This window comes from Haliotis cracherodii, unplaced genomic scaffold (genome assembly GCF_022045235.1).
Source record: "Haliotis cracherodii isolate W230 unplaced genomic scaffold, xgHalCrac1.p SCAF_9, whole genome shotgun sequence".
NCBI classification, from domain to species: Eukaryota; Metazoa; Mollusca; class Gastropoda; order Lepetellida; family Haliotidae; genus Haliotis; species Haliotis cracherodii.
The window spans coordinates 36,479,465-36,623,643 of record NW_027266343.1 but is presented as its reverse complement, the minus strand read 5'-3'; the positions used below and the strand labels follow the sequence as shown (position 1 = coordinate 36,623,643).

Genomic DNA, 144,179 nt, shown 5'->3' with positions numbered 1-144,179 from the left:
CGAAATAAAAATTGACAATTAATAGCAAATCAATATCATCATTCATCGGGACATTTAGGTTTTTTGGAACAAGTCATCAGTTGGGAAAAAAGGAGGAAGCGAATTTGAACAGTGTCTCACTGATGTAACGACGTGTCAGCCCAATGTGGAAAGAAAGCTTAAAGTAAATTAAACGTATTGACGGCATGATTCTGAAGACAAAGGATCTTGACCAGGGAAATGCTGACATGCGGATCCTGACAACTTTAGGATTCGAACGCAGCTCCTTACAACGATTTGCGGTGCCCTATACCACTTGCCCACCTGTCCAGTGTGGGGATGTTATTGGGTGAAATTAGATACATTTAATTCAGAATGATCTTTTTATTAACCACGTTGTACGAATAGTTTTGAATTGCTAATCCAAAATGTTATATGCACGCATATTTAGGGAATTATTGGTATTTAGAGGTACCATGAGGTCACACTATGATAATTGGGTATAAAGTCGCATGAAGCCTTGGTGTCAGTACTGACAGATACATATGTTGGCATGAAGCCGTGGTGTCAGTACTGATGGATACATGTTGAAATAAAGCCGTGGTGTCAATACTGATCTAGATAAATGGTGGCCTAAAGTCGTGGTGTCAGTACTGAAAAATACACATGTTGGCATGAAGCAATGGTGTCATCACAATTAGATACACATGATGGCATGAAGCCGTGGTGTCAGTACAGATAGATACATCTTGACATGAAGCCGTGGTGTTAGTACGGAAAAATACATGTTGACGTGAAGCAGTGGTTTCAGTACTGACAGATACATGTTGGCATGAAGCCGTGGTGTCAGTACTGACATATACATGTTGTCTTCAGGCCGTTATGTAAGTACTGACACATACATGAAGCCGTAGTGTCAGTACTCATATATACATGTTGGTAGTAAGGCAAGGTGTCAGTACTGATAGATACACGTTGGCATGAAGCCGTGGTGTCAGAACTGATAAATACACGTTGGCATGAAGCGGTGGTGTCAGTACTGACAGATACATGTAGGTAGTAAGGCATGGTGTCAGTACTGAGAGACACATGTTGGCATGAAGCCGTGGTGTTAGTACTGACAGATACACTTGTTGGCATGAAGCCGTGGAGTCAGTACTGACAGATACATGTTGGCATCCAGTCGTGGTTTCAGTGCTGACAGATACATGTTGGCATGTAGCCTTGTTTTCAGTACTGACAGATACACGTTGGCATCCAGTCGTGGTTTCAGTGCTGACAGATACATGTTGGCATGTAGCCTTGTTTTCAGTACTGACAGATACACGTTGTCATCCAGTCGTGGTTTCAGTGCTGACAGACACATGTTGGCATGAAGCCGTGGTGTCAGTTCAGGCAGATACATGTTGGCATGAAGCCGTGGTGTCAGTACTGACAGATATATGTTGGCATCCAGTCGTGGTTTCAGTGCTGACAGATACATGTTGGCATGATGCCGTGGTGTCAGTACTGAAAAATACACATGTTGGTATGAAGCGGTGGTGTCAGTACTGACAGATACATGTTGGCATGAAGCCGTGGTGTCAGTACTGACAGATACATATTTGTATGAAGCCGTTGTGTTAGTACAGACATATACATGTTGGTATGAAGCCGTGGTGTCAGTACTGACAGATACATGTTGGCATGAAGCCGTGGTGTCAGTACTGACAGATACATATTGGCATGAAGCCGTGGTGTTAGTACAGACAGATACATGTTGGCATGAAGCCGTGGTGTCAGTACTGACAGATACATATTTGTATGAAGCCGTTGTGTTAGTACAGACATATACATGTTGGTATGAAGCCGTGGTGTCAGTACTGACAGATACATGTTGGCATGAAGTCGTGGTGTCAGTACTGACAGATACATATTTGTATGAAGCCGTTGTGTTAGTACAGACATATACATGTTGGTATGAAGCGGTGGTGTCAGTACTGACAGATACATGTTGGCATGAAGCCGTGGTGTCAGTACTGACAGATACATGTTGGCATGAAGCCGTGGTGTTAGTACAGACAGATACATGTTGGCATGAAGCCGTGGTGTCAGTACTGACAGATACATATTTGTATGAAGCCGTTGTGTTAGTACAGACATATACATGTTGGTATGAAGCCGTGGTGTTAGTACAGACAGATACATGTTGGCATGAAGCCGTGGTGTCAGTACTGACAGATACATATTTGTATGAAGCCGTTGTGTTAGTACAGACATATACATGTTGGTATGAAGCCGTGGTGTCAGTACTGACAGATACATGTTGGCATGAAGCCGTGGTGTCAGTACTGACAGATACATGTTGGCATGAAGCCGTGGTGTTAGTACAGACAGATACATGTTGGCATGAAGCTGTGGTGTCAGTACTGACAGATACATATTTGTATGAAGCCGTTGTGTTAGTACAGACATATACATGTTGGCATGAAGCCGTGGTGTTAGTACAGACAGATACATGTTGGCATGAAGCCGTGGTGTCAGTACTGACAGATACATATTTGTATGAAGCCGTTGTGTTAGTACAGACATATACATGTTGGTATGAAGCCGTGGTGTCAGTACTGACAGATACATGTTGGTATGAAGCCGTGGTGTCAGTACTGACAGATACATGTTGGCATGAAGCCGTGGTGTCGGTACTGACAGATACATATTTGCATGAAGCAGTGGTGTCAGTACCGACAGATATATGTTGGCATCCAGTCGTAGGTTTCAGTGCTGACAAATACATGTTGGTATGAAGCCGTGGTGTCAGTACAGACAGATACATGTTAACTGCATAGAAATTTGGTTTAGGGGTTGGTGGATAAATCATACATGCATACTTTTCATCAAACGTATACATCGTATCTTAGCTCTACCTACTATTAAATATTTGCATATGGTCGGAGGAAATGTCATTCCTATTTATCTAGAACAGTGGTGTGTTAGTTGACGTTCCTGGTTATCAACCAGCCAATATAATATTGTTATAAGTACATTACTGTTGATTCAGAATCAGCAATTTGCGTGTATTTGTGCAATATATCTACAATCTACTTTGGTTAAATCCACAACTCACACTGAAGTCTGACATGCCGGTTTACTTTCGGTGGACCTGTTCGTCTACCCAAACTCACAACCATCGCCATTTGTTTGCACATTGCCTTTAAATAGCAGAGCATTTACTGTCTGCAGCTTTGCTGAAGGATGAAAAAACACAACTATTGGCGGACTCATGCAACTTCAATCATGTATTAAATCACGCAACCAAGCATATTTCCATCTCATTTCCCCCAGCCTGGGTTTCACTCGGGAGATTGTAGTGGCGCGGGCCACGATAACGCCGTGCAGATCAATATGAGCAATCCGGCTACAATTTAGACCAATTCAATTCCAAAATGACGGAACCTGTTTTAAAAGAGTTCACCACAAGTAATACTGTTGATGGTAATCGCAAATCAAACTATCATATTGATATGCTTTTTTCACAGAAGACATATGAAATAAGTTTGCATACTTGACAGAACTCTACACTGCTCCAGACAGATCTGTCTCATAGGCACTTTGTGGGCATTGCTGTATTAACATCACATTTTACAAAATCTGTGAGTTCTGGAATACATGATCAAGGCTCTACTGTTCGGCTGAGTTGTTTTATAGCGCATATTCACAAGCGGAACAGTATTACAGGCCAACGCAAGCCATTCGGAATTCAGACGTGCGGTCATCCTCGACTCTGTAGTGACTATCGTGTGATGCAACAAGCTGGGAACATGCACGTGTTGGTCCAGAAGGACGTGCAGAATTCTTTACTCGTTGGATGTCGGTTTAGAGCAAAACAAAGACATACAGCATTGTAATTTTGTAGCAATTCAGCATAAGCCATGAGTTAGTGAGTATGGCTTTTGTGCCGCGTTTAGAAATACATGTAGTATACAAATACATCCAGTCATATACCACGACACCACGAATTTGCTTTACACATGGAACCCAAATGGGGACCGAACCTTTGTTTTCAGCGTGGCAAGTTAACACTGTAACCACAAGGCTACCCTTCCGTCCCATAATGAACTTGCCATATATACTTACACACACGCACGCACACACACACAGCGCCCGTGTATGTAGACCTGTATCACGATGGATATTTATTTTTTAAACGGAGGTAAATTCGAAGTCATGCAGTTCTCAAGCGTTAACGGCGTGAGGCCCACGTCAACCGACTGACAGTTATACTGGTATAATCAGGGTAAATCTGAGATTCGAAAAGACGACCTATGTGTCGGCCATGCTGAAGGGAGACAACTCTGCACAGCGAACCTGGGTTCAAGTAGTATATGTTGCAACGTACCCTCTTGGTAATGATGTGTGTGTGTGTGCGTGTATGTGTGTGTGCGTGTGCGTGTGCGTGTGCGTGTGCGTGTGCGTGATCGTGCGCGTGCGCAAAACATTGAAATGCCATTCAAAGCGGCATTAAACTTAATTCACTCAGCCAAGGCCTTTTTTGTAACTATTCTATTGGGACATAAAGAGAACTGAAAACAGACGCAATCATCCTTCGACTCAAAAGAGTTCTAGCTATGATGACCCAAAGAAGTGTATGATGGTGTAGGTGAGGAGTACAATCGTTTCATGCATGGACATTACACTTGATACGACTAAAATAAAGCTCCATACAGCCTTATGAAAGCCACAGAGAGAGTCTTGCTATTTGTGACTCAAGGAGCACTCGGGACACCAATTATCAGCGCCAACCACTTTTCATACAACCCATCGAAGTTCTAGTTAAAAGTTTCTGACACATTAGTGATGCAATGTTTGGATAATTGTGGTTCTCTATTGATTTTTCTTAATAACTACAGGTCCATGATCCAACAGGTGACGTTATTAAACAGGCAAATAGTATGGGATATTGTGAAACGCATGGGTGCTCCAGTGTCTGTATAACTGCAGTAACCGCCTGCTGCAATTCTTGTCTGTTGACGGGAGGTTGATGGCGTGCTCTAATCTGTCTGTCAAGATGGTCCCACAGATGTTCAATAGGATTCATATCGGGTGAGTGGGTACGTGTGGTTATACCCTGCAGACGAACGCATTTATACAGCTAACATGCACGTGTTATTTTGTCACCGCACGAGCGCCGTCAAAGGTTGCGCGTTTGTGTGAGGTGTTTGGGGGTACCTGTTCCTGGGCAGTCATATTCCCAATACCCACTTTCCACTAGTTATTGCTGATTGTAGGAAAATTACAAATTGCCAACCTATACTTTCCTTTGCCGCTTAGTTTAGTAATATTGGGTGTATAAGATATATTTAATTCATTGTCTGTATAACTTCGGTAATCTAGACTTGCCATCTATTAAAGACTTGCCTGGTCTCCATTGGATATATTTGTTTTAGTGTTTGTGTAACTGCAGTAATCTTGACATGTCATCTATTATATAAGATAGACAAAATGTTTATGGATAACAACTTCTTTAATACTGTGAAAAAGCGACGTTTCGGTATAGATCCTTATACCGTTGTCAAGCAAGGATAAGGATCTATACCGAAACGTCGCTTTTTCACAGTATTAAAGAAGTTGTTATCCATAAAAATTGTGTCTATCTTGTCTTCCGTCAACTTCTAAGTAATGCCTATCAAACAATCTATTATAGAATTGCATGGGCTGTATTGGATATATTTGTTACGGGGTCTGTATGACAGAAATCTGAATGCTAGCTAAACTTTGATAAATTGGCTTCGAAGCCACGGAAATTTCCCTGGAATTTTCCCTGTTTATTAATATTTTTCAATTCATAAGCAGCGTGCCCTTAATCTAAAAAAGACAAGGTAACCGGCATGGACATATATCGCATCTATTGTCTTCTGCGTTTTATTAAATATTTTTTTCAGAAAATATCAGTATTCGGCTTACCAAACTGATTGAGTAGATCCTTTGTATAATAAATAAATTGCAAAAGATTCCATGTCATTTGATTGGCTTACAAAGCCGTTATTTTTGCCCTTATGCTTCCATTAACTGAAAAAGAATTAGACCACGCCCACTAAAGTATTACTGTTTACCGATTGGCTGAAAAGGGAACGGGCGGGACTTGTGTTTGGCTGAACGATGTCACTGATTTCGTATTGCTGGCTAATGTTAATGATTGTTTTGTGTGTGAATGAATAAGAAAGCAGTCTGTGAAGTTATTATTGTTGATGCATTTATTTGAAAGAATTGATTTCAGTGTGTTTTTTAACATAAAACGGGTGTACACACTTTGCATAAATCCGGATTTACATCATATGTACATCGGTTTTGATGTATAAAAAACGCAGAAATATTTTGAGTTCGATCTTAATTGACGTCATATAATTCTAGACTGGGGTCGTGTGCATCTCACAGCATCTTCCCGAAGAAAGGGTGTTAACTGTCTACAAAAGTCCAGTTTACAGTCAGTTAACTCCCTTGTCCCGGGAAGATGGTTTCCCAGCTGTTTGGGTACAAGTAGAAAGAGGAAGTTCCGGTTGAATATTGAAAGATTTGTGCATTTACATTGTGGACAAAACACCCCAGTGATACTTCCCCGCATCGAATTCTCGAAAACATCCGTAAATCTGAAAATATGATGGTTTATCTCCTCATTGTCACATGCTGTTACATGTGATGCACGAATGGCACGATAATAATTATAAGTTTATCAGGTTGAGTGTTATTTAGCTGAGTTATTGACGTTGAAAGGGTGAATGTTGTAGCTGCACTACGCTGTTGTGTCTAGACCTCATGACGCTGTGAGAGTGAATAGTGTAGCATAGGGACAGCTAATATTGTGTCGGACTTGGACATATATCTGACAAAAGTGCTGAAGTAACTGTGGATGCAATCAAAGAGATACTCCTTGAAGCGTCATCGCCGATTAAGGTAAAACCCAGTCAATATCAGAGTTAGCTCCCCTACGTAAATGTTTGCGCATTATGTCATCGAGTGACGTCATCTATTACTGTGTACTTGAATGGACGCTATGCTGGCTGTTGCATGTGGCCTCAGACCACAATTAATTTCCTTCTTTGCTATCTACAGTGACATGACAGCCCACCATAAATATTATCGGTCGTAGGCCGTTCTCCTGTTGCATGCTTACCAACCTGCCACTTAATACACAAAGTTTCGGCCTGCATTGACCAGCCCCCTTTCGCGGTAACCACTGTCAACAGTGCTCACCGGAAGTTTCGAGCCGAAACACACAGAGCGGCCTTCAAGTTGGGGGTCAAGTCATGGGAGGCTGGAATCAAAACCTTCACAGCATGTGGCTAACAAAAATTTGGCAACATACTACAATGTCGAATCTTTCATTTAAGCTATCACAAGTCACTCAAAAACAATTGGCACAGACTGAACAGCCCATTTGAACAGGGCACTATATTCTCCTATTTTCCTTCCGGTTCATGGTAAAACTTCGGGGGGATAACTGTGGTCTGAGGCCATGTATTCCGGTCAATAAAACGTGTTCAAAACAACCCAAATATTATTTTGTGACATAACTCAACACTTACATCTGAGGCTGGGGCAGTGAGTGTTTTGATAACTTTACCTCTTTGGTGAAACCCACGACCACAACATGATTAGCAAGAACTGGATTCGAAAGCACGAGCATATGTTTCTGGCGCGCCCAAGGACACAGCTTTGAACAGAGAATTGTGGCGCCTTAGATGACAACACCACCTATGGCCCTCTGTTGTGATGTGTATTAATATACATGTATATGGCCTTACTTAAGAATATGCACACTCTCTGCCTGTGTCTATAGCCGGTGGTCAGACGGAATAACAGTGTAGTGTTGACATAATGCTGTATCACAGTCTCATCACGTATCTTTTCCTGCAAATGCTAATAGTTCGGCTACTATCTTCCGTCTGGCCGTTATCCCGTTGTTAGGGTGACCAGCAATTATTCAGTTCTAACGTATTTGGAATAATGAAGATAACATGTTGGTGAATCCTTTTACAATTAATAGTCGGTTACAGTCGAAATTGTAATGTTATTACTAATAGACTGTTGTTAATTAAAACATAATCAAAATAAAGGTGCGAGCAGCGACATCGGGATCCATGTATCCAACATCGGGATTCTTACTGAATTATCAAGGGGGATATTAAAAGATGTCCGTTCGAGTGGTCTCAATTTTGGTTTATCAGAAACGATGAACAAATATTCTTCATAGTTTTAGCTAACTTAAATAGCCTTAAGCTGTACATAAGTCTATTCTTATTGAGGAACGTGTACTAAGTGACCTTAGAAAACACTTTAAAAATAAATCTGTAACTCTATTTGTTTAAAGAAATTATCGCTTCCGGTTTCGGACAAACCAGAATATTAGGCCAAAAAATCCCATAGTTCTAGTTCAGTTTAAAACAAAATTAATAGTACTTCCTGATTTTCGCAGTACAGTAAATTACGTTTATAACGAACACGCTTATAACGAGCTGACGGATATAACGAACTTAATCTTTGGTCCCTGCCATTTGCTGTATAGATGTTGTATACATGCTTATAACGAAATACGGTTATAACGAACTTAAATTAGTGGTCCATTTGAGTTCGTTATAACCGTAGTTGACTGTATGTCATTTACGGTTTCGGGAAACATGTTCTTATGATAAACCTGAAAGTCTATGGTTGTAGCTCGTATTGCAACAAAGCTATTAAGCATGTGCATTGTCTCACTTACGGCTTCAGAAAACACTTTCCCTCTGCATTAAAAATTCAATCTGGTTCTCTTTCTGTTTACATAAGACGTCTATTTGGACAATCTCACTTCCGGTTCCGGAAAACACATCCTTAATTAGAACTTTAAAACGGAATTCTCAAGCTTCTAGCTAAGCTCATAACAAAGTGTTGAGTATTTCCGGCGGGTATCATGACACTTGAGTTTTCGGAAATCAGATGCTGACTATATTAAGAACTTCAGTATCATGTCAGTCGTGTACTTTGTAACTTTGTTGAAGGCGCTTCGAAATAAAGGCTGTCTGCCTAACACTTTTTAGCTGAATGTCTTATAACTGCAGTTCAATTTGTGGCAAAGCTCATAGTTTTGGATTCCGGTACATGTATATCACTTGATGATTCGGAAAACATATCAACCTCATGTCCAAAGAACCCATCCCTTAAGATCAGGCAACAAGATTGAAACGTGTGTGGTTCTAGCTGAATAATGTAAAAAGTTCATGGTAATTCCCGTTGTATGTTATTAATTGCCACTCTCTCTCTTTAGCAACAAAATCATTCGTTTACAATACAATCAAAAATATTACCAAGGTTATTGCTTTATTTTACACCAGATCCCCATCGGTGTAAATGCACGTGATAGAGATATTTCCCTTATGTAATAAAATTGCGGCGCCACGTCGAGACAATCTGATCCATAATCAAGATATATATTGCAATAAAACGGGTCTTGCCTCGCGATGTGCATCAAATCACTTGAACACCTTGATTAAAAACACGAAAAGATTTGGAAAATATCTGTCGACGCCCAGTAGACGCTCCACATGCTTTAGAAATCCTGCAATCGACCGAAATCGGTGTTGTTCACCGAATGACGATTTCGTTACACGATTTTGATTGGACTGTGCATACACTCGTTAGTCCAGCTAAAATATAACTCCGAAATCAAAGCCTACTTCGGCGAGGATGGAAACTGGACTTTTCTAGTCAGTTGACTCCCTTGCCCCGGGAAGATGGTTCGAATCCCGGTTCGCCCAGATTATGTTTTCAGGTTTGTCAACACCATGCCCGTGCTCGTGGGTTTCAAGTGATAAACGTCTGAGGCGTCTGCTTCACGTCGGTATTTCCTCCCACATTAAACCGACACGCCGTTATATATCGTGAATACCCTTGAACGCGCTTTGTACTGCTATTACAGTCGTGACTTGTATTGCTATAGCAGTAGCAATGGATATAGCACTGGCCAGGTCTACAGATAATACATATTCTATATATACACTGTTTAATATACTTTTAATATTATACATAATATAGACATCGCATGTGTGCATTGCAAGGCCTTACTCAAGCGGCATTTCCCTGTTGAGCGCCATTATGTCATTTGGCATAACATAGCTTCAAAAACTAATGTTTGGTTTCGAGAGACTCCATTTGTCATTTGTTCTGTTCGTGCCTGTTTTCTCAGTTGCATTCTCTTCGTCCGGCCTCCAGTTCAGGAAGGGAATTATTTTGAAGCATCTGCTCGTGTAGAATACGGTTTTCCTGATTCATTTTGTGTCATTTGCCGATGTATTCTTGGTGCGTGTTTTCGATTTGTCCGAGCTAGAGGTCTGACCCACTACTTTCCCTGTACAACCGGCTAGGCGGAATACTCTCTTGTTACAGACGCAGGCGATGCAGATGAACACGCCCTGGCTGCCGTTCAGGAGGATGGAAAGATAAACGAGAACCTGCAGGGGAAACACCTCAGCTAGGATCCCTACAACCCAGAACAGCCCCGTCAGCGTTGAAAGTTTCATATACACATGTAGGTTGTGTCTACCCTTTGCCATGGCCTCTCTCTGAATGAGACTGATCTGCGCTATGGAACGAACAGCCCGACAGAACATGCCTCCATTTAGAATCAGGATGACGCCTAGAGGCAGGGCAAAAACTAACCCTATTAGCAACGGTGAAGACAGATAGCAGTGTTTACCACCGTAGCCGATGCTGCTGCCATTGCTGATGACGTATTGTGACGTTATGGTCGACGTTACTATGATGGCGGCAACTGTGTATGGGTAGGCAATGTATTTCAGCAGTCGTCTCGAAGAGGAGTGCCGCGGCATGGCGGCTAACGTCTGGCTACTGAACACTCTGTACATGTGAAAACAACATACGTTCATAGACGAGAGGGATGCCAGCCAGAAGAAGTGGATGAGGACTCCTAGGGTTGAACATAATGCAGGATTCTCTGTCCTCCCGACACCGAACTGCAGGAGGGACTGGGCCAGGAACAGGTTGAACACCAGACAGATGTTGTTCTTTCCCGGGAGGGTTCTGAGCGACGGGAATACCATGTACACTGTAAAAGTGGCAGCAAGTCCTAGCAGGGATAGAGTCACGCACACATAGGACAGATACTGGCGAATAACGCGGTGGACATTGACTCTCTTGGGTAGGCTTAAAGCGTCGTACCTGCTAGCCAGAACATCAACACATACACGTGCATCACCGTCGGCGAAGTCGTACTCGTGCGTATGAAGGGACACGTTTTCGTCGTTGAGGTGGATATCTCCCGTGGGGTTACGTGTGTATTGGCTTGAATTAAATACGACGAACTGACACACCATGACCGGGGAAATATCAATGTAGGAGTTGGCTTCCGTTATGTATGATTTGTATTCGAGATTGTTTGTAGCGATGGTCTGATGGGTTATGGGTAATTTGTCTCCAGGGTCGGGTACAGCCAATGCTCGAGTAGCTTCAGTCGACGGAGAAGAAACAAGATTAACCGTGAAGTTCATCATTGTGTCACCACAGGTTATATTCCAAGTTTGATGTACCAAGTTAAGTGCACGTTCCTCAAACACATCTCTGTCTGTTGGTTTAGTCACTGCGAGTTCGTAAATCAAGACGACCCTGAAATATAAGTCTGATCCGTCTTTTATGAACATGGAAGAAATTTCACACCTGAAAGAATCTGTTTGTAACAGTTCCGCTATTTCATAAACATGTCTTTTTAACCACTCGTCCATTTCACAAACATCACGTTGTTGGACATATTTGGATTCCAGTTGGATGGAGTAACGGTACAATAAGCCTTTTCCTTCTGCAATAACAGACTTACATGAAGCGCCAACCATAGTCTTTCCTTGGAAACAATGGACATCGAAACACGAGTCCTGGAATACAACAAATGAGAGACTCTTGGTAAATGTGTGATTGATGTGCATTGTTGGTGTGTAGAGTTTTTATTCATCCTATTATGCAGCTAGTTCAGTATAATCTATTATAACCGAGTGTGTAGGCCAGTTTTAGGAATTGTTTAGCACCATCGGCAATAGAGGTCTTCACAAGTTACAGGTCTGTGTCCAGACTTGACCAGTTACCACCATGCGGCATATAAATACTTACATTTTTTTTACTAAGATTAACGTTATTATTATCATCATTATTATAAAAAACTCTTTTTATCACTGCACTGTCATTGAATCGAAAACTATATCTATTGACATACTGTGAAGTGCCGAGATCTTACCGTAAAGTTGTGTGACCACTGGGTTCTGGAGCATGTGGAGTTATCTCCCTTCTCATCACGTGGGGGTTCAAGTGCGTCGTCATTTTCGTCACTGAAGCTGAGGATAATGGAAAATGGCGTGTCTACTTCTACGAATATTTCAGGGTTTATCCTTCTCCCGAATATTTCAGTGTTTTTCCTTCTCCCGGCTCCGATAAACGCTTTAATTGGAACATCTCTACCGATTGATATAGAGTCTTCACCAATAAAGATTGAATCACCTATGTTGGGGGTGTGACCCATGCATTTGGCAAGGCGCACAGCGGCAGGCTGTTGAAGCATGACCTGACAGTACCCGGATGACAGCGCCATGTTGACGATCTCTTGCTGCGTCAGTAAGGCATGGAGATTTACATGGGCGCTGCAGCTGATATTCAACGACCACGTGTAATAAGAAGAAACGTTGTAGCAGGCTGCACAGTGCTTGTTGAAGAAGGTCATGCCACCCGACGTCACTGGCATGACTGACGCCAGATCGGAAGTGACGTCATAGCGGGTGCTGCCTACACACAGAGTTTTAACGTCATCATGAGCTCCATCCGGGCATGTATGGATCATTGCATGGTTGAATGCTGAGCCTGCGTTCAACACTAGGTTACTCAGATGGTTACTTTCACATACGGTCTCGGGACAACAGCCATCTCTTTTAAGATGATCCATGCAGGTCTCTTGGCATTGTGATTCAAAAATTCTATCAAACGCTGAACTGGAGAATTGACCTTGGGCTGTGAGGACAAACGTCATGACGATGTAGGCGTGTACTGAACTAACTGACGTCATCGTTGTTGCCATGACGACTTGACAGACTTGTTACGTGGTACCTGTACCTGTTTGGATATAAATTTAACATATTCAGTTCTGAAACAGGCTGGGGGAACCAAATATTACAGTTACGGAAAACTCAAGGAACCGAAGGCAAACAAAACCTGTTCCTGTGAACCTTCATTCTAAAAACACTTAATTTTACAAGATTGATAATGGTTCACTCCCAATTGTCAGACGTTCCATTTGTCAGACGGCCCAGTTGTCACACAGACCAGTCAAGTGTAACCAGTGTTACTGCCTGGTCTTACCTACTAATTTGACCGCCTCCGTGGTCTAGTGGAGAGCGGAAGGTCCGGGGTTCGATCCCCGGACGCGTCATACTAGAAGACGTTAAAAGATGTTGTTACCCTGTCAGGCGCTCGGCATTAAGGGGTTAAAGCAAGGACTGGTCGGCTCGGAGTCAGTATACTGTGTCTGAATGGGGTATTCATGTTAAACTGCGGCATGGTATCTCAGTGTGCTAGCGCTATAAATCGGCATCAGTCCGGCCTAGTACAAGCAGCCACACACACACACACACACACACACACAAACACACACGTGCATGCACGTCGCTATATAAGTGCAATAATCTTGGACGCGACGTTAAACCCAATTTCACCTCACCTCACCTTACCTACTAATTTTACCTACTAGATTTAGTATGTATTGTGTATATAGCAATATTCCAATAATGTAATTAATACTTCAAAAAGTGTGATTCCTGGTATGATTTGATGTTTATGAGTGCAATCCTGTAAATTCCTCAAAATGTTTTTTTTCTAGTCCGTCCCACTTTAATGAAAGGTATACAGGTAACTATTGCTTGACTAACCAACCTTGACTAATCCTGGTATAAGCTGTCTGACAAATGGGAGTTTACCTTGATAATTGTTTCATGAGTAGTTGTGAGTTTGTTTAACGCCATTTGAACAGTATTTCAGTTACTACGACGTGTCAGCTGGATGTGAGAGGAACATTCAAAGTGGCAAAGATCTTATCGTTTACGACTTTGCTGAAACCTGCGAACACAGTTAAAATGTTGTGAACCCACGAACCCTAATAGAGACAAATCTGGGATTTGAACCCACGACAAGCTGATCCTGGTATGGTGGTTGAAATTCTTCACATTCAATCAAAATATTCGAGTATGGGAAAGACAAACCTGTGCTTAGATATCACGGGCGGCCATCCACTTATGTGTGGGCGGGATATTACATTATCAACCGAATCAGGGGGAGATGGGTCCCCCTTGATCATCACCCATCCATGTACTGCTCATTTTCAGCAGCAGGATGGCTACCCAATCTCCTTTTCAGTCAGATCTCACGACAATGGAATACCGGTAGCCCTGGAGCTCAATTGGGATCTGGAGGATAAATCTTAGGTGTACTGGATCTTACCTTGGGAGCGGGTGTCAAACGTTACAATACGACTCGGAAGTTGGAGCGGTAGATGGCGCTAGTAAGTGGGGGCAGTGTGTAATATAGACCAGTTATCATCCATGTGACCTTTCAAATTGATCTCACTTGTCGTGTTTACTTGGTGGACAACGATGGTATTTATAGTGATGTTGAAATGTACGGACACGATTTATTGCAGTGACATTTTGTATCCAGTTTTGTAAAGAATCTATACGGAAACCGTATAGAAATGCACTTCACAGTACAAATAAACACCTATTCAATATTGTATTCTATTTCAGATCATTGTCGTGATTAATCTATGAGTTAGCATTAAATTCCAGGACTTATTGTTGCTCGCAGTTACAATGAAACAGGTAGTGGTGGGGATGGAAGAAGGAGTGGGGTTGGGGGTTTTAGGTTGGAGGTTTTGGATCGGGGTTGAGGGTCTTGGTGGGGGTAAGTCGTTGTAGACAAGGGGTGGTTGGGTATGGGCGTTAACACGTCTGCAACTTTTCCCTTCATTATCAGTCATTAGTGAGGGGGCACGGGTGACCCAGTCGTCTAAGGCGCCGCGATTCGCTGTGCAAAGTTGCGTCCCTTGGACACGCCAGAAACCTATGATTGTGGGTTCAAATCCCGATTCGCCCCGATTATGTTTCTAGGTTTGTCAGCACCATACCCGTGCTCATGGGTTTCACCAAAGTGGTAAACGTCTGAGACCTGCATCACTTTGAGCTTTCCTCCCACATTAATCTGACACGCCGTGATATAACTGGAATACTGTTAGAAGTGGCGTTAAACCCAACTCACTCACTCACTCACTCATTAGTGAATTCTCTGATCGTCTTATTTACTCTGAAAATGAATGCCATTGGTATCTCCATTGAAGGTATAAACGAGAATGGAAAAGAAGACATCATCATCATCATCATCATCATCATCATCATCATTAAGCAGACACGTTGTAATATACCTGAAATACTGGCGTTGTTTAAATCAACTCATTGTGTGTGTGTGCGTGTGCGTGTGCTTCGTGCGTGTGTGCGTGCGTGTGTCCGGACTAATGCCGGTTTTATCGTGCTAGCCCAGTGAGATACCATGCAGCGGTGTAATACGAATGAAGACATTGTAAACTGACTCCGAGCTTACCAGTCCTTGTTTCATCCCCTTATTGCCAAGCGGCAGAAAGACGGACAGGCTAATAACAAGTTTTAACGTCTTTTTTATCAAACCGCCGACTGTATCAAATCTTGACTGTTATTTAAATTTTTGTGATAAACCGCTTCGCGGATTCATACAGTTTGCACATCGGTTTTTCGATTCATACCTCAATGAACCGAACAAAATACACAGTCAGTCAATCCTTAAACAAGTTGTCCTACTGACATACAATATTCTATAATTATAATAATAACATAGTTATGCGAACAGTATGTACTTGTACGGAATCCACAACTCAGAACAGCCCTAGCTCAACTAGCCTAACGCACGGTCTCTGAAAATATTAACATTGATAGATACAAACTCCATTTAAATAAAAAGGAGCCCCAGAGAGATGTGAGGTTCAGAACACTTGCAGAACCTATACTTGATTCATTTATGGTTGAACATTACAGTGAGGGCTACCCGAAGCGCAACTATATTGGTTTAGGAACCGTGAAACAGACTACAGCTCAACCGACGGGCTGACTGGTAAGTAGTATTTGACATTGTGGCCATAGAGAAGTAATATAGGTATTTAAACATGATGACGTTGAAATAATGGATCGTTTCCGGTGCCAGATCCAATTTGTAAGTGTTGGAATCTGAGGCTAACGACGTATCAAGCCGCTATCTATGCCAAGGGGTAAATGCCAAAGGTCTGAGGTTGGATAAGCAGTGAGACTAGTATGTGGGAAATATTAAAGACCGTTATGTACTTTGGAAAGAAGTCATATTTCCTTTGGGACTGAAATTTTGACGCAACTGACAGCAAGAAAATGAAAAGAATCAAACAAGGAATATATATCAGTTAAACTGTGTGAATAATATTTGTCTAATTTCCATCAATTGTCTTAATCTTCCGTATTCATGTCCACATTAGCCCCCTCAAATGTCAGTGATATTTCTAAGCGCGTGGATTTCGTGGCCAGACTTGATTAGTTTATGAGATCAATATAAATATATGCCGTTACCATTTGTCAGTTGGAATAAGTGCGGCTGCCGCCACTTTAGCTCATCTTGGTGATAAATGTCAGCTCTGGAGCATTACATAGTAAAGCGATATTGGTATTATTGAATTATACCACCCAACATTGGATATCGAAGCTGAGGCAGGCCAAATGGTTGAAGGCACACGCTGCATTGTGGATGGATAATGGATTAGATTCTGTGCATAACTGGACTCTGTCATATACAGTGGTCTGTGATTGTTTCCTACAGATCGTCAACGTCTAGCTCCCTCCTGTCTATATCATTAACATATTAATCTTCGCTGCCATGTGTCAGTTCATGGCATTTGGTACTGTTAATATCAACACCGTGTCGTAAACACCACGGCTCGCGCACACAACATCATCAACGGAACAGACAATGGTGCTGACATCAAGTGCTTCTATGCCCCCTGGGAACCCTGGCTTTGATTTCTCGTGTCTCTATTGTCCAGTAACTAGAGATCTGTAAACGCTGTTACGATATGTGAGTGATTGGGTAGTCCAGTTATATCAGGACGTTGCAGACAAATGTGGGAAGAAAGCCCGAAGTGAAACAGCTCATTTACAGCAGAGTATTAAGAAGCCTAGCACAGCAGTGCCATGAACATGCTTAAGCGCGCGTGTGTGCTTGCGTGTGCGCGTGTGGCAGCTTGTACTTGTCCGGACTAATTCCGGTTTTATAGTGCTAGCGAGCCCATTGAGATACCATGCGGCAGTTTAATAGGGATACCCTACTCAGACACAGTATGCTGACTAGTCCTTGTTTTATCCCCTTAATGCCGAGCCGCAGGCAGGGTAACGACAAGTTCTATGTTTTAGGGTCTTTTGGTTTGACAAGACCGGGGATCGAACCCAGACCTTCCGCTCTCCAGTTACGGAGTGCACGTGTTTCAGAGACCACCAAATGTGCAGAATCAGAGCAGAGGCAGAAACCAGGATGCAGGACCGCTCAACATGACAATGCAAAGATGATGCAGTCCTGACGCATCCTGATGCAGTCCTGATGGAGATGCAGTTGTTGAGAAATCATGAGCGGTAACACTTTAAATACATTATGCATCATACATAATTTTGAAGTCCGTTCGGGATTCTGGGTTAGAATTTGCCACCGGCAACCTATGCTGAGAGTCGGTTTAATGGATTTGGTTAATAGCGTGTTAATAGCGACGTAATAACGTTTAATGACATTATTTCAACAGTTTCATAATTGAGTGTGGTGTTACTACAGCTTGTTGTGCTTAAAGTTGCTTCCGTGCTGAAAGTGATGAATCAAGGAACATGAACTTGTGTTGACTTGCCGTCTTTCTATGATCGTAATATTCAGATCTGTTTCTTCAACACGATACCTAAGAAGATGACACCTACATAGGAGGTCGGGTCGGGTGAACTTTCTCATCAGCCAATCAGCGTCGAGTCTTCTAATCGAAGCATTCAGAAAATATATGATCTCATTTTCGTGTCTCGATCGTGGAAATAAACCAGTGCTATTATGTTGTTGTGGATAGCATATACACCCTGTCGTTTCTGAGCGCCATTATATAAGGGTGTGCTACGGCATAACGGTGTATGACGGAGGTGTATTTACTGTCTGTGCTGTCGTCGATTATTTCCGAACCGAGGCGGTAAAGAAACGAACCAGAACCGTTTCAGACTGATATCTGATTGACACATGAACTCACACACACTTCATTTGGATCTGGTGCTCAAAGATCGCTTTAGGCTCACCTTTAGCGACCTTCAATAGACGTATCGTCAAATTTTATCGTATTGGAGTAAAAGATCTGATTTTGATACGATTAACTTGCAACTCTCCGGATTATGTAAGGCCAGACCTTTTTGAAAACATGTTTTACGAATCCGCCAAAAAATTAAAATGTGAACAAAAATTAAAAATAGTGTTTGTATACTACGCCGAGCAGATGTAAATAAAATGTTAAAAAAAAAACATTAAAAAGCGATTTGTTTTCCTATTCCTTCCGCCCTCCCCCTAGCAACTTAACATTTTGAAAAGATAAAACCAATATTTGAAATTGTATTTTAAAAAAGTAATTTTGATATGATAATTTTTGACAGGTCTCCGTCAACGGAAAATACATAGTCAGGCCTTAGTGACTATCGTAGCCAGAGAGTACGGTCCCTCATCAGTCAGATGCCACCAGCAGCAATATGCGGAAGTCAGTCCTTCACCAGTCCACTGATCGATACTCATCCAGGGCGAATTTGAGATAACCGCTTGAGTAATACCGGCTTTATTGTATTTCCAATAAGTTTTATATTTCAGGTTGTAGGCAGAAAATTGGAATGTAGTCACAGATTTAATTTCCCGGGGATCACTTTTAAATCGATTCAAGAAAAATTGCCATGACTGCACGTGCGTAGATTGAAGGACTTGAGTGAGTGAGTGAATAAAGAACGTTGCATCAGCATTTTTTACCATTAATAAGGGTCTCAAAGAATTATTAAATGACATAAAAATTATTATGAATTGTATAGCGCACTTTCCAAATTATAAGAGCTCAAATGCACTTAAAATGTAATAATCTTAGTATTACCCCAGCGGATGAGGGTGCACTCAGTTTTCATTCTCAGCTCCCTGGGGCGTACACACCACATGCTGCCTGTGAGTCGATAGAAGATTAACGGTCACACTTACATCTCATCCTACCGGGTACCCATTCACTGCGTGGTGAACAAAGTCACTTGCCTATAGAGACACTAAACGTGTTACATGTTGTGCAGGGTTGGAGAGGACCGAAGCTGAAAAAATCGCAAGAGTTAAGCTGCTAAACACGGTCACACATCCAACACTCTCAACCGCCGAGGTCCTGAGTTGTACCCTGTGGGTTGTACGCTATGCACGGGACCACGCGCCACAACCGGTAATGGATGTATCTTCCTCTTCAAACAGATGAAGAGTAACACCTAAACTTTGTCACAGATTTCTGAAACCAAGCCAGAAACACAATTTGTAACTTGAAGAAATAAACAAAATACAATACTCAGTGTGAGCAATAAGATAAACTTGTGCCAGAACAAAATTCAGTCAAATCTAAGGATGTCGTATTGAACTGTAAAGTCTGCCCTGACACTCACAGAGCGAGGTCCTGGATCTGTGGAGGTATACGTTTTTGTGGAGGTCTGTACATGTGGTGGTCTGTACGTGTGGATGATTACATGTGGAGGAATGTGGAGGTCTGTACATGTGGAGGAATGTGGAGGTCTGTACATGTTGAGGACTGTAGAGGTCTGTACATGTGGAGGAATGTAGAGGTCTGTACAAGTGGAGGAATGTAGAGGTCTGTACATGTGGAGGAATGTGGAGGTCTGTACATGTGGAGGAATGTAGAGGTCTGTACATGTAGAGGTCTGTACATGTGGAGGACTGTAGAGGTCTGTACATGTGGAGGAATGTAGAGGTCTGTACATGTGGAGGAATGTGGAGGTCTGTACAAGTGGAGGTCTGTTGAGGTCTGTACATGTGGAGGTCTGTAGAGGTCTGTACATGTGGAGGTCTGTAGAGGTCTGTACATGTGGAGGACTGTAGAGGTCTGTACATGTGGAGGACTGTAGAGGTCTGTACAAGTGGAGGTCTGTAGAGGTCTGTACATGTGGAGGACTGTAGAGGTCTGTGCATGTGGAGGACTGTAGAGGTCTGTACATGTGGAGGTCTATAGAGGTCTGTACAAGTGGAGGACTGTAGAGGTCTGTAGAGGTCTGTACATGTGGAGGTCTGTACATGTGGAGCACTGTAGAGGTCTGTACATGTGGAGGACTGTAAAGGTCTGTACATGTTGAGGTCTGTAGAGGTCTGTACAAGTGGAGGTCTGTAGAGGTCTGTACATGTAGAGGACTGTAGAGGTCTGTACATGTGGAGGAATGTAGAAGTCTGTACAAGTGGAGGTCTGTAGAGGTCTGTACATGTAGAGGTCTATACATGTAGAGGTCTGTACATGTGGAGGACTGTAGAGGTCTGTACATGTTGAGGACTGTAGAGGTCTGTACATGTGGAGGTCTGTAGAGGTCTGTACAAGTGGAGGACTGTAGAGGTCTGTACAAGTGGAGGACTGTAGAGGTCTGTACAAGTGGAGGTCTGTAGAGGTCTGTACATGTTGAGGTCTGTAGAGGTCTGTACATGTGGAGGACTGTAGAGGTCTGTACATGTGGAGGTCTGTACATGTGGAGGACTGTAGAGGTCTGTACATGTGGAGGAATGTAGAGGTCTGTACATGTGGAGGAATGTAGAGGTCTGTACATGTGGAGGAATGTGGAGGTCTGTACAAGTGGAGGTCTGTTGAGGTCTGTACATGTGGAGGACTGTAGAGGTCTGCACATGTGGAGGTCTGTAGAGGTCTGTACATGTGGAGGACTGTAGAGGTCTGTGCATGTGGAGGACTGTAGAGGTCTGTACATGTGGAGGTCTATAGAGGTCTGTACAAGTGGAGGACTGTAGAGGTCTGTAGAGGTCTGTACATGTGGAGGTCTGTACATGTGGAGCACTGTAGAGGTCTGTACATGTGGAAGACTGTAAAGGTCTGTACATGTTGAGGTCTGTAGAGGTCTGTACAAGTGGAGGTCTGTAGAGGTCTGTACATGTAGAGGACTGTAGAGGTCTGTACATGTGGAGGAATGTAGAAGTCTGTACAAGTGGAGGTCTGTAGAGGTCTGTACATGTAGAGGTCTATACATGTAGAGGTCTGTACATGTGAAGGACTGTAGAGGTCTGTACATGTGGAGGTCTGTAGAGGTCTGTACAAGTGGAGGACTGTAGAGGTCTGTACAAGTGGAGGTCTGTAGAGGTGTGTACATGTGGAGGTCTGTAGAGGTCTGTACATGTTGAGGTCTGTAGAGGTCTGTACATGTGGAGGACTGTAGAGGTCTGTACATGTGGAGGTCTGTACATGTGGAGGACTGTAGAGGTCTGTACATGTGGAGGAATGTAGAGGTCTGTACATGTGGAGGAATGTGGAGGTCTGTACAAGTGGAGGTCTGTTGAGGTCTGTACATGTGGAGGTCTGTAGAGGTCTGTACATGTGGAGGTCTGTAGAGGTCTGTACATGTGGAGGACTGTAGAGGTCTGTACATGTGGAGGACTGTAGAGGTCTGTACAAGTGGAGGTCTGTAGAGGTCTGTACATGTGGAGGACTGTAGAGGTCTGTGCATGTGGAGGACTGTAGAGGTCTGTACATGTGGAGGTCTATAGAGGTCTGTACAAGTGGAGGACTGTAGAGGTCTGTACATGTGGAGGACTGTACATGTAGAGGTCTGTACATGTGGAGGACTGTAGTGGTCTGTACATGTGGAGGACTGTACATGTAGAGGACTGTAGAGGTCTGTACATGTAGAGGTCTGTACATGTAGAGGACTGTACATGTAGAGGACTGTAGTGATCTGTACATGTGGAGGACTGTACATGTGGAGGACTGTACATGTAGAGGACTGTAGAGGTCTGTACATGTAGAGGTCTGTACATGTGGAGGACTGTAGAGGTCTGTACATATGGAGGACTGTAGAGGTCTGTAGATGTAGAGGACTGTAGAGGTCTGTACATGTAGAGGACTGTAGAGGTCTGTATATATAGAAGTCTGTACATGTGGAGGTCTGTAGAAGTCTGTACATGTGGAGGTCTGTACATGTAGAGGACTGTAGAGGTCTGTACATGTGGAGGACTGTAGAGGTCTGTACATGTGGAGGACTGTAGAAGTCTGTACATGTGGAGGTCTGTTCATGTGGAGGACTGTAGAGGTCTGTACATGTGGAGGACTGTAGAAGTCTGTACATGTAGAGGTCTGTACATGTGGAGGACTGTAGAGGTCTGTACATGTGGAGGTCTGTACATGTTGAGGTCTGTACATGTGGAGATCTGTAGTGGTCTGTACATGTAGAGGTCTGTAGAAGTCTGTACATGTAGTGGTCTGTAGAGGTCTGTACATGTAGAGGACTGTAGAGGTCTGTACATGTGGAGGACTGTAGAAGTCTGTACATGTAGAGGTCTGTATATGTGGAGGACTGTAGAGGTCTGTACATGAGGAGGAATGTAGAGGTCTGTACATGTAGAGGTCTGTACATGTGGAGGACTGTAGAAGTCTGTACATGTAGAGGTCTGTATATGTGGAGGACTGTAGTGGTCTGTACATGTGGAGGACTATAGTGGTCTGTATATGTGGAGGTCTGTACATGTAGAAGTCTGTACATGTGGAGGAATTTAGAGGTCTGTACATGTAGAGGTCTGTACATGCAAGATTCAGCAAGGTTTAGCGGCATACCAGGGTGCCTAGAATCGGAAATTCTTTCAAGTAAGTGCTTTCAGAGTAAAATATTTTATAAAAGCTGACAATCTGGGCTGTAATAAGTGTGTATTTATGGAATTTTACTTCGCCTACTCCTGTCTTTCATACGTTCGAAAACCAGCCCTCTTAATAGTGAAATACTTTTTAAAGCGGCGTTAAACCAAACTCTATCGCATCACAACAGCTTTAACAGGTCCCTGGTGTAATAATATGACGAGAAATCATAAGCACGTTTATCAGGGGGCATATATAACAGAAACACTTGATGTCAGCGCCATTGTCTGTTCCGTTGATGACGATGCAAGCGCGAGCCGTGGTGTTTACGACAAGACTATATTAACAACACGATATGCCATGAAGTGACACGTGGTAGCCTCAAAACAACTAGTAATTGATATGGAGATCTGTTGGGACACACGCTGAGTACCGCAATATGGCTGACTCCAGTTGCACACAGGATCTTATCGACTCCGACATCCAAGATGTATGGACGCATTATCGCTCCACAATGCAGGGAACGTGCTTTCCACCATTTGACCGGCCTCAGCTTCCATATCCGTGTTGAACCAGGGTGGCATTATTCAGTAATACCGATATCGCTTCACTGTGTAATGCTCCAAAGCTGACATTTATCACTCAGATGAGCTAAAGTGGCGGCAGCTGCTCTTACTTCAACTTACAAACGGTAACGGCATATATTACATTCATCTCATAAGCTAGTTGAGTCTTCCAGAATTCATTATTTACACAATTTAACTTTCCTGATATTCCTTGTTTGTATTTTGGTTTTCGGTTTCATTTTCTTGTTCGAAGAGGGGGCACGGGTGGCCCAGTCGTCTAAGGCGCTGCGATTCGCTGTGCAGAGTTGCGCCCCTTGGGCACGCCAGAAACCTATGATTGTGGGTTCGAATCCCGGTTCGCACCGATTATGTTTCTAGGTTGCAGTACCATACCCGTGCTCGTGGGTTTCACCGAAGTGGTAAACGTCTGAGACCTGCATCACTTCGGTCTTTCCTCCCACATTAATCTGAGACGCCGCGATATAACTGGAATACTGTTAAAAGCGGCGTTAAACCCAACTCACTCACTCACTTGTTCACCACATTTCCGACCCAGAGACCATATGCCTTCTTTCCAATGCACATAATGGTCAGTGATATTTCCCATATACATCCCACTGCTTTTCCAACCTCAACCTTTGACATTTCCCCCGTGGCAAGGATAGCAGTTTGATACGTTGTTAGGCTTAGAATCCGACTCTGGTCGGTTTGATCTGAGGCCGGAAATGGTCCATTATTTCAACGTCATCCTGTTTAAATATCTATATTACATCTTTATGGCCAATACTGCTTTTCAGTCGGCTGAGCTGGGGCAGGGGTAGGAGGTTATAACCTTGTGTTAAGTCACGTCCGTTCAAGTAATGTATAACTATTGTAATTATTATGACTATGGTATATTTCATTCTAACTAGGACAACGTGTACAGGAGTGTGGGTACAAAGTCATGTGTGCTCAAAAACGAAGCTTTACTTGTTTGTTTGTTTTATAAATAACATTTGATACCGCTACGTGGATAATCAATAATTATAGAATGCAATAATCACATCACTAATGTCACCCATTTCATTATTGACCACCTCCATGGTCTAGTGGATAAAGCATCTCATGGGATGGTGGGACGTTGGCGGTACGATCCCCGGTATCGTCATACCAAAAGACGTTAAAAGATGGTACTTGTTGTTACCCTGTCTTGCGATCGGCATTTAGGGGCTAAAACAAGGACTGGCCGGCTCGGATCAGTATACTGTGTCTAAGTGGTATTTATGTTAAACTGCGGCGTGGTATCTCTTTGGGCTGGCATTTAAAAACGGCATAAATGCGGACTAGTACGCGCAGCCTCACATTAAACGACGTTAAACTCCAATATAGATTCAGTTTCAGTACAGATTCCTTTACAATATTAGATGCAGTCTGTCACTGATGTGAATCGTGTCTGCATGTCTGTATTAATACGTTGTAGCTTTGTTTACCATTTAAATGCCGCATGTACCAAAAAAATATTTGAAAGGTTACGTGTGTGATTACGAGTCTAATTTAACCACTGTCCTACACACTAGCGCCATTCGCTATTTCTCAAGTCAGCCCTGGCATTTCCAGGACGTACGTTTATTGTAAACTTGGACACAAGTTCCCGGACAAGGTAAGATTTATCCTCCAGCCACCAAACCACATTCAGTGTCATCAGTGTAACATTGTCGTGAGAGGACCGCCTCCTTGGTCTAGTGGAAGAGCGTCCGTCCGGAGAGCGGAAGGTCCGGGGTTCGATCCCCGGCGGCGTCATACAAAAAGACGTTAAAAGATGGTACTTGTTGTTACCTGTCTGGTGCTCGGCATTAAGGGGCTAAAACAAGGACTGGTCGTCTCGGAGTCAGTCTGAGTGGGGTATTCATGTTAAACTGCGACATGGTATCTCAGTGAGCTAGCACTATAAATCGGCATCAGTCCTGACTAGTACAAGCAACCACACAAACACACACACGTACATGCACGTCGCTATATAAGTGCAATAATCTTGGACGCGACGTTAAACCCCATTTCACCTCACCTTGTCGTGAGAGCTGGCTGAGAGTGATTTTACGCCACTTTCAGCAAATATCGCAGCAATATCATGGGATATCGTGGGATACAAGAAATTGGCTTCACGCATTGTACTCATGTTGGGAATCGAACCCGGGTCTTCGGCGGGACGAGCGAACGCTTTACCTGCTAGTCTACGCCACCGCTCCCCGACTGAGAAGAGGATCGGTTGGTCACAATGGCTGCTAAAACTGAGAAGTACATGAATGGGTGATATCATCGTCGTCATGTGGTTGATAAAATAGTGACATTAAACGAAACTCACTCACCCAGTACTCATATAACAATTATCCCTGTTCTAACAACAACTGTTTTTTTAAGCATCAACATGTTTTACTTACCTTCCGCCCCTTGAGTTTTAAATAATGTTATATGAGACCAAGTTCTAAAAAAACCCTGTTTTTAACCAGCCTGATTCCAAACTGAATATGTTCAATTTATATCCAAAAACCAAAGGTGCAGGTAAGACGTTTCAAGTCAATGTCAACACGTCATGGCAACAACGATGACTTCAGTGAGTTCAGTCTACGCCTACATCGTCATGACGTTTGTCCTAACAGCCAAAGGTCAATACTCCAGTTCAGCGTTTGATAGAATTTTTGACACCTGCATGGATCATCTTAAAAGAGATGACTGTTGTCCCGAGACCATTTGAGTTAATTAGGTTGAACGCAGGCTCAGCATTCACCCATGCAAGGATCCATACATGCCCAGGTGAAGCTCATGATGACACATAGGTGACACAGAGAACAGACACAGCACATGTTCTCGAGGTGACACATAGAACATACACAGCACATGTTCTCGAGGTGACACATAGAACAGACACAGCACGTGTTCTCGAGGTGACACATAGAACAGACACAGCACATGTTCTCGAGGTGACACATAGAACAGACACAGCACATGTTCTCGAGGTGACACATAGAACATACACAGACACAGCACATGTTCTCGAGGTGACACATAGAACAGACACAGTACGTGTTCTCGAGGTGACACATAGAAAAGACACAGCACATGTTCTCGAGGCGACACATAGAACATACACAGCACATGTTCTCGAGGTGACACATAGAACATACACAGCACATGTTCTCAAGGTGACACATAGAAAAGACACAGCACGTGTTCTCGAGGTGACACATAGAACAGGCACAGCACGTGTTCTCGAGGCGACACATAGAACAGACACAGCACGTGTTCTCGAGATGACACATAGAACATACACAGCACATGTTCTCGAGGTGACACATAGAACATACACAGCACATGTTCTCGAGGTGACACATAGAACAGACACAGTACGTGTTCTCGAGGTGACACATAGAAAAGACACAGCACATGTTCTCGAGGCGACACATAGAACAGACACAGCACATGTTCTCGAGGTGACACATAGAACATACACAGACACAGCACGTGTTCTCGAGGTGACACATAGAACAGACACAGCACGTGTTCTCGAGGTGACACATAGAAAAGACACAGCACATGTTCTCGAGGCGACACATAGAACAGACACAGCACGTGTTCTCGAGATGACACATAGAACATACACAGCACATGTTCTCAAGGTGACACATAGAAAAGACACAGCACATGTTCTCGAGGCGACACATAGAACAGACACAGCACGTGTTCTCGAGATGACACAAAGAACAGACACAGCACATGTTCTCCAGGTGACACATAGAACAGACACAGCACGTGTTCTCAAGGCGACAAATAGAACAGACACAGCACGTGTTCTCGAGATGACACATAGAACATACACAGCACGTGTTCTCCAGGTGACACATAGAACAGACACAGCACATAAGTAGCACAAAGAGACACATACACCATTTGCATCGTATGACGCGACTTCAAGGATCGGGTGGTCAAGCTCGCTGGTTGATTGCTTGTCATCGTACCCCGGCGGCAAGTATCCTTGCTCATTATATCAACCACAGGACTGTCTGGTCCAGGATCAGTTATGTACAGGCCCCCGTTGAACAACTAACAACCAATAGCGAACGCGCCCATCCATGTCAGGAATTACCAACACTCCATCCGCCCAGTCCATCCAGCCAATAGCACCACTAATCACAGGAAGTTGCTGTTTGCCTAGTCTCAAGGAATATCGCAATTGAAGTGTTTATTAAATTATGCAAACTGAATATTAAATAAATGAATACATTCTATTCAACTGACGTTTCCTTTGACCAGTCCTGCTTTCCTTCTACATAAAGCTGACAGGCTGGATTGGAATCAAGTTCAAAATGGCTTAAACCCAACTGTCTCACTCAACAATCTTTGTAAAACGACAATCCCTTCGGGCTCCTTCGAAAGTTCAAAAGGTTATTGTCTGCTACGTCTAACTGTTAGACATTAATGATAATCCGACTGAGATCTCATTTAGTCTCAGAACCGTCTAGATAAATTATTCGAATATATCCCCAATTTGCCATTTATGGTTTGACATTTGATTGACCGCAAACAGCAACACAAGCATAATTGCACCGTCTGAAGCGCTCGTAATATATCACTCAACCGCACACATTTGTATCCACAAGGTCGTTTGAATCACATCTAACAGAGTACCTCAGTGACAAAATAAACTCTTGCATTGTATTAGTTCGCGATGTGTTTGTTTCATATACATCACTACACAGCATGGGAAAAACAAACACTACGCAGGAAAATAAAATAGTTACAAGAAAAAAAGTTCCCCTCTGAAAGCTTTTGCGAGGTCAAATGAATAGACTAACACCTCGTTGGCGTTGTTGAGTGGGTGTACTCTGCTTTTAGATAGAGTCTTGTGAAATGCATCAAATATCTTATCCACAACTTAAACTTTAAAACAATTAAAACCCATTTATCATGGTGTTCTCAATTCATCACTCGAGGAACCATTACGCAAGATAATTCATTTGACTTTTTAATAAAATTGTATCAGGAACACAATATTTGTTTACTTGTTTTGTGCACATACAAAACACAATGGGGCTGGCTTTGACAGGAAAATCATTTCGCAATGAAGGGTTTTCTAAATTGGGGATATAGATATAATCAAAAAGCATATTAAATTGTAAGAGTCATAAAAGAGTCTACACCACCTGCAGAGACTCTCTGGTCCCAGTTATAGACTGTGAGCAGACTCTAGAAAGTCATCCAGTCTCGGTTTGGGATAAGATGGCACTGCAATTAGAGGTTATAATTAACATATTTTTTACATCTCTCAATCGGTCTCTGATTACATTGCCACGGCATACCTAAATTTCAATTTAGTAAATCGTTCAATTTTAACTCTACTCCATCAGATGTGCTGCCATTACTGTACATCTTCTCAAATTACTCACCTGAAGAAAGTAAGTGTCGTGAAATTCAAAAGTGTGTATTGCAGTCATGATATGGGATAAAACAAATTCCAAATGCCGATTAGGATATTTTATGTTGGCTTCGTTTGTTTTAATGAGGTGTAGTTCAAGGGAGGTTACTCCCATTTTTCTGATTATCGGAAAGAGCTCTTCTTCAGTTAAGTTGTAAAATGTTCCACTTCCGCTCTATGTGGACGAAATGAAAACTTGACATTTAATTGATTTTTTACCATAACAAATGTCTTGGTGAAGGCATTTACTGCTTAGTAACATAAAAGACGACTTAGACATGCAAGAGGAAAACAAACACACGCCTCCCAGCGGTGAGCAAGAAGAATTTGAGGGACATTCACCTCAACCTGCAGGTAATTTACTTCGGCGTTTGTTTTTTTGTACGATACATTTTTTTTTTTAAAGCGTTTGTGTTTATTGCCTCATACACGTTGTCGGGGGACCGTTGTCGATCAGGTATGTGGCATCTAAACCTCTGTGGCCCTTTTTAAACCACTGACACAAAATGCGTGATTTGCAGTAAAAGATTTATCCATTGATGAATTTAATCAGAAAAGTAATAGTACACACAACCAATATTGTAGTTTGTACAAATGCCATGACATGTCACTGTGTGGAAATGACAGTTGCCACCTGATGATATCATGCACTGTTTCGCTTATTTTGTGATTTTGCTATTTACATACCTGTGTTGGATATTGTGTGCCAGAGCTAAATTCAAGATAACTTATAATATTTCAATCATTTGGCCTCCATAACCTTTTAGAGAATACAGTGTTACATAAATCAATTTTCATAATCATGATATTTATTATTTATTGATTATGAGCCACATGCTGCCATCTTTTGACAGCATTATTGTTATTGTATGGATTCATTTAATCTGCAGGTATCTCTGTATTGAAATATGTTACATCTGAGTTGACAAGAGGCTACCTTCTAGAGCGTGATGAGTCGAAGTATACAGAACGTAGAGAAAGAGTCTACACATTCATGAAAACTCCCAGAGAACTGGAAAAGGTATTACTATTAATTGATTTGTACATATATACTGTCATTTGATACACAGGAAGATGAAATGGAACAGCAGTATCTTATTAACATTAATGTGAAGCAGTAATGTGAATCATTTCAATTATAGGATATTGTATAAAGTGTGTTAGCACTGAGCGAGATATTGGATGAATTTTTTCCGATTGTGCCAGCTTACAGATGATGACTGGTGATAGATATATGTATCAGTGATTAGTGATAAATAATATTTGTATCAACGATGTATCATATATATCTTTCCAATAAAAGGTATTTCATCATGTTTATCTGATTAAGTAGTTAAATATCTTATATATATATATATATATATATATAACTTATTTTATAAGGATAACTAGTCTTTTTTACCATGAGTTGATATTAATTTTATTTGTCTGTGTTGCCCTATCTTGTGTATATGTTTATCTATGATATGTTTTAGTTTTGCATGTATGGGTTCTTCCAATGCCTGGACGCATTCCTGTTCATCTTCACATTCCTGCCACTGAGAATACTCATGGCCTTGCTGCGGCTCTTCACACATCCATGTGGTATATTCACAGCAGGGTGAGTTGTGTTAAGGGGTTACAGAGCAGTAGGAGTCGTCTGATACTCTTCATCATCATGATCATTCATCCCATCTTGTGGCATCTTCACAGCAATCAGTTACAGACATCAAGTTCTCATACAGGATGCTACTCCTGGATTATCCCATAGGAATGATCATAATGATAAGAGGACAGTTATTATTGTCCGACCAATGTAACAAAAACTATCATTATAGTCATAATAATGGCATGATATCCTATTTGACCTTGAAAGTGTTTAGTGAGGGTACTCTTTTACATTTGATAGAAGCCTCTGTCATATTTATTCTGTTTTTTTTGTCTTTATTCGTGTATTAACCATGACAACAAGGATGTGTTGCTCTGAATACATACTCTTTATACAAGTTGCAATGAAAGTACAATGAATTCTAATTATGGTGTAAAATCATGGTATGGTATATCACAATGTAAATGCACTGAAAATACTCTGAAAATATCACATGATTGTCACAGATCTAAGCGCTATCTGGAGTCAGCACACATCTGTGATCTCTTGAAGGGCATCATTCTCCTCGTATGCATCTTCGTCATCAACTACATCGACACGTCCATGATGTACCACCTTGTGCGAGGGCAGTCCGTTATCAAACTCTACGTCTTCTACAATATGTTGGATGTGAGAGCTTGTATACAATATTTATGTTCATATTAATAAATATTTCTTGCTATATCAGACATATATATGTGACGCCAAGCATGGGCTAATTGGCAGTCTAGCAACTTTGAATTAAGTCATTCCAAGACCTTGTTTGTCTCAAATTTTATGATGTACATCAATCTGAAATTGGATGATTACTCTACTAAACATAGACAATTCATCAGATTGAGACTGGTCGCTAATTACAATGTCTGAACAAATGCTAGACCATTTGCAGACCTTGGCGCCAGGTGTGGAGTGTAGTCCCCTTCTAACCATAATTCTCCAATGGAACATTAACAGTCAGGCTGAAACAAGGGGGGATATCACTTAAAAAACTGTTAATTACAGTGTTCATGAACGCTGGATTCTGCAAACAATTAGTGGATTAGTCACATAGTCATGTGCTATCAACTTGATCAAAGCCTAAAATCCTCAATTTTAGTAAAGAAAATAAGCATGATAAATGTTGACCTCCCTTGTATGTTTTGAAGGAAAATTGAAAAAGTAAGCACTCCATTATAATTGTGAAAATAAAAATGGCCAAGAAACATTCAAGTTTTATTTTGCAGCTTAAAGATTGATAATATGGTCTGACAGATTAACTGTAGTAATACGAAAGAAGCGAGTGGTCCTGAACTTCTTTTGAGTATGATAGTTTAGCGCCAGATTCAATGGCTGAAACAGCTACTTCTGTACATCTACATGATCTAAGAACTCGGTGTTCAATATTTGTTACGGTATACATATTAATAAATGTACATATAACACAGTCTATGCCAAATGACTTGTTTGAGTCCGTTGCCCAAATTTAGCACTTAGCATCATTTTTTGTACATTGTAGTGTTATCATATGGATTTTTAGCTGATCTCAATAGACCAAACAGAATATTGCTAGACTATAAAAGTCCCAGACTGATGTTACTTCCTGTGTGTACAGGCTTAAATACAGTCTTTGAACTATATATCTTTGTCATTTGTCACCACTCGCCCCTTTCCGTAACCCGCAAGAAGAATGTTATGTGCGGAAATACGACAAACCAATTAGAATGTGCGCATGATTTCAAGTTCTTTGTCAAAGAATCCCTCAGAAATGATTTTTGATTTCACATATGTCTTGCATCTAAAAATATACCCCAGACACAGTTACATGTGTTCAATCATACTGTATAATTCCACACGTCCCGATGTGCTTTAAATTGCATCTGAAATATATATAATATATGGAGAAATATATGTTAACCAACGGGTTGACAATTGTTTTAGGCATGCCCGTTTGCGCTAAGACAGAACCCGGTCGCAAAAATGGCCATGAGAGGGGCATGAGTCGGTCTTCGGCTTGTCCCAGAATAACACGAGTTGGTCACAAGTGATATCTTTGTGTATATTTTTCAGGTCTGTGACCGACTGTTCTCAGGATTTGGCCAGGATATTCTTGATGCTCTGTTTTGGACGGCCACGGAGCCCCGGGGCAAGAAGCGGGAACATGTTGGGGTCGTGCCTCACCTTCTCCTGGCCATTGTCTATGTCTGTATCCTTGGATAGTCACTGTGCATTGAACGCTGTGGGGATTCTGGGTTAGAATAGCCTCAGCAACCTAAGCTGGTCTTGACCCATGAAGATCCGTGTAGAATAGGTCTTCAGCAACCCATGCTTGCCGTAAAAGGTGACAATTCTGTTGTAAGAGGAGACTAACAGGATCGGATGATCAGGCTTGCTGACTAGGTTGATGCATGTCATTGTATCCCAATTGCATGGATCGATGCTCATGATGTCAATCACTGGATTGTCTGGTCCAGTCTCGATTATTTACAGACCTCCGTCATACAGCTGGAATATTGCTGAGTGCGGCGTTAAACAAAAAAAACAAACTAAGCTGGTCTTAAGAGTCAACCAAATCAGTTGGTCAGGCTCGGTCACTTGGTTGATTGATGGTCACCATGCGTGGATCAGTGTTCACAATATTGATCACTAGATTGTCTGGTCCATTATTTACAGACTGTCTTCATTTTTCTGGATTATTGAAAAGAAACAAACCTTAGTGCATTGTACATGTACAGCTGTAGAAATTAACGTGAAATGTTTACTGGCCCGAATAACAATAACATATAAGGGCACTGAAATTGTACTTGTCTTCAGAATACCATTAGTGTCAGGCACAAGTTCCCCACACATGAAAATGCCAATATTTTCAGGTCATGTCATTAACATCATTGACAAGAAAAAATGTACTGGTTGTGATGTAATTTCTCACTAATATTCATGATGTAACTCTGAAACACCACTGTGTCATTGAGGCAGAATCGGTGTGGTTCCAACATACATACCTGGGCCCTCTTTTAAATAGCGATTATTGCACAATGACTATCGTAGCTCCCATACTATAACATAGTCTTACGACAGTCATAGCAATACATTCGCTTTGTGAAAGGGGCCCAGGTATATAAGATGAGGGGGCATGGATGGCCCAGTCATCTAGGGCGTTGTAATTCGCTTTACTTAGTTGCATCCCTTGGGCATGCCAGAACCATGGGGTCATAGGATTGAATCCTGGTTCACCCCGATTATGTTTGTAGGTTTGTCAGCACCCTAACTGTGCATGTTTACCAAAAGTGGTAAACGTCTGAGAACTGCATCACTTCCTGTCACATCAAGGGGACAGGCCAGGATATAACTGAAGTAATGTTGTAGGGGGCATTCAAACCAGTTCCCTCCCTCATGTACATAACAAGAGCCTGCTATGTTATTTACTGTTAACTGAGCTGCAGTGATGCACACAATGCTGATCCTGTCCCAGGCCACGGTCCTCAATGTTGCCTTCAACTCCCACAACAAGGCACTCCTCACCATCATGATGTCCAACAACGTAAGTAGGAGCAGCCTCAAATGTAGGTGTACCATCAAATAGAGGACCACTGTTACAGTCTGTGGGTTGATCTCACCATATAGAGGACCACTAGTACAGTCCATGGGTTGATCTCACCATTTAGAGGCCCATTATTACAGTCTGTGGGTTGATCTCACCATATAGAGGCCCATTTTTACAGTCTGTTGGTTGATCTCACTAAATGGAGGCCCATTTTTACAGTCTGTGAGATCTCACCATATAGAGGCCTATTATTACAGTCCATGGGTTGATCTCACTTTATCGAGGCCCACTGTTACAGTCTGTGGGTTGATCTCACCATATAGATGCCCATTATTACAGTCTGTGGGTTGATCTGACCATATAGAGGCCATTATTACAGTCTGTGGGTTGATCTCACCATATAGAGGCCATTATTACAGTCTGTGGGTTGATCTCACCATATAGAGGCCCATTTTTACAGTCTGTGGGTTGATCTCACTAAATGGAGGCCCATTTTTACAGTCTGTGAGATCTCACCATATAGATGCCCATTATTACAGTTTGCAGGTTGTCTTGTGAAAAAAGGCCCTCTATTACAGTCTATAGTTTGGTCTCATGGAAAAGTCCCTCTGTTACAGTCTGTAGGTTGTTCTCATGGAAAAGAGGCCCTCTTTGTGTTGATCTCACCAGAAAGTGGATTTTATTGGTTGATCTCATGAAAAAGAGACACTCGAAGGGTTTATCACATGAACATGTTTGAGAAAAGCATCCTCTGTGGGTTGGTCTCATGCGATAGGGGGACTCCGGTAGTACCCCATTTTTGACGACCCCTGCTGTGATATTACACATAAAATAATGAAATTTTGTCCAGTTATCAGAAGCATGAGTGCAGCCATCAGAATAACATGTTAGAATCTTGCTTCTATATACATGTGTTTTCAGTTTGTGGAGATCAAGGGCAGCCTATTCAAGCGTGTGGACAAGAACAACCTGTTCCAGATCTCCTGCAGTGATGTGAAAGAGAGGTTCCACTACTGTATACTGCTAGGCATCGTCTTTATCAGGAACATGGCCGAGTTTGCCTGGAACCCTGGTGAGTTCTTTTGCAGCTGACATACTATCCATAAATCCGTGTTAGAATTGGTCTGCAGCATCCCATGTCTGTTGTTTGTTTGTTGTTTAATGCCACGCTCAGTAATATTCCAGCGTCCCATGTCTGTTGTTTGTTTGTTGTTTAATGCCACGCTCAGTAATATTCCAGTCAGTAAATAATCAAGTCTGGGTCAGATAACCAGTGATTGACATCATGAGCATCGATCTATGCCATTGGGATACAATAACATGCATCAACAAAGTCCGCAAGTCAGACAGCCTTATCCTGTTAGTCGCCTCGTACAATAAGCACAGTCGTCTGTTATGATGCATATGGGTTGCTGAAGACCTATTCTCTACCTGGATGTTCATGGGTCCCATGATTGTAGTGAGAGGCGACTAATGGGATCCGGTGACTCGCCAACTTGGGTGATGTATGTCATCGCGTCCCAGTTGCGTAGATCAATGCCCATGGTGTTAGGTCACTGGATTGTCTGGTCCTGACTATATTATTTACAGACCACCATCATGTAGCATGAATATTGCTGGGTGCAGCATTAAGCAAAAAAACATTGACAGGACTATCGTAAGAATATGAAAAAGAGAGAATCTAAAAGTAAGTAGAGAGTGAGTGAGGTTTTACGTCACTTTTAGCAATATTCCAGCAATATCACGGCGGGGGACACCAGATATGGGCTTCACACATTGTGCCCATGTCTGGAATCGAACCCGGGTTATCGGACTGACGAGCAAGACCACAAGACCCTCATAGTAAGGAAAGAACTACTAAATCTGATAGGGTCATATAGATTCATGGTTAATGGGCTGCCTAGTTTCTTGTGGTATTACTCATCACACATAGTGACTGAATGTCAGCCAACATGATACGTTTCATCCATATAAGAATTGACTTTCATATTTGTTGCATTTATGAAAGATTAAATATAAACACCGGAGTCCACACTTGTTTTTATGTTAATAATTCCATAAATGCAAAAATGTTGAAATCAGACCTTATAAATAACTCCATAATCGATAATACCTACACAGATTGCTTGTTTAATTATCAACACACAAACAGCTGTTGAAAAAATACGAAATCAGTGATATTGTTTAGCACAATAATGCAACGCAAACCACACCTATTGTCAGCCAATCAGGAAAGTGTGTGTGTGGGGGGGTCCTCTTGGTTTCCTGACTTATTATTTGAATCAAGGGACCTTCTTTGTTAAATCTAAAAAACAAAATAGTCTTGGTTCTCAGGCACCACCTGCATTATCATAAAGTATGCAGCATGTTTTGTTTTCATTTCCATTTTCAAAAACATTTAAAAATCTGAATACTTAAACACAATGCACAAAAAAAATTGAAAACGGAAACAAAAACGATACATGCAGTGAACTTTATGAAGATATGGGCAGCGGCTGAGAACCAAGACTATTATTTTCTTTAGCCTAATTACAAGGACTCCATGTCTTTCACTCTTTCGTTCAAATCCCAGGTATATTTGATTCCACTTGTGCACAGTCCTTTGTTGTTTGTCTTGTAACCATGGTAACATGATATTCCACAGATCACCTGGTGGTCATTCTGCCAGATGTTGTCCTCGTCCTCCTGGCTGAGTTTGTTGTGGACTGGGTCAAGCATGCATTCATCACCAAGTTCAATGAGATCTCCTCTGATGTTAGTGGTCTTTTCACAGAGTATTAATTGACTGGAATCTACTGAAATGGATGAAAATACAAAATAGTATTGAGCATGACTCTCCTAAAAGTGTTCAACTTCTCACATACATAGCCTAGTCTCCTGGGCCCTAGAGAATAATTAAAAAAATGAATCCATCTCAAGACTAGAATGATTTGTGAAGTCTAGATTGCTTAAGCTCTAGCCTGAAATAAAGCTACCATTTGGGCTTCATTTGGATTTGAGTACTTCTTTGGTAACTCTATATTTTTTCAATTATGTGACGTTATTTTGGGGACTTAATGTTAGTCTAATGATAACCTTTCTGATATGTTTTCCCGAGGCAAGTTAATTGACTTAAAAGTCCAGTTTCCACCCTTACCGAACTAGGCTGGAATCATGGAGTTATATTTTGGCTGGACTAATGAGTCTATGCATAGTCCAATCAAAATCGTGTGAAGAAATTAACATCCAGTTATATTTTTCAAATCTTTTCATGATTTAATCAAGGTACACAAATGATTTGATGCACTTCGCGAGGTAAGACCCAATATATTATAAGAAAGATCTTGATTATCGATCAGATCGTCTTGACTGGGTGTCGCCATTTTGTTTGAAACAAATGCAAGTGATATGAGAGATGGAATCTGATTGTCAATAGAAGGGACATAATTCATAATAGCCACTGGTGATGCTATGATGAAGCCTTGAAATTCCAGCCTAGTTCAGCAAGGGTGGAAACTGGTCTTTTATAGTCAGTTAACGCCCTTGCCTCGGGAAGATGTAAATTACATGTTGAATCATAATTTATTTTCTTCGTTTCACATTTCTCTGTTGTGTTAAAATACTGCAGAAAATCTGTTTACTACCTTACCTTCATACACATTTTTTGGCTTGATTCAAGATGATGACAAGTCTCGCAGTAACATGTCCAACCTATCTTTGTGAATTATCTGAATGTATATTGACGAAACATTTTCCATAAGCCTTATTTTGCATTCTTTAACATATTCCTTCCTTGTACAGGCATACAAAGAGTTTACAATCAACCTGGTTCAGGACATGGTGACAAGCAGGCAGAAACATGTAAGCATTAAGAGACAGGGTGATCCTTGAGGTCCTGAGAGACTGCCTCGCTGGTCTAGTTGATGAAACGCCAGCCCAGGTCGTTGGTTCAGTCCTCGAGCTCATCATACCAAAAGACGTAAAGAGATGGTTCTTGATGTTTCCCTTCCTGGTGCTCGGCATTAATAGGGATATGACAAGGACTGGTCGGCTCGGAGTCAGTATACTGTGTCTGGTTGGGCTCTCCATGTTAAACTGTGGCATGGTATATCAGTGGGCTAGTGCTATAAAACCAGCATTAGTCCAGACAAGCAGTCACACATGTACCTTGCTGCTTTATAAGTGCAATAACCTTAAACATGACTATAAACACCATCTCCTGGGGCAGTCATCTCCTGGGGCAGAATCGATCCTGCAGCCTCATGCTTATTGGAAGAGCAACCAGAACATGTCCACCCTGGCTGATTATGTGTCAGTGTATCATGGCAGCGTGTTTATGCTATCTCCTACACTGTATAGACTGTATACAGGCCATGATAGCTGGGCTATTGCTTACTATACATAAAACAAAATATTAATCATGACAATGTCAAGCTTGTGTAAACCTTAAGCATCAGTAGAATGTTTTCTGGAAGACATAATATACTATTATGAGTAGCACAGTATCTATCATGAAAGAAAAGGCTGCTTGCAAGTATTGCCAAGAAGTATTAGTCTCGGTGTTTGTGAAAGATTTCATCTTGACAGGCCTTCAGGGAGCACTTAATCAACAATTATTGTATTTGACGTAATAAGCGCCCCGCTCTAATAGGCGCCCAGGGCGACATTTGCTAATATGTTGGCTTGTGAACAATCCCAATTAGCACCCCTTCCGATTGATCAATGTACACAAAACTTATTTATTCATGTATAATATGCACTCGTGAGTTATATGCACCCTTTATTGTGGGCAATTAAATTCTGTAAAAAGTAAAATCCTTCAACTGTTTTTTTTTTACCAAAATAATATTCTAATAAGAGCCCCCTATTTCTAATTTTGAGAGCGCCCTGGGCTCTTATTATGTCAAATACAGTAACATTTATAAGGTTTTCCAATTTATTTCAGTTATTTTTCTAAAAACCATTCTCAAAGCAGTGTAAAACCATAGTCACTAACTTAATTATCTGAAAGCATCAAATGAAATAAAAGACAAATATTTTTGTATCAGAATAGAATATATATTGGCAGAGAAACAATTTTAGCTGCTCTTTTAAGCTCCTTGAAAAGATTTGTTTTGCCCTTAAAAGAGACCACATAAGAACTCATGTTTGACCAGTTTGCTTTATGTTAAAACTGGAACATCAAGTTCTGTACAACAATTTTGTTTCACAGGCTTTCACAGACCATTCTGACCAAGTCTCACGCCGCATGGGCTTCACACCCCTCCCGCTAGCCTGCCTCCTGTACAAGATCTGCTCCAAGTCTCTGAAGATGACTGGTGCCTTTGGCATACTGACTCTCATCATCTTCTACTTCTGGTAGTAGTCTTGTCTACAATCTAGGTCACCCCGTGGGGATTGCGGGGTCGAATTGGTCCCCAGCAACCTTTCCTGGTTGTAAGAACCTTCGAAATTCACACTAGTCTGCTAGCCTGAGACTACTAAATTGTGCTGAGGACAAGTGAAAATCCAGTGATGGTCGTCCTCATTGACATTTGAGGGCTATAATTGTGAACCAGTTCTCAATGGTTCAAATTGGATCTCAATAAAACTGACATTATACTTATATGTAAACGTAGTAAACATTTCAAACTCTGAGGTCTACTGAAATAAGGTTTGCGTGATTCCGCTGTACTAGCCTTGAAAACACAACCAAATTTTTAAAGATGTAATATACATAACAAAATGTCTTCTTGTTTTTCAGCTTGTTAACATTAAAAGTCTTCACGAGCATTGTGCTGCTGGGTCATGGATCAAGGTTATTATCTCAGCAGAAAACAAAATTGAAGAAACCAGGAAAGTCCCAAGAAGTAGATTCCCAGAAGATCCCTAATAAGGAGAGACAGTACAATAAGGGGTTCGAGAGTAGCCCCACTCCTGACAGTTCCCCTTCACCGGAACCAGACATAGTTACCTCCCCTGTTGCCACTACAGTGGCCAGTGACATGTTCTCATCTTCAGAATCTGTAGACTGTGTCAAGCCTGCTGATTTGCCAGAACCAGATGATGGCTTGTATGATGATTGTATCGATGAAGCTGATTGGACGTTATCACCTCCTGTTAATCATGTGACACTAAGACAGTGTAGAAGTGACAGTTCATTGTTTGTTAAGCAAAGACACACCAGAAGCTCGGATGATGTGGAAAAAGAGGAAGAAATTGTTATTGATGAAGAGAAAGATGATGAAAATGAGGAAGTGTTAGTAGAGGCTGAGGAAGGGAACCAAAGTGATAATCACCAGGTTGTGTTTGATGACATCACAGCACCTAGTGAACCAGAGGCTGTTGTTGCTGTCGAGAGGAATGGCAACTCTGAGAGTCAAATGGACAATGTTGACATGTTGTCACCGGTAGATGGCTTTGAGGAGGAAAAGAAGTATCGGTAGTCTTGGTCATTGTGTCAGAGGTGTTAGCCCCTGTTGTTTATCAAGACAATTATTGCTAGAATGTTTTTAAGGATTTGTGAGCCTAGCTCCAATGACTTTCTGTAAAGCTGGTTTCAAAAATATTCTTTATTATTTTTTACAACTGATACCCAAAGCCAAAGTTATGCTGATGTTAATCTATGTTTAAGGGTACCTGTTTGTGAAAACGCTCTTCGAGTCATGTGTTTTTTCTGTTTGTTTGTCATGTTACTATAGTAACTAGAACAGCTCCACACCAAACATTTGCCAAAGATGATGATGAGGTATTGAAATATTCTTGCCAGGTAATTTGCCAGAATGTTTTGTTTTCTTATGAGAGGACGAGGTGATGAATTTGCAAAATGTTGTCCGCTTAGGGATCTACAATCATGAGGGTCCATTTATGTTTAACATCTATTTTGTATCACATGACCGTCATTTCTACATATTGACACTGGTCATCATAATTTATTTCATTAGCATTAAGTGTTGGTGATGTGTGGACATGATGAGGATGAGGATGATGATGATGATGATGATGATGAGCATGAACAGCTATGTGTGCCCAAAAAGCATGATAAACATGATAAAGAAATGTTTTTCTGTATTAACTTTTAGAGTGTGGTGCTTCAAACATTCACAGAATGTTACTCTTATATTCAGGATTTTGATCATATGAAATATGTTTTATCATTTATAGGCTTTCTTTCCAAAAATGGATATGGTTTTATATTTACTTTTGTTGTCCAAGGTAATCAGAGCTTCTATGACATATTTTTGTGTTGGATTTTGTTGTGTAAGAATAATCTCCCATGAGAACAGAAGGTCAATGGTTTCAATCCCCTGACCACGTCATGCAAATTGGCGTTAAAAGATGGTAAATGGTGTCACCCTGTCTGGCACTTGACATTAAGGGGAAGAACAATGACAGGTCGGCTCGGAGTAAGTATACTGTTTCTGAGTTGGGTATCCATGTTAAAAACTAAGGCATGGTATCTCAGTGGGCTAGAATATTTCAGACACCTTGTCCTACCCTGATATATAAAAGTCAGGACTGCCATAGTCCAATGAACTCTTGTAAAATCAATGACACTTGAATTTCTCAATCCCCTAGCCTTTGTTGAGGTTGTCTTTGAATTTAGTGAGACACACTCCACCACCTAAAGTGCATTTGTAGTCTAGATCTAGACATTGCATTAAGTAGACTGGCAGTTTGATGTAATGTGCACCACTGGTAGTCAGAGTAGTACATCATGGCCAGATTGATCTCATAGCAGATGTGACCAGTGAAGATTCCGGGGTAGAATAGGTCCTCAGCAACCCATGCTTGCTGTAAAAGGTGACTATGCTTGTCGTAAAAGGCGATTATCGGGATAGGGTGGTAAGGCTCGCTGACTTGGTTGATGCATGTCATCAATCCCAATTGCGTTGATCGATGCTCATGATATTAATCACTGGATTGTCTAGTCCAGACTCGATTATTTACAGACTGCCGTCATATAGCTGGAATATTGCTGAGTGCGGCGTTAAACAACAAACCAACCAAATCATAGCAGATGTGTGTTGTGTGTATGTCTGATTAAAGGGGGACTTTTCTCGAGTCATTTGGCAGTCCAGGGCCCAGCTCTTTGAAGCCTAGGGTCTCATAAACTTTAGATCATCCCTCTCTTAAAGGTAACACTATGTTTTATTAAACTGTCTTAAGAATACAATACTTTAACAAAGTTAGGATAAAACTTAGGGTAGTTTTTTATCCAAACTGTCTTAAATCACAAGAAAAGGGCTGAGTGTGTTGCCTTACTACATGGATTACAGGGCAAAGGTTAAGACGGCACGTTTGTAGTGGAAAGTAATGCTTGCCTTAGCTGAGAGTGTGGTAAGAGACCTTTGTGAAACGATCGCAGGACCCTGTCGTAAATATTTTCATAGGTGTCACAAGACCTTAATGTAGTATACAAGAGTTCCATAAACAGGATGCTGGATGCTGTCACATTTAAACAGATCTTGCTCAGTCAAGTTTTATGATCTCGACAATTGACAAATAAATGATAGCCATTATATGGAAACAATATCTCAGTTTCACACAAGGCACACATGATAGCAACATCTAGACCTACACTGAAGATGGACAGCAGACTCCAGAGAATAGTCTCCCTTTAAGCTTGCTAGAACTTTGGAGTATAGACCTTGTTGAGTGAGTGAGTATAGGTCACGCCGCTTTTAGCAATATTCCAGCAATATCATGGTGGGGGACATTGTACTTGTTAGTGAAGAGAGTAAGTATAGGTTTACGCCGCTTTTAGCTATATTCCAGCAATATCATGGCAGGGGACACAGTCCTTGTTAAAGAGGAAGGGGCATGTGTTGTCAGTAGTCTAAGGGCTCTGCAGTCCCTTTATCATGATGTTAGTGTTTGGTCTGTTGACATCTTACCCATGCTTGTTTTGCCGTTCTTACATCAGTCCTTCCTTGACAATCGTCTACACTGCCTCTTATGCCAGTATATGTTACAGCATATATCACTTGAAAAAAATAGAAGTCATCTTTAATTAAAGGTCAGATGCAAGGGCCTCTTGTTCGATATATGTATATACTGCTCAAGAAAAGTTAAGGACCATCAACTATTTTATATTACTATTAACTATGTAATATGAAAGATTGCCATGATAGATAACTATGGTTATATGAAAGAATCGGTTAGTCCATTACTTGTTTTGAGTGGTATATGTGGGATATAGACCTATGGCAAGTCTATGATCTGTGTCAGATTGTCTAATTCATGTCGGACATGTACATTTCATATGGCATCATTGTGTGACCATGTGGTCCGGAAGCTGACCTTTGTTCCTTTGATTCTGTCCTGTAGTCTGACTTAACTGTCTCTGCCCTTGGGTCTTCACTAGAATCAGGTTTTCACATAGCAAGGTGATCTAGATGCAGGATGGAACTTATTTATATACTTGTGATAGTGCCATGGTAAAATATGCAGTTCACATAAGGATATGACATAGATTTGAGGATCTGACTCAATCCTGAGTTGTAGGCGACCATGTACATAGTGGGTGGCCCATTTGTGTAATTCGCTGTGCTGAGTTAGGTCCCTTAGATGTGTCAGGACCCAACTCCCAGATTCACCCTGGTTATGTTTCCAGGTATTAAGTTGAACAAAATGTGAAAATATTTGGTTAAAAGATGAAAATGTTTCTGTTTAAAGTTGTTCAAGTCTTCATCAAATCGTGGATACAGAGTTATGTCCTTGGGCCTAAAACCTGTGATCGTGGGTTAGAATGCCAGATTCAAACTGATTATATATTCTAGGTTTGTCAGCACCATACCCATGCTTGTGGGTTTCATCAAAGTAGTGTAAAAATACAAGACCTGCTTCACATCAGGTTTTCCTCCACATTAAGCTGACACACTGTGATATGACAAATACGGTTCAAAGCAGCATTCACCCAAGCTCACTCACTATATGATTATGATGATAGGCATTATGTGTAAAGTTTACCTCTAGTCTCGGTATGGTTAAGTGTTTGAACTTCTTTCTCACAGAACATGGAGGTCACAGCCATACAGGGTATTCATTGTATACAGATTTCAATCAGCCACCTATGTAACAGCTTCCGTATTCAATATATACTGTATATGCCAATATTGCATCATACATCACGACCTTTGGTCACTGGTCACTAATGTCCACTAATGTAATAATTGTATCCAGAGCATGCATGCAGTGCCAGATTTCAGAACATTTTTAAAAGATCTGAATTCATTCTATATCTGTCATTTTTTTTTCTCATATTTCCACAGTGGTAATTTCTTAAATGTACAACAATTATTTTCCCTGTGATCATTTAATTGGGTATCCACATGGAACAAAAGTATGTCATTGGCCATGTTGTATATTATGAATGTTCTCAGAGCATCAGGGTGGCCTTGTGATGGAAGCAGTTGATTGTTGTACCTGAGAGCTGAGATTTATACGTACAATACAGAGGCAGGTTCAGGATTTTTGAAAACTGGGGGTGCACAAAATACGTAAGTCATGATCGATCCCAATTGCGTGGATAGATGCTCATGATGTCAATCACAGGGTTGTCTGGTCCCGACTTGATTATTTACAGACTGCCGTCCTATAGCTTGAATATTGTTGAGTGCGGCGTTGAACAACAAACAAAACAAACCCAAGTCATGAAGTAACTTTCCGAAGGCGTGGTAAGGTGTAAGGTGTGTGAAAACATGGGGGTACGCACCCCTGCACCCACGTCTGGCTCCACCAAAGACAGTGTACACAGGGCTCACAGCATTGCTGGACTGCCTTCGTGGAAGAGCGTCTGCCAGAGAGCAGAAGGTCGGGGGATCAATCCCCGGGCGCGTCTCACCAAAAGACTTTCAAAGATGGTACTTGTTGTTACCCTGCCTGGCACTCGGCATTAAGGGGCTAAAACAGGGTCTGGTCGGCTCGGAGTCAGTATACTGTGTCTCAGTGGGGTATTCATGTTAAACTGCAGCATGGTATCTCAGTGGTCTAGCACTATAAATTGGCATCGGTCAGGACTAGTACAAGCAGCCGCACACACACGTGAATGCATGTCGCTCTATAAGTGCAATAATCTTGGACGCAACCTTAAACCCCATTTCACTTCAACTCACAGCATTGAATGCTGCAGTTCTCTAAAAGGGACAAGAAACTATCTTAGAGGATGTAACTGAGGGTGTTCTAGTGCCAGTAGCAGAGATTGATGGATAGATGAGGGTTTTGTAATGGAATTTAGTAACTATTTTCATTGTTATAAATTCCCTCAGTATTTTGAATAGTAGGACTGTAGTTGGTTTTGTCAATAAAAACTCAATATGACTTTGAAAAATCTTTCGTCAAAGGGTACTGTTATGTAGGACCTGGTTATTCTGTAGCTTATGGCTGCACATCATTATATTCTGATGTAGACTGCACTGCAGAAACTGATACCTGGTTGTCCTGGTAACGAACACCAGTTTGTAAGTCACTGAAGTATGACTGTGTGTCTGTTGATTGTTGATGCTGTTGACAGTATCATTGTATCTATGTGTGGCAGTTGATAGCTGATGACAATATTGTTGCATCTGTGCGGCTGTTGACAGCTGCTGACAGTGTTAATGTATGTATACATGGTATGTATATGTGGTTGGTAACACTGTCAAAGACTCTGTATGTGGCTGTTGAAAGTCTTGGGGTTTGGGTGTGTGGCTGTTGACAATGTTAGTGTCTCTGTGTGGGGATTTGGACAGTGTTACTGTCTGTATATATATTGCTGAGGTTATCTGGTATTGCTGTTATCAGCGTCACTGTCTGTATATTTTGCTGAGATTGTATGATATTGCTGTTGTCACTGTCTATATATTGCTGTGTCTTGCATTGCTGTTGACAGTGTCTCTGTGTGTATATATTGCCGAGAATGTTTGATATTGCTGTTGACAGAGTCACTGTCTGTATATGTTGCTGAGATTGTATGGTATTGCTGTTGCCAATGTCTATATATTGCTGTCTTGTATTGGTGTTGGCAGTGTCAGTGTCTGCACATGGCTGTTGACAGTGTCAGTGTCTGCACATGGCTGTCAGTGTCTGTGTGGCTGTTGACAGTGTCTGCGCATGGCTGTTGACAGTGTCAGTGTCTGCACATGGCTGTTGACAGTGTCAGTGGCTGTTGACAGTGTCTGCACATGGCTGTTGACTGACAGTGTCCGCACATGGCTGTTGACTCTCAGTTTCTGCACATGGCTGTTGACAGTGTCAGTGTTATTACATGTGATTGTAATACTATTTGATAGCTGTTGAGAGTGCCTGCGTTATGAGTGCTGTTGTGTTAAGATTATCACCAGACATGTGATACTGTTGTTTATCTGAACTGTTCCTGTGGTTATTTGATGAACCAGATTCATATCTTATTTATGTATTGGTTACTGTGGCCTTAACCATATTATTCTTGTACCTATCTCTACAATCAACATGTGTGTATATTTTTATGCAGTTCACCTCTTTTCTGAACAGGCGAGATTGCATTAATCTTTTTATTTATTTTTTCTACATGACTACTAACTGGGGTCACATATAAGCCACAATATATTCAAGTCTTCTTCAGTCAAACATTCTCTGTTATCATGGCAACATAAATAAGTCTTTCAGTTGCTATTTTCATGTGTTTTATGTACAGGGGCACATTGTATATGGCAGATGTTCATTCACACTGTCAGTGATACTCATTTGAACCCTATGAGAGTATTATTGGCAGAGTAATTGCTTCAGTCATGTCACTGTATCAGTTATTCATGGAGAGATGATTTATTTATTGCAACCCCCCCTTGCAGTGATAGATATTGGCACTAGTCCTATAGTCTAGTCGTAGCCAAACTGCCCAATAGTTAGGTATCATAAGGAATGGTGGAAATTTGCCATTTTGTTTTTCATTTTTTATTTATTTATTTATTGTTGTATTATTATTATTATTATTTTTAAAAATATTTTTATTTATTTATTTATATTTATTTTTATTTTTTATTTATTTATTTTTTTTTTATTATTTTTTTATTATTATTTTTTTTTTGGGGGGGGGGATGTGTATAGGTTATTAGTATAAGGGCTACTGGACTAGTGGACTAGTAGACTAGAAATGTTAGTTTCAATTGCTGCCCTTGTAGTAGCCCATGCTCTGAGTTGTAAGCTGAATGTAGGTGGCCTTTGGCCAGCTTTGTTTTGCCTGGTCCAGCTCTATATTTTAAAAGCCCCCCTGGAATATGTATGTGGCATAAATTAACATTCACTAATTCACTCACACTTGTATTGTGGAATAGACAATCATGTTACGACATGTGTTTTACTCTAGGAACCACCTTTCATTCACTGATTTCAGATTTGTCCTACTACTGTCAAGCATGCTGAACTGGCACCTGTTTGGTAGAAACACATGTGAATTATGTGTATTAGGTGAAGTGGTTCTGTGGTATCTTCGATTGAGAAGATCATCACATCACAGCACCATAGTCTCAGTACAGGGTGTATGTATTGACCATGTATTCTTTAATGATTGATATTTTACATTTTTTCACCATTTGAATGATATGAAACATTAATTGTCACAAGAATGTAAAGGAATGACAGAAACTTTGGGTAAAGTTACCACACAGACTTGTGTGGAGAATGAAGTCCAACCTCCCTGCATATTTACAGTTATGTCTCATAAGTCGGATCAAACCAATTGGGTACAGTCCACATCCATCAGCAAGGTGATCACATAGAGGAGGTAGCAACCTTGTCTTCCTGGGAAAATAATTTTAGTACTATTGTTGTATTTCATTTTACAACACAGATGAACCAACGTCTGAACCAAAGCATAACGCAGTAGGGATCAATTCTGTTAGTTTTAAACAAACAGGGCCAAAAGAATTTCTTTTAGTGTGCGTGGATGTTGACGACTGTGCGCTAGTTATCTCCCCTGAATCGTCAATCGTTGTTGCTTCATGGAAATCATAAAATTTCGTGCAAGAGTCGAAAATATCGAAATATCACAATTTTCAGAGGCGCATCCGGGAGTTTGAAAGGTTTTATAGAGTGGCTGACATTCGTTGACAAATATAAGATGACTTTTAAAAAACCGTGTACCCACTCCCTGCTCCCATACGCTATGATTAAACACACTCAGTCGAACGAGTACATCGCATTTAGCTCCTATTCCCAAGAGCGTCTACATCCGAGACGGTGCGCAGCCGTTACAGCCGTTCGATGTACCTGTATTTAGTTAAATCTGCAAAATCAACATGATTTTTTATCGGGGAAGTTAAAGATGATTATTTCGGATATTTTCGACCCATAGGCGTAATGAACTCGGTAGGATGGGCAACTAATGCTGTAATATAAAGCTCGTAACGTTTTACATGCATCTTATTGAATGATTGTGCGTGTGATATTGTGCACTGTTGTTGATGCACTTGGCAATAAATTATATTTTTACAATGACTCCACGTTAATTTTTTTATGGTTACACCCTGCTTAACGTATTGTATGACGTCACCATACTCTCTCTCTCTCTCTCTCTCTCTCTCTCTCTCTCTCTCTCTCTCTCTCTCTCTCTCTCTCTCTCTTCCCGATCGATGTTTATGATGCCAATCACTAGACTGTCTGCTCAATACTCGATTATTTAGCTGGAACAGTGGCCGCCGTTGAACAACAGACAAATCGGACATTAACTCGAATTATTCAGGATATTACAATGATAAAAACAAATGATTTAAGCTGCTAAACTGACAAGGCCGCATTAAACAATTTCGCATTCTCCAACTACATGTGTGCAATCGGGACTACGTTTTATCAAAAACGCGTACAACTGTCCATTGTACCTAGCTGATTATCTTAAAACCCTTGAGATTTCCTCAACAAATTCTATAGCAACTTCACCTTCACGAACGACGGGCGTTACGTTGTGCATAATTCCAGTGTGTTTTAGCTTCTGTCGACAATCGATCCAGTTCCTCGATCTGAATCAAGTCCCTCTTTGTGGACTGAGATTTGATAAATCATTCAAGAACTCAATAACCCAGGACGCGAAAATAACCCCGTGGTTGGTGCGTTGCCTGTGTTCGATTCCCACAAGGCGACAGTTTCTAACGCCTATTCTTAGAGACTTACGTCGCGGTCGTGCTGTTACGATGAACTGCGTTAAACTCTTCCCCGGACAGTCACAGTCGGTTTTTCTGATTAATAATAGAAAGCGGGTTCTTTTCACTATGGGGGTAGTCTATAACTGGTCACAAGGGAGATGTGTCATTTTATATTCTGATGGAGTTGGATAATGGTGTCGTAAGTTGAATTATTCTGGCGTCACTGAGTTCTTTGATTTTTAGTGGTGACAGCAAAGATCTGTGTCACTTGATGCTTGCATCCTGTATTGATCTGATGTGAACCTTCTCACAGCGGCCATTCTCAGAAAATAATTCTTTTTTAAATATCACGTGCTGTATATAGCAGTATTAAAAACGTGTGTAAATGAACAATTAATTTAACATCTGTCCAACTAATGGCTCAGGGGGCATTATTATGGCCATGTAAAATTTAATCATGACACATACTTGTGAATTGACATATAGGCACACGACCTATGTGACAGTAAAATGGACGTGTAAGCATCACCATGACACATACTTGTAAATTGACATACAGGGACACGACTTGTGAGACAGTAAAATCGACGTGTAATCATAATCATGACACACACTTGTAAATTGACATACAGGCACACGACCTATGAGACAGTAAAATGGACGTGTAAACATCACCATAGTTGTAAATTGACATACAGGGACACGACTTGTGAGGCGCAAAACACAAACAACCCAGTGACTGTCATCATGAGTGAGTGAGTTGGGTTTAACGCCGCTTAAAACAGTATACCAGATATATCACGTCGTGTCAGCTTAATGTGGGAGGAAAGCCCCAAGTGAGGCAGGTCCCAGACGTTTACCATTTCGGTGAAACCCACGAGTAAGGGTATAGTGCTGACAAACCTAGAAACATAATCGGGACGAACCTGGATTCGAACCCACAATCATAGGTTTCTGGCGTGACCAAGGGACACGACTGACGTCATGAACATCGATCTTTGCAATGCAAGCCTGACCACCCGATCCAGTTAGTTACCTCTTTTTCTTATGCAATATACAATATATCAGGTATCTGCTCAAATGCGATTTTATTTGTTCCCCGACCAGTGGATCCATTTGCATTCCAGTTTTATTATTCTCAACTCCCTGGGGAGTATACAACCCAAGCTGCCGAGGGGCGCTAAAAGGTTTTAACATTCACCTCACATATCGGTCACCCATTCCATGCTGCGTGAACAGAGACACATTTGAACTAAGTCACCACAAGTTATGACACTAGTGTTTCGGTTGTATGTACGTATTCGTGTTTCCACCATCGGAAGAGTGGGTTCTTTTGAGTGTACATGGTGCGTGTATGTACTGTACACTAGGGGTACTGACAACACTGTAAAGACCTGTAAACATAGTAGGTCCCAAGGCTGAATAACAAACTGGTCACGAGCCGTATACGATCTCAGCACCTGGCGCTTGCTATCCTGCTTTGCATTGGTTGCTGCAGACCAATTCTACCCTGGATTTTCATTTGACCATTTTGTTGTTTTAAATTGTAATTTTGGCAGACAAACAGACAGATACTTTATTTAAGTCTAACCTTAGGTACAGCTCTTTGGTAAACAGTTTAAAACATACAAATGTACACCGCCAGGGACCAGTATATACAGAATGAAACAATACGTCCTTTCTTCCCATGAAAGTAAAAATATCTGTTTGAAATATGCATGAAATCTATGAGGCGCTATACATTTCCATCAATAATAGATTAATGCTCGACGGTTGAATGTTGAAACACATGTTTAATTTGCCATCAGAAAGCTGTATTTCTGTATATTAGTTAAAAAGAAAGTATTTTTGTAAAACAAGCTAGATATTCAAGATTAAATGATAGCGTATAGAAAGTTTGGTGAACTGTATCAAGGCTTGAAGGAACACTCTTATCTGCGCTTTTGCTATAAGCGACTGGATTATGTACACGCCGAATTATTTTCGCCTATATGTCTACTGCTTAACGCCTGGAAATCAAACTAAGGCTGAAAGGTATGTTTCAAAAAGAGCATATATAGCGACTGTGGTGGTAAGGGGCGATGGGTAGCCCAGTGGTTAAAGCGTTAACTCATCAGCCGAACGCTCGTAAGTGATTGCCCACATGGACATAATGTGTCTCCCGCCATGTGATTGGAATATTATGAAAAGCGGCGTAAAATAATAGTCACTCTCTTATTCACTGTAGCAAGGTTTACCATCCGTGCTTGAACGTATAATGTTGTTTTGCACGGGGTTACACCTGCAACATACTACTATCTCACACATCTGCCACTGACTCGTGAAGATCCGGGGTAGAATAGGTCATCAGCAGCCCATGTTTACCGCAAAAGGCGACTATGCTTGTCGTAAGAGGCGACTAATGAGATCGGGTGGTCAGGCTCGCTGACATGGTTGATGCATGTCATCGTATTCCAATTGCGTGGATCGATGCCCATGCTGTCAATGACTGAATTGTCTGGTTCAGACTCGATTATTTACAGATCGCCAGTTCTGAAGTCGTATGTACCTATGTATCATATGTCGTTTCTGTTATGAAGACGTATGTACTTATGTATCATATGTTGTTTCTGTTCTGAAGTCGTATGTACTTATGTATCAATATGTTGTTTCTGTTCTGAAGTCGTATGTACCTATGTATCAATATGTTGTTAGAGGTCTGAAGTCGTTTGTACCTATGTGTCATATGTTGTTACTCTTTTGAAGACGTATGTACCTATGTATCAATATGTTGTTTTGTTCTGAAGTCGTATTTACCTATGTATCAATATGTTGTTACAGCCCTGAAGTCGTGTGCACCTATTCATCATATGTTGTTTCTGTTATGAAGACGTATGTACTTATGTATCATATGTTGTTACTGTTATGAAGTCGTATGTACCTATGTATCGATATGTTGTTAGAGGTCTAAAGTCGTTTGTACCTATGTGTCATATGTTGTTACTCTTTTGAAGACGTATGTACCTATGTATCAATATGTTGTTTCTGTTCTGAAGTCGTATGTACCTATGTATCAATATGCTGTTATAGGTCTGAAGTCGTTTGTACCCATGTGTCATATGTTGTTACTCTTTTGAAGACGTATGTACCTATGTATCAATATGTTGTTTCTGTTCTGAAGTCGTATGTACATATGTATCAATATGTTGTCAGAGGTCTGAAGTCGTTTGTACCTATGTGTCATATGTTGTTACTCTTTTGAAGACGTATGTACCTATGTATCAATATGTTGTTACAGTCCTGAAGTCGTGTGCACCTATGTGTTCGTATCTATAGACTGTTTAAACGTTGTACGTACCCAGGCTTCTATAGGTTTACTCTTCAGGGCCCCGTTCCACAAAGTGAGCGTTGCACGAATACCATCGCAACTTCCATACTTTAACATAGAAGTACGACAATCGTAGCGCTGAGATCACCTATTTGAATTAGGCTCCGATATTGAGAGCATGTATTGGTACTTTGAATCTGTATAAATGTTCCCCAAATTAAGTTTTAAACGAATCTTTCGCAATAATTGATATAACGACACAGAAAATGGAGTTGTGTATCTAAATGTATCGGTGCAAGGGTTGTCCACAGATGTGCCTTTGTATAGTTCACACTGTCGTTTTATGAGTCACCCGGAGTTGGTTCCCTTCCCTCCAGTGCAAACGCTGCGTGGACCAGGAAGTAATTCTGACCTGGGGCGTTGTAGGTTACTGTTATATGAGTGATAATCGGCTTAGCTAGGTCTCCGTCCTAGTATTGTTGTGATGCAACATCACATATGAAATATCAGGCTCGATGACTTGGTTGATGCATGTCATCGTATCCCAATTGCGTGGATCGATGCTCATGACATCAGTCACTGGATTGTATGGTCCAGACTCGATTATTTACAGACCGTCGTCATATAGCTGGTGTGTGGCGTTAAACAACAAACAAACAAACAAACATTACAGACAGGTTTTTGACGTGAAATGAATCAACTCTTTTTAAATCTGATATCAATGCCGAGGCTTGAATTATATTTATTCAGGATAAGGTTAGTGTATGGTATTTGGAACGGGTATTCATTATTCATTAATTATAGTTTATTAATGGTTGCGGTGCTGTGTTGAAGGCCTGGCCTTGACGCCTCTGGGATACCGTGAATTGCCAGGCGACCCGACGTCCTAGAGCAACACAAGTCTAAACTGTTTCGTATCACTCGTTTTTATTGACTTGTTTTTTTATCCATCGTGCCCTAAATGCGCCCGTAGAGACAGCGACTTGCGACTTGCGGATACGTCATGTGGGCCTAATTTGAACAGAACAACAAATCAAATAAAAACACTCTGTGGTTTGATGAAAAGAAAACATTATACACACGTTGTGGGGCCCAAAAAATAAGTTTGCTTTACTTTTTAAGGAATAGAGATCATCGACCAATCATGTTTTATTAGACTGCTCTGTTTTAAGGTTACATATGTAACACGACATTACAGATTAATTTTAATTTGCCATGAACGACATCGTCATCTACCAGTGTTATGGGATAATTTAAGGTTTGTTTATGTCGGTGTGTTAGCCTGTATTGACAACGACCGCGGTGAATCTTTTTTTTATAAATATATAAAAACACTACAAAACAACAAACAAGCAAACAAAAATCAACCTCGCCTCCCCAAATATATAAAATAGTTTGTCTATTAACCATCAAGGCTTACAAGACTGTTAACATTTCTGACTGAACGGCTGGTGTTATTTTTTACGTGGCGTTTAGATTGTTTTCAGGTTCACTTATGCAAAATAATGTCTCGTCATGTTGTTTGACCTTATAGTTCGCCAAGTACGCTCGGCTGGGTCTGACTCACTCTGTGTATAGTGTCACACACATCCCCTTGGAAATGTGTGTCAAATGAGTTATTAAACTTCTTTCAGCGAGTAAATGTCCCAGATAAAACTTAATAGGACACGTCATCGCTTTACATTGCTAAATAGCTGACACACCTTCAATAGTGCAAGTAGCAAGGCCCTTGCAGACAACCACACAATCAGGCCATACGTGGCTGACACGTAGAAAATCAATCAATGTTGTTTACCTTTAAATGATTAATTTTCAGGTAACTTTAAAATGAAAGAGTGCATTCTGAAACGAAGTATATAGATACACGGTGGAAAATGCCGTGGTATCGTATTGTATACTTCATTGACGAATCACACCTGAACAAATTCTCCATTAAGTGACGAAAGCGGTAAGGCGGTGTGTTAGGGTTACAGGTGGGAGGGGGAGAGGATGAGAGGGGCGTCCCGGTGGCGATACGTCGTCAGTTCCTTCTGGAATAAACACAGTACACCTTGGTCCAACCTTGAAGTGAGTCGTGTTTGCGAGAACAGACTAATAACAGGGGCTAACAGCAACTGGCCTCAACTAACAAAATGGTGTCGGTAATATTTGCACGTGAGCCGTGCGTTTATTGATCAGCCGAGGTGGTTTCTCTGTGGCGAAGAAAAGGAGAATCGTCAACAGCCGGGAAGTCCCCGTTTGTGAAATCTCAACGCCAGTTACCTCCCTTTGAGACTGTTTTATCACTTCACCGTTAACCACCAATGCCTGTTTATCCTGTGTTCTTCAAGCCTTAGTGTCGTCTGCACGACTAGCGGCAGCAACTGCAGTGACGCAAACTGTCTTATATCCGCAACAATCACCAGCAGAACACTCTGCCAGTGATTCCGAGCACGCTGTTGCTACGTCTGAGAGATCAATAGATCAATGTGATTGACCGGTCAGGCAAGCTGATTCTCCTTCAAGAGCTACGAAGTAACTCCATTGGAAACATGGGTGTGATTCTAAGACACTGAAGAAAACTACACGTATATCAGTTCAACAGGTGGTACGTGTCAATAGGTAAGTACCCTATGCCATCCTTCCATTTATACTTGTCCTCATACACGACATTTAACGCCATGCTGCATGAATCAACTAGAGACAGATTCATGGTAATTAAACATATACGTGTATATTACCACGTCAGTGTGTGCGAAACATTGACCCAGTACTTGATTTTCTTCCTCGTATCTGGGGATTACGCCACGAATAAATGACGATAAATACCTAGTTGGGAGCCCGCAGACGGAGTAACTGACGACGATATTCTGAGCATGACTAGAGATTCGCAAACAAGTTGATAGGGTCCAGTTAACGGGAAATAATTGGAATACAAGAATACCATCTGGTTATGTCCTGTCTATTTGGTTGGTATGACAAATGCTACAATACAAATCTACGGAATGTCCGTAATTAGTCTTTATGGGCTGAAAATTTATCTTAGTTATCTGTCTTTGATAATAAACACCGATCCCTGCCATTTGTCATTGTCATGAAAACACTGTGTCCGCTAGGTACACAAGATGGATCACGTCCCATCAGTAACAACCTGTTGCTTCCCGAGCAAGAAGATCTGAATAACGAGCGAAATGGTCTTTAGAATGCAAATCGGGGCGTTCTCTTTCATGTTATTTTCCGATGTTTGCGATTGTACGAACCTATTTGGTTGGACTACGACACTGTATTACACGGAACACTGCACATATACTAGTGGCCGCCATTAGGGCCTTGCGCAGTCATTTGTCCCCGTGGTTAAAGGGGTGTCCAGTCTAGATTCAGACTGTCTGATGTCTGTTTCCAGTCTAGATTCAGACTGTCTGGAGTCTGTTTCCACTCAGAATCAGACTGTCTGATATTGGTTTCCAGTCTAGATTAAGACTTTCTGGGATCTGTTCCCATTCTAGATTCAAACTTTCTGAATTCTTTTCCCATTCAAGATTCAGACTGTCTGATGTCTGTTTCCTGTCTAGATTCAAACTTTCTGATATCTTTTCTCATTCAAGATTCAGACTGTCTCGAGTCTGATCCCAGTCTAGAGTCAGACTGTCTTATGTCTGTTTCCAGTCTAGGTTCAGACTTTCTGATTGTTTCGTGTTTCTGTTTATACTGTCTGATGTCGGTTACAGTCATGATTCTGAAGATCTAGTGTCGGTTTCAGGATAGATTCAGACTGTGTGGTGTCTGTTTCTAGTCGTTTCACACTGTCTGCCGCCTACTGGAGACTGTCTGTTCAGACGGCCGTTTGAAATAGGGATCACAAAAACACAACTGAGTGCATGTTGTTAATGATGTGTCGGACAAGTTTATCGTACACGTGAGAGCTGTGTCAATCAGGCAGCACTCGCCCAGTTTAAGGTGACAACTCTACCATTAAACCCAAACATATACACATGACACCATTTTCAGCACTGCCTCACAGCAATTATGCTCTCCAAGTACACTTCAGCAGTCATAACCACACTACCCACGCCCTAACGCTCGTACTAATTGCCTCATGTTATCGACTAGAACACCGTCTATATATGTAACGTAGCCCAGGTGTTGCAGCGGGACCCGCCGCTGATTTCCGACGATCAAAGCAACCATTGGATGACATTTTTATGAACCACTTTGCCTGAACTTCTATGTTAGCTGGTGGCTGAGATGAGTGATTAACGGCCTAAAGGTGATTCTAATTCTGGAATTATGTAGACCAAGAGAGGTGTATTTCGAGTGAGTGAGTGGGTGCCGCTTTTTGTACTTATATCAGTGAGTTCAGGTAGGTATGGGAGAAAGGCACACAGTTACATAGGTCGTAGGCGATCACTGATCGTTAATTTGGATTCAAACGCGAGATAAGCAGACTCTTGGTGAGTTACATGACACTGTACTTCGCTTTGACCCCCACCAACTCACCCCTGGGTAAAACGACGTTTATGGGAGCAATAATATCTAGACAGATGACACATGTAGCTGTCATATACGCAATAATAATGACACAATTATCGCGGTGGTACTAGTGATGTTGACATTAATGATAATTAATGACAATGACATAATAAATAAAATAATTTCGTTAATAGTTGGACCAATTTTCCTTATTTTAGTTGTAAGGTAAGCATATGTATGTAGGACATTTCGTTTGGCGAATAAAAGAAATTGGTACAATTAGCATTTGTTTGAATGTTTTAAAGGTTTGATTCATTAAATATTGTTTGTAAAGTGGTTCTAGTAATTAGGAAAAAACATATCGAGATTGGCAGTAGTAGTAGAAGCAGTGCGGTCTGTAAATAATCGCGTCTGGACCAGACAATCCAGTGTTTGACATCATGAGCATCGATCCACGCAATTGGGATACAATGACATGCATCAACCAAGTGAGCTAGCTGATCACCCGATCCCCTTAGTCGCCTCTTACGGTAAGCATGGGTTTCTGAAGACCTATGCTACCCCGGATCTGTAGTAGTAGTAGTAGTAGTAGTAGTAGTACGGTAAGCATGGGTTTCTGAAGACCTATGCTACCCCGGATCTGTAGTAGTAGTAGTAGTAGTAGTAGTAGTAGTAGTAGTAGTAGTAGTAGTAGTAGTAGTAGCAGCAGCAGCAATTGTAGTAGTGGTAGTTTGTTATTTAACACCGGACTCGGCAATATTCTTGATATGCGACGGCGGCCTGTAAATATTCGTATCTCAACCAGTAGTAGTAGTAGTAGTAGTACAGTGAAACCCGATAGTCTTGACTCCGGTAGTCCGGAATGTACTTTCGGATACGTCAAAATGATGTTTTTGTTGAATGGCCTTTGTGGTGGTGGTAGTTGTAGGGGCAGTGGTAGTAGGTGCGGTGGTAGGTGTAGGAATGGGAACAGCATTGTCCAGGATGATTATCCTTGCTGACATGTGCAGGAAACAGAACTGTTTCAATTCTCACGTGTAACATATGACCAGGGATCGGATCGTATAGGGCACTGACCCCATCTGTTGAAATGAGTCATATTCAGCGTTATGCGTAGATGGGAACGTTCAGGGGTGACAGTAGCCAGGCTGTAGAAGTGATCATACGGCTTGATTAGCTTCACACGTATGCAATGTTATTCAGATAGAGTGCTCTCTGTCCTCGGTGTCTTGACGCTCGGAATGGTGAATATGGATGTGCCAATACCGAGGTTTACAAATTCAGACAGAAGAACAAACAGGATTGCTGTTATTGATTTTGCGTCAAGATCGACTTCTAAAGCTTTCTGTGATTGATTAAATATGCCCATGTTTGAACAGTCAGCTATTGAAGATGCTTTGTTGGATAATCATATTGCAACTCATGGTTGTAACTGATACGAAGTGTCTGTGAATGGACCGACAGGACAGTACCAAGTTACACACGTACACTATATTGACAAACGGTACAATATCCATTGCATTCATATTGCATGGCCGGACATTAAAACACATGTTGGTATTCTTATTGCATGGTCCGACATTTAAGTATGTTGGCATACGTATTGCAATGTTCGACATTAAGGCGTGCCGACATTCATGTTGCAGTGCCCGATACTAAAGCATACAGAAAAGCGTGCAGTTACGTATCTATGTTCACTTCATGAAAAGCATGAATTCTTATTGCACTGTTCGACAGAAATGTTTCGGGTTATTTGCAATGCAATGTCTCAGCAGTGAGGCGTGCAGCTTCCATATCCATATTGCAGTGCGACAGTGAGGCGTGCAGTTATTCATATTGCAGTGCCGACAGTGAGGCGTGCAGCTTTCATATTGCAGTGCCGACAGTGAGGCTTGCAGATATTAATATTGCAGTGCCGACAGTGAGGCGTGCAGCTTTCATATTGCATTGCCGACAGTGAGGCGTGCAGTTATTCATAGTGCAGTGTCCGAAAGTGAGGCGTGCAGCTTTCATATTGCAGTGCCAACAGTGAGGCGTGCAGCTTTCATATTGCATTGTCCGACAGTGAGGCGTGCGGGTTTTCATATTGCAGTGTCCGACAGTGAGGCGTACAGCTTTCATATTGCAGTGTCCGACAGTGAGGCGTGCAGCTTTCATATTGCAGTGTCCGACAGTGAGGCGTGCAGTGTCCGACAGTGAGGCGTGCGGGTTTTCAAATTGCAGTGTCCGACAGTGAGGCGTGCAGCTTTCATATTGCAGTGCCGACAATGAGGCGTGCAGTTATTCATACTGCAGTGCCGACAATGAGGCGTGCAGTTATTCATAGTGCAGTGTCCGACAGTGAGGCGTGCAGTTACTCATATTGTTTGGACGCTTGCCAGAAAACTATCAACGTGGGATCGCCTCGGCCTAATTATGTTTCTGGTTTTATCAGCACAATACCCGTGCAGAGCAGACCTTTAGTCGTCATCCAACCTAAGCTGACAAGCTGCGATATAACCCGATGCAGAGCATGCTACGGTGTATATATCATATAACATGCTCTTATTGTTCACTGATAAGGTCCCCATATGGGATGAGGGAATACCACGTTGGGCCTAATATACGAGTGAGGGAGTATGGTTTTATGCCGCTTTTAGCAATATGCCAGCAATATCACGGCGGGGGACACCAGAAATGGACTTCACACATTGTGCCCATGTAGGGTTTCGAACCCGGATCTTCGGCTAGACGAGCCTACGCGTTCACCTTTAAACTGCCCGTTCCCTTAATATACGAGGATTGATTGACGCAAAAATATTAAGAGGGGATTTAATACACCAAAACTTTATGGTCTGACAAATTGAACTGTGATCTAAGGGTACAGAAAGGTGAATGTGAGATAACCGATACACGGTTCTTTAAATGTAATTTGTTAAACTACGGGAACCTTCAAAACGACCCCGTCTTGGGAGACCTGTGACGTCAGCAACACCCGAAATGATCCAGAGAATACACGATATGGAGATGACTGACCGGCGAATAACTAACTTAGCGTCCTATTGGTAGTTCCGTAGGCATTTCCCGGGAGAGAAGACATTCCATTATCACAGAAAGTTTGACAGTGTCGAAGTATCAGCTCGTTGGGTTCCAAAGCCTCTGACATCAGGGCCCACTTGCCGTCTTAGCGCTGAGATGACCGTAACTCCCACATGTTAACATAGTTTTACGATAGTCTTAGATCGCTAAGATCGCTTTGTGCGAGTGGGCCCTGATCAGAAACGCACCAGGCACATGACATGATAATCTAGCTCTCTTTGAAGCTGATCCAGAAAGGTTCTTGAAATGGTTTGTGAGTCCAATTAACACCTACAACAGTGGCAAAGTCTGGTCTATTAGCTGGTGATATTGAATTCAGAAGGTGTCATCATCTTCCAACAGGCCAGACAATAAACGGAGGATATTATGATGCACTTTCGAGGCAATTTCGAGATGAAACTCAGACTAATAGGCATGGGAAGCTGACAAAAGGTGTGCCCCTCCATCAGGACAATGCGTCAATACACCAATATGTCTTTGCCATGGCTACATATCAGGTGAGGCTTTGAACCCCCTCAGCACCCACCTTTGTCTCCTGATCTTGCACTATCAGACGTCTATCTGTTCCCAATCATTAAGAAAGCTTTATCAGGAACCCATTTCGACTCGAACGCTGACGTCATAGCAGCAGTGGAAAACATTTTGGACATGCAAGGGAAGAACTTCTACAAAACTGAGATAAAATGCCCCAAACATCTTTGGCAAAAGTGTATCAATTTGGAAGGGGATCATCTTCCCGAGGCCAGGGCGTTAATCATATAACTGACTATAAACGTCAATTATAGTCAGTTAACTCAGTTAACTCCCCTGCCCCGGGAAGAGGAAAAGGGATTATCTTAAAAATAAAATCATTGTAATGTCCTTAGGTCACGTTTTGCTTTATGAGGCTAAGAACATGTACCCTTGGACATGTGAGTTTACATAATACAATTTAAGTGTATGTTCATAATATGTTTTTGTATGTTGTTCAAGCCGCACTCAGCAATATTCCAGCTAACTGAATGCGGCCTGTAAATAATCGACTCTGGGACCAGACAAACCTTTAATTGATAATTTGTGAAACGTCGTCGAGCCGCAATCAACCGGGTCACCGAGTCAGACCTCCCGATTAATTAAGCCTCTCTGTACAACATCCTCGGAAGCCCAGCAGGGATATCTTACACAGACGTTGGTGTTAATTATGTCACCTGAGAATATGTACTGCGTGTCTCAGTGAATGTTGTATGATCTAACACTATGTTATGCGTCTCTTAGTATAAATTTATACGAGAACATGGCATGCGGGTATCGATCTGAGAGGGCTCCGGGCAGATATTCCATTATAGATATCTTTATGGTGCGAGAATACGTCGGACAGATCGGAGTGTACTCTGTATTGAAGAGCACAAAACGTAACGTTTGTTTGTTTGTTTCTTTGTTTGTTGTTTAACGCCGCACTCAGCAATATTCCTGCTATATGACGGCGGTCTGTAAATCATCGACTCTGGACCAGACAATCCAGTGATTGATATCATGAGAATTGATCCACGCAATTGGGATACGATACATGCATCAACCAAGGCAACGAGCCTTACCACCCAATCCCGTCAGTCGCCTCTGACGACAAGCATAGTCTCCTTTAACGGCAAGCATGGGTTGCTGAAGACCTATTTGAACCCGGATCTTAACGAGTAGATTAACGTATTGGGTGTGATTAAACAATTAAGAACTGTGCCAGCTATAGTGACAAGGGGACTCCCAGTAGATCCTATTGATGATACAATTTTGTTTTGTTTCGTCCTGATGCTGTATTGGTGTATGGTAAAACTGCATGACATTGGATTGGCCTTCCAAATAGCTTCCGTCGATGGAATAATAGATTATATTCATGTTCCGCAATGTCCTTGTGTATTTCACATCATTATGCTGTGGTGGAGTCTTCAATCACCCTAGAATCCCCTTTATATTCATCATCCACACTGCCATCCTCGGGGCAAGGGAGCTGAGGCTTTGTAGCCGTACCGTAGAACATGAAACATTTGTCCATCTGGACAGGCCATTATTATTTATTGCTTCGGGAGCGGGGACATTGGGTACGTGATGGATAATGTCATACAGGGAGTGGTGAGTCCATCGCGGCGCTCTGCAGGCCGTCGCTACTGTCACAGGCGCACTCGTTACTGAGATACATCCAGGCGGAATAATAACTTTGCATAAAGCCGATTGTGTATTCGCATGCATATGACTGCGATTCCATGTTGTGATTCACCAAGACGCGGGCTCTCTAAGCTTGTCTCATTTGCATGTAGCGTATCAGTTGCGTTTGTTTCGCTTAGAATCGGTTCCTGTGCATCCCTGCGTATCTCACAAATAATTGACTAATCTTACGATTTTCTCAGTGAGCGGCAGTTTCTCTACTACACTAAGTGTCTCAGTGAGCTGCAGTTTCTCCCCTACACTAAGTGTCTCAGTGAGCTGCAGTTTCTCTATTAAACTAAGTGTCTCAGTGAGCTGCAGTTTCTCCACTACACTAAGTGTCTCAGTGAGCTGCAGTTTCTCTACTACACTACTGTCTCAGTGAGCTGCAGTTTCTCCACTACACTAAGTGTCTCAGTGAGCTGCAGTTTCTCTATTATACTACTGTCTCAGTGAGCTGCAGTTTCTCCACTACACTAATTTCTCAGTGAGCTGCAGTTTCTCTATTATACTACGGATCACAGTGAGCTGCAGTTTCTCTACTACACTACGTATTCTTATACCAATGTACTAAAATGCCACCTCATTGCTGCGTGTCTCACATAGATTCAGCTTCTGTACTTGGTAACTCTTAAAATTAGCCATGTAAAATGGTGTGCATGTAAATATTTAACCATGTGTAAAAGCATTTGTTTGCCACTAATTCTCACTCTATTTTTGTCATTTTGTCATTGAATCAAAGTATTGACCTCAATGTTTGCTTTGTGTTAGAGTTATGGCAACTAGCTCTGAATAACCTGATTGCCACTCCATGCATGGCAAAGACATCACGGACATTGTACTGTATTACTTAACACTTCATATCAACTAAATAAGCAACGTGATGGCAAATGGGACACCGGCATTGTTATGCAACCACCTGCTCAGTCACGTGTTATTGATTTTAATAGAAACTTGAGGAAAATTGTCTTTGCATTAATGATTCAACAGGAAAACGTTTGTCGGTTTTTATGTCTCACAAGAATAGAACGTTGAAGTGCAGAACAGAGAGGCTTGGTTTGCGTGATATCTTTATGAAATCTATTCATGTTGCTTAAAACAACGGAATCCATTTTTGTATCAATCAAAGTTCAACGATTGTCATAATGCGCTGTGATTGCATCTGAGAAAACAGCCATATTAGAGATTTCTTTGAAAGTATTGTCATGTGTAATCGATCATCACACATCCCGGATGGAGCCCGTCAATGTAAAGTTTCGTGTGGTGATGTCTGGCGTGTTTGACGCTCACGGCGTCTTGTGAGGTGTTCATTAAAAGCACTGATGAAGCTACTGTCTTTCTTGCGGAACCAACGAGTCGCAGAGTAACCAGTTCTTTCTTCCCAATATACATGACATGATTTGAGGGTTTTCTGCAATTTAGTTTCATCATTCCCCATATATATGGCATGATATTCGGCTTTCCTGTTCACTTAGTCCCATTGTTAACTGCTCATTATTTTAAAAAAAAACCATGACATGATATTCGGCTTTCCTGTTCACTTAGTCCCATTGTTAACTGTTCATTATTAAAAAAAACATGACATGATATTAGGCTTTCCTGTTCACTTAGTCCCATTGTTAACTGTTCATTATTAAAAAAACATGACATGATATTCGGCTTTCCTGTTCACTTAGTCCCATTGTTAACTGTTCATTATTAAAAAAACATGACATGATATTCGGCTTTCCTGTTCACTTAGTCCCATTGTTAACTGTTCATTATTAAAAAAAACATGACATGATATTCGGCTTTCCTGTTCACTTAGTCCCATTGTTAACTGTTCATTATTAAAAAAACATGACATGATATTCGGCTTTCCTGTTCACTTAGTCCCATTGTTAACTGTTTATTATTTTTTTTAAAATATGACATGATATTCGGGTTTCCTGTTCACTTTGTCCCTTAGTTAACTGTTTATTATTTTTTTAAAAACATGACATGATATTAGGCTTTCTGTTCACTAAGTCCCATTGTTAACTGTTTATCATTTTTTTAAAAACATGACATGATATTCGGCTTTCCTGTTCACTTAGTCCCATTGTTAACTGTTTATTATATTTTTTAAAAACATGACATGATATTCGGCTTTCCTGTTCACTTAGTCCCATTGTTAACTGTTCATTATTAAAAAAAACATGACATGATATTCGGCTTACCTGTTCACTTAGTCTCATTGTTAACTGTTCATTATTAAAAAAAACATGACATGATATTCGGCTTTCCTGTTTACTTTGTCCCATTATTAACTGTTCATTATTAAAAAAACCATGACATGATATTCGGCTTTCCTGTTCACTTAGTGCCATTGTTAACTGTTCATTATTAAAAAAACATGACATGATATTAGGCTTTCCTGTTCACTTAGTGCCATTGTTAACTGTTCATTATTAAAAAAACATGACATGATATTAGGCTTTCCTGTTCACTTAGTCCCATTGTTAACTGTTCATTATTAAAAAAACATGACATAATATATGGCTTTCCTGTTCACTTAGTCCCATTGTTAACTGTTTATTATTTTTTTTAAAAACATGACATGATATTCGGCTTTCCTGTTCACTTAGTCCCATTGTTAACTGTTCATTATTAAAAAAAACATGACATGATATTCGGCTTTCCTGTTTACTTTGTCCCATTATTAACTGTTCATTATTAAAAAAACCATGACATGATATTCGGCTTCCCTGTTCACTTAGTCCCATTGTTAACTGTTCATTATTAAAAAAACATGACATGATATTCGGCTTTCCTGTTCACTTAGTCCCATTGTTAACTGTTCATTATTAAAAAAAACATGACATGATATTCGGCTTTCCTGTTCACTTAGTCTCATTGTTAACTGTTCATTATTAAAAAAAACATGACATGATATAAGGCTTTCCTGTTCACTTAGTCCCATTGTTAACTGTTCATTATTAAAAAAAACATGACATGGTATTCGGCTTTCCTGTTCACATTGTCCCTTACATAACTGTTTATTATTTTTAAAAAACATGACATGATATTCGGCTTTCCTGTTCACTTTGTACCATAGTTAACTGTTCGATATTTTTGAAAAACATGACATGATATTAGGCTTTCCTGTACACTTAGTCGCATGGATCATTGTTTATTATTACAAAAATACATGACATGATATTCGGCTTTCCTGTTAACTTATAATTAGTTCCATAGTTAACTGTTCATTATTAAAAATAACATGACATGATATTCGGCTTTCCTGTACACTTAGTCCCATAGTTAATGCTTCATTCTTCCCAATAATCATGACATGATATTCAAGTTAAAGGACTATGTTTGAACGCCCTTCATTTCACAAGAAGTACGTTTAAAATGAATGGAGACTTTTCATGTTTTGAACAAACAACTTTCACCATTCTCAATATGGTAACGTGCAGTTGGAACGCAGTGTAAATATAGAGTGTAAATTATACACCCATCCCCTCTACCAACACACTAACACATTGACGTCACAACATCGTTTACTACTGTCTCAGACACCACAATTCCGCCATCGCTGATTCAAGTCCAATAGTCATACTAAGAACCAATCACAGCCAATCACAATAATTGTCCATTCCATCATGAGCCTGACTAGCCCCTTGACTCCAACCACGTCCCACTTGCCGTGCTGCCCTTGGGAACGTCATCCATACAATCAACTTCACCCCGGATGGTATTTCATTCCCCATATTTGACGTGCTTTAACATTGCTGGTACTTGTTGACTAAGTTCCATTGATCAGATTGGCGCTGGAATTTGATAGCTGCCCTTCAACCATACGCACAAATCGGAGCTGGTCTGGTCTATATGTGGAATTATTGGAGAGCGTATGGCCGTGTGTCTGTGAGAGTGCAATGTTCCGTTTGATTTAACTCAAAACAACGAGTACTGCCAGTTTCGGGTCAGGAATGGTAACGAGAAGTGAACATCATAGAATATGTATTGGATTAGGTATATCAAAGCGGTATTGCGCGTAGTTAATTAGATGTTAACCTCAGATTCTGTTTTTGATGCAAGTATTGCCCTAAAACAAGAGCTTAATACCAATGAAATACCACCACCATTTCTCACCCAACCTAACCAGCAACTATCCGTTCTTCTTCTCCTCCTACATTCTCACCGCAAATGTTTTTGTGTGGTGAGGTGAGGTGAAATGGGGTTTAACGTCGCGTTTAAGATTATTACACTTATGCAGCAACGTGCAACGTGTTGGATGCTTGTACTAGTCCGATTCTAATGCCGATTGAATAGTGCTAGCACACTGAGATACTATGCCGCAGTTTAACTCGAATACCCAACTCAGACACAGTGTCATGACTCCGAGCCGATCAGCGTTGTTTTTTCCCCTTAATGCCGAGCGCCAGGCGGGGTAACAATAAGTACCACCTTTTCGTGTCTTTGGGAATGACGTGACCGGGGATCGAACCCCCGACCTTCCGCTCTCTGGGCAGACTCTCTACCACTAGACCACGGAGGCAGTCTCAGTCAAAATTACAATATCAGAGTTTCACCAAATCTTTTCTGACTAATGATCTCCAAATGGTCTACTATATGAAATCAGACATATTTGTGTTGAGAATGGGAGTTATTCCTGACATTCTCTTTGATTCTGGCAGTGTATCGTTAACGCCAAGGGGCTCTGTCTGGTGTCGTTAGCCTTACCCCCATCATCTGGTTGCCAGGGCATCATTAAATGCCATGAACGATTCCTCGGCTGCCTTCATGGAACCTGTGTGTGATTGTCCTTAACATTTCAACTTCACTATAGAAAATGTTCCCATAATGATATGTGAATGCTACAAATACCTTTCCCTTGACTGGTCCCAGTCACTTGAAGAATAATACTACACAATCTGAAACAGAACAGCTCCTAGTGTTCCAGTTGCAGGAAAATATGTTAAATTTTTCGGCAATGTAACATTGCACAATGTCATTCTCTGTTATTGATATTTAATTTAAGATGCTATTAAAAATTATTTGAGATATGTACAAGTTACTTATACATTAATTTTGTATATGGTGTAAAACAACATGGGGTCGGTCCATTCTACTCACTCTGCATTCAGTGCGTCAGTTTGGGTTAAACGTCGCTTTGTAAAAATAATTCCAAACGTTGCAACAACAAGGAAAAAGTGACACAGATCATTGGTGTCAAATATTTTAGTCCACGTGCACGTGTAGAATGATAACCAAAGGCTCACGATCGAGGTGAATATGTAAGTGGATCCTGTTACAGTAAAGGGACGAAATTCTGCACGGCAAAAGAGGGACCTGAGAGGACTGGGTCACCTCGGGCAGTACCGACTGCTACGTGTTTGGTAGAGTTCTGAACGCGTGGTTGTGCGAGTCTAAGTGTAACACTCGCAATTACTATCCGTGAAGATCCGGGTTAGTATAGGTCATCAGCAACCCATGTTTGCCGTAAAAGGCGGCTATGCTTGTCGTAGGAGGCGACTAACGGGATCGGATGGTCAGACTCGCTGACTTGGTTGATGCATGTCATCGTATCCCAATTGCGTGGATCGATTCTCATGATGTTAATCACTGGATTGTCTGGTCCAGACTCGATTATTTACAGACCGCCGTCATAAAACTGGAATATTGTTGAGTGTGGCTTTAAACAACAAAACAAACAATCCTCGCAATGACGTGAAACCCTCGTACAAGACCAGAAAACTGATTACCTGAATCTTTTCCAACTGCGTCCTTTAGAAAAATGAACATATTTGATCTTACAGAGTGGATATAGAAATATATTTCAAGATCGTAAGAAATACCCTGTTTCAAATGGCTACAGCGATATAATCGTCTTCGTAAATGTCAGAAATAAAGTCGTTCTTAGAAAACATATTAATTCCGCTATGAAAAAAGCTAGTCTCTGTTTTTGTAAATACCAGTTTTTATTTTTTAAGTGATGTGACGCATATCATTTACAGAAATATCTTCGAGCTACGAGGAATTAAGCTTTATCGTTGTGAATTATTTTTGCAAGTTCCGAGCAATGGCCTATATAAATATTACCCATAATTTGTTTTTCTTCAGAAAATGTGAGTTTCCTGATTCCAAGTTTAGACATCCGTTAATTGGCCTGTTGTTGGAGCGACGCCACGTTACATCGTTTGCGACAATGGATGACTTCATATTCAATTATTGGCAACAAACAATGGAACGCACTACCCACCCATCATGAATAAAACAATATACATCTCAGTGAGAATTACTAAAAATAATTTAACCTCTACTTATGCTCTATGGGGTAATATATACCCAGCGTCATTACTGAGGGGTAATAAGAGATAAAACGTCACATTTTCAACTTCCAAGAGTGCAAGGGGGAAGAGAATTTATGGATGTCAACTTCTTTGTTATGAGGAACACAACGTTTCGGAGTATGTACTTACTCCTTCATCAGATGAATGAATGCTCTCATGTATTCACCCGATGAAGGAGTAAGTTGACATCCATAAATTCTCTTCCTTATGTGTATCACGTCTAAATGTCTCATTCACCCGATGAAGGAGTAAGTGCATACTCCGAAACGTTGTGTTCCTCATAAAAAAAGTTGACATCCATAAATTCTCTTCCTTTTGTGTATCACTTCTAAATGTCTCATTCACCTGATGAAGGAGTAAGTGCATACTCCGAAACGTTATGTTCCTCTTAGTAATGAAGTTGATATCCATAAATTCTCTTCCTTATGAGTATCACTTCTTAATGCCTTTCTAAGATTCAAAGACTTCCACAAGTGCAGTTCTGATGCAGCTGGAATGAACCATTTTATACCCACTTGACTGTTGCTTGTTATGTATTGTACGTGCATGGGCTGGTTGCGTTCAGAAGAGTGTTTTGGGGATCTTTTTTTCACTCCTTCAATCTCGCACTTTTCGTTGTTCTTAATAGTCGTTGTCCATTTTTTAGTTTCATAAAAGCATCCAGTCAGTGTGACATAGGCATGAACACCATGTTCTCCACCTGTTGATGACATTGTCACCATAATCAGACCTGCTGACGCTTGTTGGCATATGTTCATGTTTGTCACCCTACATGCCGAGGTGACCCTTCAATAATGACACTGTGTATATACAATAACTGTTCTTTGCCTAGGAGATACAGCAAGCGTTTGTTTAACCAGGTTGATATGTATATATGGAATCATATCACACTTAACACTGTGTTAGTACTGTGACACGATTGTATGCATTCATGTAATACAAACTTATCAACACGGTTTTTCAGACCGACAGATCTGTATTGCCAAACCTTTTCCCCTCTGTGTCTCACCTGGCCGCCATATTTACCTGAGCTTTCACGTGTATGTGTCTGTATGCACCTGCCACCTAAATTTAGCACCTGGTAAATGTTAGGGGGTCTGTGTTGTGGGCACGGTTATATATAGCTGGTGCCCACCTCACATGTGCTCCACACAACATGTGGGCGTATGCAATGAGACGAAATATATACATGTGGGTAAATTAAAGAAAAATAACCTTGTTACACAATTACAGACATACATACCATATATAAATGCGACATTGTCATTTAAGTTGTCATAAGAAATCGATTGTACCATTGATAAGTGTTCGAGAAAAGGTGTGCGTACCTTGCCCCACCGGTGGCACCCGTCACAAACACATGCAAAGGCAAGTCAATTGTTCACCTGAGAAATACACGACAAGTGCATATCAATATAAAGAATTACATCGGATGTCCTGTTTGTCACTATTGGAAATATCATCCACATGTGTGCCACAAGACATCATCAAAGATGTTTTTGAACGTTTTAGCCTTTTTTTCAATTCTGCCTTGTAGCCATATCAGGATATATTTCCGACCTATTACACAAGTCTGTACGAGAGCAATTAATTTATTTCCATCTTTTTCAGAGTGAAATAGTATGGGTAATGAGATTTATTTAAAAACATAAACTACAAGGCCAGGGAGATATTATAATAACATCTGCGTTAACCATAGATAGTCACATGGTACACATTTATGACTATGACCTATAAAACAGTATACCTCAAGGAACTTTAGTTTTATGATATCAGGCACAATAAAGACAACGACAGTGATTTAAGATGTTTACGAGCAGTGTGATACTAGATCATGCCCAGGTGTCAGGCATTGCTCGTGGCTTTCACAAAAGTGATAAACATCTAGAGCTTGCGTCAATTTGGGCTTCCCGCCCACGTTAAAGCTCAAACGACGTGATATAATTATTAAAATGACATACTGTTCGAAATCTAACCCACTCACTCATTCAGAAACAAGATGTCAGTGTTGTATATTTAGGTAACATAACTTAAAGGTGAAAGCTGCTTATGTACTATAACGGGTTTGTGTATCGCAAGCAGCGGGTGACAGGTGTGATGACGCTCGGCGCATCTGGGTAACCTTTAATGCCTCGCCCGTGGGTGAGAGGAGGTAACGAGGTCAGCCACACAATTAACACGTTCAGGACTGAAACCCTTGTGGTTATGCGTCTCTTATTAACGGACGCGTGGAACCAAGGGCTAAGTAAAAATGTTGAAATTGCTAATTTGAAACAAAAATTAATGTGTATCAAATTTGTTTTGGAAATACACATTAAACATGCATCATACTGTCAACGTCGGTACGAAGATTTCGAGGACCGTTGAATAATTGAATAAGGTGTTTGATTATATTAGTAACCATTCAAGGCCTCAGCAAAGCTTTCAAAACGTTTTATAGTAGACATGTGGATGACATTTCCAAATTTCACGCACCAGTAATGAAAATAATGTCCGATGAAGTTCCATATTTTGACTTGTATCATATGTTAACCGTATATTTTGTACAAGTGAACACTTGATTTGCCTTTGCATGTGTTTGTGAAGGGTGCCACAAGAGGGACCGAATACGATCACCTTTCCTCGAACACCTAGTATCATCACTATTTGATAATTATTCTTGAACACATGCTTATGATAATGTCGGAATTTTTACAATGGACACTGCTTTTAGCAGTTGCTTATTGGTATGGAAACTGTAATAAATATAGGACGTTGGAGAAAAGAAGAAATGTATTATTAAGATTCCTCAATAGCTAATTTAACATATTAAGTTTATCATTAATACGCCCATCCTTGACTATCCAGTTAATTCAAGTCCATTATATTGTGATCAATACACGGGACCCATTCGCTCGCTACCAATGCTTCGTTACGGAAGTGACGTCACCATCTCTATTCGCTTACCGCTAAGTTAGCGCAGGAGTGGAATCTGATTGAACGACTATTTTTATCGGTGTATCTTTCGAATACGATGTTAAACGCATGGTATGTATCGTAATAGCATGGAGATTTAATACCCTTGATAATCCAGGGTGAAATGTACATGGATGCAGAGGTACGACCCAAGCAGTGCGAGGGCAAGTCGTCAAGCCTGCCTCTATCACACACAGATGTCTCTATGGAAGCTCAACTATGGACACTCTAGTCTTTTATGTTGTACAAATGTGCTGGGTGTTGACAAACTACAATTTTCGGGGGTAACAACGTATAGTACTTTAAAGTAAATAATCATAAAAAAACAACATTGCATGTGAGCCATAGGTAGTATTACGAGATGATATCAAAACTATATGTTGTGAAATCAGTAAATAACCACACAGGATCAATGAATGATCAAATTATACTGAAACACACAGGATAAGGTTTACAATCAAAATAGGCACTACAATGGGTCTTTTACGTGGCAGCAGTAATAAGTAACAGTTCCTTTTAATCATGACAGTACACTCATACTGTCACGAATTTTGTCACCGTCGACTTATTTGAAATAGCTTCCGTTCATGACTCCAGAACGGTATTCGATGCTACCGTTGTTTTCAGACAGGTATCCAGTTCGCGCTTGGCAGTAGATAACACCCATGTCAGGCACTACAAGGCCTCGCATCCCCTTCGTGTCGCTCTTATGTATGTACAGTTAGACTTCGAGATACTGTCCAATCCCGAAATGTCTCGAACGACCAATTGCGTCATGTTCAAGGCCACTCAAACAAAGGCGGATAACTCTAAATTACTCGCTGCCGCATAGTACCGCAAACAATCTGGTCACGACTATCCTCAACATTTTACGAACGCTTCAGTCAGTTGCTGCCACTGATAATCACCGCAAATAAGTTTTCTACAATCTCTACTGCCAGTTGGAGGGCAGTGGGCAGGTGTTTTCACTGACAAAACGTACAGTTTTATCGCATTTTGATTAGTATTTATTAAAAACAATGTTTTTCAAGAATATTTAACATAAATGTATCAGTGCAGCTGGTTAAAACTATAAGCACTATGATAATACCATTTATTAGCCAGGTTAAACACTAACCATAGAGGACTGGGGTGGTCCAGTACTTCATAAGCTCAACAACATCTTACCTTGAAGTTTCATTATCTTCCTAAGATATTTGTATCGGATAGTCGTTCATTAGGCTCACTCACACATTCACTCACTCACTCACTCACTCACTCACTCACTCACTTGTGAACATTGACGGTAGTCCGGTATGTACAGAATCTCACTCTCAGACAGGTCTCAGACTGGTTTGACCCACATTGTTAGGTTCTACCTACACGTCAGAATTGCTGAACCAGCATAAACCCACACTCACCCATGTTACAGCTTAATCATTCCGTATTCATGTCAGCGAAAAAACATATATACTTGTCTTTTCAAATTAGATTTCATTTGCATGTCACCGGGTATCTTTTGTATGGAAGAATCATCAAAGCTATTAAAGCATCAAAGTATTTTCTATTTCAAATGGCCGGCTTTTATCATTTTGCCCCTGAATCGATTCAATTTGCCCTTAAGCCACAGGCGTATCAGCAAAACCTTTCAGTTGTACCGTGGCGTCTTTTGTATTCAATATAAATGATTAATTTGTATACCATAACTAAATACGTGTTGCCTCGCTACTACGATATATTCGTGTATTTTATTGTAATCAGTGTCGTTTGCTTTCTATTTAGATAACAAATGACTTTGATGATGACGTAACCAACTGGGAACATTTGTCCTCTTCCTGTTGGCATTTTACTTCCTGAAATATTAATCTTTGACAGAATATCTGGAACAATAACTTCAACTCAGCAGTAAGCTGTATGTGAAAACTCTTCGCCTACACATACGCCTACAAAAGAATTGTTGGTCGAGAGAAACCGTGAAAAGAACAAACTTGGATAACACCTTGATGAGTTTTATGTCAGTATGCTTACCGATTCAGTACCGCCTCTCTGTCAAATAATATTATTTAAAATTTGCTTTTTACGCCCAATGGAATCTGTTTCAGCACATAATCGATACTGATTATTCTTGTTGTTTTGTATTTATTTCATATTCTGTGAAATCACATGGGTTCCAAGAATAACACCGATGTGTCGCGTTCAAATCCCTGGCTGTATATTACATACCTTTTCATAATGACACTATACGTTTGCTCCTCGGGTGTACGTGCATAAATTGTACGCGTACATGCGGACTTGGAATCTGATTTGAGGTATTTTTTTTATTAAGTATATACTTAATATACTCAATCATATTCATGACAGTTGTTAAACAATGCATTTTCTGTGTCTGGAAGTCACCCGAGTTCATTGAGTATGGATTTTATTACAGAAATATCTATAATGTTCCATTTTCCTTTACCATTATCCCATGCTTCTGCTAATGTCAAAGACCTAAAGTGAATTCGAGAAGAAATGTCACCTTCCTATTTTCTTTAAATATTCAAAATGATGAAGTACAAATTGGTATCCGTATAGTAAAGGTCCGAAAGATATGTATTCCCGTATTCGCTTAATGTGACATTGACATATCCGAACTACCTTTATCGGAAGAGAAGGTAGATGTAGGATTAACTTTATATAATTGAAAATTGAATTAACTGTTGTTAAACTTGATTAGGTCTATTTAACCATCACTCATCCCTGCAATAGACTGTAAAAGGTCATCAGTGAAGCTGGGTAATCTTGTGTCAACTTAGACTGGTTCAATGAAGACTGGGGGCGGCCGGGTAGCCTAGTGGTTAAAGTGTTTGCTCGTCACGTCGAAGACCAGGGTTCGATTCCTGACATGGGTACGATGTGTGAAGCCCATTTCTGGTGTCCCGCGCCGTGATATTGGTGGAATATTGCTAAAAGCGGCGTAAAACCATACTCACTCACTCAATGAAGACTGGGGTAAAAAAAAAATTGTTTTGCAACCGCATAACCCCTACCATACTTGGAATGTTGTAAATTTGTAATTTTGTTTAAAAGGTATTAAGGATTTTTCAAATACAAAGCATTTCTAAGTATTTTTGAGTGCTGATTAAGCGCCAGTACAGTTTATTTTTTGGATAAAATATCGCTTCAATTAAAAATCAAAGATAAGATAAAATCAACTTAGAGGTACATATATAGTTTCTTTTGCTCCCTAGTTTATGGTATTAGAGACGTAAGCCAGTACGTCTGGGCGTGTTAAAGTAGAGAGTGTTACATGGACCAGTGATGGTATTATCACGTTAGTGACAAATGTCAAAATGTCAGGTAAAATTAACGAGAATTTGCCGTCCTGTAATATCACGATTATCGTCGCCCTATCATGCAGATAGAGGTGTGTGTTTACATTTAGAATATTATAAACCATTATCATCGTCAGTGTCACTCGATATGAGCATTTAATAATGTGTTTACCAACATACTTTTGTGGCTCTATATGTTTATGCCGTCGTGAGATTCACCACCTTGATTTTCATGACAGTAAAATTTACGTCGTTTCCTCGTTTTGCGATAATTAGCACACCGGCATAGGCCTCTGTATTAATGGATTAGCTGTCATGGAGACATGATGATCAAAGCTTCAGAATGATTTCACTAAGGAATGAGAAGATTGATTCTGTCGTTTCACTTTGCATGTACGATATGTCTGTTTCTCAGCATGGGAAACATCGTTGTGTTGAAAATAATCAGGTTTGAATATATGGAACCTTTGGACTCTTCACTTACCTACATTTGTCTTTGACGTCGATACCAATGTACCCTTGTCTTCAGTGCCTACAATGGTCTTTAGTGCCTACCTTTACCTCCAGTGGTCTTTAGTGCCTACCTTTACCTCCAGTGGTCTTTAGTGCCTACCTTTACCTCAAGTGGTCTTTAGTGCCCACCTCTATCTACAATGGTCTTTAGTGCCCACCTCTATCTACAGTGGTCTTTAGTGCCCACCTCTATCTACAGTGGTCTTTAGTACCTACCTTTACGTCCAGTTGTCTTTAGTGCCCACCTCTATCTACAGTGGTCATTAGTGCCTACCTCTATCTACAGTGGTCTTTAGTGCCTACCTCTATCTAAAGGGGTCTTTAGTGGCTACCGCTATCTACAGTTGTCTTTAGTGTCTACCTTTACCTTTTGTGGTCTTTAGTGCCTACCTGTGCCTACAATGGTCTTTAGTGCCTACCTCTATCTACAGCGGTCTTTAGTGCCGACCGTTACATGCAGTGGCCTTTAGTACCTACCTCTATTTCCAATGGTCTTTAGTGCCTACCTGTGTTTACAGTGGTCTTTAGTGCCTTCCTTTACCTACAGTGGTCTTTAGTGCCTTCCTTTACCTACAGTGGTCTTTAGTGCCTACCTTTACCTTCAGTGGTCTTTAGTGCCTACCTTTACCTACAATGGTCTTTAGTGCCTTCCGTTACCTACAGTGGTCTTTAGTGCCTTCCTTTACCTACAGTGGTCTTTAGTGCCTACCTCTATCTACAGTGGTCTTTAGTGCCTTCCTTTACTTACAGTGATATTTAGTGCCTACCTTTATCTACAGTGTTCTTTAAAGCCTGCACTAGCTTTACCTACAGTGGTCTCTAGTGCCTACCTGTGCCTACAATGGTCTTTAGCCCCTACTTTTATAGACCCTGGTGTTTGTCGCCTACCTCAACCAATGCTTGTAATAGAAGGCGACTACCGGGATCAGGTGGTCAGGCTCGCTGTTTTAGTTGATTGCATGTCCTCGTATCCCAATTGTGTAAATCGATCACGTGATGTCAATCACTGGATCGTGTGTCGATTATTTACAGACCGCCGTCAGATAACTAGACTATTGCTGAGTGCGGTGACGTTAAACAAGAAACATACCAAACCTATCCCTACATACACCGGTCTACTACCGTCACTTCTCCAGGGTATTAGTGTCTACCCTTACCGACGCTTTGTTCTGTAATTAACTGAAAAACAGTGAAAAACAGCATTAAAGGTGAGGTGAAATTGGGTTTAACGTTGCGTCCAAGATTATTGCACTTATATAGCGACGTGCATGCACGTGTGTGTGTGTGTGTGTGTGTGTGTGTGTGTGTGTGTGTGCGTGTGGCTGCTTGTACTAGCCCGGACTGATGCCGATTTATAGTGCTAGCCCACTGAGATACCATGACGCAGTTTAACAGGAATACCCCACTCAGACACAGTATACTGACTCCGAGCCGACCAATCCTTGTTTTAGCCCCTTAATGCCGAGCGCCAGACAGGGTAACAACAAGTATCATCTTTTAACGTCTTTTGGTATGACGCGGCCGGGGATCGAACAACGGACCTTCCGCCCTACGGGCGGACGCTCTACCACTATACCGCGGAGGCGGTCGAAAAACGGCATTAAACACTCACTTGCCCTTGTCGTTAGCTCCCTGATATAAGAATTACCTACATGTATATTTCGGCTTCAGAAACAATGGCACCTTTTCCAAACTTACATGCGAGTCGTGGCTTTAAATTCAATGTCCGGTTCATTCACAAAAATATTAAGAAAAAAGTTGTTCGATGTCGGCTGATAACACTTGAAACGCTAGCTCGATAAATCAGGCTTGAAATTTACTTCGAAATTGAATTTGAAAAAGAGATTGTTCGAGAAAGAGGTCGAACGTGATCATATTGCAACGTGCCGTTATGCTAATGTTTGACATAACCACTCAAACAGTATGAAGACGTGATTACTGGAACTATATTAAGATACTCTGGACGCCAAGGAGTCTGAACGATCGTACTACCCAGGTCCTAGGATTGTCACAGTAAGTGTGAAATACACGCTACTTTCAGATGTATTTAAACTGATTATATCAAATATTCTCCTATTATAGCTTACACTTGCAAGCGACAGACTGTTTGGACAAGTCAAGCGGATATTTATAATCGATTGCCTTTTCTGTATTGGCGTTTGTCCAAGGCTTGCTTCTTCAAATAGATAGCCTGAATTAGGATATAGGGTTGCAAGAGCGTTATAGTCCGAACCAGTCGGTCACTAAAGTATGACCATGGTGTCTGGTTTCTGTGGGAGTGAGGGAGTTCGGTTAAACGCCGCTTTTAATCGCATTTCTGTTACTTAGCGTAGTTGTTTCTTAAAATGAAATAACAAGAAATGCTTGTCATGGTTGATGTTTATACGGGTATCTTTGTTGTATTTGGGACTTCAAGTTGCCTGTGTTTCGGCGACCCGTTTTCAGCCTTGTCAGGTTTCGATAACGTTTGTAATTTTGGGGGCCAATTTATTTTTTAAGTGTATACTATCTTTTGCCCGGCAGTGTATGTGGGTTCATATAATAGGATACCAATTTCAGTTATTGTAGACACCGAAATGTTATTTCTAATTTTAGATCAGATTATGAAGATAATCCACCTCTATGTATCTCTACAATGGATACACCCTTTTATATCTCAACAGGGACACGCGACCACGACATATCTATCTCGACCATCGACTTCTGTGCATCACGACAAGGGACAGTCGACATCGCTTTGTGTCTAAAGATTTGTTTATTTTTACAAAAATATGACCAGGACATATCTCGCCTAGTTACATGATCACGATATAAGTCGATATGATAAAATACAACAATCTATTTCGACAAGATAAATAACAACGATCTACATGGATCTCGACAAGAAAAAATTACCATGATCTATTTCGGCAAGATAAAATACCACGATCCATTTCGACAAGATTAAAAACCGCGATCTATTTCGTCAAGATAACATATCACGAACTATTTCGACCAGATAAATAACAACGATCTATATGGCAAGTTAAAATACCGCGACCTCTTTCGACAAGATAAAATACCACGACCTCTTTCGACAAGATAAAATAACACGACCTCTTTCGACAAGATAAAATACCATGATCTACTTCGGAAAGATAAAATACTACGATCTATTTCGACAAGATAAAATACCATGATCTACTTCGGCAAGATAAAATACCACGATCTATTTCGACCAGATAAAATACCACGACCTCTTTCGACAAGATAAAATACCATGATCTACTTCGGCAAGATAAAATACCACGACCTCTTTCGACAAGATAAAATAACACGACCTCTTTCGACAAGATAAAATACCATGATCTACTTCGGTAAGATAAAATACTACGATCTATTTCGACAAGATAAAATACCATGATCTACTTCGGCAAGATAAAATACCATGATCTATTTCGACCAGATAAAATACCACGACCTCTTTCGACAAGATAAAACACCATGATCTACTTCGGCAAGATAAAAAAACACGATCTATTTCGACCAGATAAAATACCACGACCTCTTTCGACAAGATAAAATACCATGATCTGCTTCGACAAGATAAAATACCACAATCTATTTCTACCAGTTAAATAACAACGATTTAAATGTATCTCGACAAGATAGAATTTTACGATAGACATCGAAATTGTCCCAATTGGATCCATGATAAATGGAACGCTTCTATTTCATCTTCTGCCGTCATATCACATGACTACAGACACAAAATCGACAACTCTACTATGACAAAGAGCGCGGAAACATTTCAGGAGATGCTACAGGCCTGATTATTCGCTCTAGAAAGATGGCAAAATGCGGCACACGACTCATCCAAATCTCCACACACACCCAAGGCTTCATGTACGTGTAATGTAGAGCTTCATGGTGCCGAAATACAGAACGATGTCGTCGTGTCTAATCTCTTTTCTCTTGGGTCGATACACATTGCAGTAGGGGAGATTCGGACAACAAATAAGCCCTCATGCGGCAGATATCACTTTCGATTTATAACAAGGAAAGCAATGTATGTGTCTGTGGACAGTACACAAGATAGACCAATATTACATGTCCTTGAAGTTGTGGACGTGGGACATCGACGTCTGTGGTCACACTGAGAAACCATCCGAGTGACCAGTACTTGCGGATTATTGGTCGTTAGCACCACGTTGTACTGAATAGCCAGCTAAGCTGCAAGAAGTTGATTTAAACATCTCAGCAGAACTCCAGCTCTGTAGAGACAGGGAGACCGATGGATGAGATTGTTGGGAGATTAGGCACATATACGTTTTCTTGATTATTAGTTTTCTGATGATCTGTAGAAGGTCTGATTTGATAGAAGGTCCTGAGTTGCTGATATGACGCCCTGGACAATATAGCGTGGACGTGTGGTGGGTTTCAGTGACATTTCATTTAAAACTTGTAGTACATGTAACTGAAAAAGCAACTTCATCCCATTAGCGAATAAATAGGCAATATTCGTAGAAATATTGTGATTGGTTTTTTTGTTTTTACAAAAGACGTAAATGCCTACCACTTTCATCACTTCTCCGACATAAGGGGGCACGGCTGGCCCAGTCGACTAAGACGCCGCAAATCGTTGTGCAGAGTTGCGTCCCTTGGGAATGCTAGAAACCTATGGTCGTGAGTTCGAATATATCCCGGTTCGACCTGATTATGTTTGTGGGTTTGTCAGCACTATACTCATGCTCGTGGGTTTCACCAAAGTGCTCAACGTCTAAGACCTGCATCACTTCGGGCGTTTCTTCCACATTAACCTGACACGCCGTTATAAAATTGGAATACGGCTTTAAACCTAACTCATTCACTAACACAGGACACGCATCCCGTAATCATAATCTTTCCTCTCAAAATTGGTATATATTAAATCATTTTATGGCACATTAATTCTGCCAAAAGAAATTACCGACGAAAGGATCCGAAACACTGAAGAAAGTAACAAGATGATTGAATACGGAGGCTTTGTTGAGTCTGTGTAAGGTGGATTGAATGAATGTGTAAACCCATTCTGTTTATTGGTATGTGACATAGAGTGAGTGAGTGAGTTGGATTTTAACATCGCTTTGAACTGTTACTGTTACAGTATTCCTCTGAGTTATATCACAGCGTGTCAGCTTAATGTGGACGAAATGCCCGAAATAATGCAGGTCTCAGCCGCTTACCACTTTGGTGAAACCCCCGTGCACGGGCATGGTGCTGACAAACCTAGAAACATAATACCTGGATTCTAACCGACGATCATAGGTTTCTTGCATGCCCAAGGGACGACAGGAGCCAATGCCCCCATGTGACATAGATATATGTTCAGCAACCTTCAGGTTCCCTCGCTTCATTGTACGGAGACATATTAGATTTATTTGTGCGAGTAAAACCAACAAGTCATTTAATTCACCTCCTCATAAATATTCCAAACAACCTCTGGGGATAACGTGTGGAAATTCGTCATGAAGCAGTATCAGTTACATCAATGTATAAAACAGCCAATCAATTTTCACTTCTTTTACCACTGTGACAAGAAAAGTAGAGAAAACGATATCGGTCTTGTCATTGTGGATGCCGCACGTATTGTGCAGCTTGACAGAGCGGGTGGGGGAGGACGTTTGACGTGTATACCCAATACAATCATGGCTTCGTCGGTTACATTAGGTTTATAATTAGAACACAGCGGAGCACCAGTGGTGCGCCGAATTGGGCTTGTGCTAGCCTAGAAAGAGCGCTCGAACCAATCTATCCCACTTCCTGATTCCAGCAACGGTATGGTTTCTTATTTCGACTTCTCTAATTGATCGTCTCATTCCATTCAGGCCCCACAGCAACAATTGATTCAATCTTTGCTAAGGATCTCTCTCGTCCGTCTTTCACCATCACTGATGGGAGATGGGGGGAGGGGGTTGTCGGGAATCGCACGCCACACCAGGTTCCTCTTCTAGAGCCTCAAGGAACAGGAACTAGCAGCCTCTGACCTCAGACCCGCTACATTAATGTTCCTCTTATAGGCATTAAACATAGACCTGCCCACTCTAGAAAGGACCCATTTTTAAGGTTTACATGGCCACACTGAGTCGTGTTTCAAGCACGTGGAATTACCAAAAGATGTATGACAATTACTATTATCGACAGTGGTTTGCATCCTGAACAACACAGTGACGTCTTAGGATCACGACAACGCCTTTGGGGACCAATGACATCAACAGAATTGCAATCCAATCTCCTCATATTAAATTATTACTGCCGTTATTGCAGTTTTACGACGTAGAGTGCCCACTTCTTCCGTTATTTTAATGAACTGGTTTTGGAGGGAATTTGTGACGCTGACAAATGATATTACCTTTGCCTGTGAGACATATTAGCGCCCGATGCACCGCGAGGTGTTCAACAACAGTGTTGATGATTCTGAGCTTACCACAAGTCTTTATGAGTGCATGTCATTGGAAGCCACTGCTTACCTCGACTTTAATGCAATTTTACGGAAAGGAGATTGAGGAAAGGGTTTATTGGCAAACTGATGTGCTTTGCCGAATGTGTTGTGTCTGTGTCATATTTCGCTAGTACAGTACACTTCGGTTATAACGAACACGCTTATAACGAACTGACCGAAATTACGAACTTATTTTTTAGTCCCGGCCATTTGTTGTATATATGTTGAATATATGCTTATAACGAACTAAGGTTATAACGAACTAAAATTAGTGGTCCCTTTGAGTTCGTTATAACCGTAGTTTACTGTATTGTCCTTTGTTATTACAGATACTGATCACACAGTGACAATATTTAATATTAATGACTGAAAAGGAGATTAAGTTGATGAAGGTTATGTTGACAGTGTTGGGGTCTGATTGCATATTGCGTACCGCCGCATCAGCAAAATTCTATTGGCAGCGAGATAATGCATACCTACGTCCAGGATGTGCTTTTCCTTTTGCTTGAAAGCCTGCAATTTTAAATAACAATGCATTTTGATTTGTAATATATGTTCCTGTGTATATTCTGGTGAACAATTGATTTGCCTTTGCATGTGTTTTTGACGGATGCCACCTATGTTTACCTTATCGCGAACACATGGTATCATCACTATTTGAAAGTGATTTATAACACATGATTGTGATATAGTCGGAATCATACAATGGACTCTGCTTTTAGCAGAAGCTTCTTTGTCTTTGTCGCTTTCATTTACTTCTTCAAACTAAGTGTTCACATGTTCTGATTAAAACGAAGTCCCACATTTTTAGGCACTGAATGTATAATTATATAGTTAGTCCAACCATTTCTTATTTTTCTTAAGATATTTTCATGCGTGTTCATACCAAAGTGGTTGTGACCCCGACCTGACTGCGGGTCCCTGCGATAAAGCTGTAATGAGGTGTGATACAAGTCGATAGTTTATACTGAAAATAACCTGCGTCTCTCACAACTCCCCCTGCGGTCACTGGTAAGGCAGGAGAAAACGCTGGAGTTGCGCAAGCTGATTACACCACAGACATTGCTTCCTTTGGCAATTAGAACAAAGGACACACAGACTCACAGTCCGTACAGGTTACACACAACCAAATGTTTTCCCATAGACTTCTATGGTAACGTTATGATTTTTTTTTAAATAACTAAGCATTCAACAGCTATTACATGTATGTGTGTGCACAGTTTGGCCCTAGAGCAGCAATAAAAAAAATAAAAATGACTAGCTTAGCCAGCTCCATTTCCGAGTACCGGAAGCTAAACACAACACCCCCAGCTTCGCACCAATTGTCACCTACTTGAAAATAGCTGTGGTCACATTCAGCATAAGTCATCATGTTGATTTGGTGTAGTAGAACCTGTAGGCTTACGCTAAAATGTAACGTTTGTTTACGAGAGAATGTCATTTTATTTTGTGAATGATCGTGCAAGTAGGGTCGGGGCTTCCTTCACTACTGTTCCTCCGGCATGTCGATGTGAGTGAGTGAGTAAGATTTTACGCTGCCTTTAGCGTTAGTCAAGCAATATCATGGCGGGGGGACACCAGAAATGGCTTCACATTGTACCCATGTTGGGAATAGAACCCGGGTCTTTGGCGTGACGAGCGAACGCTTTAACCACTAGGCTACCCCACCGCCCAGCATGTCGAAGTAGTGCACTAATAATGGGTTCTCAGGCACTGTATCCATTGTAGAATCGAACTTGCCTAACAAGCGACCTCCAGCGCCAACGGGCCACTGCTCTACGATATTTGTAAAGCAGTACGATACCTTCAGTATATTGATTAACTAAAACTTCATCAATTATATTTGTTTATACATTTTTGTGATGTAGGGCACTTTGCACAGGGTTTCAGAAATCATTTCTATTTGTAGATTCGAACCCAGATGTACCACACGTACCACCGGGCCATATTACTGGCACCATATTGGGCAAAGAAACAGTTGTATTGCTTTGGCGAATAGCTGAAGATTTTCTTGTTTATATTTGAACGCTTCTGTGTGCCAGCGATGGTTTGGACGAGACGGAGCAGGTACCCCTTGTGCGGTATCTGAAGCACGTGGTCCTAATCGCCAGTGACTTTCATCATCTCGACGTGCCGTATCGTCATTGATGTGCCGTCTTCATCTCTTAATTCATTTGGATTCAAATCTCACGAGGCCGTGTCTCGAAAATAGAGCGTTCACATCAAAGACGTAGGATGTTACCCTTAGTAGCTTTCTCGTGCTAAATGTAGAGGACATTCGACTCCCATATGTTCAACCCATACATATTTGATCTCTCGCGATTTCTTTCAAAATGTTATTTAAACAAATTAAAGAAGTCATGTTTTGTTATCTCCCAATCTCAAATATAAAACCGACTTTCCACGCATCAGACCTTCTCTTTGGATTTTATCAGTGAATATCAAGACAATTCTTTACCGAAATTGTAGATATATAATGCATACAACCAGTAAAATCGATAAGAAAATACCAGCCACAGTTAGCCTACATTCAGGAGGAGTGCCAAAACGAGACGAAGAAGGCAAGAGCATCTTCGCAGGCGGTGTCGTCATGATAAAAGTATATTGTCCGACTATTAGTGTAGCTTAATACTTTATTGTGGTTGCAATTATTTCATCGATGATGTCTAAAAGTAATGCAACAGGCACTGAAATAACAATGAATATATATATACTACTCAACACTTGCTAAAGACCAAAATAGTTAAAGGTGTGGTCCTCAGCAAGTGATAAGTGGTATTTAACGACGCTGATGTAGTTTCAAGGAGTTCTTTTGAAGCCGTTACCCTGGACTGTGGCTAACCATGTTGCCTAAGTACCGTGTTGCCTTTTTTGTAAGATGTTGAGCAGAGGTGTCACATGGAACCGAAAATACACCATAACCAGTTGTAGATGTTCTTATCAAGGCCAATAAAAACTAACGTTGTATTTCTTAGTCGATGCCTATTTTGCTTGAAGATTAAGGGTTCTGTTAATAGGGTTGAGATTGTAACCTACATATATATTGAGACGTGTTCATCCTGATGAGACAACGACACGGGTGCTTAACGCCGCTTTGAACAGTTGGGGGCACGGGTGGCCAAGTCGTCTAAGGCGCCGCGATTCGTTGTGCAGAGTTGCGTCCCTTGGGCACGCCAGAAACCTATGATTGTGGGTTCGAATTCCGGTTCACCCCGATTATGTTTCTAGGTTTGTCAGCACCATACCCGTGCTCGTGGGTTTCGCCGAAGTGGTAAACGTCTGAGACCTGCATAACTGCGGGCGTTTCCTCCAACATTAAGCTGACACGCCGTGATATAACTGGAATACTGTTAAAAGCGGCGTTAAACCAAGTCACTCACTCACTCACTCACTCATTTTGAACAGTTTTCTAGTTATATCACGGCGTGTGAGCTTAATGTTGGAGGAAACGCCCGCAGTTATGCAGGTCTCAGACGTTTACCACTTCGGTGAAACACACGAGCACGGTATGGTGTTGATAAATCTAGAAACATAATCGGGTCGAACCGGGATTCGAACCCATGATCCTAGGTTTTTAGCTTCCTAAGCGAATCTACTCTGCTCGAATGAAAATACATAATTTTACATAGTTGTACCAAGCTTACAAATTGATGCAGGTGTCCTGATAAGGTATTTGTCAGAGGTGTACCAAACATACACATTGACACAGATCGTACCCTGATTGTCCAGTTCGTTGTTCACATGAATAAAACGTTTGTTTTACCTTCTAGATTTATTAATTCGGTTAAAAACCAACTGGACGCTATTTCCGACTCCAACTCCAGAAGTGGCTTTATTAGATGGAAATTCTGATAACCCTCCAGTCCAAGTATAATTTAAGTCAACTTTTAGTAGGCCAGTGTTAATGTTCAGACAGTTCGAGCAATTGCCAATGGAGGTCTTATGAATGGCCGATTTCAGGAATATAAAATAAGGAAGATTGGTTGATATTCGGAGATGCATGTACCACTGTATACCCAGCAGCATGCGTCCAACTATCACAAATACCAATGAAGGGCCAACAGCGTGCGTCCTTTTAGCAATTGTACGAATGTATGCCGATACAACGTGCGTTCATGTATCACCTGTACGTGTACGAGTGCATGCCTATGCAACTTTCGTTCGCCTATCCCCTGTACGAGTGTCTGCCGATACAACGTGTGTTCACCTTTTACCTGTACGAGCGTCTGCCGATACAACGTGCGTACACCTATCACCTGTACGAGCGTCTGCCGATACAACGTGCGTACACCTATCACCTGTACTATTGTATCTTTATCCAACGTGCGTTTTCCTATCACTTGTACGGTCGTATCCCTAAAAACGTGCGTTCACCTATCATCTGTGCGAGTGGGGTAGCCAAGTGGTTAAAGCGTTCGCTCGTCACGCCGAAAACCCGGGATCGATTCCCCACATTGGTACAATATGTGAAGCCCATTTCTGGTGTCCCCCGTCGTGATATTGTAGAAATATTGCTAAAAGCGGCGTAATACCATACTCACTCACCAATGACCTGTATGAGTGTATCTCTATACAGCGTGCTTTTCACCCATCACCTGTACGAGTGTCTGCCGATACGACGTGCGTTCACCTATGACCTGTACGAGTGTCTGCCGATACAACGTGCGTTCTTCTTGCACCTGTACGAATGTCTGCCGATACGACATGTGAACACCTATCACCTCTACGAGTGTCAGCCGATACGACGTGTGAACACCTATTACCTGTACGAGTGTCTGCCGATACAACGTGCGTTCTTCTTGCACATGTACGTGTGTCTGCCGATACAACGTGCGTTCTTCTTGCACATGTACGTGTGTCTGCCGATACGACATGTGTTCACCTATCACATGTACGTGTGTCTGCCGATACAACGTGCGCTCTTCTTGCACATGTACGAGTGTCTGCCGATACAACGAGCGTTCGTTTTGCACATGTACGAATGTCTGCCAATACGACATGTGAACACCTATCACCTGTACGAGTGTCTGCCGATACAACGTGCGCTCTTCTTGCACATGTACGTGTGTCTGCCGATACGACATGTCTTCACCTATCACCTGTACGAGTGTCTGCCGATACAACGTGCGTTCTTCTTGCACCTGTACTCAACTTAGCTTCGCCTCATGTCTCCAGTTATCAGAAAGCGTGTTAACAACGCTTCTCCCAAGTATAGGACACATCTACATGGAAGCCGAGTTTTTGTCTGACTTCCTCTTGGGCTAAAGAAGCTGTTACTCCATCATCTATTGCCGCTGTGCCCTGTAAGCTGAAATACTGAAGTATCGATACAGCTACCCCATCGGTCCCGTATCTTCCAGTGATAGAGTAGGGCTGATTAACGCCGGCTGTTATCCCCCCGCGACGCTCTCCCTCCCGCCCACTCACACAGTCAGTGCCTCACTGCATTACAACAGCCCACTACAGGACGGGGCGGCACGGAGACCAGTTGATACACACGGAGTCGGACGTTGTTCCTGCTGATGACGCTAGCCCGTGCCAGCACACTTGGTCTGGTTGGAGACCTCGGTATGGGATAGCAGACATTGGCTTTACATCCGAACAGGTGAGGAGACTTCACATCGACTTACATTGATAAACTTAGTTGATATTCAGATTTCCATATATTCAAAGTCATGATTTTATTGCGGATACATCATTCATCTTCGTGGCGTCGTTAGCTACCATGATCAATGGCCAGCATGCGCCTGTCTTAAAGCTTGCATTGTGTGATTCTCGAACGGGTATTCAAGACAGTTTATTTCCATCGTGGGCTATCAAGATTGCACTAACTACATGCGAAACAGCGTCTTGTAATGCAGGCGTGGGACTGAATAATTGATAGCTCTATAGAGTATGTTTAAGTGAACTACGTGCTCCAGACTGTCAGTGAATACTGTTCAAATGGTACATTTGGTCGCTATTGACTTTTAATGGATCAAGTAGACTGTAAAAGGAGACTCAAAGGACTAGCATTTTATGTGTGCAGTTTCATGACTGATATCAAGTAAGTGTAGCAGTTCAAAGGGTTAACAATATAACATACGTGTTGTATGTGCTGAAGTCATGTGCAAATAGGTTTTGATCGTTAAATAAAACTTCTCTTTTCTGTAGCCGCAATTATGTATTGCAAGTGACATCCGTAGCTTTAATTGATGGAACTTTAATAAGGCGTTTGATATACATTATAGAAGATGACAACTGTTCGGTAAGGAGATAAATGATATAAAATCATTTGGGACAAATATCTACTTACGAATTTAAATTAAACCAGGGAGGCGTTATCGTCTAGCGCGAGTCGGGAAGAGGGGATAATCGTCTAGGGCAGGTCGGAGAAGGAGGATATTCGTCCAGGGCAGGTAGGAGAAGGGGGATATTCGTCCAGGCCAGCTAGGAGAAGGGGTTACCGTCTAAGACAGGTAGGAGATGAGGGGTTATCGTCTAGGGCAGGTAGGAGAAGGGGGATATTCGACCAGGCCAGGTAGGAGAAGGGGTTACCTTCTAAGACATATAGCAGACGAGGGGTTACCGTTTAGGGCAGGTAGGAGAAGGAGGATATTCGTCTAGGCCAGGTAGGAGAAGGGGTTACCGTCTAAGACAGGTAGCAGACGAGGGGTTACCGTCTGTGGCAGATGGGAGAATGAAGTAACCGTCTGAGACAGGTGGGAAAATGGGATAACCGACTCGGGCAGGTGGGGAAAATGGGATAACAGTCTAAGGCAGATGAATAAGGGGGATATCCGTCTCGGACAGGAGGATAAGGGGGATTACGTCTAGGGCAGGTCGGAGAAGGGGGATAACCGTCTAGGGCAGGTAGGAGAAGGGGATAACCGTCTAGTGTAGATGAGAGAAGGGGGATAACCGTCTAGTGTAGATGAGAGAAGGGGGATAACCGTCTAGGGAAGGTGGGAGAAGGGGGATAACCGTCTAGTGTAGTTGGGAGAAGGGGGATAACAGTCTAGGGCAGGTGGGAGAAGTGGGATAACCGTCTAGGGCAGATCGGAGAAGGGACATAACCGTCTATGGTAGGTGGGAGAAGGGGGATAACCGTCTAAGGCAGGTGGGAGAAGGGGGGTAACCGTCCAAGGCAGGTGGGAGAAGGGGGATAACCGTCCAAGGCAGGTGGGAGAAGTGGGATAACCGTCCAAGGCAGGTGGGAGAAGGGGGGTAACCGTCCAAGGCAGGTGGGAGAAGGGGGATAACCGTCCAAGGCAGGTGGGAGAAGTGGGATAACCGTCCAAGGCAGGTGGGAGAAGTGGGATAACCGCCCAAGGCAGGTGGGAGAAGGGGGATAACCGTCCAAGGCAGGTGGGAGAAGGGGGATAACCGTCCAAGGCAGGTGGGAGAAGGGGGATAACCGTCTAAGGCAGGTGGGAGAAGGGGGGTAACCGTCCAAGGCAGGTGGGAGAAGGGGGATAACCGTCCAAGGCAGGTGGGAGAAGGGGGATAACCGTCCAAGGCAGGTGGGAGAAGTGGGATAACCGTCCAAGGCAGGTGGGAGAAGGGGGGTAACCGTCCAAGGCAGGTGGGAGAAGGGGGATAACCGTCCAAGGCAGGTGGGAGAAGGGGGATAACCGTCCAAGGCAGGTGGGAGAAGGGGGATAACCGTCCAAGGCAGGTGGGAGAAGGGGGGGTCACCGTCCAAGTCAGGTGGGAAAAGGGGGATAACCGTCCAAGGCAGGTGGGAGAAGGGGGGTAACCGTCTAGGGTAGGTGGGAGAAGTGGGTTAACCGTCTAGGGCAGGTGGGAAAAGGGGGATAACCGTCTAGGGCAGGTAGGAGAAGGGGGAATAACCGTCTTTGGTCTGTTGGGAGAAGGGGCTAACCTTATAAGACACCTGGAAAAAGGGAGCTAACTGTCTAGGGCAGGATGGAGACGTGGACTTTCCGTCTAAATGTTGGGCGAGTATAAAACGTAAGAGATTCCAAAGGACAGCCTGCGACTAAACATATTTGTGCCAGCCTCTAGAGAAGACGGAGAGTTGGAAAGGGTGCTATGGTGTGGCACTAATTCGTGTGGGCTGAGGCAGGCTGAGGTTGGGCATATAGGTTTAGGGAAATATTTCGAGAGAGATATCGCCAGTCGCCCCGGTGTATCTAACTGCTCATGGCGGTCAGCCGACCTGCTACATGATCTAAAACAGACGGTATCGTAATTAAAGCGAGTCATGTATCTTCAGCTCCAAGCATCTGTTCAGATCAAACAATAGGGAGATATTATCAATCTATATTGTATGCAGAACCAAGGCGATCAGTTACTTTTCCCTCGACTAGACACGCTTAATATTTTACATAGTAAAGAACGCTATTAAGAAGCAAGAGGCGAAGGTATCTACCTTTGAAGTTAAGTTTAATTTAACGCTAGAGCTGAATAATGCATGTTATTACTGTGCCATTTGCCTAATTAGTATATTTGCCTTCTCAATACCAAGTCAATGTGTATTGATTATTTATACTGATTCCTATCTTGCGTGTTTTTACGCTGGTGCGTCCACGTACACGTGAAGATGAGCCACCTGTGCGGAACAGTCCATCATATGTACCACTTGTGTAGAATAGTCCATCGTATGTACCACTTGTGTAGAATAGTCCATCATATGTGCCACCTGTGCAGAACAGTCCATCATATGTGCCCCCTGTGTAGAATAGTCCATCATATGTGCAGCCTGTGTAGAATAGTCCATCATATGTGCCACCTGTGTAGAATAGTCCATCATGTGTACCACCTGTGTAGAATAGTTCATCATATGTACCACCTGTGTAGAATAGTCCATCATATGTGCAGCCTGTGTAGAATAGTCCATCATATGTGCCACCTGTGTAGAATAGTGCCTGTGTAGAATAGTCCATCATATATGCCACCTGTGTAGAATAGTCCATCATATGTGCAGCCTGTGTAGAATAGTCCATCATATATGCCACCTGTGTAGAATAGTCCATCATATGTGCAGCCTGTGTAGAATAGTCCATCATATGTGCAGCCTGTGTAGAATAGTCCATCATATGTGCCCCCTGTGTAGAATAGTCCATCATATGTGCAGCCTGTGTAGAATAGTCCATCATATGTGCCACCTGTGTAGAATAGTCCATCATGTGTACCACCTGTGTAGAATAGTTCATCATATGTACCACCTGTGTAGAATAGTCCATCATATGTGCAGCCTGTGTAGAATAGTCCATCATATGTGCCACCTGTGTAGAATAGTGCCTGTGTAGAATAGTCCATCATATATGCCACCTGTGTAGAATAGTCCATCATATGTGCAGCCTGTGTAGAATAGTCCATCATATATGCCACCTGTGTAGAATAGTCCATCATATGTGCAGCCTGTGTAGAATAGTCCATCATATGTGCCACCTGTGTAGAATAGTCCATCATATGTGCAGCCTGTGTAGAATAGTCCATCATATGTGCCACCTGTGTAGAATAGTCCATCATATGTGCAGCCAGTGTAGAATAGTGCCTGTGTAGAATAGTCCATCATATGTGCCACCTGTGCAGAATAGTCCATCATATGTGCCACCTGTGTAGAATAGTCCATCATATGTGCAGCCTGTGTAGAATAGTGCCTGTGTAGAATAGTCCATCATATGTGCCACCTGTGCAGAATAGTCCATCGTATGTATCACATGTGTAGAATAGTCAATCATGTGTACCATCTGTGCAGAATAGTCCATCATATGTGCCACCTGTGTAGAATAGTCCGTCATATGTACCACATGTGCAGAATAGTCCATTATATGTACCATGTGTGTAGAAAAGTCCATCATGTGTACCACCTGTGCAGAATAGTCCATTATATGTACCACCTGTGCAGAATAGTCCATTATATGTACCACCTGTGCAGAATAGTCCATTATATGTACCACCTGTGCAGAATAGTCCATTATATGTACCACCTGTGCAGAATAGTCCATCATATGTACCACATGGGCAGAATAGTCCATTATATGTACCACTTGTGTAGAATAGTCCATCATATGTACCACATGTGTAGAATAGTCCATCATATGTGCCACATATGTAGAATAGTCCATCATATGATCCTCCTGCGTAGCACGTTTTGAAAAATCTTCCTGTGGACCCACGTGTAGAACAATCCATCCTGAGCACTTCACATGCTGAACAATCTTTCTGTTGGCCAACGTAAAGAGCAATCCATTCTGTTCAGTACACGTGTTGATTATTTTTTCCTGTGGGCCCATGTGTAAAACAAATCATTCGATGCACTCCACGTGCTAAACAATCTTCCTGTGGACCGACGTGTAGAACAATCCATAATCCATTCCGTCTGCCTCGTGTAGAACAATCCGGTATGTACTCTACGTGGAGAAGAGTCCATGATCATATACCTCACGTGTATCATATGCACGAACAATCTATTCTGTGCATTCACGTGTACGTTAATCCGTCAAATGCGCCCCACGTAAGGAACAATCTTGTACATTCGCGTGTAAATGAGTTAACTGTGCTAAGCAGCTACTTTATGTATAAAAACACTGATAATTGCAGTTGTTTAATAGTTTATATGGATGAATGTTCTTCCAGAAGAAATCTATTATCATAATTTGACATTGAACATTAATGCATTAGGACGTTAGGACATAAGTGCTATATCTCTACTAATGTTATGACATTCTGTTTACTATTAATTGACATGGGAACGCGAGCGATCCAGACTATGTGGCTCTGATCTGACGTGACTTACATCAACAAATGGGATTTTACAAATGTTAAGTAAATACACATTGTAATCTCTACTGCGATTTGGTTATGTAAATCACTATGTGTTCGTATCAGCTCGTCCTCCTTTGAGTAAGCGTTCCTATTGACGGCGTATAAATACCAATACGTGTGGAAAATTTGATTTATCAAGAACTCAGTTCTCATGACAAAGGAGTCATGCGAAATATACCATATATTATCACGTTTCTGATATTTACAACGATCATGTTTAGACAGGTGACGCTCTTTAGTAGACGTTTGTTGTGATCTGAACTCAGGACGCTGTCGCTTTGGTAGACGCTTGTTGTGATCTGAACTCAAGACGCTGTCGCTTTGGTAGACGTTTGTTGTGATCTGAACTCAAGACGCTGTCGCTTTGGTAGACGTTTGTTGTGATCTGAACTCAAGTCGGTGTCGCTTTGGTAGAAGTATTTTATGATCTGAACTCTAGACGATGTAGCTTTAGTAGACGTTTGTTGTGATCTGAACTCAAGACGCTGCCGCTTTGGTAAAAGTATTTTGTGATCTGAACTCAACACGCAGTCGCTTTACTAGACGTATTTTGTGATCTGAACTCTAGACGATGTAGCCTTAGTAGACGTTTGTTGTGATCTGAACTCAAGACGCTGCCGCTTTGGGAGAAGTATTTTGTGATCTGAACTCAAGACGCTGCCGCTTTGGTAGAAGTATTTTGTGATCTGAACTCAAGACGCTGTCGCTTTGGTAGAAGTATTTTGTGATCTGAACTCAAGACGCTGTCGCGTTGGAAGAAGTATTTTGTGATCTGAACTCAAGACGCTGTCGCTTTACTAGACGTATGTTGTGATCTGAACTCTAGACGATGTAGCTTTAGTAGACGTTTGTTGTGATCTGAACTCAAGACGCTGCCGCTTTGGGAGAAGTATTTTGTGATCTGAACTCAACACGCAGTCGCTTTACTAGACGTTTGTTGTGATCTGAACTCAAGACGCTGCCGCTTTGGTAGAAGTTTTTGGTGATCTGAACCCGAGACGGTGTCGCTTTGGTAGACGTATTTTGTGATCTGAACTCAACGCGCTGTCGCTTTACTAGACGTATTTTGTGATCTGAACCCGAGACGCTGTCGCTTTAGTAGAAGTATTTTGTGATCTGAACCCGAGACGCTGCCGCTTTGGTAGAAGTATTTTGTGATCTGAACTCAAGACGCTGTCGCTTTGGTAGAAGTATTTTGTGATCTGAACTCAACACGGTGTCGCTTTACTAGACGTATGTTGTGATCTGAACTCTAGACGATGTAGCTTTAGTAGACGTTTGTTGTGATCTGAACTCAAGACGCTGCCGCTTTGGTAGAAGTATTTTGTGATCTGAACTCAACACGCTGTCGCTTTACTAGACGTATTTTGTGATCTGAACTCAAGACGCTGTCGCTTTTGTAGACGTTTGTTGTGATCTGAACTCAAGACGCTGCCGCTTTGGTAGAAGTATTTTGTGATCTGAACTCAACACGCAGTCGCTTTACTAGACGTATTTTGTGATCTGAACTCAAGACGCTGTCGCTTTTGTAGACGTATTTTGTGATCTGAACTCAACACGCCGTCGCTTTACTAGACGTATTTTGTGATCTGAACCCGAGACGCTGTCGCTTTAGTAGAAGTATTTTGTGATCTGAACCCGAGACGGTGTCGCTTTAGTAGACGTTTGTTGTTATCTGAACTCAACACGCTGTCGCTTTAGTAGACCTGTATTGTGATCTGAGCAGGAGATGTTATCGTCACAGTAGAATAGTATTGTGATTTGGGACAGAGATGTCGTCACGGTAGATGTATGTTGTGATTTGAGCAGCAGGTGTTCTCGTCACGGTACATGTGTATTGTTATCTGAGCAACACCTGCCGTCGTCAAGATAGGCCTGTGTTGTGATCTTGGCAATTGTCGGCATGCACTTGTGTCTCCATGGCTACACCCGATGAACCATGTCATAGAACGTACAATGATGTAGTGGAACCTATGTTGTCTATTTACAGTATGGCTTTGATATGGCGTTAAGCAATACGCACCAACACTCACTCACATCACCCTCACTCTGTCACTCTCAAGCTTCTGACTCATTCACGCATTAGCCCACTCACTCAGCCTCACGAGCCACTGAAAAAATGGAAAATGGTAACCATTCCGACCGATATCAATCACAAATTCTGACGGGTTCCTGAAACAAGAACAATCAGTCATTTTCCCCATATGGCCTAAGGGTCCAAGATGAAACGGAATATTTCTTCATACATCACCCGTGGAGAGATGCAACTAAGTATTTGTCATGACAGATACGGAGTGACACAGGTGCATTTTCACAATGTTCACGTGGAGATACCATGTGCGAATGTAATTTGTTTCTATTTCAATCACCTTCTTATTATTATATTTCTTATTATTGGTAATGAACATGCATGTCAAGTATAGAGTTACACAATGACTCATTAACCATCCATTGACGTCACATTAGCGTTTCGCAATGTCTGTCTTATTTATCAGTTAGACATCCTGTCATCAAATATCAAACAGATTATCGATTGTAGGTGCCTGAATCCTAAACCTCATGCATATTCTAGTGCCTGTGGAGAGAGTATGTCACTTTGAAATAATGGCTGTGGAGCGTCGTTCATACAGGTAGGATTATCTGCAATACATGTGCAATAGGTTATGACATCATACCATTATTGTAGTAGGACATACATAGTTTGCTTACGGCCCATGAGACATTGGCGGCACACTGAGATGGATGTTTGTGTTAAAATATCTCGAAATTCGTTATCCTCTTGAACATCTCGCTTTGGTCTCGTAGAGTGATATCACCAAACATTAAGTCATCTCTAGATCTAGTTCTCAGAGAGATATCATTGAACATGACGTTATCTCTAGATCTAGATCTCAGAGTGATATCACTGAACATTAAATGACCACTAGATCTAGATCTTGGAGTGTGATATCACTGGACATTAAGTGATCTTTAAATCTTGGATTAGGATATCAATGTACATTACGTGGCGTCCAGGTCTCTGAATTCTCATTGCTTAAGATCGCTGCAATGTAAGAGGCCACGAAAGGGCCATACAGAGCAACAGTCCTAACTAATATTTATGTCACGGCATGGTTCTGCAATACTCCCAAATTAGAACTGTATTAGAAGCCATGAAACCCTAAACACCTTGTCGCACCAGGCACGGCTGGCCCAATATAACGCTGGCGGTTGTGCTTTAAAAAACGTTTATGGAGATCAGGCGCTCACGTAGGAGAGTGGACTTGGCAATTCATTCATATGTATATGTCTTGTCATATACCCCCCTACATAAAAAGCCACACACTTTACGAGTGCATTTTCTTTTGATTACCGCTAAGGTTTGAATTCAGCTTAATTCAACTCTTTGGTGGAACGTTCCAAACACTATTTCTTCTGCAATGTCTGTGTAGTGAGATATGTGTTGGGCGCTGCAGTCGCTTTCCTTCGCCCGGAGCATTTCATCAATAATATCACAGAGACTTTAAATAGAATCTGGTAATTTTTGTCTGAAGTGTCACTTTTCTGCATCTTGGAATAGAATAAAGATCAATATGTCAGAACGTCTATCTCTGTGACATTGTCGCTCAGTTTTCCTAAGTTTCGGGTCAAAATCAATACCAACTTGGGGTAAGAAAGTGGCATTAACAAACGAGGACTGAACGGTAAACGGGACAGTTACAGTGGAATGATGGGAGTGTAAAATATGGACACGTTGTGAAGTGCAAACCACAGGGAATTTGTGTTATTGTCCGAGATGATTTATTAATTAGTTCTCGTCATGAACGGACTAGAAAGTGGCATTTACGGTTAATAATTTGGTGGTAAGTGTTGTGGCTGATCGCCATTCAAATGTCAGTGCTAGTCAACAACTTCTTGAATATGATCGTTCAGGTTGTGATTAATGGTAAACCGATGACGTACAGTACTCTATCAATCTCCATCAACAGAGTTTAATTCAGTATATGAGTAGACACCTACTTATTGGCCCAACTCTCTCAAAGATAATTGATTTGATGTTGTTTTCAGAGATCGCATCTATTGATCCTTTTATAAATAGGTGACACTGAGCGCAATGAAAGAGGAATGGGGAAACTGCGGGGAGAATGGTTTCATGGAGAAGTATTTTGTACGGAGCGTTTACGCAAGGCTCTGTAATGAGAAACGTGTTTAGATGCCTTGTGGTTCAGATAAGTTTACGCGAGCGGTTGCTGTTGCCAAGGAACGCTTTTATTTATGACGTCATCGCACTTCCTGTGATCCCGTGGAAACCCAGCTGGCTGTTTCCGTTAACGCCATTCCACACGTTTACCTTCAATATACTGTTTGACAATGCAATCATCGCTATTGGTTCAGCTTAACACTTTGATTCCGTTTCATCGTATAAAGGGGATGCTAGTATGTTTTGTCATAGATACGCCCAATACAGATAATATCCTCGCTAAATCGGATATCTGTGTACACTGTTATGAAATCATTCTTCTTGTTGAAGAGTTGGATTTTTTTCTTCTTTGCATGATTTAAGTTTTTATTGGTGCTTCGCGTGATGTTTTACTGGTTGCCATGCCGACGGTATCTGTTTGTAAGGATCCCTGTCATTATATTTGTGTTATTTTAGTTTTCAGTACATATATAAATTCAGCTGAATCAAAGCGTGAGGTCAGCGCGTCACATCGGTATCATTGACTGTATCAGGCACACAAAGGGTTGTTCAATCGACACTGCCAGGCTCATGGAAAATCTCGATTGTTATCGAATTAGTGTGATGAATTACTCGTCATTCGGACAAAAGAAACACAAACGTTATTTTTCACATTAACAGACGGTATCGACGAGCCAAATTGCAGAGTTATTTTTAGGACAAAACTACACTCAGCTATAACTGCAGCTTGTGTTTCCTCGCGACCATCTGTTCATGCTGACCTGCTTGTACAGTGGCCTGGAAGAAGTATTGAATGATTAGGTGTGACTTTAGACGAGCATTTAGTCCCCAAAATAAGTTTTCTTATATTTGAAATATTAAATAAATTCAAATGGATCGCAGAACAATGCTGTATTTCACTTGCCAAGTCATTCTAGACTTGAGTTGGATTCCTTTTATAATTTATTTTCTAGGGTCTGAGAGAGAGGCTAGTGTTACCAGAGAGACAGACAAACCAGAGAAACACAAAGACGGTCAGCACAGGACATACCTCAGCAACATTTAAACGTTAAGCTCAATCCCATGTTTAGCAGGGCGTGGAGTCATCCAGTAGATGACACCCCTACCTTTTCAGCTAAGGGTTAAAGTTTGGGGCATGTGGACAAGGCGTCTAGCCTCTGATCAGAAGGTCGCTTGTTCGAATCCCATCACATGACTAGGACGTTGTATGGCAGCTACACCATGTTAAGCTGACCCTAACCAAACGTTTATGTTTCTGTGAATTCATGTGGTCCTCTACGTCTAGATTTCATCATGTTATCTGTAGCTGAACGTTTTATGGTTGATCCTTGCAATGAGATCGCCAAAACTACAAAAAGAAATCTGATCTTGTTTTAAACATGGTCGTTCCTTTGCATTGATAACCATACAATTTTTAAAGGAAACATGCGTGCAAAGATGTGCAAACATATGTAATATTTCACTTTCATTAAACACTTCATTCTACTGAGTCAATAGAACCTGCGTACTTAGACAGCACGGTTAACCTCGAGAAATGGCATGAAAGCCAATTATTGACACAGCCAATTGTCAAGCTTTTGATTAGGTGGTTCTTTAATATTTTTGTGACCTGTATATGTTTTGGGTACGAACAAGCAAGCCATTTGGCGATAGCGTCACGGGTGTGCAAATATATGCATTGATACCCAGTTTACGACTTAACTGCTCTATGGCATCCATCCAAGAACTGACCATGTACATGAAAATATCTCCGTTTTAGGAGCCATTAGGCGCCATTCGTGTGATTGGGAGGCCTGTTCTCCCCTTACCTCTGCGTGAATAATGGTACATTAGTACGCTGTACAGTTGGTATTGATGCTGTACTGTTTATGACCTCTAAATGAATAGCTACAGCAACCCAGCCTCGTGAAACTAATATTACCTGTAACAAAACCATGATCTATGGGGCGGTCACTCCAGAAGTCAAGGTTAGAGCGTCATGTCAGTGATCCACTGTAAACGTGTTGCTATAATTGCGTAGTTCCCTTGTGCCGTTGTTGGAGCGTGACTGAAAGCGTCCCATTATCAGTGAATATGAAGTGTTCTAAGTGAGTCCAATGCTCCGTTGGTGCCATGTTTGTGCGTCGTTGTATTTGCCTCTTTGTCAGTGCGTCGTTTTGGTCATTATTGAATATGCGTCTCGATGCACCGTTGACGGTGCACCTCTTTTAGCGTGGCTTTGATGGTGCGTCGTTGTATATAACGTTACAATTACGCCGCTGTTAGTACGCCATCGATGGTGCATCGTTTCAGTGTGTGTTTCTCGAGGTACTTCGTGGCAAACATATATGTAAAGATGTGTCTAAATATAAATTATCCTGTACAGAATGGGTGAAACTGACTCGCACGAACAGGAGGAGAAATTAGTTCACGATATATCATATGTCATACTTGTTGGAAATCGGCCGTAATATACAGTTTGGAGACTGGCTTCTGTAGTTCGTTACCTCCCCCAGTTTGTCCTCGTCGTCTTTTACAGCGTAACTGTAGGGTTCATTAAAGTCTCCGCATGTCGGATAAAACTAACACGTATGAAAGGGAAGAATTAGTTTACGATATATCATATTTGCTGAATTGAAATTCAGTCGTTATATACAATATGGAAACTGGTGTATGATGTGTTCGTTATATCCGCCAGTTTGTCCCCGTTGTCTATTGCAGCTTAACTGTAGCTTTTATTAACGTCTCCGCACCGCACTAGCGTGATATGTCGTTCATAATACAATACTGCAGCATCAGCAACAATCCACAGACATCATTCACCGACAGCGTCACAGTAATTAGACGTGTATCCCTCCTTCATCCGCGCACCTGTCATCGCATCCTTTGTACATAACAATGATGACTGTGCATATACATGCTGTTGACATTCAACCACACACCCAGCCTCACATGTTCCTACAGCCCTGACGCAATGCTCTGACGTCACCGAGCCATCAACAAGTGAGGTTTATTGCCTCGTCGGGCTATTATTGTCTGTACTTTAATTGCCTTTGATCTCCTAAATACAACCAGTATTGGTTTCCTAGCCTCTAAATCCATGTAAATGGTATCATATGCGATGGCTGCCGGCGGTCTCGTCAAGCCCCACAGAGACTTGTGATATCGATTTACTTATATCAACAATCAGTGGCAGCTTAGACGGCGGCTTGTCCTGTTGTCTTTAATACCATATTGAACTGAACCCATGGTGTGATGGCCTGCCTTTAGACCGGCACGTGCAGGTTTGACCCTATGTTCGGCTTTACACGTAATCTTGAAACTCGATTACCCAAACACGCGGAATAAGAAGAGTGTAAACAAAGACCTATCTCCGGGCTGTGTGATAGAGAACGTAAGTTAGTACGTCTTCACACCGTAATGTCCAATAATGCTGTCAATATGGTGGGCTTTACATATTGTAGTCATGAAGGGAATCGAATCTGAGACGCACTTCATCCGCTTGTAGGCATGTGTGAACCCCAGAGTGAACTGAAGTTGTCATTCTGGCACACCAACACAGTTAGTAGCCACAGTGAACACTCGTTAATACGGATCCCGATAATCCGGAATCTCCGCTTTCCGGGCAATCTCATTTTCCCGAGGCAAGCGTGTCCACGAGCCTATTTCAAAGCCTTGTTTCTTCCCTTGCCACATCAAGGCCACTTTTCTTGGCTAGACCCTGGGACCACCTCGCTTAGATCACGAGTTGTGCCCCTTAGGAATGCAAACGCGATATCCAATCAGATCGCTGTCATCTCGTAGAGCTTCACAAAGAAGCAACTACCATAGGCGACGACCATGTCGATCTAAAAACGAAAACATTCGCGATTTCATTCCTGTCACAAAAACATAGGAAATCGTTGGGGGATTTAAACGATGAAAACAAACATATTCGTGTCAACAAAGACATGCAGCGGTAAATCACTTTCATACGAAAGTGTACATTCGTGGATGTTGATTTTGTGAAACGTTCTGATTGGACTTCAGATATGTGCGATAGTCCAGTCATATTCATCTTCCCGAGGCAAGGGAGTTAACTGACTCTAAAAGTCAGGCTGGAATTCCCGGGCTTTAGCGCAGCGCCACATATGGCTATTACGAGTTATGTCCCTTCTATGCCTCTCCTATGAACCAATCAGATTCCACCTCTCGTATCACTTGCATTTGCTTCAAACAAAATGGCGGCGCCAGGCAAGACGATCTGATCGATAATCAAGGTCTATTTTGTGATAAAACGGGTCTTACATCAAATCACGTGAGCACCTTGATTAAAAACATGAAAAAGTTGAAAAATATCTGTTGAAAACGATTTGCGGTGCACGTGCTTTGCAAATCCTGCAATCGACCGAAATCTGCATGACAGTTTACGAATCGGATTTCGATTTCGTTGGGCGTATTTGATTGGACTATGCATAGACTCGTTAGTTCAGACAAAATGTAACTCCATAATACCAGCCTAGTTCGGCAAGGGTGGAAACTGGACTAAGTCAGTTAACACTCTTGCCTCGGGATGATAAATCATATTTAGCACAGGAAAGTGGGCGTGGTGTGGCAAGGGTGGAAACAAGACATTGATAAAAAGGCTAGTGGACGCGCTTGCCTCGTGAAAATGGGGCAATCGTGTTTGAAACGTTGTTTTTGCAAAAGGAAAACTGCTTTGTACCATGCATTATTCGACTCCAGACATTTGTTGATACGAATATTTGGCCCCTAGAGCGTAGTGCACAGTTTATTGTCAATCGCTATTAAACTTGTACGTGCATTTGTGTTTAATATATTACTCTATATTGGTGTTGATTTACTGAGCCTGACCATCCGATCCCGTTAGTCGCCATGAGTTGCTGAAGACCAATTCTCTCCCGGAATCTTCACGGGACCTGGGATCTGTCATTACAATCTTAGGAGAGGAGAGTAACGTCCAAGTATCATTCTATACATAGAGATTTGTACCTCAACATAACATTCACCCCTCCTATTTCAGAGCCTCTTAGTGATCATGGCTTCACAAGATAAACATGGGGAGCAGAACCTTTCGCTGGAGTCCCCGGCGGCGTCTAGCAAGCAGCTGATTGGTCGACGAAAGTCGGGCATGCGCCTTGAGCTGCTTGAACCTGACGACGATGATGACATGCTGGAGGAGGGTTCTACCGCCTCACGGCGACCGTCGACCTGCTCTCTATCAAGGTGAGGTAGCTAGGCTTGGGCGTGAAACCTGAGGGGACAACAGAAACCTCGAGTAGTATCTGATAGGGAACGTGCCATTAATAGAATCACATCAATATACGAGCTTTCAGGCCTTTCGACATTTACTGCTTGTGTACACAAACCATGGAAACGGGTAAAGTACCTCTCGTTCATCTAGACATCTTTAAGCAAGAACAGATAAAGAGTTACGTCCCTTATATGTCAGGATCCGCATATCGCAGGCTCGATCTGGACATCTTTGAGCAAAAACTGATAAAAGGTTACGTACTTTATATGCCAGGATCCGCATATCGTAGGCTCAATCTAGACATCTTTGAGCACGAACAGATCAAGAGTTACGTCCCTTATATGTCAGGATCCGCATATCGAAGGCTCGATCTAGACATCTTTGATCAAGAACAGATAAATAGTTACGTACCTTATATGCCAGGATCCGGATATTGTAGGCTCGATCAAGACATCTTTGAGCAAGAACAGATACATAGTTACGGTACCCTATATGCCAGGATCCGGATATTGTAGGCTCGATCAAGACATCTTTGAGCAAGAACAGATAAATAGTTACGTACCTTATATGCAAGGATCCGGATATTGTAGGCTCGATCAAGACATCTTTGAGCAAGAACAGATAAATAGTTACGTACCTTAAATGCCAGGATCCGGATATTGTAGGCTCGATCAAGACATCTTTGAGCAAGAACGGATAAAGAGTTTCGTCCCTTATATGCCAGAATCCGCATATCATAGGCTCGATTCCGACATTCATTTCAATAATGATCCTATATATTTTTGTATTGTTTTGTTTTTTGTTCATCGCGGCCTTAATCCAAACTCAAGCACTCCCTTTCTACAATCCCACAACTAGCCGTAATATTACTGAAATGTTGCTCGCTGATTTCGATGTCATTGCTCATTTTCAGGGGTATCTTACCTGTAATAGGCGTTCAATTTGACCCCATGTAAGCAATTCATATTATACAGCAATTCTGTCGTTTCAGATGTAGAACTTTGATCGACGACAACTGTATCCACCAGACTGATTTACTTGTTTTTCTCCCTGTAGGTTCCGGTCATGTCCCCAGCTCGCAGCAGTTGCCCAGGAGCAGGTGTCCCCTGGCATGGACGTCGTCAGCCTTGACGACGACGCCGCAGCTACAGCTTCTCCTACTTTGCGACAACGTCTACACATAGAGGACCTCGACAGACGCTCAACCACGCCTACCCCTCCATCAACACCCGGAAGTAGACGGAGCCACTTGTCTCTGAAGGAAAGTTCTAACCGCGTTTCCGGTTTGTCGCCTACATCAACACCAAAGCTATCCCGGCGTTCCATGCGTGACTTTAAGCATGTTGGCCGGACTTCCTCTGGAGACAGCGCCACGCAGGACCACATGTCGTTTTCTTCCACAGGAGTACAGATCTCACTCAGAGATGAAAATGTGCTGAGGTCGGACGACTTCAGTGATAGATTTTCCAAGCCACAGTCAGACATGTTTGATGGTCCTCCAGAGATAAACATTGAGGACAGATTGAGCGACATCGAGGACGGTGAACGCCCTTCCTCCGCCCAGCATCGTTACCATCATCATCATTCCCATCACGCCGTTAGCGACGACAGCCACGACAAGTGCCAACGCTGGCTTCAGAGCCTTAAGATCACCCGAGCCGACAGAATCAAATCCCGGAGCCATATCCAACTGCCACCTATATGACCGGCGTGGCGTAGAAAGCACGTTACCAAATTTCATATCTCTTCCTATGATTGAAACGTGTGGTATCTGTATGGAGAGTGAAGAGTAGCGATAATGTAGTGGACGGATTATCCTTTGATCTGTGATAACTCCGAGGATGCAGTTAAGATGCACTGAAGATGCAGTGAATGTGATGACCGTGACGGTGCCTGCAGCATCATATGTGTAGTAGTATTTTGTTGTTGCTGGTATGTCGCAGTGTAGCTTAACGCTGTATCACAGTTGTAGCGTCATCGGGGATTAACACTGTACGGTGTTCACAGATCACAGATCGGCAGCATTATCACAATGGAAAGGGATGGTTGCCATATATATATGTATAGCTGTTAACTGATCTTTGTGTATGGCACAGGAATATATTCATGCTGTATAACGAATTCATCAACCTGGTTAAAAGATATGTCTGGAATATTTATGTGCATCATCGTGAATCAGGGGATGTATAATCAGTGATCAGCTTTGATGAAGATGAAAGGATGTGTTTCGATTGGCTTGATACGACCGTATTGCTCAACCACGTGTTTTTGTAGCGTTTGGAGTGTACTTTTAGTGCGTGTGGTGTTACGACGCCGTCTTTATTGAAACCAATCCACCGAATTCACCATCTTCCACTTACCACATCCTTGCAATGTCCTGAATGATATGGACTCATTTTCATTCATTTCCCAGCAGATCAAACTTAGACGTGTATTCCTTGTACATACAAGACATCCCTTCGCAGAACAGAATTGTAAAACACGAATGGTCTCACGTTTCACATTTGAAATTCCCAAATTCTTATGCATATGCATAACACCCACTTAAAACTGGCTTTAGTTGAAGTTCCCCGTACCCATGACAATCATTGTCTTGTCGACAGTACTTTATTGTTTAAATTTGTTGGATTTGTATAATTTCATATATTTGTTTTGACCGAATGTATTCGCTCGCTGAAATTAAGCTGTTTTTAACTTGTTGGAAGGTTATATAAAGCCTGTAATAGAAACGCACAGAATATGACAATCTTTCGACAGCAATAATTGGTAACTCGGTGCACCCAAAAAGACGTTTATGGTGTTAAGTTCCTTAGTTGTACCAGGATCCGCTGGTCGATGGTTTTAATCCTAGATTATGATCCTTTGCCTGTCGGCACCGTATGCTTCACACAGTGGTAAACCTGCATCATTTCTTGTAGTGATATGACTCCAATATTATTCCTGGTCGGTTCATCCCTAACTCACTCCTTCACTCAGGGCTACTTTTATTTGCTTGACAAGTGAACTTTAAATTGTAGTCTATTTATCATAATTTGAATCAAATAATTTCCTATCCAAACGGTGGTATAGTGGCATCAGTCTTAAAATAAAAGATATCAGGCGATTGATTCAATTGAGAAAATCTAATGCCCCTATAATGCATTGTCGCCTTTGATCATATTATATAAAGACATTGGGTATGCCAGATCCATTCAGGGGACCATCTTTCTCAGAAAGCTCGTGTAAGACGAAGCCTAAGACTGCTTCTATACTCCACCATGAAGACATTTTACATGATGTAAATGAATTACTATGTGAGAGCCATTAAGAGCTGGTGCAGCAATGGCCCCTTTGGGAACCGTTTTCCATATGCGCGTGTCATATCTCATGTATCTGGATGTCTTCACATAGTGAACCCGAGAAGACCCGGGTTAGAATTGATCATCAGCAACCCATGTTTGTCGTAAGAGGCGATTAACGGGATCGGTTGACCTGCGTATCATCGTATCCCAATTGCGTAGGTCCAGACTTGGTTATTTTCTGACCGCCGTCATGTAGCTGGAATATTGCTGAGTGCGTTGATGAACATCAAACAAAAAATATGATATAATGAATGGGCGAGTTTAAATCCGTTGGACAATATCCCAGCACCCGTAAATTCATTTCTATGAGTTTATGCTTTCTTTTGACAACATTTTCGAATTCGCATCCTAAATTCCCTACGTATTAAGATTTATTGAGGTTGGCATGTACCTGCATGTACAGCCTGACCAATAATAGGCTACAGCATTGACTAAGTCATGACTTAGGCACAAAAAGGTATTATGTTTCCAGTCTCCACCGTGGTCATTTTTTGGGGAGGTTGGAGAGGGCTTCCTGTGCAAAAATGGCCTTCAAAAACATATAAAGGCCCATAAACAACTCAAGTAGAGGAGTGAGCGAATTTTGTTTTACGCCGCAGCAGCAATATTCAAGCAGGGTTGAGCGTGACAAAATGTTTTCATTTCCACGAACCCAATTCTTCCTCAGACAAACAAAAAATCAATCTGTTGTGGCCTTATGCTTGTACTACATGTATCTATATGGAAATTTGTTCCCTACATTGTCAGTTACTTAGTGACATACTCCACTGGTGATGTACGTGTACGCACGTACACTTGTTCACAAAACTATTACCTGTTATTGAAAGTATTGCGTCTTTGACACATGTTGTAAGTTAATGCAATATATTCACGTTATGTGAATAAATATGGATGAAAAGACCTCACGTGTTCATATTATTTCAAACATTGTTCCACTGAAAGTATTGAAGAAGTTGAATAAATATGATCCTGGAGAGCCCATATTTGTAAGATGCAACTGTTGAGGAATTTTCTATTTACCTATGTACCTATGTGAACAAAGTACTTGTATATATACGTGTGTATACATATACTTTACAATGTAGATAATACTATAAAAACATATTTCCGAGGCAAGGGTGTCAACTGACTTGGAAAGTCCAGTTTCCACCCTCACCGAACTAGGCCGGAAGTTCTTGGTTCGATCGTAGCGCCACCAGTGGCTATTACGAGTTCCCTGTTATGTCCCTACTATTGACCAATCAGATTCCACCGTTCATGTCACTTGTATTTGCTTCAAACAAAATGGCGGCGTCCAGTGAAGACGATCTGATCGATAATCAATATCGATATTGTAATAAAACGGTTGGCACCTTGATCAAAAACATGAAAAGATTTGTAGGATATCTTTGACGTTAAACATGCTTTGCAAATATTGCAATCGACCGAAATGTGCACAGCAGCTTCGGACCGGATGTTGATTTCGTGACGCGATTTTGATTGGACTATACATAGCCTCGTTAGTCCAGCCAAAACATAACTCCATAAGTCCAGCCTAGTTCGGCAAGTGTGGAAACTGGACTTTTATCTCACGTAACTCCATTGCCTCGGGAAGATGTATATATGCCACTTGTGTAGATTTTCATTACGTCAGTTACTCCCATGCCATAACATATATCTGGGCTTGCGACAGTCATAGCCCAAATATCGCTTTTTGGAACGGGCCCATGCCGGTTCCGCGTGGTAGAAGTGTTGAGTATTAGGGGCCTTTGCAGCTTGAAACAGGGCGAGCAGAAACTGAGCACTTATCGTACTTATATCTCAAGAATACACGTGTACGTATTTACCATTACATATAAAACGTTATGACACGTTGGATGAAGCACACGCACAGCCTATTACATGTAAGTCGTATGAAACGAACTCTGCGAGAGCCTTTTGTGCTTACATTACATACGAGGGGATATCAGAACATTCTGAGTATATATGCTTACGTGTGACATTAATATTGATACTCCGTCCTATAATAGACTATGGCGTGACTTGGAGAACCAGCATTAACAATCCAGTGGTTCACAGTCACGCTACAGACTATATATAGCGCTTTTCTATATTTAGGTGATATATATCACGCTAAGACGCGGGATGATTGTCATTAAAGTGAGTGAATGAGTATGGTTTTACGCCGCTTTTAGCAATATTCCAGCAATATCACGGCGGGGGACACCAGGAATGGGCTTCACATATTTTACCCATGTCGGGAATCGAACCCGGGTCTTCGGCGTGACGAGCGAACGCTATAACCACACTAGGCTACCCGACCGCCTCTTGTCATTACAGACATGTTTTACTATAGCCAGATAGTCGGTGCACCTTCAAGACCGTAATAACAACATGGATTTCATTTGGCACAAGAATTCCGCGTATGTATAGACATCGGACAAGGAAATGACTCTCGTTATTAAGATCCGCATAATATCTGATGCATGTTCGTCAGGAAAAGAGTGCACGTGTGGCCCTGCTGCCTTAGCCACTGCAATTTATTGTCAAGAATTGCGTCCCTTTGTCGTGTCAGGAATCGATTATTGCCGGTTCGAACACGGTATCGCTCTGATAATGATTTTTGGTTTGGTACCACCACGTTCGTGTTCGCGGATTTGCCCAAAGTGGTAAAGGACGAACGTCTGCATTACATCGGGTTTTCCTCCCACATAATAACGAAATAAAACCCACAATAACTTAAATTATACGTTTAACCCGACACACACGCACGCGCTCACATCGGAAAAAGAGTTTCACGGGATCCAGATGTATCAGCGTATTTCATGTGACTCGCGGACACGACGTTAAACCCTATTTCACCTTACCTCACCTCGTGTGTCTCGCAATGACCCTCTGATATTTCAAAAGCTTGAGAAAACCCTGAAAATAATGCGATAGGTTTGGTTTCACTTATATAAAATATATTGATTGGAACGATGAAACTCGTATGACGTCACACCTAAAAGACAATATTCTATGATAGTTATAGGCTATCATGACATTTAGTTAAAAAATGTTAAAAAGACCTTTACATACTCTGAATTTAAAAAGTAAGAGCAATTGTTTTTGTATCACTAATACTACAATAACCATACCACGCCAAACCATACTGGTCCACACTGTGGTCAAAATGAGATCCGGGGTAGCTTGCCGTAAAAGGCGACTATGCTTGTCATAAAAGGCGACTAACGGGATTGGGTGGTCAGCCTCGCTGATTTGGTTGATGCGTGTCATCGATCCCAATTGCGTGGATCGATGCCCATGGTATCAACCACTGGATTGTCTGGCCAGACTCGATTATTTACAGACCGCCGTCATATAGCTGGAATATTGCTGAGTGTGGCGTAAAACAACAAACCAGCCAACCAATTATACAAAATGTTCATATGAATAGGTCTGCCACAATACTTTATATGTTATAATATTGTCGTCATAATAATTATGATGTTTTGATAATGTGCTGCTTTGGGGAATACTTCAATTCATTTGACTTGATGGATGCGCAACTTGGTGCTTGAGCATTAAGATACAAGAATACCTTTTCACACTCATATATACGCCGATACAATTGTGACCTGTGTCATCCACTGGGCAGGATACGCTCACCTGTTCGCGAACACCTGGTGTCATCACTGTCTGCTAGTTATTCATGATGACATGTTCATGGTACAGTCGGAATCGTGCAATGGACTCCGTGGTCTAGTGGTAGAGCGTCCGCCCGGAGAGGGGAAGGTCCGGGGTTCGATCCCCGGCCGCGTCATACCAAAAGACGTTTAAAGATGGTACTTGTTGTTACCATGTCTGGCGCTAGGCATTAAAGAGCTGAAACAAGGACTGGTCGGCTCCGAGTCAGTATACTGTGTCTGAGTGGGGTAGTCATGTTAAACTGCGGCATGGTATCTCAGTGGGCTAGCACTATAAATCGGCTTCAGTCCGGACTAGTACAAGCAGCCACACACACACGTGCATGCACGTCGCTATATAAGTGCAATAATCTTGAATGAGACGTTAAACTAAATTTCAGCTCACCTCGTCTCTTATTCATTCCTATCTCATTCTGATTATAGCCATAGATATAAAGAGTTCGTTTAGAGGCGGTTAACATATTTTCATAACTCGCATACCATTATTTTATTGCTAAATTCGCCAATATATAACGTTATATCCAATCCCATACAAACACGAAGTCTTCAGTTATGAAAAGATGTCCGAATCGACTTGAAGCTTATGTTCAAACTTTGGATGAAACGTGCAACTATAGAAATTAACTTAAACGTGGTCCTTGGTCCAATGTTTTGGACATTTGGACATTGTAAATGGTAGAATTATATATTGCAAACCACTTTGACAGCATCAGACGTGGCAAAAGTTTACCTGCGGTATTTGGAAGGACAAATTACTGCCTGCCTTCGGCATCGTCAGCTTCATGAAAAAGTCGACGTAGGAGCTAGAGAATTATACTTAGGAGATACAAAAGCCCACGTAGGCGATAAAACGTGCTTTTCATGAGATAAAACTTCTATTTAGGAGATACAAACCCTACGTACGAGATTAAAAGTCCTACTTGGGTGATACAAAAAGTCACAGGATACGGGTCACGTCAGACCGACCTTGCGCGAACTTTGACCGACCAATGGAATGACCAATCAGAAGGCAGCTTTCTCGTGCTTTACGGCACTAATTTCAAATTGGCGACTACGCTTCGAAACATATTTTGACAAATTCTCGATTACAAATTTGAAACCTGAACAAAAGAACATTCTGGAATGGCTAATAGATGGTCTAGATTGTATGGATTCAATCGTTAAACCCGTAACTATCGTTCGGAATACCATGTGTTAAAATTTTTGAGGTTGTATGATTAGAAATCCCATTCCGACTGTCACTTTCATGATCTGGTAAGCGACGCTCTGATTGGTCGCATGAAAGGTCGTTCTGACGTGACCCCTAATGGGATGTCTTCAAATCTATGTTTAGCGATAGCGAGAACTAAGGTCTGATTTTAACAAGATTGGACATTCATCCATGTATTTTTACAAATGTAGTTAAGAATAAAGTTTACTTTCGTCTGTATTTGAACTGCAGTATAGGGTCCTCCAGAAACTGAGAGCGACACATCAATTGGATATAATCATTTGAGATGAAAATAGCATTTCACCAATTCCTATGAAGCAAATAAGCTTTCTGGTTTATAAAAGTGACCATTATCAGTGGGCTCAAGATACGTTCTTGACGGATATCATTAAAAGTCTTCAATGTGCTAAAACAAAGGCAGAGTGGCGAATACAGCCATATAATAAACTTGTTGCCTTTAACGTTATTATCATCTGCCCGAGGCAAGGGCGTTAACGGACTATATGGAACTTTTGTAGTCGGTTAACGCCCTTGCCTCGGGCAGATGCGTTATAATCTGCTACACTTTGAAAGAGAACTTTATAGTTAATACAATCAACCGCTTTACTAAAATCGATAAACATACAGTGTAAATTCTGCCATATGTCCTTGACAGATATATCTCATAGCCCTTAGACAAAGGATTTGGTAAACAGATGAACATTAGGCCTAAAGCCTGCTTGTACTTCAGATAATGTTTTTTTGGGACACCACTAAAGTCTCTATTAATAACAGCAGGTACATCTTGGTGGAGACAGTCATTCAGAGATATCCCTATGAAGTTTGTCTCAAGGATCATCAATGCAATGGACAAATTATACTTTTACACTGCTGAACAGGATGCTGCTATCAAAGTCAAGCCGCCATATTCCTAAGATTCATTACCCTTCTTCATCTTGTATGCTGACTAATCTACGCTTGGGACATATAGTATTCCATATCTGTGTCCATATATTCATTACCAGTGTATTGTAAAAAATAACACGGCAACGCCAGAGAATACTCAGTCTCAAGTATGTGACGAAACAGGTTCCATTGGGTTAAAAAAAAGGCAAAATGGTGATGACAATTATATGAATGGATCACTGATCGCAGGTTCGCGTAAAGGGTATTTTAAGCATGTCCTACTCTACATATTGTGTTGTTTAACAAATAACAAACTGACCTCATGTTTTCTTATCTAACCCAAAATATATTCTGTAGTTGCAATGTTTGTTCGTGTTTAATGTGTGTACTTGGTGCAACTACTGCAGAGTGTATGTGCATTTAGGTAGATCGCAGCGATGTGTGTAACATTCTGTACTGCAGATATTAATTATAAGGGAATGGATTAAGTTGAAACAGGACAAGGGCGTTGGTTATAGGCGTTGAGACTTTACTTGGAAACACCTGGTACTCAGGTGCAGATCGACATAGATGATAGACTGTGTGTGGATCTGCAGGGGAGGGGATATTGACTTCCTTAATTAACTATCACGGATCGACGTTTGTATACGCGTCTTTATACCGATACAAATAAGCTGAATATCATACAGTTGACACCCACAAGGCAAGGAGCATGGTACTATTACTAGCCATCAAATCTTATCCGATTGGACATACAGCTGGCGCTTAAATAAAAACGATAAAACCATTTCGGTTATCAAAACAATTCTCTGCCTAAAAAGTCTGTTGTACAATTAAGACTATATCATAAGCATGGGTTTATGATTCATTATCAAATAGTGATGTACCAGATGTTCACAAAAAGATGAGCGAATCCTCACACGTCACAAACACATGCAAAGGCAAGTCAAGTGTTCATCTGATGGAACATGTGGTATGAGTCAAAAAAGAGAATTGCACCGGACATCGTTTTGGTCACTGATGCGACAAGATTCTTCCACATATCAACGACACCAACTTTCGAGCAAGAGTCGGGGGGCCTGGGGGGCCCAGTCGTCAAAGGCGCCGCGGTCCGCTGTGCAGAGTTGCGTCCCTTGGGCACACCGGGAACCTATGATTGTGGGTTCGAATCCCGGTTCGCCCCGATCATGTTTCTAGGTTTGTCAGCACCATACCCGTGCTCGTGGGTTTCACCGAAGTGGTAAACGTCTGAGACCTGCTTCACTGCGGGCTTTCCTCCAACATTAAGCAGACACGCCGTGATATAACTGGAATACCGTTAACAGCGGCGTTAAACTCAACTCACCCACTCGAGCAAGAGTCGTATGCCAGTATCCTCAGCTGCATTACCATGGGCTGGAGTTAGTGGAATATTGCTCTGCATAACGGGGAAATTGACTATTGGAAACTTGAAATCACCCCTCTTGTCATACAGCCTTGTGGATGCTATAGTCACTCTGAATCTTTATGCAAAGATCTAAATATGAAACAGATGAGGCGGTCTCACTGGTCTCTTTTATTTCTAGTTCGATCAGGGAGGTAAATCAGCTATTTAACAATTATTAAACCTTGTAAAATCATCGATATGTCTGAAGCTTAGGTTAAATTCCTTGGCCAAATTCCCGAGTTTGAAATTTACAGACATCCTTCTGCATGACGATGTGAAACACGTGCCCACGTGGGCCATATACACACTGCACTGCTTGAGTCTGTATCAGATGCATGTTGAATGTTACAGTTTCTGGCGCACACTATCACACATTCTTTTCAATTTCTGCCGTTATTTGTAGTTTAAAATCAACCTTACAACACAGACAACGTGCACAGAATCCGGTGACGCATGGCAACTAGATGCTTTTCATTTACCTGAAGTTTTATGCGGGATTATTTTAGGATCCATCTTCAAGCACTTAAACATGTTTAAATTAAATGTTTTAGTTGCAATACCGTATGGGACGCCTTTATTTGGTGCCCGCCTTGAAATTGTTGGAACATTGCTAAAAGCAACGTAAACCCTATTCACTCACTCCATAACTGTACAGATTCGTATAGTAAACGCTCGTTACTCAGACTCCCCTTAATCCAAACACTCCCCTTTCCGCACGAATGTTGGTTTACGAGTCCCGTTCACCCGCTTTTGACACATGTAACGACCGCCTTCGTGGAATATTGGCAAAGCGTCTCCCCTGAGAGCGGAAGGTCCGGAGTTCTATCCCCGGCCGTGTCATACCAAAAGACGTAAAAAGATGGTACTTGTTGTTACCCTGCCTGGCGCCCGACATAAAACAGTAAAACAAGTACTGGTCGGTTCGGATTCAGTACGCTGTGTCTGAGTGGTGTATTCATGTTAAGCTGCCGCATGATATCTCAGTGGCCTAGCACTATAAATGGGCACCAGTCCGGACTAGTACAAGCACACAAGCACACACATAAACACACGCACGAACTCACACACGCACGCACGCACGTGCACGCACGTGCACGCACGCGCGTCGCTATATAAGTGCAACTGCAATAATCTTGCACGCAACGTTAAACCTCACCTCACCTCATTGACATATGTAACGAGTTTATCATTACATGTTCACACGTTTCAGAGAAATATTTTCGGTGTATGGTGTTTACAAGACGGTAACTAGCTAATCAGATAGCTGAATTTTATTACGAGAAGTGAAAAAGATTCCTACAGTTTGTCACAGATTATCATCCTTGGAACCTCTGTTCCTCACCTTCACAAAATGTATAAATATCTAGTATCACTTCACGTGTCTTCTATTAAGCTGATAGGTGATCATATCACTCCCACTGATCAACAAATTCAAACAGCAACACATAGTAGCTTAACAATTGGAAACGACGACCATAACTCACACACATTAACGCACACCATCACGGTTTTATCAGTAAGATTAATGCACGCAGGAGACGTGAAATTAGGAGTTAATATGATTGATGACACTCCTTATCTTTCATATATATATTTATATATTTGCATTTGCAGACCGTGATATATGGCTGGTGATATAACATTAGCCTGTCCCGTTCCAGACACAGCGGTTCAAAGTAATTAGGGCCACAATTATGGAAACGCATCAGCAATGGAATTGATAATGTGTGTGGCTTTATGGAGTGACTAGGTTAAGAGAAACCATGTTTCATCATGTGTTGTATGTCCTGAGAATTACGTAAAACCAGCGTCCTTAATGCTAGGTTACCCTCGTACGGTGTTCTTTATAAGCATAATAGACAAAGCTGCTCTCTTGAAAGTAATACCTTCTTTAATAATAAACAGACTATGTGCCTCATATTTTTTCTCTTAAATACCACGGTGTATGTGGTATAATGGTTACGGTAGCGTTACGTAAATTGTTACGAATGTACATTTAGCAAACATTAGAAGGAAAGAAGACACACTTGTCGCCGTATGTTTTTCGAGCTTCCGCAAGCATGTTACGAGGAGAAGCGCTCTTCATACATAAAACCACAATACTGGTGTAATGAATTGCCTGGCGAACACACTGGAAGGTGGAATACTGCAGGATACCTACTTCTATCTGGCTCTCATCTGTGAAGAAATGTCTTCATCCACGCGTACATGCTAGGCCTACCGCGGGGTATGCCACATGCTGTTATATACAACAGACGTGCTCGGTGTCAGGTTTCACGAGAGACTTATTCTTAATCTACTTGGGTTGAACATGTCCTGAAACATTATTTCTTCCATGAGTTTTTTAAGGGAACGTTAACTATAAATAAAGCGACAAAGTCATAAGTACTAAAAGCAGTACAGGGTGTTGGATAATTTGACTTTGTGGAAATGCTGGCCAAAGTACAGGCCGTGTCCCAGTTTCAGGAGTGAGTAATTAATGTTGTTTTATGGCTGAGTCAGAGTTTTGTTCAAGATATTTGTTTATTTCATACAGTTCTAAAAGACACAATAGCCAATCCTACAGTGTGAATACGACTTTATTGATGAGAACGAATCTGACAAAACTACCAACAGTTCATCGATTGGCTTCCCGACAATTTATCATTTGGAGTTAGCGGGAACGATTTGAAACCTCTTACGACATCATCTTCCAAGTACAACTCGATCATTATTGAAATACAGCGAACTGAATTGTCCATGAACTCATAAATACGTCAACCCCGGAAATTAAATTCAACACATAAATGTCAACGAAATTGTCGAAATATAATTACGCTCTTAATCGAAACATTCGCAGGGGGTCTTACAGCCTTCCAATCTGTACGTTTAGATGTTCAATCTATATTTCATTGTCTGAATTACGTGTTCATCATAAACAAGATCAAACATGAAATGATTTATTACTGATGTGTCATCGTTTTTTCAATATTGTATTTAAACAGCGGCTTGGGTAATCATGTATAACTGAGTCCAACTCCGCCCACAACATGGTTAGGCAATTGTATAGTCCAGACAACTTGTGGTTTTGTCTTTAATCGACTTCACAAGACCAAGACAAGGTTACCATTCCGGGAAAGGAATTACCAGATTTGGCGATGACTTCATGGTCGGGTCAAGCTGACCGCGGACAGTGAGTCGGTGAGCAGGGGTGAGATATGATCCGATTTACTTAGATAGGTCTGATGTGAGAGTTAAATGGGTCTGAAATCAGTGATATGAATAATTCAATACACAGGATTCTTTGCAAATCGTTATTGACTGTCTGTGTGAAGTTGGGAGATTGCTTCTCACGGAAAGTGTTTTGTCTGGTATGAAGATAAGAATTTTATTCAAGTTTCACTTTCATCACATACGGATTCAATTTGTTGTGTGTGTTTGGGGTAACGTCGCTTTTTATATTTCAGTCATATCAAAGCCCAAAGTAACGCTGTCCGTTTGTTTGTTTGTTTGTTTGTTTGTTTGTTTGCTTGTTTGTTTATCGCCAATATTTTATCCATATGACGGCGATTGTAAATAATCGAGTCTGGACCAGACAAACCCGTGATTGATATTAAATCAACATTTCAGTCATATCAAAGCCCAAAGTAACGCTGTCCGTTTGTTTGTTTGTTTGTTTGTTTGTTTGTTTGTTTGTTTGTTTAAGGTCAATATTTTATCCATATTATGGCGAATTGTAAATAATCGAGTCAGGTCCAGACAAACCAGTGATTGATATTTATTCAACATTTCAGTCATATCAAAGCCTAATGTAACGCTGTCCGTTTGTTTGTTTGTTTGTTTATTTGTTTGTTTGTTTAACGCCAATATTTTGTCCATACGACGGCGATTGTAAATAATCGAGTCTGGACCTGACAAACCAGTCATAGATATTATGTGTAGCGTCTCATGCTATCGGGGCACGATGACACACTACAAACAAACTCACCAGCCTGACCACCCGGCCAATTTTGTCGCCTCCCGCAACAAGCCGGGGACCTATTCTCACCCGGAATTCCCATGGGTTACGCAGTTGTTAGACGTTACCACATTGGTAAAAGGGGCGGTGGGGTAGCCTGGTGGTTAAAGCGTTAGCTCGTTCGTCACGCCGAAGACCAGGGTTCGATTTCCGACATAGGTACAAAGTGTGAAACCCATTTCTGGTGTCCCCCGCCGTGCTTTTGCTGGAATATTGCTAAAAGCGGCTGAAAACCATATTCACTTACTCACTTTGGTAAAACCAACGAGAATGGATATGGTGATGACTAACCAAGATTCACAATCTGAAACGGCCTTCCCGCTCAACGATGTACGTCAGGCGTAACTCCGCTCTTTACGACGTTGATCACTTCGACTCTGAGATCCCGCTTGACCATATACTGGTATCGTGCGACTCTAGATGCACTGGTATCGTGCACGACAAGAATACACAACTGATACCCACAAAGGAATTCGAACCTAGAACTACAGCCCTATAAGGAAAAACGGTAACCAACAAGCTACCCACCCACCCTCGTGGAGTAAGGAAACATTGACATTCTCTCACTATCTATCCCTTGAATTTTGCGTAAAAAAAGCAAACTTGGAATAGTATTTAAAAAATCGTCTTGACCATGTGAATTTGTTTTGTCTATTTCTGTTGATTGTTTGGCAAGTTGTGCCAGAATAGTACATGGTATCGACAACAGGGCTATGTATGTTATTTCGATGTCTCCGCCCATGTTGGTCGTGAGAGCCGACGTTATTAGATAAGGAGGTCAGGCTCTGTGATTTGAGTGGTTGGTAAACCCCGACAGCGTGGTACGGTGCTCAACTTATCAACCCAGACTGGCCCAGACTTTCCTTTACACAGATCGCTGAATATTGCTGAATAAGGCGGAAAACAGCCAACAAACAAATAGAATCATTTCGTCGTCAGATGTCTGATTGTTCAACAGTTCTGACAGTACACTACTCTGTTCTTCTGAAAGGTGTTTTGAAGATAGAACGTCGTTGAACTCACTCAAAGGCAAACACATAAGTAAAAATGTCTTTTTCGTAAAACGAGAAGAAAAGGGAAATTGAATATGCGTGAATGTACTGACCCATTTCTGCCTGGCTTAGAAATACAAGGACCAGCTGATGACATAGGTTGGCGTTGTTTCAGCTAAAAGTTGTCTGTACAGTAGTGTGGCGATTCCCTCTGATCGCTGTGTTCCTGACAACGTGGTCTGTTTATCAACCTAGCCACTAAATCCACAATCAATACCCCGCCATCATCAATCACAACCATTGTGATCGAAAACCGATCATACTCCAAAACAATCTGGCCGCTACTTACAGCCTGCTTCTCTAAAGAGGTCTTTATCCATCTATGGTCCCGACAATCACTCGTCGATGGGCGATGCTCTGCTAAGACTCATGTTTAACAAGCGAAGCAACTCGAGAGTTGTAAATAGCTTATCAGCGCTAATTACAGATAACAGTTGATTTACATGTTAGCGTTGTGTAGTTCTCTCAGTTTGAGTTGTGTTCTTAGTTGTACTAACAGACGTACTCCTTGAAGACTCACGAGGACTGAGTGAGTATGGTTTTACGCCGCTTTTAGCAATATTCCAGCAATATCACGGCGAGGGAAACCAGAAATGGGCTTTACACATGTCGGGAATCGAACCCGAGACTTCGGCATGACGAGCGAACGCTTTAACCACTAGGCTATCCGACCGCCCTTTAACTCACGAGGAACACATGTGACTCTTACATAAAGGATTCTTGGTGACTACATTTGTTTCTCATCACAGACCGACCCTATATATTGGGTCCAGCCTAAAAGTTTTCTTTTTCAAAGTATCGGTTTCAGTTGAGATAAGCTATCAAAAAAAACATGTATGCTCCATTCAGATGTGCTAGTCTTCCAGGACAATGCGCTTGTGCCATTTTAAAGGACAATATTATGAAAAAAATGTGTCAACAAATTTTCACCTGAACGCAAGTCTATTTGAAGCCACGATAATTTTGATTTACTGCACACAGATACTCACAATTTGACACTAAATGTCCTTTTAACAATGCGTAAAACTCGACGCCTTGGCTAAGCACGTCAACAAATACGCCAGTTTCGTGTACTATAGAACAGTCTCGTCACAGCCCTAATGTCGAGCTAGGTACATTTGCGTATTCCAATTTAGGTTAGTATACAGAAAAGGTACCTGTGACACACTTTGCGACAGCGAACCCTTGAGTTTTTCATTGTTCATCAGCTCTATGTATGCCAACAAGGGTTGGGTATGATAAAGACCCTCTAGTCAGTAATAAGGGCATCTTTTAAGGTGTTCACAAAATATAGTGACAGGTATATTATTTCTGCATTAAACTTTAATTTTGCACTTTTTATAGCATAGAAGTATGACAAATAACGATGAGCAAGTCCGTGGCCCCAAATGACAGATGAAGTCTCCTAAAACTATGTGCCTTGATAAAGAAAAAGCATCTTCCCGAGGCAAGGGAGTTAACTGACTGTAAAAGTCCAGTTTCCATCCTTGCCGAACTAGGCCGGAACTTCTGGGTTCGATCGTAGCGCCACCAGTGGCTATAACGAGTTATGACCCTTCTATATCCTTCCTATTGACCAATCAGATTCCACCTCTGATATCGGTTGCATTTGCTTCAAACAAAATGGCGGCGCGAAGTGAAGACGACAGGATTGATAATCAAGATCTATATTGTAACAAAACGTGTCTTACTTCGAAAAGTGCTTCAAATCACGAGAGCACCTTGATTAAAAACATGAAACGAAGTGTAAAGTATCTGTTGATGCTAAGCTGACGGTACACATGCCTTGCAAATCCTGCAATCGACCGTCATCTCCACGGCAGTTTACGAACCGGATGTTGATTTCGTTACACGAATTTGATTGGACTATACATAGACTCGACAGTCCAGTCAAAATTTAACTCCATAATTCCAGCCTACGGACTCAATACACGGATTGCACGAGCTCATCGCGCGACTTCAGGATGACGTTGATAGGCTCGATACCTTTAATAGGCGGGGCAATCTAGTCATATATGGTATTGAGGAAGGCATAAATGAAACCTGCGATGTTTGTAAACAGAAAGTTGTAGATGCACTCAACTCGACCACGCCATCACAACTGTTGACAGTATCTGACACTGCACGTGCCCATAGAATTCGTAAACCTGGTCAGGGGAAATCAAGACTCTCATCGCTAAAGTTAAAGATTCAGACCAGAAGATAGCGGCGTTGAAAAATAGATCTGAACTTGCTACAAAAAACATTGGTGTATCAAATTATCTTACCTTACGTCAGCGGGAAACATTACGGGCCCTACGTGCTGATAACAAGCGAGGTTACATCAAAGGTGGCAAACTGATGGTGAAAGATATGTCACCAACTGTGCAGACGAAAGATAACAGACAATCACCACCGCCTACGGAGACCCCTAGGGATCGGGACCAAGACCGTGTACTACGCCCTAGACCCAAGTCTAGCACTGCTCATGGGTTAAGGAGATAGGGGTGTGGTCAAGGCTGTGACCGTGATGCTTTACCCAACCCCTATAGATCTCTCTCCTGGAATAATTAATATTGCAGGGTTACTAAATAAACTTAAGGATAGTGACTTCTGTTCTTTCATATACAACCATGAGGTCATCTCGATATATGAAACATGGATGGCAGAAATCGGCTTCATTAGCACCCTCTTTCCTGACTACAAGATAATTTCTCCAAATAAGTTATCTCAGTATGGTCGATATTCTGAGGGAATACTAGTTTTAGTTAAAGCTCAATTAGCGAAGTACATTCTTGATGTTAAGGTTGGGGATAATGCAGTTACCGTGTTGTTTGACAAGGACATATTAAGTTATGACTTAAATGTCTTATGTGTTTTTAGTTACATTCAGCCAGAAGGCTCGTCATGGTATGATGACAAAGACAGTCGCAATGGTGTTGACATACTTGTGAACTTATTACTTAGTGTGTTGGTAAAGTTTCCAGATGTTTCCATTTTATTTTTCGGGGATTTAAACAGCAGAACTGGCACAGAACAAGACTACGTCGGAGATGATATCATTCACTATTTGGAAGGGGATGAACATTATACCAACCTGTTAACCAAGTTCGATATGCCACGAATACCTAGGGACCAGAAGGTGAATACGTTCAGTAGATCTCTCCTCGAAATGTGCTCACTTCTGGACTTCCATATTATCAATGGAAGGGTTGGGGCAAACTCCGGCGACTTCACTTTAATAGGACATTTGGGATGCAGCGTCATTGACTATGCGTTAGTATCAACAGATATATTTCAACATATCGCAGACTTTGACATTATGTCCCGCTCAGAAAGTGATCATTTACCAACCCGTGTGAGCATTAGTCATAAGGAAGATGCGTTCGAACCTGAGCATAGTCAAATATTTCTCAACATTATACACAAATATTGATCCTCTTGACAGTGACGATAAAAGACTGTACTTATGTGAATCTCATGAATTGATAGAAGATATTCTTGACTGCCCTATAACAAGATCAGAAATCACAGACAGTATTCGTGACTTCAGCTGGAGTTGACCATATCATAAGCGAATACATAAAACACTCATCAGATGTTACTTCTCCTTACTTGAAGATTATATTCAATAGCATGTGCTTTTTCTGAAAATTGGTCATTAGGAATTATAATTCCATTACATAAGAAAGATGACGCAACAGTTCCAGATAACTATCGAGCCATACGCCTTCTTAGCAAAGTCTCCTTAGCAAAGTATTCACTTCAATTCTATGCAAGAGATTAGTTTTCTGGACAGACACACTTTGTGATATTTCTGAATGCCAGTCAGGCTTTCGGAAGGAGTATTCCACGGTAGATAACTGTTTTGTCCTTAATGCTCTTGTACAACGATTGCTTTCACGTAAAGGGGGTAAGTTTTACGTGACTTTTATTGACTTCTCTAAGGCGTTCGATTCCACACACCGTAACCTTCTTTGGAGTTTGCTTTATAAACGGGGATTATGTACAAAAATGGGTAGAATTTTGCAGTCAATCTACAAGGACGTTAAGGCAAGTGTATGGTCTAGCAATCGTATGTCTGAGGCATTCGATTGCCCTTTGGGTGTCAGGCAAGGCTGTGTACTTAGCCAATTCTTGCTCCAGTTCTTGAGATGGAAGAGGAGTGTCCGTTTGGTGTACAGCTCCATCCAGACATTATCCACTTCCTGTTACTTCTATTTGCAGATGATTTGATACTCGTTGGCTACAGTGTTTCTAACCTCCAGAAGAAACTAAGCGTCCTTGAGAATTTTTGTAACACTCGGAAAATGTCAGTTGATATGTCTAAGACCAAAGATGTATTTAAAAATGGCGGTTGTTTGTCACGTTTCGAAAAGTGGTTTTACAAAGGGAAAAGGGTTGAAGTTGCTTGCGGTTATACTTACTTGGGTTTGTATTTTAATAATAGACTTAACTGGTCTAAAACTCTTGATAAGATTTCCCTGCAGGCGAAAAGGGTATGTATAACTATCCTGAGAGGTATACTTCGCTACAACCTTTTTCACCAGATTTCTACTTCCAAAGTTTTGATGCGAAGATCATGCCAGTGCTTCTGTATGGTGCCGAGGTATGGGGATTGAAAATGTTGAAAAATTGGAAGCTGGGGAGTTATATGCATGTAAACGGTTTTGGGGTTTAACATTATCCGCATCAAACAATGCTGTATTGGGCGAGTTTGGCAGATACCCTATTCGAGTATATGCTTCGACCAGATGTGTGAAATATTGGCTGAACATACTAAAGATGCCAGACTTTAGTTTACCAAGAAAGTGCTACAATATGTTGTACCTAAATAATGAACATGGTCGTGTCAATTGGGTAACTAAATTAAGGAATTGCCTCTGTTAACTTGGTTTCAGAGATGTTTGGAGGTTCCAAATGTATGGAAACCGAAAGGTTTTTCTTGATATGTTTAAATAACGCCTGAAAGACAATTTTCAGCAAATCTGGCATAGCGAACTTGTTGCAAGTTCAAAAATGTCACATTATGCTTATTTTAAGACTTATGATAAATGTGAACCTTCTTTGTCATTCTTAAATTCGCAAAATATGAAAACAACCGTCACGAGATTCAGACTGAGTCGTCATACTTTGGAAATTGAGAATGGACGTCATTATAAAATCCAAAGAATTTTAAGAAAATGCAAATTTTGTAAATTAGACTGTGTTGAAACCGAGTACCACTTCCTGCTTATTTGTCCATCGCATGTCAAGTTACGGCAAAGCAAAGTTCTATTGTCATCCTAACGTTCATAAATTTAATATGCTTCTGTCATCACCAGATACATTTATTATTACAAATCTAGCAAAATATCTGTGTATGAAGTAAGAAATGCGAAATGAATGTTTAAAACTTGTCTGTACCTGTACTCAACTTTTGTACACAAAGCCCTGTGGCCTATATGTATTAGAAATAAAATGATTGATTGAATTCCAAGCTAGTTCGGCAATGGTGGAAACTGGACTTTTACAGCCAGTTAACTCCCTGAACTCGGGAAGATGAGAAAATGAGACAAAACGCTCAAAGATAGACCATTAAACTACTAGGATTTGGTGTTGTTATAAGTGAACGTTTTACAAAGCAAAAAAACACACTCCAATTCTACAGTGATAAAATTGGGCAGCTCACGCGGGTCAGATAGGGCCTTTCATCACACCTGTTCGTTTTCCAATATCGGACACACGATAATGTGTCTGTCCATTATCGTGGCGTGTATCGCTGAAATATTAAATATATACTGCCAGGCAGCAAATCCTCAGTAACACACGTTAAATTGTTTTATCGACCCAATAAATGTTGGTACTTTCCACAAGCACACTGCATATGCTCAAAGACTGTTTAATAATTTAATGCTGTTGTGAACGCTATTTCAATTACAACACGGTCTGTCCGTTTATTGTAAGAGTCATGCAAGATTTATACGTTTGCCATTTTTGATCTGCCCAACCAACGAGCCTTATAGAGACGAATTTCGAATTTGAAAACACACCTGTGGATCCTGGTACCTTTGGGGCACAATTCTGCATAGCGAATTATCATTTCGTTACCACTCGCCCCTTTCCTTAACTTGCAATACGACTCGTCCTCCTTGTGGTTAGGCTGTGGAGGCGGAGACTGACCATAAGCCCCTCCAGGCTATTTTCAGAAAACCACTACACCAGGCTCCTTTACGACTACAAGGAGCTGTTGATGGTGCTACAAAGTTATGACCTTGAGGTGCCCTACAAGCCAGGATCAGAGATGCATAGTTCAGACCAGCTAAGTCTGTCATATATCCAAGACATGGATGATAAGCTGCTACCAGACTTGGAGGTAGATATGCTCAGCTACCTGCCAATCACGGAAGAAACGTATGACCATTTCAAAAGAGCTACGAATGAGGATGAGAGTTTAAGAGATCTCCGATCTTTGGTAATGGATGGATTGTCAGCTACCAAAGACAAACTTTCAAGAGCTTTGAGACAATACACTTCAAGGAAGAAATATCATGCACAGATGGGCTCCTCTACAAAGGCCACAAACTGACTGTTCCCAAATCTCTTCAGGGTGAAATGCTGAAGAAGCTCCATGAGTCACATACTGGTATAGTAAAATGTAAAAGCCATGTAAGAGAAGTATTGTTGTGGTGTGGAATGGCCTCACAGATAGAGGACATTGTTGGAAAATGTGCAGTGAGTACACAGCATCAGAGAAAAAATCCAAATACAGGTTGGACTGCCTGATCGCCCATGGTCCAAAATAGGAACTGACATGTTCGAATTCAATGGCAACCGATATTTGCTGACTGCTGACTACTACTCCAAATGGCCAGAAATCGCTAAGCCCTAAAGAACCACAATCTCTCAAGTAATCGACCAATTAAAGAGCCAGTTTTCCAAATATGGAATGCCAGACATTGTTTTCAGTGACAATGGACCTCAGTATCCTAGTGCTGATTTCAAGGCTCTCGCAAGTTCATATGGCTTCAGGTATATGAAATCCAACCCACATTACATTACAGTAAAATGGACAAGCGGAGCGCATGGTACAGACGGTAAAAAATTGTAGCGGAAAACAAAGGATCTATACAAAGCATTGATGACTTACAAAAATAGTCCACTTGAAGGCTTGAAGAAGTCCCCAGCACAGATGTTCCTAGGTAGGAGACTGAACACGACACTGGCTGTGATATCACCTCTGTTAAAGCCACAGGGTCTGGAGGACACGAAGCAGAAACCACAAGCAAGGCAACATAAGCAACTCTCCCATTACCCTGGCAAGCGTGAAGTATCTCCCTTACACCAGGGGGATCCAGGGATTATGGAAAAAGGTAATAAGAATTGGGTGAGTACAGAAGTGATGAGTCAGCATGCGACACCTCGATCCTATGTACTGGAGACCCCCGATGGCCGTTACTACCGCTGAAACAGGAGACAGTTGAAACCAACGAGTGCTGCAGCAGAGGACATGGAAAGAACTGAGACACAGACTTCATCAGGCAATACGACAGGAGAGAACTTGTAAAATTCTGCAGTCAACATTAGTCAGCAAGTAGATCTACCTTACCCAGACAACTTACAGATGACAAGCAGAGGAGGAATAGTGGCGCCACCTGCAAATTACAAAGACTATGTTACATAGACTTTAACAGAACATCAAATCAGTGCCAAAGTGTGAATCTGTTTTCAGTGTACATAGTTTCAGACTCTTCACAGGGTATTTTCGAATCAATGCCAATATATTTCTTTTCAGAAGAGAGAACATTACACTGACCTTTATACAGACAGTGGCTTTAACAGTTCCATCGAAAACTTGTGGTGTATCCATCCATGTTGTTCATCTGTTTTTTTCGTTAAATGCTCATTTACATGTTATCTAAAGTTTTCATAATAACCAGCTTATTCTAAAGTGCGTACGGAAAGGGGTTTGAAGTAATTCGGTCAATTCCCACCTTTCATTATAACCAATGATATCCCATCAGTTGAGTTTGCCCGTCGAACCTTTGGAGAAACCGGGCAATGACGGTACATGGCTGAATAGACCTAATCAGAAGAGCTACCGAGACGAGATAAACCTACATGACACTCCTATCGATGAGTGTTATGTGCGAAAACGAGTACATAACACCCTTTCGTTTAATGTTATGTGCGAAAATACGACATACCAATCAGAATGCGCATATGAATTCAAGTACTTCAGTCAAAGAATCCCTAAGGTATATTTTTTGGCTTTACATATGTTTTGCATTTAAAAATATTCCCAAGTTACAGTTAAATGTGTTCAATCATACTGTATAATACTGTTAGTACCGATATGTTTTCAATAGTATCTGGAATATATACACGCAACGAGTTGACAATATTTTTACCTATGCCTCTTTCCGCTTAGACGGAACCCAGTCGCAAAAATGGCCACAAGAGAGGCACGAGTCCTTGTTCGGCTTGTCCCGGAATAACACGAGTTGGTCTCGATTGAGCGAATTGAGACCCATGTCCCATAACTGGGAAGAGACGTGACGTCACTTTGAGCCGATTTGCTCATTTTTACTGGGCGCTCTGGGTTCACTTGACGTGGTCGCATATGGAGGGTTTGCCAGAGCTTGGTGGAGACAGCAGTCAAATCTGAGAAAAAATTTGAATATAATAAGGTTGGTACTATTCTGGATCCTACTGAATAGTGGAACGACTGTATATAAGAGTGGTCTACAATCCCAAATCGATCATGTGCTCCACATTAACATAAACTTGACATAGCGTGATGATCACTTTGTGTAGGCGCAGGTTAGTCCTGGACCCACTTGCACAAAGCGATCTTAGCGCTAAGATGATCTTAACTCCCATACTTTAACATAGGCTTACAATAGTCTTAGTGCTAAGATCGCTTTGTGCAAGTGGGCCCTGGACATTGTCATCCATGCAATGACACCCGGTGTCATCAATCTAATTACCATTACAGTGAAACACCGTAACCTGGAAACCCCACTTTATGTAAATAACAACAAAACCAATAACAACAAAACCATTTCCATAATCATAAGAAATATAATGCTGAAGTCCATTGTGAGACTCCGTCTATATCACCAACATATGTTTATTAATATCACTGTCAAATAGTGATGATACCAGGTGTTCGCAAAAAGGAAAGCGTATCCTGACCCACCGGTGGCACCAATCACAAACACATGCAAAGGCAAGTCAGTTGTTCACCTGAATAAAACATGGAACACATGGTACGAGTCAAAACAGGGAATTGCTTCAGGCATAATGTTTGTCACCGAAGTGTAAACTTTGGAAATTTCCTCCACATGTCTACCACGAAACGTTTTGAAAGCTTTACTGAGGCCTTGGGTGTTGTAACCTTGTTCAACAACTTCTGAGCAAGAGTTGTATCTTGGACGCGATATTCCAGCTATATGACGGCGGTCTGTAAATAATCGAGTCTGGATCAGACAATCCAGTGATTGACACGAAGCGATGTATCAACCAAGTCAGCCTGACCACTCAATCTCGTGAGTCGCCTTTTACGACAAACATTGTTTGCTGAAGAGTGAGTGAGTGAGTTGTGTTTAACACCGCTTTTAACAGTATTCCAGTTATATCACGGCGTGACAGCTGATTGTGGAAGGAAAGCCCGAAGTGATGCAGGTCTCAGACGTTTACCACTTCGGTGAAACCCTTGAGCACGGGTATGGTGCTGACAAACCTAGAAACATTATCGGGGCGAACCGGGATTCGAACACACAAGCATAGGTTTCTAGCGTGCCCAAGGGACGTAAATCTGCACAGCGAATCGCGGCGCCTTAGACGACTGGGCCACTCGTGCCCCCGTTGCTGAAGACCAATTCTAACCCGGATATTCATGGGGACACATGTATGTAAAAGAGATGTGGGAATAGCTGACAGTGGTGTTTAATTTACATGTCAAGAATCGTGAATGTTGAACTGACAATTAGTCTTGCTGCTCCCAGTAAGAATAGGACAATGGGGCAAGCGCGTTTTGGAGCTGGCTTTGTCCACACACCGTTCACAAGAAACGGCTTAACAATGCTAGACTCCGGTAGTGAATCTTCCCGTCGTGTGCAGGGAATTAGACTGGGCACTGCTTCACATTCCACCTGTCAGTCATCCCGCTGAGGATATTCCACTTCCGTGTACCCTTTGTGAAGAGTATGTAGATCAAGTTCTATTTGGGCCACTTATTTACATAGAAATTGGTATTTCTATACGCAATCAGCTGCTTGTGACTAAGCTTCCGATGTACCTGTGGTTCAATTGTCCCGATCCTATTTATTTCCACTCCATTTTTTTAAGAGAGTAGCTGAAACTCAGTTAAGTGAAATTATTCAAATCTATTTTATGTCCTCTCGTTTGGTCAGGTCAGAACTTGTGGCCTTTTTTAGTTTGAAACAGCGATCATACCCTACCTGCCATAGTTTCATGTACCGCTTTTCACATGTTCCCCTCATTGTTGCATTGTGGGTACAGTTCGCTTCCGGTTTGATGCAACCTGGACTAAACCTGTAACGAATCTGGTTCCGGTTCTCCCCGCGCCTCCTCATCTTGTGATATGTAGAGACAGAGCCAGGTTTATAGCGTCTAACGATGATCACAGTCATTGTGAGATGGAGAATTTTGATTTTGAGAACGTCACCCAATGTCAAGGCCTTGCAATTCCATTTAACATTTAAATAAGACACCTACGCGATAAATCGCAAAGAACAATGAAGAACGAAGTGTGGTTTATTTAAGAAATAAACGACGAGTGGAAGTGTTTATCGTACAATAAAACACTGCAGGGAGAATAAACCACGAGGGGCGCAGCGATTTATCACGTAGCTATCTCATATTTCACGATACTGCGCCCCTCATGGTTTATTCTACCTGCTGAGTTTTATTGTATAATAAACAACTCCCACGCGTCGTTTATTTCTTAAATAAGATGTATCAGGATATAATTGAAGGGTGAACGATTTCGATTTTCTCGGCAGCTCACCAACTGACGGAATATCACGATAAGAAGTTGCTGGTTCACTTATTCATTTGTAGAAATATTTGTTTAGCTAAGAGGTATTGTAAAATTTGGAAATCACCATAGGTAATATTTGAATTTCTCTTTGGAAACGAAACGAGACATATGACCATTTCCTTTAGCTTTCTGTAAATGTACGACTCTGTATTGTCGAAACATCGAATGAGGATTTATTAAATCTTTCACGGCAAACGTCTTTGTCTAAAGTGGGACTGCCGAAAATGATGTATGTCTTAGGCAATTATCATGCTTAAGAGCATTCTGCCGATTATTTCAAGGATCGAGTGGCAACCGTCTTCACACATCACAGAGGCAATGGAGCAGAAGACGATTGGACGACAGCAATGTCAGGAATTGCCGACATTTGCATCCAGTCAATGAAGTGGTAGATTACATTCTATCAGTCATCTCTATTATGTGGCCTCATCTTCGCTTATTTCCTGTGTCAGCTTTTATCGCCGGTCCCGGATACTCTTAAATCGTCATTCATGTGTGCTCACATCAGTGTTGGGTCCCTGTGTATTTCATATATGTTTCCTTTAACCCAAGTCCTGTTTCCTCTTATATCTCATACCTTGGGACCTCTATTATCCCAGTCATGAACCTTTTTACATCAGAGTTTTTTTGTCCTAATGTTTTCCCATATGGTGTTTCCTCTATATCTAAACTGTCGGTCAAAAGAAATTATATTCCCATGTTTGATGAAGGCTAAACATGAAACAAACAAGCACATAGGCGGGGTACAGGGTGTCCGGACTTTATCTTAATGACTGGCATAAAACCGACCTTGTCCGGACGAGTACAAGTAGCCACACACACACACACACACACACACACACACACACACACACAAACACACAAACACACACACACACACACACACCTCTCACTCTCTCTTCCGCACTATATCACCCGTCCTAGCTGAGACAAACTATGTCACCCGTCCTAGCTGAGACAAACTATTTCACCCGTCCTAGCTGAGACAAACTATTTCACCCGTCCTAGCTGAGACAAACTACATCACCCGTCCTAACTGTAACCAACTATTTCACCCGTCCTGGCTGTAACCAACTATGTCACCCGTCCTAGCTGTAACCAATAATATCACCCGTCCTAGCTGTAACCAACTATATCACCCGTCCTAACTGTAACCAACTATTTTACCCGTCCTAGCTGAGACAAACTATTTCACCCGTCCTAGTTGTAACCAACTATATCACCCGTCGTAGCTGTAACCAACTATATCACCCGTCCTAGCTGTGACCAACTATATCACCCGTCCTAGCTGAGACCAACTATATCACCCGTCCTAGCTGTAACCAACTATATCACCCGTCCTAACTGTAACCAATTATTTTACCCGTTCTAGCTGAGACCAACTATTTCACCCGTCCTAGTTGTAACCAACTATTTCCCCCGTCCTAGCTGAGACCAACTATTTTACCCGTCCTAGTTGTAACCAACTATTTCACCCGTCCTAGCTGTAACCAACTATATCACCCGTCCTAGCTGTAACCAACTATTTTACCCGTCCTAGCTGTGACCAACTATATCACCTGTCCTAGCTGAGACAAACTATATCACCCGTCCTAGCTGAGACCAACTATATCACCCGTCCTAATTGTAACCAACTATATCACCCGTCCTATCTGTAACCAACTATATCACCCGTCCTAGCTGTGACCAACTATTTCTGTCACTTCCTATGTCACCTCGGTTGAGACCTCATGCTCAGTAAGTCACAAAATGACTGTACGCGATCACAGTGCGACTTTTTATCCAAGTAACATGGAGTAGCCTGTGATTAATCGGTAAAAAACTATTGCAACAATCAGCGTAAAACCCCATTCATTCATTCATCCAAAAAATAATATTCAATGCTCCGGTTCGGTATCACCATGACTGATTTGTCCATTCAGCCTGTAGCGAGTGACGGAAACGGAACAGTGTTGCACGAACAAAACACATATAATACACCACCGGCACGATATGTCTACATAATGACCGGATGGCCTGTACAAGTATCAGCCTCGCTGCTGTGGCTTCCATCAGCAGACATAGTGTCTCCTGAACCTACAGTATCCGTATCCTTACTTAGAAGACAGTGGGATACATCCATGGCACACTGACATCTATTGTGGGGTACTCACACCATCTGACGATCTATCTCTCTTCGGGGCTGGTCTCAAAACGTAGAGTGCGTTTCTTTAAAAAATAATGATGTTTTTCAGGGTGTAGAATGAATTGAGTTCAACAGTAGCTTTGAGCTAGGTCATTTTCATAACAGAGCGTCAGCTTAATGTTGTAGGAAAGTCGGATTAGCATTGGTTGAATGGTTACCAGTTTAGTGAAACGGAAACAAGGGTGCCACGCCAAAGGTCATAATCAGAAAATCGACCAAATAACCAGAAGGACGCATGACGTGCAACTCTAACACATATAATTGCGGCGTCCTTGACCGCTTGGGCGGAGAGCGAGGGGACGTGTCCAACTGAACCAGTACTTATATATGTGGCGCGAACGCTCCATCTAGGGAGTGCAGCCATGTATTAGGTTGTTGAAACGTGTGTTCTCTACGTTATGACGGCACACTGCATCTCAGGGGCATGCTCAAAGTGGTATTATTAACCTGGTCACTGGGTCAATGTGCACTCATGAATAATTCTCAGCTCCCCGAGGAGTATACAACCCAAGCTGCCAGTTAGGCGCTAGAACGCTAACAGCCGTATTGCCATCTCATCCTACCGGGTACCCACTCACTGCTGGGTGAACAGAGGCACTTGCCCAAGGAGACGCCACATGTGTCACATGTGCTTCAGTTCACATGATGTGAAGAACTAGCGCCATGGAACTTGGCCGTTGTGAGTGGAAGTCAAAGTAATTCTAAATGTCAGAAGATGTCAGTTATGAGATCACGTTTATCCATGTTAAGTACTTTGTCACTACTCGTGCCAGCTGAGAGTATATACTCATCACACTGCGATTTTATTAATATCTGGTATATGAAACCTGACACAGTCTTGCGACATCAGGTATTAATACATGTAGGATCACATCTGACGACCATCGGGAGTTTATTTGACATTAATGTCGGTGTTTTGAGGATATAAAACTACTGATCTAAAGAAAATATTAATCGACATAGACAACTTATAAAGAACACGAAAAAATGAATACATTTTTTATTTGAAATGTATTTTGAAGACCAATCGCTATTGAACAGACATAGCACTTGGGATGAATTAACAAAAAGCAATCAAACACATCTGAGGTTATAACTGTCACTTTTCACAATAAAATCAGATGATGATTGTCTGATAGTTTCTGAACATTTTCACTGCTCATCATCTCATTCCTCTCGTATTGAAACGGGGAGACATGGCAGCATTAGGAATTCCCCGAGGGGAGAGAAACTGTATAAAATGTAATATCAACGTCTTGGAAGATAAATTTAACTTCTATTAATTTGTCTTTCTATAGGAAATGGATATGTTTGTTTATTAAGAAATATTATTATGTAAAACCCATCAGTGTTCAAATTTGGTCCGGGGCACGGGTGGCACAGTCGTCCCGCGATTCTCTGTGCAGAGTTGCGTCCCTTATGCACGCCAGAAACCTATGATTGTGGGATCGAATCCCAGTTCGCCCCAATTATGTTTCTAGGTTTGTCAGCACCATACCCGTGCTCGTGGGTTTCACCGAAGTGGTAAACGTCTGAGACCTGCATCACTTCGGGCTTTCCTCCCACATTAAGTTGACACGCCGTGATATGACTGGAATATTGTTAAAAGCGGCGTTAAACTCACTCACTCGCTCAAACTTGCTCAGTTATTTACATCTGATAATGTTGGTTGAGAAATTTAGCCAAATATATCTTTGAATCTTTAAAATTAAGAAACAACAGTTAAGTTAGATATGTATTCTTTATCCACGATGAAGTTCTGAACTTTATTTTGTTCATATGATAATGTATTTTAATCATAATAATGTTCATTACCCCAGATATACTACATGTATGTATCTTGTGTACATGGCTTGAGTCAAAATAAAGTCTGTCTGTCTGTCTGTCTGTCTGTCTGGTAATGGCGTCAATATCTTGTGTGACATCCTCGGACGTCCGACAGGCCGCGACACGGCGCCTGGTAGATGACGTAAGCCTCTTGTAAGTTCGTTTTATGACAACAAAAAGGGAAATAACAATAAAGGGATATTAAACATTTAAACAGCATGTAAATCATTAATCCATTTATTGTTCATATCTTGAAATCAATCAGAGGAATAGTCAAGATGTATCAGGATACGAATTTCTGAAAAACATAATCGTATACCATAAAAGACGTTTCGAGAACGTCCCTCGAATGTTTCTGCTGTGTTTAGAACTCCGCTGACATTCATAAAAAAGACCTACCTTGTCTCAGGAACTCAGTCACGTGACGTATTATGAAATTCCAACATGACCATTTTGCCACGTGCAGTGGTTGCGTCAAAGCAAGGGGTGTGACACTCAAATAGAATTGTATAATGACCCCATCTAGGGTTTATTTGTCAACTAAGCTTTGCTCTAAATTGACAATTACTTTTGAACAAGAAACACCATACCTTACTTCATGTAAACGGTACGTTTCGAAATCGACTTGACATTGCTGTAAAAGATGCATACACTGAAAGCCATAGGTTTTAATGAAAACTATTTTTTCCTTGGTTAACTTTGATCCATGACGATTTTTGCAAAAGATTCATTGGAGCGTTGGAAAAAATAATGAAAATATTAAACATTACTCTGAGTACATTCTTAACCATTTCCATTCGTTAATTCGATGCCCGTTTACTCGTCCTATCGTTTACTATTTGGTCCAGACAGCATTTTTATTTGTCTCGAAATACTGATAACTCGATGTAATTTGTTAGGTCCCAGGACCAACTCTAAGAACATTCTTAACAATTTCCATTCGTTAATTCGATGCCCGTTTACTCGTCCTATCGTTTACTATTTGGTCCAGACAGCATTTTTATTTGTCTCGAAATACTGATAAATCGATGTAATTTGTTAGGTCCCAGGACCAACTCTATCTTAACTTGTTAATTCGATGTCCATTCACTCGTCCTATCGTTTACTATTTGGTCCAGACAGCATTTTTATTTGTCTCGAAATACTGATAACTCGATGTAATTTGTTAGGTCCCAGGACCAACTCTATTTTAACTTGTTAATTCGATGTCCATTCACTCGTCCTATCGTTTACTATTTGGTCCAGACAGCATCTTTATTTGTCTCGAAATACTGATAACTCGATGTAATTTGTTAGGTCCCAGGACCAACTCTATTTTAACTTGTTAATTCGATGTCCATTCATCGTTTAGTATTTGGTCCAGACAACATCTTTATCAATAATCCGCGTGTCTTGAAATACGAGGCCTCTATGACTTCGACATACTGAGGTTTAACTGTACTTACATTTCGGACTCCTTGAGGCAATATTTGCTCACTGTTAGAATTACGAAATACTCGTTCAGAACGGATATTTCACATCAGGGCATTGGTGTCAATGTACGTAAATATAAAACCTGGATAGAAGTTGAAAACTACACATTCACAGTCGGGGCCACCGTTGATTAATGCTTGCACGTAGCCCGGCATACATAACATTAATTTGCTGCAGTCCTACATAAAGCACAATGAGTGCTCATAGAACCGATGTCAATTACGCGTGGACGTGCGTGCTTAAACCATGAATAACGCTAATTTAGAATTGATTTTACCTGATTGGCCGCGTGGTCTGACACTGTGTATTATGCTGCGCTCACGTCCCCGTCATGAGCTTCAAATACCTGTGTGATTGGTGTGTTGGTAGTGCCTCCGGTAGTTCGAGTATGTTGACGACAAGCATCCATTCCACAAAGCGATCTTAACGCTACGACTGTCGCAAACAGAGGACGTCAACGTCAGAGAATAATTAGTCTCGATTACCATTCGTCACCACTCGCCCCTTTCCGTCACCACTCGACCCTTTCCGTAACCTGCATTCGGCTTGTCCCGGAATAACACGAGTTGGTCACGAATGTCGCGATTATCTGGCGAAACAGATTCCATTGGGCGTAAAAGGCCAAATAACGGTGCCAATAATATGAATGGATCATTGAAAGTCAGTGATGACACCATTCGTCACCACTCGCCCCTTTCCGTAACCTGCAAGAAGACTCGTCCCCCTATCGATGAATGTTATGTGCGAAAATACGACAAACCAATCAGAATGCGCATATAATTTCAAGTTCTTCGTCAAAGATTCCCTCAGAAATATATTTTGATTTTACATATGTCTTGCATCTAAAAATATACCCAAGACACAGTTAAATGTGTTTAATCATACTGTATAATTCCGCATGTCACGATGTGCTTTAAATTGCATTTGAAAGACATATAATGCATGGGGAAATATATGTGAACCGAGTTGACAATTGTTTTAGGTATGCCCGTTTGCGCTTAGACGGAAGCCAGTCGTAAAAATGGGCACGAGTCGCTATTCGGCTTGTCCCGGAATAACACGAGTTAGTCACGAATGTAATGACACCAGGTGTTCGCGAAAAGGCTAAGAGTGTCTTGCAGCGCTCCTGACATACGACGGCGCTTGTATACAATCGCGTCTTGACCAGACAATCAAGTGACGGATCAGACAATCCAGTGTCTCGATAGTCAGTGTTTAAGTATGGGATATGCATGACGCTGAGTCATTATAGTGTGTGAGTCGAGGTTGGCTGAGAACGTGAGTTGATTGTGGGCTGATAAATCAAGCATCAGAATCAAAGAATCTGGGATTCGAACTACAATCGTCATAACCTAACCAGACCTTTGGAGCCACCTCACCTGTGTCAGATCAGAGAGAATATTGAATTTGAAATCTGCGGTTTCCGTAGAGTGTGGCCAACATTAGTCATTACTAAAAACTAAGACTCGTAATCTACAAAACACTAAACTTTCAATTTGGATCAGGCAATAATTAAAAGGTTATTTGTTCGTCAGAAACGTTGGTCTTTCTGGGTGGCACCTGACACATTGATAATGGAAATAGCATCGATGTAAACATCTGTTTACTGTAACAGGGATACGTTTCCCCGAATTTCGCACTAAAATGTAATTAAAAGTAGTATAGCTTAATGGTCTCTTCATACTGATCTGCTAGGTTTTTTTTGCACGAGGATAATTTTGTAGACATATATGGTTACTTAAAACTGATAAAATATAACACTAAAATAATAAATGGGATAAAGCTGTTAAATACCTATTAGAAATTATAACGATTGAAATTGGTCAATTAAGGCATTTCAACAAATATCAGCAAATATCAAGGTAAGGATCAATCAATTCATTCACATCACTAAAGCTGTCCTCTCATGACAAGATTAACTATAGTGATGTGAAAGAATCGATTGATCCTTAACTGTTTTAGTTGTATTTCTCCAATACCTTCATAAGTAATGTCGACCCTAAAAATGAAGTCGTGACGGAAAGATACTGCTGTGTATGGAATCCTAGACGGGACATTGTCGCATTGCCGCCCTTACAAAAACAAGAAGAAAGTGTCAAAATTAACCAAAGCGCGACAATTCAGTAAACAGGCATGTGTCTATATTTCACATTCAATAAACAGGCATGTTTCTATATTTCACATTCAATAAACAGGCATCTGTCTATATTTTACATTCAATAAACAGGCATGTTTATATATTTCACAATCAATGAACAGGCATCTGCCTTTATTTCACGCTCAGTCGACGTACGTATACATGTGTCTATATTTCAATTCAATGAACAGGCATGTGTCTATATTTCACAGTCAAGCGACGTACATAGAGGTTATCACGCGAGTGTGTTTGGGGATGGTAAATATCCTGCATTAGGAATAAACATTGTACTTAGCGAGCCTTGACGAGCTAAATACATAGTGTTTATTCCTAATACAGGATATTTACCATCCCCAAACACACAAGCGTGATAACCTCTTTATCATATATTGCAGTCTTTAATTCTGTGCTTCAAAATCGCTTTCCCCCTCTCAAAACATTACCGAAACATTGCGAGTTTTCCTGGAATGCGCGCATTAATATTTATTACGTCACAGGGAAAGCGATGTGTCAGTCAGACAGTGACAGTAGCCAATATAGTTCCAACTGAAATATGTTTGTTATACAGTGGCGAAGCAACATATACGCAAAACAACAGTTGTTTTTAATTGCCTTTCGCGGCAATCCATCGGTCTGTCCGCTAGAGTAACTGCCCTTTGTCAAAGGGAAGCTACTCTAACCCTAGTCTATGAGACATCACGGCCACGGTCAGGCGTTGTTGACAGTCGGTCTGTCCTTTCATATTAAGAAGATGTACACTCAGCGACAAAACGAAACAAGGTAACAATTCAAACATATTTCGGCCAAATCTAACTATTTTAATTTGTGGAAAAGCCGCAGAGGTCTACAAGCACAGATATTGCTACTGATCCTGCTTGGCTAGGCCTCGTGCCCTCGCAAAATTGTTTCGAAATTTATATCTCCAAAGATGCCAAAACTTATAAAATGCCTCAGCTACATCACAGTTAGACACTGATTCTCAGTATATTAGACTGTTCTTTTGATAATGATAGCTATTATCCCTGTAGTTTATCCAGATTCCCGATGGTTAATTCTGACTCGATCGCCGAATGACGAGGGTGACGCCATAGTTTGTTTATAAACAGTGAAAGTAGTCCCTACTTGACCTTTGATATTTGCATCTCTATCCGCATATGACCCCAACGGATATCGTTTTTATCCGTTGGCTTTATCCTGCCGAGAAACCTACCCATTATATGATAAATATGCATATGTCTCAATTAACCAACATATTTCTATATCTCACATTTAAGGAACAGATTATGTCAACAGCAAGCCAATCTCTCGCTTAGACACAATGCACGTATATGTCCATAGTTCACATTAACCTAGCGGGCATTTGTTTATACTTCACATTCAGTCAATATGAGTATCAGACACAGGTATCTGCAGCTGGGTGCCGTGTATGTCCAGTCAGATATGCGTACTATAATAAGGATCTTCTACGGTTCACTTTCACACACGTCGCCTCGGCTAGGTGGTGTCTATTTTATACATGTCCAGTCAGGCAGTCTGGGTTTTTTGTCGCAAATGTCATCAGAAGACATTTGACGTGTAACCTGCCCTGTTAGCTACCTCTGTACTGCTTGTCCAGCCAGCAGCCCAATGTCTGTTTCTTGCTTGGTCAGTCACCGGGGGACGAAGGTCACAGACGACCCAAGGGCTTGTCTTGACATTCAGAGTCCATCACTGACTTCTTGAGTGATGCCATTCGCTTCAGCAAACGAAGGTAATGCTAGAGCAGGCACTAGGGTGCTTAACGTGTCCGTCCTGTAATCAGCGCAAAGGGCCCTCGGCTACTTCCAAAATACTAGCTGACGTTTCGCTTGTTCTGTAATCAACTCTGAAGAGGTGTTCCTCTTAGAAGCGGTGGTCCAACTGAAGAGAAGAAATGTTATTTTTTGTGTGATCTGAACAAAACCAAAAAATCCATGTTCGTTTAAAAAAGCCTTTTTAATTCACTGTTTCCAAGGTGACCTTATTCTTCATGCCACGAGTATTGATAGTTGATGTTAATGTGTAGGAATTACGTCAGACTTTGTCGTTAGATGCATTGAGGAAATTAGTCACGAGCAAACAATATTCAGTTAGGTGTCCTTGTACTGAAGACCGCCTCCGTGGTCTAGTGGTAGGGCGTCCGCCCGGAGAGCGGAAGGTCCGGGGTTCGATCCCCGGCCGCGTCATACCAAAAGACGTTAAAAGAGAGTGCTTGTTGTTACCCTGCATTAAAGGGCTAAAACAAGTACAGGTCAACTCGGAGTCAGTATACAGTGTCTGAGTGGGGTATTCATGTTAAAACTGCGGCATGGTATGTCAGTGTCATGTGTCATGATCCCTGGGTGTATTCGAAGTTGTCGGGAAGGTTTTTAACGACTATGACCTGCATCCCATTGGACTTTTCACCCGCTTTAGGTGACTGTAAGGCCCACGTCGGGAATATTAGACACAGAGATAGGTGAACGAATGAATGTATTTCGCCGTAAGCACTATTGTATATAGTGAGTGAGTATGGTTTTACGCCGCTTTTAGCAATATTCAAACAATATCACGGCGGGGGACAACTGAAATGGGCTTCACACAGTGTACCTATGTCGGGAATCGAACCCGGGTCTTCGGCGTGACGAGCGAAAGCTTTAACCACTAGGCTACCCGACCGCCCCTGTTGTATATAAAGGCCGCTTGGAAATAATCCAGTCCAATCTATATAAACCTGTGGCTGATTGCATGAGCATCGCTCCACATCGTTATGACATGATGACATGTCACACAGAGCGGCGGGTAGCCTAATGGTTAAAGCGTTGGCTCGTTACGTAGAAGGCCCGAGTTAGATTCTACAAATGGGTATATGTGAAGCCCATTGTGGTGTTTCCTGCCATGATATTGCTGGCATATTGCTAAATGCGCCGTAAACCCACACTCACTCAATCACACATTTTAATCATACGGTCTCTATTGTTTTGAGTGAGTGAGTGAGTGAGTGAGTGAGTGAGTTGGGTTTAACGCCGCTTTTAACAGTATTCCAGTTATATCGCGGCGTGTCAGCTTTACTTGGGAGGAAAGCCAGAAGTGATGCAGGTCTCAGACGTTTACCACTTCGGTGAAACCCACGACCGCAGGTAGGGTGCTGACAAACCTAGAAACATGATTGGGGCGAACCGGGATTCGAACCCACAATCATAGGTTTCTGACGTGCTCAAGTGACGCAACTCTGTACAGCGAATCGCGGCGCCTTAGACGACTGGGCCACCCGTGCCCCCTCCCTATTGTTGTGGGCTGCCATGACTAAAATTGAATATGAGGACCTTTTCTGCCCCAGACCTTTAGATGGACTTTACACAACACCCAGTTGTACAACAGCAACCTTAGAAAAGTGGCTTCAGACAGAAGTACAACACTGGCGTCACCCTAGAAGTCAGTGATGGACTCTGAATGTCAAGACAAGCCCTTGGGTCGTCTGTGACCTTCGTTCCCCGGTGTCTGGACAACACCTAATGGTACCTTGAACATCCGTCCTACATTACTGCTCTAATCACGCGACTGTTGAGGTATCCAATGCTTGTCACAATGCCTGAGTATGGTTTTACGCCGGGGGACCCAGAAATGGGCTTCACACATTGTACCCATGTCGGGAATCGATCCCGGGTCTATGGCGTGACGAGCGAACGCCTTAACCTCTAGGCTACCCGACCGCCCCTCCCGATGAGGATCGGATAGATGACATCGATCTTGAATATGAATAATTATTGAGAGCATGGTCCTTAATGGACACTCTCATCTGTAACCTGATATTGATTGTGGTGTGCTCATACCGTCAATCTCTAGTTTGGGTGGACCAGACTCGGTTATATTCCAGCCCGCCGTGGTGTTGGTGTAGGATGTCTACTGTGAAGGCCCTTTAAATTTAGCTTGATTACAATCAGATCGTTTTCTGAGAAAACGATACCTGTCTCCGTGATCTGACCACATCGCCATCGGGGAACTAGGTCACGTCAGGTTAACTTTGACATTTAATCAGCTTTTAATCAGGATTCGAAGTTCGCGGTACAAGTGAATGAGTCATTCAGACAAACATATCTGATTTGTGTGTATCCAAAACGAAAACAATCGGGGAGTTCCGAAAGTAAATATATAAAGCAGCGCTATTTTATTCTTGTGATGTTTTCTTATACATCATGTCGTTTTTTTGTGCGTTATGTTTATGTTTTCTCGTAGCCACGATAGACATTTTCTAATAGAGCGGGTAATGAAATTAAACAGAATCGTTTTAGAAAACATCTAATTGGCACAAGATCCCACGCACCCTTGATGTAGATTGTGTAGACAAGGTTTTCTCAGAGTTCACCTGATGCGACATTTATGGAGATGTCCTCAGATCTGCTGTTTAGAATAAGCAAACCAGTTTAAGGTCATAATGCATGAATGTGAGAGGTTGTATTACTAGACAGACGCCCAGTTCGGAATATGTAGGTCGCCTGAAAGTGGTATAAACACATGTACATAATTGCCTTTAATTTATTCAACACCATCAGTCTCCTGTACTCAAGAAGTCCAATCAGTTGACACGGTAGCGTATTGTTAGATTAACCATTTGTCTATTTGTGTTAATTGCATGGACAAGAATGTCCGCCAAACATTGGCAATGACATCAATAGATCGATTGCGACTATCACAGTGCTGAGGACATTGCTTCTTCAGGTCAGACAAGAAGATACATCGTCATGCTGTGATGGACTTCTTCAGGTCATTGTCGATTTGAAAAAATACGGACCTGGCACGTTTTCATTATTCTCTGGTTAGGTGTGAGGACACAATTCCTTTTCAAAATAAAATAGAAAAACAGTTTTATCACATGTATGCATCCTATGTTTATTTGGGGGCACGGGTGGCCCAGTCGTCTAAAGCGCCGCGATTCGCTGTGCAGAGTTGCGTCCCTTGGGCACGCCAGGAACCTATGATTGTGGGTTCGAATCCCGGTTCGCCCCGATTATGTTTCTAGGTTTGTCAGCACCATACCCGTGCTCGTGGGTTTCCCCGAAGTGGTAAACGTCTGAGTCCTGCATCACTTGGGGCTTTCCTCTCACATTAAGCTGACAAGCTGTGATATAACTTGAATACTGTTAAAAGCGGCGTTAAACCCAACTCACTCACTCAACCTATGTGTATTGTCTCGTAAATAAACGTTTGCTTAGTTACAACCTTGGTAAAGAGTCTATTTTCAACTTGGGTAACTTCAAAGTATATTCTTTTTAATCTGATTAGATTTTTTACCTCATTAATTATGGGAGTGTATTAATACTTCTTTATATTATCTATATAATTGATAATGTTGATATATGTATCACTTATTATAAGTACAAGTAGAGTAGTTTTCGAGCTTCAGACGTGATGATACTTGTCGTGCCATACATTTCAACTCGCAAGGTGCTCACACCCTATTTACAGTCATTTTAGTAAAGCAGTTTTCCCTGATTGTACACCTAACTCTGTCGACTATTTAGACGTGTAAGATTGTACACCTAACTCTGTAGACTATTTAGACGTGTAAGATTGTACACCTAACTCTGTCGACTATTTAGACATGTAAGATTGTACATTTTAGACGTGTAAGATTGTACATCTTACTCTGTCGACTATTTAGACGTGTAAGATTGTACATCTAACTCTGTCGACTATTTAGACGTGTAAGATTGTACATCTAACTCTGTCGACTATTTAGACGTGTAACATTGTACATCTAATTCTGTCGACTATTTAGACGTGTAAGATTCAACACCTAACTCTGTCGACTATTTAGACGTGTAAGATTGTACACCTAACTCTGTCGACTATTTAGACATGTAAGATTGTACATTTTAGACGTGTAAGATTGTACACCTAACTCTGTCGACTATTTAGACGTGTAAGATTGTACATCTTACTCTGTCGACTATTTAGACGTGTAACTAGAACAGGAAATCAGACTTTCTAGGATCGTTGAAATTTTACACGTTTCAAGCCGTCGCGATTGCATGACCTACAGACTGAATGTCGCGAAGTCCATCACAACATGACCATGTATCTTCCTGTCTGACAAGTCCATCACAACATGACCATGAATCTTCCTGTCTGACAAGTCCATCACAACATGACGATGTATCATTCTGTCTGACAAGTCCATGACAACATGACCATATATCTTCCCGTCTGACAAGTCCATCACAACATGACCATGTATCATTCTGTCTGACAAGTTCATCACAACATGACCATGTATCTTCCCGTATGACAAGTCCACCACAAAATGACCATGTATCATTCTGTCTGACAAGTCCACCACAAAATGACCATGTATCTTCCCGTATGACAAGTCCACCACAAAATGACCATGTATCTTCCCGTCTGACAAGTCCATGAAAACATGACGATGTGTCTTCCCATTCTGACGAGTCCATCGCAACATGACCATGTAATTTCCTGTCTGACAAGTCCATGAAAACATGACGATGTGTCTTCCCATTCTGACGAGTCCATCGCAACATGAACATGTATCTTCCCGTCTGACAAGTCCATGAAAACATGACGATGTGTCTTCCCATTCTGACGAGTCCATCGTAACATGACCATGTATCTTCCCGTCTGACAAGTCCATGAAAACATGACGATGTGCTTTCCCATTCTGACGAGTCCATCGCAACATGACCATGTATCTTTCCGTCTCGTACAATATTACGATCGTTACAGCGTACAACTGGTAAAAAAAACCTTGTCCGGACCTGTGTTGGTCTTGCAATTGTATCTCACACGGGCGTGGTCTGATAGGTATTGATAAACATGACTATATTATCTTTGATCAGAAGAAGACTCATTTAGAGACGAATGTCCTAAAATAGACATGGCGTCTGTCGAGATCCTTGTGATGTTCTCCGTGGCATCTCTTCAGGTTTGATGGCGTCTGGCGGACATGCCAAATTCGAAGATGACATTTGGATGTCTGTTGATAGCTATCTTTACATATGGTCCCCTGTACATTTGAGAGGCGCTCGTAATTTGACATAAACATTTATCACATGGATTATTTACAGTATTTATTATGCATCGTTGGAGGCTCAGTGCTGGCGACAATAGGCTTTGGAATGGCATCAACTGTTAACCTAGACAAAGGGCTGAACTAATCATTAATGCATTCCTAGACAAGACGGTGATGTTGAGTGGAGTAAACGACAAGTGTGGACGCATCGAGACTCATTACATAAGATTATCTTGAATCTCGCCATGTTGTCTCCCTCTAGCATGTTCACTAATCTACATGTCATCGAACCGGAAACAATATGGTGTCTCTCATACATCACGACGCATTCGATGAGGCGCTGTTGTTGAAGTATACCAGTTTAAGGTCATTATACGTGCATGTGAGATGTATTAATAGACAGACGCTCAGTTCGAAAAATGTATGTCCCTTGAAAGTCGTATAAATACATGTATATAATCATTTATCATCATTTATTCAACATCATCTTGTACTGAAGAAAACAAATCAGTTGATGTGGTAGCGTTGTGGTAGATTAAAGATTTGGCTAATTGTGTTAATGGGACGGAACTGAGCCACTGAATACCATCACCAGATAAATTGTCACTAAGCACAGTGCCGGGGGTGTTATGTCTTCTGGGGTCGTGGACGCTTTTGAAATTATTCCAATATGGTACGTTGTCATTAAAGATATTGCATTGTATTATTCCGCGATATCATGGACACTTGGACATCCGGGACACCATGGACACATGAACACAGATATCACAGAGCGGACGGTTCGGGGTTCGATCCCCGGCCGCGACATACGACAAGTCGTTAAAAGATGGTACTTGTTATTACCCTGTCTAGCGATTGGCATTAAGGGACTAAAACAAGGACTGGTCGGAGTCAGTATACTGTGGCTGAGTGGTGTATTCATGTTAAACTGCGGCATGGTATTTCAATCTGCTAGCACAAGCAGCAACACACACAAACACGTGAATGCACGTCGCTTCATACATAAGTGCAATAATCTTGGACGCG

The 144,179-nt window shown here is 41.5% G+C and overlaps 3 protein-coding genes across 4 annotated transcripts; 2 read left to right on the top strand and 1 right to left on the bottom strand.

The window, feature by feature from the left end:
• Positions 1-10,069: 10,069 nt before the first annotated feature.
• Positions 10,070-13,065, bottom strand: LOC139452946 (uncharacterized). The gene is made up of 2 exons (XM_071234565.1): positions 12,230-13,065; positions 10,070-11,873 (listed from the first exon to the last, which is right to left on the bottom strand). Exons 1-2 carry the CDS (start codon positions 13,058-13,060, stop codon positions 10,257-10,259), a joined length of 2,448 nt encoding a protein of 815 aa, XP_071090666.1. The 5' UTR covers positions 13,061-13,065; the 3' UTR covers positions 10,070-10,256.
• Positions 13,066-29,134: 16,069 nt separating this feature from the next.
• On the top strand, positions 29,135-41,766 carry LOC139452521 (transmembrane anterior posterior transformation protein 1 homolog). Its single transcript, XM_071234030.1, has 11 exons — positions 29,135-29,320; positions 29,857-29,987; positions 30,442-30,566; positions 31,061-31,223; positions 32,640-32,775; positions 34,013-34,110; positions 35,035-35,185; positions 36,758-36,867; positions 37,894-37,953; positions 39,305-39,450; positions 39,836-41,766. Exons 1-11 carry the CDS (start codon positions 29,245-29,247, stop codon positions 40,515-40,517), a joined length of 1,878 nt encoding a protein of 625 aa, XP_071090131.1. The 5' UTR covers positions 29,135-29,244; the 3' UTR covers positions 40,518-41,766.
• Positions 41,767-54,823: 13,057 nt separating this feature from the next.
• On the top strand, positions 54,824-105,603 carry LOC139453091 (uncharacterized). 2 transcript variants are annotated; one of them, XM_071234716.1, is made up of 3 exons: positions 54,824-55,074; positions 101,672-101,874; positions 102,959-105,603. In XM_071234716.1, exons 2-3 carry the CDS (start codon positions 101,687-101,689, stop codon positions 103,605-103,607), a joined length of 837 nt encoding a protein of 278 aa, XP_071090817.1. In that variant the 5' UTR covers positions 54,824-55,074; positions 101,672-101,686; the 3' UTR covers positions 103,608-105,603. The 2 variants fall into 2 exon arrangements, with proteins under 2 accessions (XP_071090817.1, XP_071090816.1); XM_071234715.1 differs by lacking the exon at positions 54,824-55,074 and adding an exon at positions 87,194-87,318.
• Positions 105,604-144,179: the final 38,576 nt, after the last annotated feature.

Coding starts and splice junctions, on each gene's coding strand:
- LOC139452946 (XM_071234565.1), bottom strand. CDS start 13,060: ATGGCAACAACGATGACGTCAGTTAGTTCAGTACACGCCTACATCGTC. Junction 11,874..12,229: donor AGTGGTCACACAACTTTACG/GTAAGATCTCGG, acceptor GTTGTATTCCAG/GACTCGTGTTTCGATGTCCA.
- LOC139452521 (XM_071234030.1), top strand. CDS start 29,245: ATGCAAGAGGAAAACAAACACACGCCTCCCAGCGGTGAGCAAGAAGAA. Junction 31,224..32,639: donor TCTTCTACAATATGTTGGAT/GTGAGAGCTTGT, acceptor TATATTTTTCAG/GTCTGTGACCGACTGTTCTC. Junction 35,186..36,757: donor CGAGTTTGCCTGGAACCCTG/GTGAGTTCTTTT, acceptor GATATTCCACAG/ATCACCTGGTGGTCATTCTG.
- LOC139453091 (XM_071234716.1), top strand. CDS start 101,687: ATGGCTTCACAAGATAAACATGGGGAGCAGAACCTTTCGCTGGAGTCC. Junction 101,875..102,958: donor TCGACCTGCTCTCTATCAAG/GTGAGGTAGCTA, acceptor TTCTCCCTGTAG/GTTCCGGTCATGTCCCCAGC.